The sequence below is a fragment of the Rhipicephalus microplus genome, chromosome 7 (genome assembly GCF_043290135.1).
Source record: "Rhipicephalus microplus isolate Deutch F79 chromosome 7, USDA_Rmic, whole genome shotgun sequence".
In the NCBI taxonomy this organism is placed as follows: Eukaryota; Metazoa; Arthropoda; class Arachnida; order Ixodida; family Ixodidae; genus Rhipicephalus; species Rhipicephalus microplus.
This window is the reverse complement of record NC_134706.1, coordinates 47,634,598-47,778,776: the sequence shown is the minus strand read 5'-3', so window position 1 is coordinate 47,778,776 and position 144,179 is coordinate 47,634,598. Positions and strand designations below refer to the sequence as shown.

General features: G+C 45.7%; 1 protein-coding gene, 1 long non-coding RNA gene and 1 other non-coding gene across 4 annotated transcripts; 1 reads left to right on the top strand and 2 right to left on the bottom strand.

Moving 5' to 3' along the window:
• The first annotated feature begins 25,500 nt into the window (after positions 1 to 25,500).
• On the top strand, positions 25,501 to 33,714 carry LOC142767444 (uncharacterized). 2 transcript variants are annotated; one of them, XR_012884878.1, is made up of 3 exons: positions 25,501 to 25,862; positions 26,346 to 26,446; positions 33,525 to 33,714. It is a non-coding gene; the product is annotated as an uncharacterized LOC142767444 (long non-coding RNA). The 2 variants fall into 2 exon arrangements; XR_012884879.1 differs by lacking the exon at positions 26,346 to 26,446.
• Positions 33,483 to 123,609, bottom strand: LOC119179564 (cytochrome P450 6a8). Its single transcript, XM_037430668.2, has 14 exons — positions 123,285 to 123,609; positions 122,266 to 122,362; positions 121,058 to 121,110; positions 113,953 to 114,049; positions 101,927 to 102,052; positions 93,656 to 93,899; positions 91,289 to 91,419; positions 89,847 to 89,943; positions 89,228 to 89,288; positions 87,075 to 87,183; positions 80,567 to 80,655; positions 75,394 to 75,534; positions 42,955 to 43,120; positions 33,483 to 33,821 (listed from the first exon to the last, which is right to left on the bottom strand). The coding sequence occupies exons 1-14, from the start codon at positions 123,386 to 123,388 to the stop codon at positions 33,744 to 33,746; spliced, it is 1,593 nt and encodes a 530-aa protein (XP_037286565.2). The 5' UTR covers positions 123,389 to 123,609; the 3' UTR covers positions 33,483 to 33,743.
• TRNAE-UUC (transfer RNA glutamic acid (anticodon UUC)) lies at positions 104,015 to 104,086 on the bottom strand. The gene has a single exon. It is a non-coding gene; the product is annotated as a tRNA-Glu (tRNA).
• Positions 123,610 to 144,179: the final 20,570 nt, after the last annotated feature.

The following is a 144,179-nucleotide window of genomic DNA, read 5'->3' as shown; positions in this document are numbered from 1 at the left end:
TTCTCTGGAGAGATGTCCTCTCTATCTACTTGGTATTCCATTCTCATTTGCAGGTTCTGGAACGCGCAGAGCGCTGAGTCACGTTGGCGCCGGGTCGGCGCATCGGCGACAATTGCCTCCTTGGTTGTTAGGCTTAAATTTCCCGGTGGCGTTGCCGTGTAAAAATGCCCCAAAAACGGTTTAAAGTCCACTCACTAGCACAAAAGTTGTATCTGCTGATTTCTTGAGAACTTAGGCACACGACGGGACTGAAAACGTGGAGACGAATTCGTGAATACCACAGGAAAGTATTCTTGAAAGAAGGAGCTGATCTTCGCGCGTCCGCACTGGTCGGTACCTAGAGCATCAAAGTTATTTAGCAAAGAGGGTAATGTAATAAAACGACGAAACATGTAAAATAACGTAAAATCATAACGAAGGGGCTCAAATATATACGGGTCATTTCATTTCGAGTGTCCCGGACGTGGCGATTGGCCATCAAGAGATTCACCGATACATACTTTATCTTTTTCGTATACCCTATATAGAATTGTGACAAAACATTCTTGCTAAGATGGAGAAATAAACTTTATTTGCGACCAAGTGCGCGTTCTCTTCGCCCAGACATGGGCGACTTCCTCATTCCAGGTCACCATGGTTAGCCGCCGATGCCCGAGCCCTTTCCAGTAGCCGGAGCTGGTTCTCGGCTATTACCGACGTCAGAAATGCCTCCCACTGGTCTTGTGGATTTACTTGTGCACTGTGTTTGTCCAATGGCGGCAAACTCTGATTGTTTCGACAGCCCCATACCATGGCTGTCACGGTGTTTGCAGAGTCCGGGTAGTTGTGACAGTTCCTGCTTTAGTTGCTGGGATACATTGCGTGAAGTAGTGCACCGCGTGAAAAGGTGCCTGCCTGTAGCCTAGTCCAAGTCACCGCTTGCTCTCTACTCAAACCTACTATCACCTTTACGCCGCGGCCTTTACGAACAACTGGTGGTCGAGATTGCAGAAGAGGCTCAGCATTTAATTCGGAAAGGACATGAAATAGCATTTCAATGGCTTCCATGTCATTGTAAAATAATTGGCAACGAACGGGCCGATCGAGCTGCCCGTTCTGCCCATGCTGAAAGCAAGCAAATATCAATTCCGCTCTCCAGAGAAACTCCGCATGCTTGCTCGCAAGTGGACACCTCGCAATGGAGCGAGCCACATTTCATCCACGCACGATTATGAACTTCAGACCCAACTCTCAGTCTTCAAATTCCTCCAGAACTTCGCCGACGAGACGCTACTGTGCTGTGCAGGTTATGCTTGGGTGTCGCATTCACCAATGCGTACGCCTTCCGCATAGGAATGGCCGACACTGCTGCATGTGACCATTGCGGCAGTGACAAAAGAACTTGGTATATTCTGTGCGTATGCCCGCAATACTGCTCGCGGAGACAGTGACTCTGCAACGCACTAGACGAACTGGACAACCCGACCCTTTCGGAACAAAAAATACTGCACTGCCGACAGGACTTTGTGTCCTAGAAGAAGACTGCATTGGCGCTCCGGCGCTTCTTGCGTTCAACCGGCCTCACCTAATGACTGGGTTCGGAACGCCCTCCATGTGTTTTTTCCTAATTTATTTTATATGTCTCCATCTCTATCTTTTTTCCGACGCTTATTTCCCCATCCCTGAAAAGGGTTGCAAACCAGTTCTTCTAAGTGGACCTCCCTGTCCCATCCTTTAACTTTTTGCTCTCTTTCTTGTTAGCAGGTGGATTGTGGCGTCATTGCTTCCAGTGTAGTGCGCAAGTATGTCGAAGTATCTTCTCGGTAAGGGCTTCTCTTCACTTCCGGAGTCCGAGTGTAACTGTGGAGAAGCCCAGTGTAAATGTTCCAGGGCTGCGGCATCTGCCACTCGGTTCCCCGCTAGGGATTCGTGCCCCGGTGTCCAGAAGATACTTGCGTCTTCGAAGGCGCTCTTCAGGAAGATTTGAAGGGCTGCTTTGCCACTTGATCCCTTTTTAAGTCTTCGACACGCTTCTTGCAAATCCGTCACGATTGTTAACGACAAAGAGCTTGAACTTATTGCTAACGCAATGCCCAGTTCCTCCACGTTGGTTGCATCATTGACATATGTGGAAGCGTCAGCGAGCTCTGTACCTTTTCATAAACCTCACAGGCTACATATCTGTTTGTTTTCCGGTATTTAGCGGCGTCTGTGTATCGTATGCTCTTATTGTTGCTATATTTCGCTAGCCTCTGCTGTAACAACTGTGCTAATGCATGTCTTCGTCCGTTGTCATGTTCCTGGTTCATGTTCCTTGGTATTTGGCATACAAATATTTTGTCCTTGATTTCATAGGGAATAGACCGGGGCAGGTGGGCTTCTTTTTCGACTGCATAGCCAAGGTTGTTTGAAAGTGCTTGTCCCATTTTTTGTAAGTTTCAATCTTTCTAGTTGGTTTACCATTTGGACTTCAATTAACTCTTCCCAGGTATTATGAACCCCCATATTTAGGAGGTTTGTCGTGAACGTGGTGGGTGAAAGACCTAAGGATATTTTATAGATTTTGCAAATGAGGATGTGCACCTTGTTACGCTGACTCTTCTTCATATCCACGTACGGAGTTCCGTATGTTATGGTGCTTGCAAGTAACGCTTGGATCATAGCAATGCAGTCCTCCTCTTTGAGTCGATGGCGTTTGCTGGCAACTCGCTTGATAGGATGCGTTACTTGTTGAACTGTTCGTTGTAGTTTTTCTAGCTCCACTCCACCGGTTCCAGTTTTTTGAATAAAACTGCCAAGAATGCGTAGTGTAGAGACTTTGGGAACACTAATTTTTCCAAGAGTCACTTCAAAATCCAGAATTTCCTGTGGCGAGCGGCCTCGCGTGCGTTTCCGTAAAACCAGGAGTTCCGACTCCTCTGGTCCGCACGAGAGACCACATGTTGCAAGGTATTGTTCAGTCACTTGCACCCCTTCTTGTAGTTGATCCTGTTGAGTTCCGGTAGATCCATCTGTTGTCCAGATTGTGAGGTCATCGGCATGAAGTGCATGCTTGATGTCTTTTACTCGTTTTAGTAGGTTAGGCAGCGAGCTCATGGCTACGTTGAAGAGCATTGGTGATATAACAGAGCCCTGTGGGGTCCCTTTTGACGACAGCGTTAATTTTTCTGAGCGAAGATTTCCCAGTTCAACTGTTGTAGTCCTGGCGGTGAGGAAATTTCGAACATAGTGATATAGTTTCTCGCCACAGTTGTAAACATTTAGATGATGAATAATGCTCTCAAGGGAGAGCTTATCGAAAGCCTCTTTCCCATCAAGCGCGAGGTTAGATCACTGGCTGCATGTGTTTAATTGGTCAATTACTTCTTCTTTAAGTTGTAGAAGGACGTCTTGGGCAGAGACATTGGACCTGAAACCAAACCATCAGGGTTGCGAAGAATGTTTTTGTTGATTTGGTCCTTTCCAGGAGCCGTATTGCCAGTAACGTTGCTCAAGGCCACACAAAATTCTACTGTAGTGAAAGGACTGTCTGGTTCATGATTGGGGTGACCTGTGTATAAATTGAATTTTCGGTGCATCTATCTGTTGCAATCTGTTCCGAAAAATTTCTCCTTGGCTTCATTTTTGACTTCATCTTCTGTTCCAGGGTAATTATGTCTAAGCACTGACATTCTGTCTAGTGACTCCTCTGTGCTCCTTATTGGCGAGGAGGGTTTTAAGCACACCCTGTAATCGCCTGCAAGAGTTATTCTTGCTAAAAAGTTTTTTTAATACAACCTTTGCGTCTCCTCAAAGTTTGCTTACTTTTCCTAAATTGTGCCTAATAGGAAAATGTATATAAAATCAATTTTTATATGTTGAGCTGTGAAATGATGCTTGATATATTAGAAACGCTCTCTTCGATTGTTCCAATAAGCCATTTAGAAACTTTTTGTAGACCGGCCAGATACGTTGTAGCGATCTACATCGCTAGCGCCAACAAGAAATGGAGAGACAAAGAAGACGACTCCAGAGAGAAATAGGTCAATAAACCGATGCAGTCGTATTGTCTGCATGAAAACCTTACATTGGCGTAGTTGAGGTCAGGAGCCTGCATATGAAGATCGACTTCAACTTTGCTCGTCGTTAAGGGCGACCCCTCATCGTGGGCTTCCAAGCAGACGGCCAGTGATCCCTCGAGCTGCAGGAATAATCTGTAGGTATACGTGGAGGGCAATACGTTATACTCAAAAACAAAAGAAGATCACGAAAAGCACCTAGAAAAGGTCCTCGAGGCACTTAGTGCCGCTAGACTTAAGATAAGGATAAAGAAGAATGAGTTATTCTGCAGAAAAGTAGTGTTTCTGGGAAGAGCTTTTGATGGGCGAACCAAGGACACTAAAGAGGATAGTGTTCAGCGCATTAAGCAGCTTACAAATCATTATGACATGCACTCTTTAAGAGTGTTTCTTAGACTCGCTGGTCATTTCATTACATTTATAAATGACTATGCGATAAAAACGAAATGTTTAACCACATTGACGCAGAAAAGAGTTACCTTCGTCTGGTCGGACGAATGTGAAAGAGCCACCTGAAACTTCTACAAGCCATTTCACCTGACCCTATACTAACACTGCCCGACTTAGATATTCCGTTGGAGTTATATACAGATGCATCTCACTACGCTGCAGGAGCAATCCTGGATGAATGCGATGGAATTGAGCCACTCGGAAGAGAGCTCAACGTCATCGGCTACTATTCCTGCAAGTTCACGAAGACTAAGAGAAACTACACGATAACAAAGAAGGAAGCTCTAGCTCTTGTAATGACTCTCAGATACTTCAGAAGTTACCTGGAAGGCAAACATTTCAACCTGTTTACTGACAGCCAGGCGTTGACCTATTTATTGAAACTTGCATAGGAAAGACTAGCTCGATGGGTCAGTGAGATCGAGCAATTCAGTTTCGACGTAATGCATAGACCAGGCCAGAAGCACCAGGATGCTGATGCCTTGTCCCGTCTGTACGTGCCGCAAGGTATTCCGGACGGAAGCATCAACTTGCTGAAGCTATGGGAGGGCACGCAAGGCATGGAGCTGTGCAATGGGAAGATGTATGTCCCTGAAACAAAAGTGCCTCGAGTGCTGCAATTATGTCGCAGCAGTCCACATTCAGAAGGGTACGACGGATTCTGGAGGACATATTATAAACACACTCAGAGATTTTCATGGCAAAATATGACAACATGCGTTGCCCTTTGTGTGAATAGGTGCCATGAGTGCCAAATAGTAAAGTCTAAATACGAGGATCGAGGAAACAGAATGGTATGTCCAGAATATTCGACTGTACCACCCGAGGTAGTTCACCTTGATTTCGCTGAAATTTAGAAAAAGAGTGAAGGCGTCAAGAGAACGCAAGCTTTCCTGGACACGGTGGATGACTGCACGCGCTTCGTGGCCGCCAAACCCGGAAGCGAAGACTAGAATAGCGTAATAGCACTGTTTCAGAGAGAAATTTTTAAACACACTAAGGTGTTCGTGGCCGACAATGGGCCAGCGTTAAGGAGTCAGAAGCAACGCAACTGGGCCCGCGAAAGGAACATCGTGCTTCGATACCCAGCGCCTTATTATTCGGAGGCTAATTCTTTTGCTGAATGCATGATTAGAGAGCTCCAAATGTATATAAACTTACACCCAGAATGCAAGGGATGCTGAAAGAGAGCTTTGGAGGCAGCCGTACATCCCCATAACAGGTCCTACACCGCCGGCATCGGGTGCAGCCCGCAATTCACTGCGTTCGGTACTGTTCCTTGGTTGCCAGCAGACGGAGATCTATGCTTAGTTGCCAGGGTCACGCTGAAGTAACGCCCCAAGACTCAACTCCAAGAGTAAAATTAGAGAAGTACGATGAAGATGCACTTTGATCGTCGCCACAGCACGAGGATGCTGGAGATCAACCCATGTGCCACGATACTAGTTAGAAAAGAACTGGGCTCAAAAGTCCCATTCACCTATTCATACCTTGTTCATAAAACGACCAAGCAGCAAGCACTTCTCAGGACGTTGTATTACACTGGACCAAGTGGAAAAAGTTTGCAGCATATCCACGGAGTGAATGATGGAGAGTGGGGCGAAGCATTCGTCCGTCCATGCGTTCGTCTGTGTGACCGTCCATGCGTCTGATCGTGCGCCCGTCCCTGCGTTCGTTCATGCATCCGCCCCTGCGTCCGTTCATGCGTCCATCCATGCATCTATCTGTGTGTCCGTTCGTCCATCTATTCAACACTGTAAGTCCCACCATCTCGCATCTTTTTATTATATATTCTTCATATAGAAGCACCGCCATTCAGTGAACATTCCAAGGACTAAACGAGAGATGGCACACGCACACTTTCTTACGGCTTGCGCTTCGGGTCTACTTCCCACCTTCAACTACCTTGAGTTCATGGTATATACTAGTTTACTGCATTCATGGCACGGCGGCCCAATGCTCGCTAAACCTTTCTAAAACCAAGGAGGTTACGCCCAGCGAGTATAACGTAGCAACCTTTTCCTGTCAGATAGTGCCCAATGTACAAGCCAGTGGCTGCTAATGTGAAATGAGAGACAGGAGGATTAAGCTTTTAATTTCTTACGGCTCGCGCTTCATATCTGCTTTCCCCCTTTAACCGCCTCGAATTCATTCATGGTATATACTAGTTCATTGTATTCATGGCCCTGCGGCTCAACGCTCGCTAAACCTTTCTAAAACTAAGGAGTTTACACCCAGCGAGTATAATGTAGCAACCCTTTCTTGTCCGATAGTGCTCAATGTACATGCCAATGGCTGCTAATGAGAATCGCAGCGTGCGCGTTGACTAAAGGCCGAATGCTCATGTCTCTCATTCCCCATTAGCAGCCATTAACATGTACATTGAGCACAATTTTTTATTGTTCAACAACGCACAGAAGTCTCTCACCGGCACCACCTTGGGGGTTAAAATGTTATGCTCGGCACCACCTTGCAGATCGAAACGTAAGACTGGTTACATACTACGACGGGACGCGGTACGAACGAGTGCCGCTATAAGGAGCTTCGCCCCTAAAACCGTGGAGGTGTCTATCAGAAATATGGCACCATATTACAAGCGTGAGGAGAATGACAGCCGATATAAAGAGTGTACCAATCCACACCGCTAGTACCAGCAAGCGAATGAGAAAGAAAGAAGACGACGCCAGAGAGGAATAGGTCAAGAAACTAATGCAGTCGTATTGTCTACATGAAATTTTTACATACGTGTTTTTAAAAACAACAAGAATCTTCAATGTTTGCTATAATGTCTTAGGTTAGCAGCACCTCCCCCTAAGCAATACTAATATAAGTGTGGCTATCAGAAAAGGTTATTTTTGTACAGAAATTTAATGTATATATTTCCAAAAATAACCAGATAAAAACAATATCTCAATTTTCCCATATTATATCGCATTTTTCGAACTGATTCAGCCGAAGCAAAATCCTCATGATGATGTGTGTGATGAGAACAAACATTTCAATGCTCACAAATTGAAAAAGCTAGCTCAACTTTTTTTTCTTTCAAATAAAGAAAACAATTTTCGATTTTGCCCTTCGACAAACCTTGAGTTTCTTTTGATGATCACTCCACCGTAAGAGCATGATATCACCCTTAGGGCTGGACTGGTCACAGTAGATGGCAAGACATCCGAGCAGCTCGTGAGCGTTCGGAGGTGTTGTTGCTTTGATGCCTAATAGATATTCCAATCGCACAGAATTTACAACATTATGGTATGCAGGGAAATTGTATGTACACCCGTTAAAACAGTGTGATATTTCATCATATGGTTGCTGCTTTCTGTTTGATAACCTTTTGTTGAGAATATAGCCATAATCTAACATGGTATGGCCATTTCGTATCAGGTTTTCCTTTGGCTCAACAATTATGCCCTGAAACCATTCAACTCTTAACGTCAAGCACCCACAAGCTTGGTAGTCTGATTGGACGCTGCTGTATTTATTGATATCAGATATATCGAGTTTCGTCACAAAATATACCACTTTAAAGAAACGAGAATGCTTATTCCTGCCTTTAAACGCAACATATTGAAGTTTCTGTGATGGTGTCACATTATTTCGAAGTTAACAAATGAAGACATTTCTAAACTTGATTTGTTAAGCCGTGAATACCGATCCATTGTTTATTCTCGAAATGTACGTTCTAGGGGCTAATAAAAATTTAAATATTAAGTTTCGTTGTAATTTCTCTTCGAAAAGACTGCTTGTGGTTGTTGCCGAATCAAGAGAGTGTTACTGTACCTTATGAGTCAGAGCAACCGCAAACAAAAAAGTGAATTGCCGTATTCATTTATTTGTGTAAGTAACCGGTTTATTTTTATGCTAACAACTTAAAAGAAACCGCTGTGATCCATTAACATATCACGAGCTCCCGTATATAGATGGTATCTAGCATCGTCGTCGAGCTGCTCTTTTGCAGAGTTTCTTCTCGGCATCAAAACGATGTATTTTCGGCTAAATAAGAAAAAACACACTAAAAAATTGGTTGAGCATATGAGTGCTTTGCTGCAAATGTCACAAATATAGTTCTTTTTTTGTGTGCGCATAGCGTCGCATTTTCAGTGCAGCTTAAGAAACACCAGGGTCTTTAAAGTAACGTACTTTTGCATTTTCTAGTAAAGGAACATATAGCTATAATGCTTATACATTATTTTATGCCTCAGATATGCGTAATATTTGCTTTTTGACTGAATAAGTTTACAAGTATGCAAACAGCCACCGAATGGCCGCATGGATGTCTTTTTTTCTTTCTTTATTTTCAACAACTGCGCGCTTCTTTAGTTGTTTGCGTTTGCAGTGTCTGGACTTCTTTTTTTGTGTCATTTGTTCGTGTACAGTCTTCTCAGAGTGAATAAAGCTTGAACCAACAGAATCGTGTTTATTAAACACAAACCAGCCACTCATCAGTGCTGCACGTTTAACAATTCGGAAAGATTACTTAAAGGCTACGCTTATAACGCGAGCGGACCACTATATACTCTCACAAAGCAAACACTGAGCCTTTACCTGGTCTACAGCATTGCTAAGATGGGTTTAGGAAACTCAATCATCGGCCTACGCCTCGCACCATGCACAAAGTTCATTCATTTCAAGTTTCAGCGCTGGCACTAACGCGAACTTTGCTATCTCTTTGACGTCATCAAAAGAGCTCTGTCACGAATGCCTTAAAGAAAGTACAGTTTCGGTATAAACGGAACCCTCAGGCGGTCGTCCCACGCAGAGTGACTTACATATCCGGCGTCGACATTTTCAAGGGGGTTGCATCAGTGCTGTAATGCTTAAACAATGTGAGACGGTGACTGTTATGCTACTACACAACGACGATAACGCACAGAGGTATGTGTTTCGAGGCGTTAAGTTGTGTATACTACCAATTTAAAATTTGTGCGCAGGGTTCTATGTCAGAGAGGGGAGGGGGCATCAAAGTTGCGCCGTAGCACCACCCATCATCCTTCGTCTCTTCGGAGTCTCCGCGTTCTGAGCCTCCATTATAATTAGAACGCACTGCAAAGACGAGGTTTTCAAAGAAGTGGGGTGCGGAGCTGTCATTTCTCTTCTTCGCCCACCTACACTAACGCAATATTACCCCAAGAGTCAAACTCTCACTTACGTCATTCGTTAAGCACCGTTGGCGTCATACGCGTACGTACAGCTGTGTGAAGCCAAGCTCGAAGACGTTAATCGGTCTAAATACGGGGCGAGGCGACGCACAAATGATCCCTGTGCCGCGATGTTGGTTCGTCTCGTAGCGTGAATAGGTCATTCGGCCTTCCTAAGGTGGATTTTTTTTCTTTAGCTCGAGAGGAAGCGAGCGCGCATAAATTGCAGCCTTGACAACTGGGATTACAGAGTATGGTAATTCAATGCTACGTCATTCTTTGCGCCGCGTGGGAGCTGACTTCGTTTGTGAACGACATACTACTCCTAAAACTTTGCCCTTCAGGTTTTTTTTTTCGCTTTCGAACCTTTATATAACTGCTCTTTAACCTCTTGGCTTCTTGAAATTTTCGGCAGCAGCAAAGCTTGTGTGTTTAGAAAAAGTGTTCAGCAATTTAAAGTACTTGGTAGTCTACTATGGCAGAGCAAAAAAGGCGTCCTGTTGGTGTACTCTGTTAAGAACCATTTCCTCTGTTTAGAAAAAGTTTACTTACACTATGTAGAAAAATAGAAAAGTTGCATAACAATCTGTTTATAAGGGGCACATAGACATCGGCACAGCTACGTGCAACGACAAACATGACTATCTTGTAGTGAACAAATCATTACGGCAAATTACATGGCAGACGTGGACGAAATGTACAGAAGAACACAATGGGATGTAATTACACAATGAATACAATGGTACAACAGTACAATAGATGCAATGAAACACAATTTGTTACAAACCAAGCATGAACAAATACTCGACTGGTGCTGTTCAGCACCACGTTGGTCAAAAAATACCTTGTACCTTTTATTGTTCAGCATTGACAAAAAGGCATGAAAAATACCGCAAGAACCCGTGTTCCCCTAAGAAAAAAAAAGTTACCCAGAGAGAAACGTGAGGATTTATCATCACATTGACCCCAGTTGTCCGCGTATGACCACATGGCCATCTTGGCTACCCGTAGCCACTGAAGTGTTGCACTACTGAGTAAGTGGATGAGGGAATGAGTGAGTTAGTGAGTGAGTGAGATACATATATTCAAGGCCCAGCGAGACCACGAATTCATCGCGCTCCAGCTATTCTCACGTCGAGATCAGATGGGTGACTCAACTCTAGAAGCAATGTGAAAAAAAGAAAGAGAGGGAAGGAGATAAAAAAGAGGAAGAGAAAGAGAGAAAGAAAGAAAGAAAATACCAGAACATGCCTCTCTCCTTTACCAAACATAAAATAACAGCAGTAGGGTGTAATACGCAGACCTTTAAGGTATCGTTTTCCCCGAAAACGACATATCCCCAAAATACATCGCAAGATGTTAGTATTACCTCATTTGTTGCGTCCCACCTCTGTAGCACTTTGTGTACATGCGGTTTGGTTGTGGAGTGGTGTGCGTGGAAAACTAAGTTTGTCTAAAAATGTAAAAGAGCAACTTATTTTCGTGTGTCTATTTCCACGTGTTCCTGCTACCTATGCTTTCTACAGCGAAGGCTGTTATGAGATCTCAACGACGGTCGTGTGCGCCGCCATAGCTGTCCGCTGCCGCCGCCGTTTTCCGTAACCAATGTTGCACTAAATAAGAAAAAAAAATACTTCCTAAATAAAGAACACCAAGGACAGAATGACGTTAGAAGCCGGGCTTCGGCGCGCCAGCCCAGTATTCTACCACTGAGCCACGACGGTGATTGAAACTCGTTTGAAAATCGACCTTAGGCACGCTTGATATCAAGAAAGGAATCGCGTTAATATGATTAATAAAGCGTTTTAGAACAGCATGCAAAGTATCAGCCATGAGTGTGACAAAATGCGAATTGCGCAAGCAGTGGGTAGTGGAGTGCTCCAATCCAATACAAAAGCTTCAACTTGTTCACCTATTAACTGTGGCACACACCCACTGTCGGAGATCATGGGGATTGCAAGAGATTCGAGCGTAGTTCTCCATCGTCGTCAGCCTCAGCACAAAAAAAAAAAAAAAACTGACGAAAATTCCTTGCAAGTGTGCAGCTGGCACCCCGCTTATGGGAAGAATGAAGAAGGATGACATAGTGAATGGCAGCCTACTGCACATTGAATAATGGCCTCGTGGGTACCCTGTAAATATGCCTGCAGCAGCTAAACTCAAATAGAGTTTAAAAAAAGGCTTCGATGGGCCTCTGTTTGCAGTTTCCGCTTTGGTCTTTCTGTCTGCTCACAGAGCTTCTCACAAATACATAGATAAAAGCGTGGCACCACCGTCTATGTGAATTTCTTAAGGGGCGATGCTGGAGCGCTGGGAATGACAGTATATGAGTCTGCGAGGCTTGTGTTGGCTGTTGTTGAGCGAGGCTTCGGCTCAAAAGCGAATACGACTGCATAAATAAAGCTTCTCTAAAACAAACTGTTTATAAGCGGATCTCATTCACGCGTGTTATGTTCTCAAATAAACGCCCACTCACCTTGACGGCACAACCAAGTGGCGAAGTAAAGAAAAAGACGACATAAACTTAGTGGAAAGGATGCTCGCTTAGTCGTCTGCCTGCCAAATTTAGCGGCTGTTGGTTACTTCTTACGTTTTGTAAAATTGTACATCAACGTAGAAGGTTATATATATTGTGAAATACAAAACATTTTTGTGCAATGACAACATTAAATAGCTCATTGCGTGCTCTTTTAGTAAGATATCAATCATTTTAACGTGAAGCCAGATGCGTCTTCGAGGTATACAAATCTCAGTCAAGTTCGAAGCTCGCGTATCCCGTCATTCCCTTGCATCCAGCAGCTCACTAGCGCCAGATTTCACTCTAGGTATGATTGTCACAAACCCCATGTGCCTGTCTGTACGTTTGTCTGTTCGTCCGCCCTTAACGATCCCTCAAACGGCCTACCCCATCCGCAGCGCCCACCAATATTGCTCAAGGCTCAGCGTTCATATCTGTGCAATTGTCAATTAAACAGCAACGATTGCGTATATTTGAGGTACCACAACAACTCTTCGATGTTTTTTATGTGTGCCTTTACACTGGAGAAGGCACGCACAAGTAATATTAACGATCGTACCGTTTATCACGCTGCGCTGACAGTGCAACGCGATGCTCAAAAAGGCAAACGTTACCAACGCTTTGCTAAGACGACGCGGTAGTGGCACCTGCCCATCGCTTTGCGTTCTACACCTTATCACCTCCGAGAATGGCACGCATCTTTCTCCGCGGTCGCGCATGCCTTCGTTTTCGGAGATAACTGCCCGATGGCGCTCGTGTGTGCTGTGCCTCGATGTGCTCGTACGCCTTCGCTGCGGGCTCGAGGCACTCTAACGCAGCGCCTCCAGAACACCATTGAGCGATTTTCTTTCGCAGAACATCAAACAAACGTTTTGTTCAATCTCTCCAGACGCAAGACTATCGTCTTTCGATGACAGTTGCAGTGTAACATGCAGATTTGGGGCAAGTTTTTTTTCCTACTCCTAGGACACGTCCCCTACTATCTCAAAGGCCTGGCCTACCTGTCCACATTTATTCGTATTTTTTTAGAGGCAAAAGTTTTTACGTCGTGGTTCGTTCCTTTTATTGTAATAGTATGTTGCAGTATAGCCACTTCTAGTGAGTTTCCAGAATTTATCGCTAGATGGCGTTGTATGTATAAGAAACTGCGGTCTTGTGCTGCGGTCGGCAATGCGGTCTTGTGCATGAGATCAGAAGTTCAAGCAAGATTAGAAATTAAGCAACGTGGAATAGGTAGACTTGCTTTAGGAACTCACGGGAATACACCAAATCAGGGAGTACAAGGTGATATGGGCTGAACATCATTTGAGGGCAGGGAAGCTAGCAGCAAGATAAAATTTGAGAAGCGATTGAGAGAAATGAAGGAGGAGCGTTGGGCTAGGAAGGTTTTCAGCTACTTGTACATGAAGAATGTCGATACAAAATGGAGGAAGCGAACCAGGAAGTTGACTGGTAAATACTTAGAAAACAGCAGGTGGCCAAACCAAAAATAACTATCGGTTAAGAAGAAAGTGAAGGAAACAGAGACTGGCATGTGGAAAATGGGCATGATTAAGAAGTCCGCACTAGAGATCTATCGAACTTTTAAGCAGGAAATTGCCAAGGATAGGATCTATGATAATACTCGGGGTAGATCTCTACTGTTTGAGGCAAGGACTTGAGTACTGCGAACCAAGACATATCGGGCCAAATACGAAGGGGTAGACACAGTATGCAGTGCGTGTGGAGAGGAAGAAGAAACTGCCGAACACTTGATAATGTTCTGTAAAGGGCTTCACCCTATAGTTTAGGATGATGGCGCAGAGTTTTTCAAAGCACTGGGGTTTAGGGACCGGGAGGGAAAAATAGACTTTAAGCAAGTAGACTTAACTAGAAGGAGGTTATCTGATTGGTGGCTAAAGTCAAGGCACGAGTGAAAACTAAACTCTTCACTGCAAAGTACGAATCCTCCAACTCACTTTTTAAGGAATAAATAAATAAATATAGTTTTGAGTTCATTAAGTATTACGGCTTGGTGGCGCTAGCCACCGCCCGATCTAAAGGGTACAGCCATATCCATCCATCCATCCATACTGAACAACGTGGTCTAGGTACCTCAGGTGGAGGGTTGTTGGGGCAACCCCATAATACGTGGTCTTGTCCTGTCTGTGCTAGGCCACAGTTATTACACTTGTGTAGCTTTTCGTCTTTCACTATTGCGGCCAGCCGCCTCGGGCTGAGTATACAATGAGTCTGAGCTCTTCGCAGCGTAGTCGCTTGGGCTCAGGTTATTCCTTCATTTGGAGGTGGATAAAGCCTACTTTGTTTTCGGTGCTGGCTGAGCCGGTCTCCATAGCTGAGCGCTAGGTCAATCGAATTTGGTGCAGCCATCTCCCTCACCGAAAGCCTGGGAAAGGTCCTTAAGCAGCCCGAATTTGCGCATACAGGCCAAGCTGGCGGACTGGTCTGCTAGTGTTGCGGCCCCTTGGGCCCCAACCTAGCCCCCTCCAAACTTGGTTTCCCCATTTCCCCTCCCCTTTCTAAATAATAAAGTTTATTTCTCCTTCTCCACGTGGCTTAGGTAGACTAGCTTCGGGAGCACACGGGGATACCCCAAATCCGGGGGTACATGGGATGGACATCGTTCGAGTGCAGGGAAGCTAGCCGAAAGATAGAATTTGAGGAGCGATTGAGAAAAATGGAATAAAAATCGAGTGTTGGGCTAGGAAAGTTTTCAGCTGATTGCACATGAAGAATGTTGATACCCAAAGAAGGAAGCGAACTCAGAAATTTTCAAGTAGTTTGAAATAAGCAGAATACCAAGAGAAAAACAAACATTGGTTAAAAAGTGGTGAAGGAAACGGAGAGGGACACGTGAAAAATTGAAATGCTTACAGAATCATCACTCGAGACTTACCGAACTTTCAAGCAGAAAATTGCAAAAGAAAAGATCTACGACCATTCACGGCTTAGTTCTCTGCTGTTCGAGGTCAGAACGGGAGTATCCCGGACCAAGACGTACCTTGTCAAATACGAAGGCACATGCTCCTTATCTATAGTGCGTCTTGAGAGGAGGAAAAAATGGCTGAATATTTGTTATTGTTCTCTGAAGAGCTCCCCCTTGTAGTGCAGGAAAATGGTGCGGAATTTTTCAAAGCACTGGGGTATAGGGACAGTGAAGGAAAAGTAGACTTCAAACGGCTAGAAATAACCAGGAGGAGGCTAACTGATTGGTGGCTGGAATAAAGCCGTGCCTGAAATTCAATACTTCAACACATAGTGATATACAGTACTTTACTCTAAGCCTACGTGGCATCAGCCGCCGCCCGATTTAAAGGGCACAGTTGGATACATTTATCCATCCATCCTTCGAAATATTATCACTAGATGACGTTAGTGGTTTTAGTATTGTTGGCGAATAAAGACGATAGATGGCGCTGTTACAATAAGAAATTCAGAGCATATCCACGGAGTAATAACGAGTGGGGCAAAGCGTCCGTCTTTTCTTCCGTCCGATGCGTGATCCAGTGTGATAGGAGTGGACAGAAAGACAGATAAACAAACGAATAGACTTATTAGCAAAAAGATGGACGGACGGATGGACGTTTCGCCTCACTTATAACCACTCATTCATTTCGTTTGCTATGAATTTTGTGGCATTGTGGGCATATTGACCGGACCCTTATCCCTGTCTTTTCCGTATTTGCTTTGGTTCAGCGTGCCATACATACGCAGTAGCCGTTACACAACCCCAAATGGTATAGTCCTTCTTTCTGGTTTGTACACTGCAGTCTATACTCTATGATCTGACATGATATTTTCTCTTTCCTCTCTACTTTCATGAGGACAACACTATTCTGTTGCTGCGGTTTGTAACTATTATCTCGTTAAACTCTTACAGAAACTGGCGCTGTTACTTACCAAGTGGTCAGTATAGTGGCGGTGTTACTTGCGACATTCCTGACTGGCAGAGGAAGTATCTTGTTGAAGTAAATAATAACAATTTATCAGGCGAGCACTATATTTTTGTAACATATAAATTTTCATCGATATCAACTATCAGGGCCCCAGTTTCCTACTGCTAAATACCACTAATGGTACTGTACAAATCATTTACAACTACTACTATTCCTACTACTACTACTAACATTACTACTACTACTGCTATTACGGCTGCCACTACTACTACTACTACTACTACTACTACTACTGCTACTACTACTACTACTACTACTACTACTTCTAGAGCCAAGAGGAAACTTGCCGATGCGGTGGTGATAATTGTAAAACGCGATTATACCAACCCTGATTAAGTACAATTCCTACTATACCTACTGGTACTAAATAAATAATAACAAGCACTACTACAACTACTACTGCTGATAACAATATTACTGTGAAAGAACATTGCAGTGATTCTTCTTAAATTATTCAAGCAATTGAGAGCGTTACTTTTTTCTATTTTTCTTCCATGATTACTGACATGCGGCTAAGTGAAACACGTGCCGGTCGTTCGCAAGAACAAAAATAAGTAAACGATAATCCTTCTAATAATATAGAAGCCTCGTGAACTTCGCAAATTCTTTATCCTCCTTCGCATCACTAATCCTTGCCCCGACTAATTAGGCAGATTGGGTAAATGTCATCGCCCTGAGTAATCCTATTCTTCTCCCTCCCCCTTTTTAGAAGCGAAGCTCCTTAGGGTGTGGGTCTGTTCATCCTCCGATGGATGAACAGACATACCCGAAAAAGCAGTCCTTAGAATGTCCGCTGGATGGCGGCACTTGTATACGATGAATAAATGACGAAAAGATGTGAGATGGCTGTACTTGGAGAGCTCACTAGATAGACGGACGGACGGACGGACGGACAGACATACAGATAGACAGACGAACTGACGGACGAACAGACGGTCAGAGGGTCAGACGCATGGACGGATGGACAGACAGAGGGAAGGCCGCATGAACAGATGCACAGACGGACGGGCAGACAGAAGAACAAAAGTACGGATGGACGCATGGAGGGACGCACGGAAGGACGGATGCACAGACGGTCACACGGATGGACGGAAACACGGACGGACGCATAGACGGACGCATGGACGGACGGAAACAAGAACAAATGGGCGGACGAAAGCACGGACGGACTGACGAACACTTCCCCCACCAATCACCATTCACTCCGTGGATATGCTTGTGATTTTTTTTTCTTATTCCATCCTGTTAGCTTAGAAGTAAACAAGAGAAAGTGGCTAGAAAGAAGGGCTGGTTTCAATTACTATCGTACGCTCTCCGTCACTCGCTAGTGTACGGCGACTGATTGAATGTGGTATCTCGTAGTCTCGTAGCCATCCACGCCTTATTGAATACCCCCTACTGAAACGCCGTTACGCCAGCTCAAGTGTCAAGTGCTACATGTTGACGTGATTCGAGTCTGTTCTTTACCGTGAGCTAGCAAGATATTCATAAACATCGAAGCGCAAGAGGTAGAACCAATCTAAGCGCACCTAAGTCGAAGTACGCGGGCCTCGTGCACTTTGCCTACATCGAACTGCGGCGTCTGCGGATATAATTCGATCCTGCAATGCTCTTGTCAACGGTGACGCTCTATAATCACCATGTCAGGATAGTGAGTAACCTTAACATTGTAACACGGGTTCAATCACCACGGCGCAAAAACAGAAGCCGCTCAAGTTCCCATCATCAGGTATTGTTTATAAAACCTGAAAGCGTGTAGGTGTGTTCCCCACTAAGGTACTCACCGTCACAGGCTTCTCATCAGGCATGCAACAAACAGTTGTGGAAATGACGCTAACCCGGCTATGACGCCACCGATATAACTACGTGGGAGAGGTCGTTGCAGTAAGCCCACTCGTGTGTCTAGAAATTCCTGGCTTGCGTGCCGCACTGGAATGGCACACGCCTAAACTCTAACTGTAATCTGCACATACTTTTCTACCGCGCTTGGCTACTTTTATGGCACTTGTCCTCATCGATACCATCGAGTTGCTACAGGCCTTCATCAGAGGAATCTCACGTGATACCCTTTAAACGTATGAATATGTTGGCCGTGGTTCGAGAGTAGGAACACGTTAGTCAGAGTAACTAACGTGGTTTGTCGGCTTAAGTTATCGAATATTTTATTCGTTATTTCTCATTAATTTACATGTAAAAGCCTGGTAGGATCGCCAATATTCGCCTATGACAAGAGTATTCTTGGAAAGAAGCGGGGAGAGAAAAAATGATAATTCGGGGTTGGTGATTCGTGATCGTGTAAAAAAAAAATCCCACTGAAAGAATATATAAACACAAACAGACATTGTAATCAATACGAATAGCGAATGCAGCGAGACAAGATGTCAGATACAAGACTGAATGAAAATAGACATGGTGTTTCCTTTGTATTTGTCTGTTGTTTTCGTGTGTTTTTATTATTATTATTATGATTCATGTCAAGTTAAGGGATAAGAAGAGATCAGAGTAGATAAATACAATTCATTCGAAGTCGATGGATCTCTCCTTCGTTGGAACTTGCATAAATGTATACATGGCGACAGACATGGGCAGCAGCACGCGACGTACTCAAAGCAGGGGATGCAGAAAGAAGCGTTTAAAACATTTTCTGTCTAATATAGTAACGCACAAACTACTCATTCTCTTACCACCATCAATCTATGCAGGTGATGTCTGCCTGTAGTCGCCAAGGTGTGACTGTGGCAAAATACAACAACCATTTCAAGAAAGCGTCATTGGAGTACAACAGTGCGCTTGATCAGGGAACGTGGCATAGATGTTTCAGCAGTGCAATATGTGGTGCGATCTTCTGCCAGAAAACTTCATGACCAACTCCTTCACTGGGTAAATCAGGCTGTAGCGGCTGCTGTGCGTAAGCATTGTTTCTTTCGTATAACATTGGGCCGAATGTTAGCGTGCGGAGCTCCAGCAATGAAGAGCGCATAAATAGGACATCGAATGTTCTCCGATTTATTACGAGGGCTAAATGGGATGGCACTATAGAATTACTTCCCGTGAATCACAAAGGTCTCATACAACAAGCAATCCCATAATCACTGACAGTCATACCGAGTGCACATCAGAGAAATGCACGTACCTTAAGCAGCATGGGGACTTCGTAATCGCAGAGCCAAAAAGAAGCGACCATTAATGTTCACTGCAATAAAGAACTCTGCCGTCGATTCCTCCGGCTACTGCAGAAGCATGCCTTGTCGTTTCATCAAGAACTTGCTTCGGGAAACAGGCCAATCGGTGACATATGAAGCAGGACTTTAAAACCACGGCAATATTTATTGCGTCCTCATATCACCATTTTTTTTCTGGGCAGCTTGTATCGTCTTCTGTCACATTGGTCTGCTGAGGAATAGAAACCGAACCTGTGACCTTCTATTAACGCGTCCAATGCTCTAAAAAGTAAGCTTCAGTGGCGGTCATCTCTCCATACACCTAATATAGGGCACGTATGGGCCTTTAAGGCTTAGAGCGTTAGACAGCGCTGCTAGTGCCAAGACTGCGAATGTGGAACTTTTTTCTTTCTGCTTGTTTGCGTCACTTACTCCTCGTATTCTAGAACGTCCCTTCATTCAACGCTTCACCTTCACTTGAGAAAGCTGATGTGAGTGCAGTCTCTAGGCACGACAAGTCACTGCGTATTAGCGATAGTCTGCTGCGATTCTCGAGTAGCGCAGCGTCATTTTGAGACGAGCTGGGGTGCAGTGCTCCACTGTGTCATGTGAAGGATGAAGGGCGAGTCGAGGAGCGTTTGTGAATACGAGGGTTAGCACTAGACGTTATTACGAGCTCGAAGCTGAAAGATAATCCTTCGAATACATAGTGACTTTGCTCAAAGGCAATGCACGCAAGTTTATACTCGTAAAAGCTTCGCACGTGTTTGAAAATTGATATGGGGTGTTCAACGTCGCGAAACCATCATATGATTATGAGAGACGCTGTTGTGAGAGGCTCCGGAAATTTCGACCACCTGGGGTTCTTTAACGTGCCCCCAACTCTGAGGTCACGCGCCTACATCGAACGTTTCTATTGAAGGAAGGTGTTTTCCGTATGATCTTTTTTTTTTTCAATTCACGTTGGCGGTGAACTTACAGAAATATGCTTTCATGCATGGACCTCATTAGTAGCTCGATGCAGACCCGAAATAGACATCATTTAGCCGACGCTATTTTTAGCCAGTAATTATTTGGCGATAATTAGTTTCAGCTTAGCGAGGATATAACTCCAATGTTAAAACTGGTTAGTCGACGCTCCAGAACACGTGTCTTCTTTATCTGGGGAACAAGCTCCCCTTCTCTAATTATGCATGAAGCAGATACATTTACCGGTTGCGGAAGTTTCGTTCCTATTTAAAGCGCACTTCCATTAGTTTCTAAAATTACTTCCGAGAAATACAATATCATCGCAGATTTTTAAACTTGGTTTTATCAGCAAAGAACAAGCAAAAAGTTTGCTTAAGTATATCAGACTATGTATAGTTATAGTCTGTGTGTACGTCCGCAGCAACTTGAAGACTTCGCCAGAGGTAGCCTTGAAAATGTTAGGTTGCTACTGTTTCATAACGTGATAATTTTCTCGCACTCTGATTTGCGAATTATGCTTAGTCACGCCACGCTTCTTCCGCTAGTTAACTTCCGCAGTATTTATATGAAAGAAAAAGCGTGTCCACTGTACGCTGTTTTTGAGCACATATAGTCATTCAAATTGGAAAGCAAAGTTTCTTTCTTCATAGCTGTTCAAACAAGTACAAATTTCTGGAAGAAATGAAGGCTTAGATTGAGAGCTTTGCAGGTGCTTTTAGGATTATTCGGGCCCGACTTGGCATGCTCAATGCATGTCCTCGAAGTCAAAACAAATGCCACGCGTTGTACCGCTCTTTAGAGCAAAGCGCGGGAGGCCACGTGTTGTAGCGCTTTTTGAAGCAAGGCGTGGCAGAACTTCCATTGCTGATCACATATGCGGCACAGTGCCCTATCTAAACTCGGACCTCATATGTAATTGTGTAGTTTGCAAGACAGTTTGCAAGAATCTGAAGTGGAACATAGAAAAAAACACAAAATATACAAGTTAAAGCGCAGATTTACTCACACTAAATAAATGTCGACAAAAAATGTTTACAGATTATCTGAAACCAAACGTATTTGTCCTAATAATAATTGCATTGGCTATAGGGTTCACCAGCGCTTGCCGCTGTTTGTTATTCTTTCTTGCAACATCGTAAGAAAACAAAACATTCGTAGTATTGTGCCACTGCAAAAACGTTTGGGATATATTATTGTCATCGCATAATGGTAATAACCACGCGTATACCAATCACATATTTATCAGAATTTATCAGACATACACACGAACGGGCACATGTAGGCACAGGCACAGCCGACCAAATGTTTAGCTATCTTTCACTAGTGGCAGTTCTTTAGGGGCGAAGCTCCATGTGGCGTGGCTTGCGCGTCCCGCGTTGTCGTAGTGCGTAACCTGTGGCACATGCCTGCATACCTGTGGCCCATACCCGTTACATGTTACGAAAAGCGTACCAGGCGTTGTTATCACGCTCTCGGTGTTAACAAAGCGCTGACAGCAGAGATGTGGTCCATACTCTCGTTTAGTCCTTGGATTGTCCACTGGATGGCGGTACTTGTATAGGATGAATATATTGCCACGTTCCATTTCCCACGTTTTTGTTAGCGTCCCAAAACACCACACGATTCTCAGCGAAAACCGCGCCTACAGTTTTCGAGAAGGTTCCGGACTGTAGTAGATAATTTCGATAAGATCACGCCCACTGTGCGAACGGTACAGATTGTTCTGGAACCTACGCCACCGCCAGCGATAGCACTAGAACATTCGACGGCAAGAGTATAAATGCCGACGCGCTTCGCCGCTTGTCCGTTGTTGATCGAAGGCCGACGCTCCGTTCGCCGCTATCAGTCCGAGACTGCTATTTGTGCGAGACTGCTGCTGTAATGGGACCTTCTGTTTACCGGGCACAGTTTCGCGCAAATAAACAGTTAAATCCCAACACGAAGTCTCCTTGTCTTCGGCCACGTCACGACCCGTGACAATATGATAAAAAAGGAGTGACATGGTGGTACTTGAAGTGTTCACTAGATGAAGGGATGGATGCCAGGACGCACTACAGACAAGCAGACAGACAGACACATGGATGGACGAACGGACGGACGCATGAACAGACGCACGAAAGGGTGCACGTACGGATGGACATATGCGCGGACGGACGGACGCTAGGGCACATGCCTGAACGGGTGCACGTACAGACAGACGGACGCACTGACAGAAGCACGGACGGATTGACGGGCCCTTCGCCCCATTCATGATCATTCATTCCGTGGATATGCTGTGATTATTTTCGTAACGTTTTCATACGACTATATTAGGTTCAGAAAAGGTTAGCAGAAGCGTATGCTCACAAAGCACATGTCCACGAAGCATTTTTTTGTAACAACCCAATTGTTCGCACGCACACAGGGGTACTATTCACACCATGATGACGAAGAAGGCGGAACGGCTCTATCTATTACGTTAAAAATTTTCTTTGGTTTGCGGGAAAAGTGCTATATTTCCAGAGCCTGCTACATGTCCTCGCAAAAATTTCCTTATGCAATTTCGCGAGGGAAATGTGAATTTGCAACTGTCAGAGTGCCTTGCAACATTAGCACAATTTTTAAGCAGTTAGCAGAGTGTTCTCCAAACAGCTTGCAAATCTCGGCCATTCATTGAACGCCCCTATAAAAAGGTAATTAGGAGAAAGGGTTAGAATACGATCAATAATGAAATATACTAATGATGCCAAAGTGACTTTGAATACGTTTCTTTACGTTAATACATCACCGTAATTACCCGCACTGACAGTTTGTGTGGGCAATGTGACGAACTAACTTTCTATTAACGAGCACTCTGAATGCGCACCATAAATCACGTTCATTAGCTCCCCCCCCCCCAAAAAAAAAAAAACATGTAATGACGGCTTCCATGTCTGCATATTCAGAGCGCCAGCGGAATTACCGACAGCTCTATATGTGCTGTGGAAATCGCGTTCTTGTAAAACATGTGCAAGCTGTTGTCCCATGATGCTAGCCTAGAAATGTCGTCAAAGGTGGCCACGGTGGGAAAAATGAAAAAAAAAAACAATATTCCTGAAGTTCTTTTTGCGAATGACTAGGAAACCTCAAGGGAAACTAACTTACCTTTCTGGTTACTTGTTTAAACTTGTTCAACATTGTTGTTCTAGATACAGCGATTTAAGTCGACTACTTTTGGTATTTTTAAAATTTTAAGTTTAAGTTTCATCATAGTGGCAGTTTAACGAAACAGAGAGCTTCAAAGTGGCGGCCAGAAAAAAAAAGGGAAAAAACTTTTTATTTGACAATGGATTGCCATTTCGCGGTGTCTGAAGAACAGCTATCAATGCCCAGGGACACTTGCAAGCGATGAAAACAACCTTGAAAATAAATTACAGCTGGCGTTGCCGCCTCAAACTTCTGGCCGCAACTCCCCAATGACATCATAGATCGTAATTGACTGATTGATATGTGGGGTTTAAAGTCTCAAAACCACCGTATGATTATGAGAGACGCCGTAGTGGAGGGCTCCGGAAATTTCGACCTTCTGGGGTTCTTTAACGTGCACCCAAATCTGAGCACGCGGGCCTACAACATATCCGCCTCCAACAGAAATGCAGCCGCCGCAGCCTGGATTCGATCTTGCGACCTGCGGGTCAGCAGCCGAGTACTTTAGCCACTAGACCACCACGGCGGGTCTTCATAGATCTATCTTAAAGGGCCCCGAAACAACCGCTGCAAATGCAAAGTACAAGCGCGTTATTCCCTTTCGGCATTTATCCTCCTTGCGACACAATATGTGGCGCCAGCGGTCTGTACAAGTGCAGTCGGGATGTATTAAGGACTTGATTAGTCGATATACGAGTAGCGTACGTTTCGAAAGGTTCCCTGCCCTGCTTTGCTATGCAGTCGCATGCACATTATGCCTTGTCTCGCATGCCTATCAGGCGCAATAAAGCCGATGTCACTCATACTTTCAATACCAGCAGTCCACTCACATAGCGTTATGAAGAAAAACTTACACTATCTTCCGTTACAGCGGACCATGACGCGAGGCTGCACGCAAACTGCGCGCCCCTTACGGGAGGAGGTTTTCCACCCTCTTCTTCGGGCTCATGCGACAGAGGACTGACTTTGAAGGGCTACTAACAACACAGACGTGCTCCGTCTCACAAAAACGTTCAACGGTTTCCACGGGAGTGTAGGAGGAGAAAGCGTAGAAGAGGAGAGAGAGAGAGGCTGGGTACACATGCGCAATAAAGGTGTGGACGCGCCACTGCTGAGGCGACGTTAGGTTAAAAACCTTCCTCCATGTTTGGTTGCCTTCGCCGGCGACTCGGTGCTGCCCCCTTTCTTGCGGGAGAGAAGGAGGGGCACGTAGGCGCTCTAGGGTGGTCACGCCGCACACCGAACGGAGCTCGACTCTAAGGTGCTTCACATACGCCCTCGGTTGGTCAATATAAGAAGGACATTGGTTACGGATTGTCTCCTACGCTGATTTTCTCTAATGCGAACGCATTTCTTGGTCGGGGTTTGTCAGGCGTCCAGCGGCGTCTGCGTGTCGGCGTGTGTTATCTCTTCAATCCAACTCCCTCTGCGGTTGCAACAGCTGTGGGCGCGCTCACTTATCCCCGCCCCTAGCCACCATAGTTGGTTGTGTGGGCGGAGTAGCGGAGAGTTAGTGAAGACGAGGAGCGCACTCTAGTGTGTGAGGGCGCTCGCGCTGCAAGAACTCGAAGGAGCTCCCGCGCGTGTGGAGAGAGTGTAGGAAAGGGTAGGTATAGTGCTTCGTCGCTCCTTCTCTTGTCGTTCGCTCTCTCTCCTTCCTTCGCCCTACTCTCTCGTCCACTCGCTCGTGCGTATATATACATGGAGTGAAGCGCGTGCCTCACTTTCAACCAATCGCTGGCTGATGAATGTGTAAATGAATGGTGAGGGTACACATTCTAGTCTTGTCAATAATTTACCCATTTAAAAATTACTACACTGTGTTTCTGTCGCAAGAAATGCATTCGCATTTCCCCACGATGCCCTTCGGGGAGGCAGAAGCAATTTTTTTTTGTTCAGTGCAGTGACGTGTTCAATCTGCGTTGTCTTACGTGACTAAAGTGCGCTATCAGCTTATGTGACTTCATTTTGCTCGCTTGCAACGGCGCAAGCGGCGATAGAAGCGTGCCTCTGAAAAGTGATAAGCTTTTGTGAGCTCAATGCTAAGCGTCGATGGCACCTAGATAATCTCATGCCTACTTACTGTTTTGGCCACGTGGTCTGACGTCCTCCGCTTAGCCGGTGCGTTTCGCTGCACAGACGTGCCTGCACTTGCTCGCGTCGCTCGACAGACATGAATCGCCAAGCCTGACGAATGTTTTTGTGGCGTGCTGGTGTGACTCAAGGAGACCATGTTTTTCAGTGTCCATGAACTGCAGCGTGGATACGTGATGTGCTTTGTGCACTGGGTATTAGCATTATATACGGCTTCAAATCCGAACGGTTGGATGATTCCGCATTGCGAATTGTCGCGGCAAAGGGAGCGAAGTTCCGAGTGTTCTCGTGTTTCGAGGACAACCGAAGAATGGAACGAGAGTGTGTTCGTTCGTCAAGCTGAAGCCCACATTTGCTTTCTTCGTGACCAGAAGGTAAGTTTGTCCCTATTACACATATCTAAGTCGTTTTAATGGCACCATGTCTAGCATGTTTCGTTCTTGCTCTAAAATAAATGTACCGTATGTACCACTGATTTGTTAGCGTAAGCCCTGGCATTAAAATACTAAACTTGCGTGGCAGTACGTTTTCAGAACAGGTGTCCTTATTTCAGGGTTGACTAAGTATTTTGCTATTGGTAATTTTCACCGCGGACGTGTACTACCCGTGTTTACTTGGCTGAGAAAAATGAAAAGAATAATTGATGAGTGCTTCGGTTTTATCCATATTATTTTCTTGCTAGTGTTCCAAGCAGTTAATTGCGGTATTTTAAGTTTGCGCCAGTCTTAACGTAGCCATGAGCAAAACGTGGCGAAAACGGGATGCGAAGTGAGAGCATTCAACCCGCCGGTCAGGCGGCCTGGAAACAGAAATTTATTAGTGAAACCGACGCGCGCTACACCTATCCTTGACTGCAGCAAGCATATCAGTTTCAACGCTTGGCAGCGCTGACCTCAGTCCAAGCGAGCCGAGACCACGTGCCGAGACGTTCAAGTTAAAGGGGCTGACCGCTGTACCTGTGAGTACGCTTCGTGCGTCATTTGTGCGTGAGAAACGCGGGGCACGTTTTGATCTGCTTGAAATTCTACGCATGAACTTCCAATTCGTTGCTATCGCGTTCGTTGCTTCGCCTTTGCGGCAAATCTGTGACTTTTTTTGTGAAATGGAGGATTTTTTTTTCTCTTGCAACAATCACACCGATATTGTGCTGAATAACATACATGTGGCAGCAGTACACACTCGCGTCAATAACTACGTGTCTATAAAGGTATATGCTTGAAAGAGTGCAAATAAAACTGCGTAAGTTGGCAAATGAGCAGCAACAGTTTCTCTACATGTTCTTTATAGTGTGTGTGTGTGTGTAAATAAATTGAGAAAGGGAAGTTTATTGTATACTTACACAAACGAAACATCGAAAACAAGTAAAGACAATGTATACATCTCACGAATGAGCTCTAAAACCTACTTGATCACTGGGTATCCAAATGTTACAAGTCAAAGGAAAATTAAAACGAATCAAGTTAATCACATTTTACAGAATAACACTTAAGCATGCGTACTAGAGTGGGCGCATGACTAGTACGGGACAACGGGAAACCTCAGCTCTCCCTCTCTTACTCTAAAGAAACGTGTATACCATCGTTGACAGAAAGCCTCTTCGCCGTGCGTTTCCAGCTGCTGATCTAGGTTTTTTTCACACAATGAGCCGTGTTTTCTGGAATGTAGGATAGGCGCCTCTTTGAGGCTTGTGCCGTACTATCGCTAAACAGCGTCGCCACCACAGTACGTACATGGTCACTGTAAAGACCAGTCTTACAAACAACCCACGTTCTGTTCCCATGTGCGCTGTGCGAAAGCCAGAGAAGCATTGTACAATGTGCCAGACGCCCCTCGCCACCGAGCACTGAAACAGAGCATGTTGGGCCGTCTCTCTTTTGCCGCAGTTTGGACAGCGGTCATTTGGAAAGACTCTCCAATGTGCTAACCAGTCACGCGTAGGCAATGACCTCCATCTTCTCAACCAGTCAAACTCGTGCACCTGGTGAGGTGCGATTGCAACGCCATCGTTTTCATTTTTTCGTGCAGGATGCTTTTTCTTCCTCTTTGCTCAGTGTGCTACTTGTCCTCATTTTGCTTATTTCCTGCGATGAAACATCTTCCAGACTACATTAACTTACTGATTCCACTGTTCGTTTTAGTGTACTGCTCCAGTACATCAAGAGCCTGTACCCGGGGTAGTTGCTGTCATCGAAGATCTTCTGTGTCGTCCTGTTTAGAAAAAGTTTATTCTTTCATAGGACGAAACAAATCTAAGAGACAAGCGTCTGTATAACAGGTACAATAACAAACAAAAGACAAAGCACAAAATACACTACACATTTAAACTAAAGTGTCCAAGTCCGTAGCATGTCCATAGTCCGTTGTACTAATAACTGTAAATATACTACGTAAATGCACTAATCACAATATGGACAATGTACATGATGATATATGTACAGAATTTACAAGACTTGGTGAAGATGTTAGAAAATATGTACAACAGGTATTAATATTCATAAAGGTTACATAACTTACAGCGTTCGAATGAAATGCATATATAGGAGAGCTAACATCCATATTGAACACACACAAACACATAAAAATAGTAAGCACATAGTGATTACTTGCACCAATCAGACATTGACAGGTGACCTGGCTATAGGAACCAGGCCAGGTGGAAAACTAATCGAACGCGTCTGTCAACTACGGACAGAAAGCGGCACGACCATTGTCGCAGAAATTCTTCCTCCCCAAGGAAGAACAATTCCTCCGACAGAAACAATATGAGTTCAGAGTAGAGGCGTTCCAGTATTGGAAAAAGAGCACGACGACGATGATCTGCCGCAACAGCTTCGCACCTATTACGCCATAAACAAAAAGCTCCCGCAGCTATTAGAAGGCGTGCAAAGCGACTACGCGGGCAGCGACCAGATGTTACAAAGCGATTAACACCTAGGCCGCGAAAACTAGTGTTAACTGACTTCCAAAACACCTTTGCAATGACACATTGCTGCAGCATATGCTGGTTAGACTCCTGTAACGGGCAGTTAGGACAAGTGGAAGATGGGACCATGCCCCACCTCTCCAGTCTGTCCCGTGTTGGGAGTACTCTCCATCCAAGACGCCACATAAAGTCACGGAGGTGACCAGGCAAAAACAATGCCGTTATCGCGCTCCACGAGACTTGTCTCGATCGTGCTAGATGGGCTGGAGGAACCAGAGGAAGCAGAAGAGCCGCCGTTGTATCTACAATGCGGCTTTCAAGAATGTCCACATCGGGACAAACCTGCTACGCGTGTCGATAAAAAGATACTGCCGTTGAGTAAAATGCAGGTACGTGAAGTGTTTGTGGTGCAGAATTAAGCCGCGCATCTGGTAGTAAATAGCGTAACTTGGTGCCTAAGAAATAGCAGGCGAAATCACGCGCGGGGCACTGATCACCATGCAACAACCGAAGTAAGAATCGTAGGGCAAGTAGCCGGCAGCGAACAGAGACGGATGGGAATGCGAATCCACCGCAGTTTCTCGGTTGCCCAAGAGCTGCTCGGCAAACCAGCTCTGTTCCACCCGACCAGAAAAAGGAGCCAATGAGGGATTGCAACGACCTGGTGATTTGTAATGGGGGCTGTAAGACATGAGATATATACCATGCACGGCCGCAAAACACCGTCTGTGCTAGATACCTTCTTTCGAGCATCGGTAAATCATACTCTTGTGCTTCCCGGACGTGTCGTTTTACATCTTCGACTACTGAATTCCACAAGGAGGCTGATATGCCGTAGCAAGTATAATCAAGCCCCAGAATGCGAATAGAGTCACTTTTTTGAAGACCGAAAAAGGAACTTAGACTTGCGTCTGGTGAACCAATGAATAAATATCGACATTTGGAAAAATTTAACGCAGCACCTGAAATCGTGCCATAAGTAGTAAAAAGTCGTAGGCTACGGGATAAACTGTCCTCATTCTTCAAATACAACGTGATGTCATCAGCAAATGCTGTCACTGTCACGGTACCGCTACCTGGAAGAGGAAGGCCTCTAACGTAAGGATCAGCGATTAGCGATTGAAGGAATGGTTCGAGGCTGAATACAAAAAGCGCAGGGGATAGAGGACACCCCTGGCGAACACCACGGGTAACCGGAAATGGCGCACTCTCTAAACCATCAAGAAATAACGTGCTGCGTATATTTCGGTATGCGTTTCTGAGAAGCTCGACGAAGTTTTGTGAGAAGCCAAATGCTGCCATTACGCTAAATATAAAGCTATGTTCGAGGCGATCGAATGCCTTTTCCTGGTCAAGTGAAACCAAGAGTCCCCGAGCTGATCTTGCTAACGTGTACGCAACTATATCGCGCGTAACAAAGGAGAGACTGTGGATTTCTCTTCCAGGAATAGAGCACGCCTGATGATGACCTATTAAGGAGGGCATCAGGCTTCTCAAACGCCGAGTGATAACTGCCGCGAAAGTTTTATAATCAACGTTGAGGAGCGTTATTGGTCGCCACTCCTCTGGGCGAACTTACGATGGGTCATGTTTAGGTATTAAAACAATTCGACCATCGCGAAAGCTATCTGGAAATTCAAAATTCTCGAAGCAGCGGCAAATAACAGAGGTGAAAAGGGCACCAATGTCGTCCCAAAACGTTAAATAAAACTCAACAGGCAACCCATCCGGCCCGGGGGCCGAGCCACGCTTCATGGAAGACAGTGCCTCTTTCACTTCGTCAGCTGACGGACTTGTGCATAGTTGTTAGGCTACTTCAGATGAAATTTGAGGGAGCCTACTTAACATATTGGCTGTCTCGGTGGTACCGCGATGTGATGACATTGTCGTACGAGCCATGTTGGCAAAGTGAGCTAGGAAAACTGATTGATCACGTGTCGGCGGCAAGGCAGTGTGTAAGAATCTGGCCGCCGGAGTTCCTAGTTGACTCGACGGGTTGAGAAGCGAGCTTTTCGCAAATCGTAGAACCTCAGGATGAGCACAAGGATTACGTCTGCAACGCCAAGCAGCCGCCGTCAATGACGAAGCTGCAATGAGGCGTTGAAAACGACCCCTTAACTCTCGCTGCCATGCGCGCATCAAGGGAGTTAGTCGATCAACCCGAAGAGCAATACGCAGCTTTGTTGCAGTGTCCGCTAGTTCTTCGGACGTACGGCGTCTAAGGGCCCGCCCTGCTACTGAGCAGTGTAAACGCCACTGCGTCTTGAGCGCGTCCCACACCTCCGGACCGCATCCCGAAAGAGAGGCGCGCAAGATTCTAGATAAACTGCAGCGTGTACGCGCGTCGTGCAGAATGCGGATGTCAAGACGCCAAGGTTTCACTGATGATGGAAAGGGAAAGTGAGCCTCGAGCGTCACTGGTCGGTGGTCTGATATATAAACAGGCGATGATGGTAATGTTACTACGTCAGAGTGCGATACGTAAGAAGCTAGCGCGCTCTGCACATAGAAACGATCCAAACGACTAGACGACGTGCTACGCCGCCAAGTCCAGGCATACTGTGGTCCATGCACTAGTCTGTACGTATCTGTCAAAGAGAAATGGTGCACTAGGCGACGCAGCTCTCGCGCGTTCCAATCAGAGCGACCCCATCCTGGACCTTGCACGTCAGCTCGCGTGTCTAATACACAATTAAAGTCTCCAGTGAGTATGACATGACGACCGTCTAGAAAATACACGTCCAGGTCACGGAAAAAATTGTTAGACATCGCTGATTGAGCTGGCCCATAAATACACAAAACACGCAGCTTGAAGGATGATAAGACGCAGTCAAAAGCCAATACCCGCCCATTCCCGTCATAGAAAACATGATGATTGCGCAGAAGAGCGTGGTTAAAAATAATAATTCCAACTCCAGAGGAGCGAGATGTAGCGAAGGAAAAATAACAGTCTAAATTAAAAGCGCGTTTGAATGCACGAACGTGGCCAATGGTGAAAAAATTTGTTTCTTGTAAACACAGAATATCACAATGTTCGTCGCGGGCTATGCTGATAACCTCGGCTTGCTTTACTGGGTTACGGAACCCTTGAACATTTAAAGAAAGAATTTTCAGGGTGTCAGCCTTGTGTCGTCCTTGCAGCCGGAACTCTTGTGAATGTTGGTATTTCGTCACTTTGTTGGTTCATGAAATTTCGCTCTTATATATCAACCACACGTTCAATAGCGCACGTTCTATGGCACAGTTTGACTTTTTCGTGTAGCAAATCGATCTCAGATAAATCTGAAAACGCTTTCAAGAGTAATACGTTACTTAAGCCAGTGTCTTTTTTACCCAAACTGAATAATAAAGATGTTAGGCATCTAAAACTTGCCACAAACCCTTTATCTTTTTACGGGAGACGATTATGGAAATGGATTCGCAGCCTCTAGCACGCGCACGCACTCGGGGAAAGCGAGTTATGCCACGGTGGCGGCAAACATGCCTGAAAATATTTTTTTAAGTGGCATTGCAAATGCTGACATTGTCCAAGTGTTTTGCGACGAAACAAATGGCAAGCAGGACATAAAACTTGCCGGAAGGATTGTGGAGACGTGAAAGAAACCACTTTCTCATGTACGAACACGCGGTGGTTTGGGCGCCATTTATTTTCAGATGCTGGGGCTTGCGTAATCATTATTGGCAACATTTAAAAACGTTGTCTTTTAAGCAAGCTACATACTTAACGAAACAAGTTTCAGGAAATTTCCCTTAGCCAACGCGGCGAATGCAAGAGACATTGAAAGTCGTTATGTTACACTCAAGAATAATGAGAACACACAATAATAACAAGGAAAAGATAGGGGATGCTATAGTAGTAAATGCAATATAAATGTGCGGAAGGAAACGTGTATGAAAAAAAAAAAAACTTGCGCGGGCAGGAACCAAATCTCTGACGTTCGAATAAGGCATGCGATGCTCTACCACTGAGCTGTGCCATCGGCTATCTACGCGTTTATTATATGCCTTATATTTGTGAATTTGAACATGGGATCGTCAGTGATAACCGACACGCTAAATTCACACTCATATGCAAAACTGCTGGGGAGAAATTAAAATACGAAGCGTCAATCTTTATTTTTAGGACGCAAGATTTGAGAGTGGGTAGAGGAGAAGTGATATGTTCAGCTCGAGAACTTCAAGTTATGAGCTTTCCCATTTTCGACGCACATCCAGGTCTTATATATGTTTTTGCATTTGTGGCACGGATGACACCAATAGAATATGGAAGCAATGACGCTTAGGTTCTTGCGCAGACGCTGCAGCTCGTGATCTTTGAAACCACAAGGCCACCTGGCCAGGCTTATATTATATACATAACCAGGTGGCGGGAGTATGTATGGCTGAAGGCATGGCTCCCTAGCTTTGCGCGTGCACGTTAGCTATTTATTGGTTCTACAGAATTGCATATCGGATGTGTTAATCAGAATGGTGGATGTACGAGCGTACCAGCTGGCGGCATTTCCACCATCACCACCTTGGGAAGAACACTGTTTTTGTTCTGCTATTTACCATATGATGGCGAAATTCCCTGACATAGGAAACAAATGAGTTTTGCGATGACCCCGAAGTTGGCGGAGGGATTCAGAAAGAAAAAAAAACTTGTAGTCAAGTGCTCGTGTCTATGTGCTCCAAGTTGTCGAAACATTCCCCCTCGCACTGCCGATGACTAGGTTGCTGGTTTGCTCAATTGCTATATAGAGCGACCACGCCTTAAAGGCGTTGGTTCCTGATTCGAGCCCCAGACCAGGACAAATTTTTTGGCAACTAAGAAGCTTTTCCTTTCCAAGGAATTTGTACGGATACCCATCTGGCTTCGTGCCACAAATGGGTGGCTGTGTGTAGTCTCCTTCTTCACTGTGATGTGGTTCTCAAAGAATAAATTGCCAGTTTTAATGTTAAGCCGTCACACCTTCCATTTTGATCACGGCTTTCTGCCCACCCATAGTAGAGTACCTAGTACTCTGAATCGTTAACAACTTTTTCTAAACACTTTTACATGCATGCGATGTGCCTACAATAAGATTGTCAGTTTGCATTCATTCATTTTTATTATTGTTCTTTATGCAAACAGGTCAGACGACGTGAAGCCTTAGAATACACGGCAGTTTCTGAACACGAGGACAATGAAAGGAATTGGTCAACACCGAGAGGATGGTGTGGTACTTGCCACTGCGTGGTTTGTTCGTGCTTTCCCGAGAACACTTGCTTTTGAAGGAAAATAAAATGGGTGACCTGCACCCATCTTGTCTCGGAAGCAACTACTCGGGATTGAAGTCGACTGTCGTTGCTGTCAGATATGCTCCACCCGAATCCACACCCCATCCTTTGGTGAAGCAATGATAGATTCCGTCTTCCTCTGTAATTTTCCCTGAAGTTGACAGACAGAGAAAAAATACAAGTGATGAATTTACCAACACTGGTCATGAAATTCACCTTGAAGAGAAAAAAAGAGATGAAAATCAAAGCAAGGGACAAAACAGAGGAAATATACAAACAAACGCGCTATATATTTTCCTTGTACCTTAACTCTCCCTGGCCTCTTTTTTTTTTTTCTGGGAACTTGAACCAACTTACAAAGCATCTTGATATTGACGTTTTTATGATGTGTTTCTATTACAGGTGAAGGAATGCTCCGTCAGAGTTTATATTGGATGGTTTTTAATGTGACAACAGCATGTGTAAGAATAGTTGTTAAGCGTTCGTGTGAGAATAGTGCATGTAGGGAGGAGCAGGAGACACAGGAGAAGGTGGGTGGTGGCCCCCTCACCTTAGAAAGATTGCGTTTTGGGCATGCTGGTATGTCACACTGAAGTCTTTAACGCGCACGAAAAACGTGGAGAGAAAAAGACATACCACAAACGAGAGCTAACCAATGTAGTCGAGAGTTCAACGAAAGTTCATCCGGTCAGGTATCACGATGAGGATGTAGATGCGATCACTGACCAAGTCAAGGTGAAAGAACACAGAGACTTCATGGGACCCATACGGGTTTCTTGTTCGAAGTTAAGTTGACAACACACAAAGACCAAGGACTTGTGTGGGTTCCCTGCTCACTGAGCAAGTCAAGGTGAAAAGACACAAGGACCATAGAACAAGACGGGTTGCTTGCTCACTGACAAAGTCCAGGTGAAAACACACAAAGACCAAGGACCTATACGGGTTGCTTTTTCACTGATCAAGTCAAGGTGAAAACAGACAAAGAGCAAGAACCCATACGGGTTACTTGTTAACTGATCAAGCGAAGGTACAAAGACAAAAAAGCGCGTTGGGACCCATACGCATTCTTTCTTCACACTCACTAGCCACACAGTGCTAACCTGCCACAAAGTTTATCCCCAAAACAGGGAACCACATATATTGTAAACTTGGCAAGAGCACCATACAACCATCATTATTATGCGCATGTTGCAAAATTAATCTCTCATTACGTACATCAGTCAAGTCTTCAATTCTTCATAGCAGTTAGATGTCCTTTTGTATTCTTTAGTGGGGAAAAAGAAGAGTCTAAAGTGACTTAAATATTACGGTACTTGTTCGCAGCCAGAACAAAATGCAGGCCTAATTCGTAACCATAGCGAATGTTTTGTACGCTATGTTTTGTACGATATACATTCCATATGTTTTCCGGGGGCTTTGGTAAGAACCTCACAAAAAGCTGCACAAAAGAATGAAGAGGCCATTGGGACGTTTCAGCAAAACAAAAGTGGGTAGTTTAATAAGAGGCCGCAGATATTTTAGTTTAAAGGATTTTAAATAAAAAAGCGGCTCTTCATATGTTTGTAAATAATTTTTTCGTTGTACTGAACCCCCCCCCCCCGCCCCCTCTTGCGCGACAAAGCACTCGGCAGCGGGAAAACACACAAGAACGAAATTGTGTTGACAACGACACCTTCGAGTTGCAGCATCAACGTGTGTGATGTCATCCATTTCATCAAAATGTACTAGTTCCGACGTTTTCGTAGCTGGCGAGAAAGTGGTTCATTATTTCCTGCATCGTCCAGAGGTGTATCATACCATGTTTCATAGTATCGCTTTGAACCAACGTCTCCAAAATACAAAACAAAGTGGTTGGAAGTCCCTCACGCCTTTAGCGGAGCTTTCGACACAAAGTTCAGAAATGACACTGTGACTTTTCTTTTAGGAAGCCTATGGTGGGGAAATTATCAAATTTAAAATAAACAGCATTATCTGTGAGTTTAATCAGATTCAGTGTGCTTTAGGGTACAAAAGGTTTTATCTCTCTCTCTCTAAATATATATATATATATATATATATATATATATATATATATATATATATATATATGTATATATATATATATATATATATATATATATATATATATATATATATATATATATAGAGAGAGAGAGAGAGAGAGAGAGAGAGGAAGAGAGAGAGGAAGAGAGAGAAAGAGATTGATTGATTGATATGGGGGGTTGCACGTCCCAAAACCACCATATGAATATGAGAAACGCCGTAGTGAAGGGCTCCGGAAATTTCGACCGCCTGGGGTTCTTTAACGTGCACCCAAATCTGAGCACATGGGCTTACAACATTTCCGCCTCCATCGGAAATGCAGCTGCCGAAGCCGGGATTCGATCCCGTGACCTGCGGGTCAGCAGCCGAGTACCTTAGCCACTATACCACCGTGGTGGGGATATATATATATATATATATATATATATATATATATATATATATATATATATATATATATATATATATATATATATATATATATATATATATACTTTCGATTCAACGTGATTTGTGCTATAAAAAATTTCGCAAGTAACGCTACCGTATGAGCCACAACAAAACCTATTTCAAAAAGAAATACTTCGCATCGGGCAAAACTACTCTCTCAGTAACTGGAAGTGATCGATTGCACTTAAAGGCTCGAAATTTGGAATTTAAGAGATGACCGTTCTGAATCTTCGATCTTCCTTCGTAGCACTTCTGTGAAATTGGGTTAGGGCGTTTCCATAACGGCCCAGTTCACCTTTCTATCCAATTGTCGACGGGAAAGCCCAAATTGGAGCTGTCTTTTTGAAAAGTTGAAACTCGAACCCGGTGTTCTGTCAGGCTACCAGGCAAAAAGTGCCTCATTTAAACTTTTTGTGTCGTATATTTGTGCACAAGTTGTTGCTATGTGCAAACAAACTCAAAAGCACTCATCGTACGTTAAACAAGACCATAACAAGCATAAGTACAGTATCATAGGTGTTCTACATCGTAATAATTTTTCTTCTTCTTTGATTTCGTGCGCGCCAAGTGTTTTCGGTGTGTTCTCTTCTATGACCTATTGAAAACGTCATGATATTGAACAGAAGAATCTGCACATCCCGCAAACAATGAGAATAGACATTATGCAAACTACGCTCTGGAAAGGTGAGCGTGGCGCAATACTTTTATTGAACGAAACGTTACGAAACAACGCTAAATATCTGAACAAATGAGATATCCGCAAACATGCGTAGAAAATTCATATATATGTGTTTCATAACATGTTCTTCCACTTTGTAACGATGCAGATAGACACATGGGCACTATACCAACACTAAAACTGATAAGCTGATATGTAATGCTGATACTTGTACGCCATGACGGAGGATAATGCACGCGTGTTTCAAGAACCCGTGCGCATGTGTGGAAAGAGTTCTTGACAGCGTAAAGTTTCCTATAAATCCAGTAGCGGGAACTCTCACATTAGTGTCTATGGGAGATGCATTAATTGGCGCTTCAGGGAGCACGGTGATGATGGGTAGTAAATGCATTTGCCTGATATTGGTATTTTCGGCTCTGTTTGCCTTCTAATGGTTTAGTGCTGCCTTGTCACAAAACGACAATCGGCAAATCTGCAGCAGCTGCTGTTTAGGAGCTTAACCTCTTAGGCTCACCAATTCAAATCGGGGAAAGAAGTTCGAAATGGTTTGTTCTTTTATTAGAAACAAAACCAAGAAACTGTAATAAACAAAGCCAGAAAGGCGTTCAAAGCTCGCAAGCACAAAGACTCGAAGCACAAAGCACAAAGAGGAAATTTATGAAGAAGTGATTAGTTGTGCAATGGAGACTTCCACGAAGATATGTTCGAAAGAATAGAGACGCACGGCACTCGACCAAGAGTTGGAACAACTTCGAGCGGTCCGCCGACGTGCCGAAAGACGATACAGACGCAAGAAATCTATCTCTGACCTCAGAGAATCCAGACGCATTCAGAAAAAAAAGTCCAGCGTCGAATACACAAACTTCATGAACAACGGTGGAAGAATTTTTGTGACTCGCTAGACCCTCGAAAGCCCTTGTCTCCCGTGTGGAGGACTCTTCGAGGTATTCACTCGCATCCGCAGCAGTGTCATCCCTTCACCGCTCTGGCGCTACATCAACGTCGCTCACAGCTTGATGTTTCTGGTGAATTTTGTGCAAAGATCGCCGGCGACATCTCTATACCGATCGATCTATTGCCACAGGATGTTCCAATCCCACGCATTACCAGCAAATGGAGGTTGCATTCGCCATGGAAGAACTTCATGCGGCATTGAACTCATGCAGACACTCATCGTCCCCAGGTCCGGATGGAGTGACCTATACTGCCCTACGTCACCTAGGCCCGAAGGCACAGTGCTGTCTCCTGGACATTTTCAATAAGTCTTGGCATGGTGGAATGGTGCCTGATGAGTGAAAGTGTAGTCGCCTGGTGCCTTTGCTGAAGCCCGGAAAGTCTCCATTCGATTTGGCATCATACCGGCCTATAGCACTAGCAAGCTGCGTTGGCAAGGTCATGGAGAGGATGCTGCTTACACGCATGGAATGGTACCTGGAACATTTTAACATCTATCCTGATGCTATGGCTGGTTTTCGACGAGGTCGGTCCTCAGTTGATAGCGTTATTGACTTGGTGACCTCTGTTCAGCATCAGAAAGCTCATAAGCGGCTGTCGGTAGCTCTGTTCTTAGACGTGAAGGGCGCCTATGACAACGTGACCCATGAGGCTGTTCTCAATGCTCTTGAAGCAGCTAAACTTGGAGGTCGTGTCTTTCGATGGGTGAGAAGCTACCTCACAAAGAGATCCATGTTTGTTCTAACTGAAGATGGGTCTACGAATAAGTATTTCACAAGTCGTGGGGTGCCACAAGGCAGTGTTTTGAGTCCGACTCTTTTCAACCTGGTTCTCGTGGAGCTCACCGAAATACTGCCACAAACGGCTTAAATATCTCTCTACGCTGACGATATCTGCATTTGGGCGTCCGGCGTGACACAGCCTCAAGTGCGCGCAAGAATACAGAAAGTGGCAACAATGACATCGACATACCTTCGCCAGGAAGGTTTGACTATCGCCACAGAAAAATGCGCAGCGGTGGCGTTCACACGCAAACCGATGTCTTTCTACCCATTGTGCATCGATGGCAGATCAATCCCATATAAAAGCACTCATAGCTTCTTAGTTGTCATTGTAGATCATGACCTAACCTGGAGCCCGCATGTCACATACCTGAAGAAAAAGCTCATTGGTATTGAGAATGTATTCAAGTTCGTCGCCGGAAAATCATGGGGCCCATCCGTGCACTCCATGTTGCAGCTTCACACAGCCTTCTTTCTCGGAACTCTCCGGTACAGCCTTCCTGTCCTGTCTAACACGTGCAAGACTAACATCCGTGCACTGCAAAGCGTACAAGCCAAAGCACTTTGGACATGCCTTGGCCTTCCAAGATGCTCATCGACAGTGTCAACTATTGTTATTGCACAAGAACAACCGGTCACAACGCATATCATTGTCGAGACGCTGAGAGCGCACATTCGGCATTTATCACGGCTACCGTCACATCATTTAGCGTGTTTGTCAGCTCGGAGGCCCCATTCTTCGTACTGCGGTATTGTGACAAAACATCAGGACATACTACCGCCTGGCTTCAAACTTGCGATGCATCCAGCAGCTGCGCTATGGAGTCTTCGTCAACCTGACGTGCGCTTATCAGTTCCTGGAATCGTTAAGAAGGCACGCATGTCAACGCTAGCCCTGAAGCAATTGACTTTGCGTCTGTTGGACGAAAAGTACTTCGACCGCATACATGTTTACACCAATGGCTCCACTAATTCCAACAGCTCTACAGGAGCAGTGGTTGCTCCATCTGAAAATGTGTTGCTTCAGTACAAGTTTTCTCACACCACGACGTCGACAGTAGCAGAGCTCGCAGCACTTCAAGGTGCAGTAAAGTACATTATTCGGCAGCAACCTAACCAATGGGACATCTTTTGCGACTCCAGCTCAGCCTTACAGTCATGGTTCGTTATGCAGCACGGGTTACACGAGCAATCAGTATATCAGATAAGGCACGACTACCACGAAGCGCTCAAAGAAGGCCACGATATTGTATTTCGGTGGTTGCCGAGTCATTGCGGAATCGTCGGCAATGACCGCGCGGATGAAGCTGCTCGATCGGCTCATGACCAAGACCAGCGCTCGCCCGTACCTCTCTTAAGAACGGACGCTGCAAGGCTACTACAATCACTTGCTCGCCGTATATCTTTCCTACAATGGAATACGCATGGTTTCTCCAACACGCACCTGTATTCGATCGACCCAAACTTGCAACTTCGTTTGCCATCCGGGCTCCCACGATGCGCTGAAACTTTACTGTGTCGCATGAGGTTGGGCGTGGCATTTACAAATTCGTACTCTCGTCTCCTTGGAATGGCGAGCACTTTGGCATGGAACATCTGCGCCTGCGAAGAAACGCTTGAGCACATTCTAAGTCATTGCCCAGCATACCAGACCGAACGACGTATTATGGAAGTCAAGCTCTGTCAGCTGGATTCACGGCCGCTTACAGAAGAGAAGATCCTTGGACCTTGGCCGACGGCTTCCCATACGCGCAAAGCCACGAAAGCCCTCTTGTACTTTTTAAGGACCACCAGACTTCACGACCACTTGTGAAAGAACTGTTCGAAACCGTGCTGTGTAGTCTCGAGCTGACTATTCATATTTCTCTTTCTTACTCCTATTCTTTTCTATCTCTTTCCGTTCTATTATTCTCCTTTTCCCCCACCCCAAGTGTAGGGTAGCCAACCGAGCCAAGCTTGGTTAACCTCCCTGCCTTTCCTCTTTATTTATCTCTCTCTCTAAGCATTGCCTACGTGGATTGCCAATCACTTCCCTGGTAACTTACGCGAACTATCAGAGCGCCAGAGTGCCCTCTAGATAATTTTTGAAAACCCTATACTTGACAGTTCTTGAGCAACGTCGTCATCATCGTGGTCAGTGAGCAACATTTCCTGGAGGGGTCAAGTGACCTTCAAGGCATAGTACAGCTGTTGTAAACCATGGATACCTTTTCCGAAGAATGCATATATGATGCAACCTGCCCTGAACGTGAGAACGACGTCTGGTGATGCGCTATCCACATCAAAAGCAAACGTATGTATTACTCTTCGCCTTCTCTAGAAATGCACGGCACTGGAGAAGTGTTTTGGTTATATACATAAAGATATCCTTTTTACGCGACCCACACTGGTGGTATGGTGTATAAAGGAGGAACTCCCTTGACAACTGAGAATTCTTCGGACATGGCATCTCACGCCATCAAATGGATTAGTGGTATCAAGCTCTTATGGACAGTTCATAGGATAGACAGTTACAGGTTTCACAAATAGGGGAATTGATTCGCGTGGGAATTGAACGCATCTATCTATCTATCTATCTATCTATCTATCTATCTATCTATCTATCTATCTATCTATCTATCTATCTATCTATCTATCTATCTATCTATCTATCTATCTATCTATCTATCTATCTATCTATCTATCTATCTATCTATCTATCTTTCTGTCTGTCTGTCTGTCTGTCTGTCTGTCTGTCTATCTTTCTGTCTGTCTGTCTGTCTGTCTGTCTGTCTATCTTTCTGTCTGTCTGTCTGTCTGTCTGTCTATCTATCTATCTATCTATCTATCTATCTATCTATCTATCTATCTATCTATCTATCTATCTATCTATCTATCTATCTATCTATCTATCTATCTATCTATCTATCTATCTATCTATCTATCTATCTATCTATCTATCTATCTGTCTGTCTGTCTGTCTGTCTGTCTGTCTGTCTGTCTGTCTGTCTGTCTGTCTGTCTGTCTGTCTGTCTGTCTGTCTGTCTGTCTATCTATCTGTCTATCTATCTATCTATCTATCTATCTATCTATCTATCTATCTATCTATCTATCTATCTATCTATCTATCTATCTATCTATCTATCTATCTGTCTGTCTGTCTGTCTGTCTGTCTGTCTGTCTGTCTGTCTGTCTGTCTGTCTGTCTGTCTGTCTGTCTGTCTGTCTGTCTGTCTGTCTGTCTGTCTGTCTGTCTGTCTATCTATCTATCTATCTATCTATCTATCTATCTATCTATCTATCTATCTATCTATCTATCTATCTATCTATCTATCTATCTATCTATCTATCTATCTATCTATCTATCTATCTATCTATCTATCTATCTATCTGTCTGTCTGTCTGTCTGTCTGTCTGTCTGTCTGTCTGTCTGTCTGTCTGTCTGTCTGTCTGTCTGTCTGTCTGTCTGTCTGTCTGTCTGTCTGTCTGTCTGTCTGTCTGTGTGTGTGTGTGTGTGTGTGTGTGTGTGTGTGTGTGTGTGTGTATGCCACTGTGCATGCGTGCCTCCTCCTTCTCTTTTCCCTCTCCGACGCTGCCCCCTCCTTCTCACTTCACAACGCTCATGCAGCCAGCATCTGTTAACAAGTTTCCTCATTGAAAAAAAAATGAAAAAAGTACGACTGTTTGCACTGTCCAACCGTTCACTGGCCACCCCGTATATATAGGCACTGGATCTTGACCTCCAAGGCAGTGTCGGTAGAATATTTCTCCTGTTAGTTGTTGTTCAACAAAAATTCACAGCGTAAGCGTTTACTAAAAGCGGACTGTGGGTCTCCATTTTCTGTCGAAGTATTTTGTCTCTCATTGCCTACTAGCAGCGAGAGTCACGTTACAGTAGGAAACAATGGTCTGTCACTGCGTACTTTGCCCCTCCCCAGGTTTCTGTTCTACGATGAATGAATGGATGGATGTATCCGGCTGTGCCCTTTAGATCGGGTGGTGGCTTACACCACCTAGCCGCAGTGATCGCCGCAGTGAGCGCCAGCGTCAACGACACGGCGAGTGCAAGCGTCAGCGCCAACTTTTTCGCATCTGCCCGTGGTTCCCTTTAGCTGGAGATGGTGTAAGTTTTTTCTACCAAAACGCGTTAACAATCGTACATAAACCTTACGGCAAAGGTTCGGAGAACGTTGGTTGCACAATGAATGCGAAGTTCCACCCTATCACTGCGTCACGTTTTAAAACTAAATGGAGACTGTACAGGTTGAAATTGTAACAATATGCAACAACATGTATTTGAAAGGTATGTTCCCATACAAACGCTTTTTCTCTCATTTAGTGTACCGCAAGATTTTACTGTCAAGGGTACTTACGAAACACAGCAAGAGGCTTACTTACATTTGCGTGTTTGGAACCTAAGTACAGCCGGAACTTGTGCACAAGCTTCGCAACAATGAGGATTAGCTCGACCTGAGCCAACCTCATGCCGACGCAGTTCCGGGCACCGGCACCGAAAGGTTGGAAGGCCAGTGGATGCCTGGATGCCTTCTGTTCCGGAGAAAATCTGCGAAATGAAAATACAGAGTTCCTGGCTATTGTGGGATGTTCTGTCGCTCTGAGATAAGCGTAGCCTCTTAGGGAGGGCGACGGAACCAAAGGTAATTGATGAGATACACATGCGATCTCACATAAGTGTAGCACGAGCGACAATGAAGCGACATTAGCGTTAGCGGTCCAAATACTTCCGTTATAACACTTCCTAAGAAGAAAGGAAAGTTGACCACCCAACTCATCCAAGAGAGCTCGCCATGTACAGAATGTGAATGAATCCCATATTCACGTTCCTGCTGTCTCAGCGCCTTCGTCCCGGATCTCCGGTGCCTGCAACCACCGGTCGCAACAGCCACCCTAACTTTTTGTTTCTTTAACCACCCGCTTGCAGTGCAGACTTTGATCCTTAATGCGCAGTGGTTATCTTGCCTTCGCGCTATGTGCCCCATTTCTTTTTGTTACTTCAACTATGATGTCCTTAATACTCGTTTGTTCTCTAGTACACTCTGCTGTCTTCTTGTTCCTCAGCGTTACACCTATCATTTCCTTTTCCATTGCTCGCTGCGTCGTCCTCAACTAATGCTGAACCCTCTTAGTGATTCTCCAGGTTTCTTCTCGGTACGTAACTGATGGCAAGATGGAGGTGTTATATACTTTCCTCTTGAGGAATAGTGGCAATCTACCATTTACGATTTCAGGATGCTTGCTGAAGGTGCTCCACTACACTCTTCTTCTAGGTCTAGTTGCATTATTCTCGTCGTCTGGCTCCGCGGTTTCTATCTATCTATCTATCTATCTATCTATCTATCTATCTATCTATCTATCTATCTATCTATCTATCTATCTATCTATCTATCTATCTATCTATCTATCTATCTATCTATCTATCTATCTATCTATCTATCTATCTATCTATCTATCTATCTATCTATCTATCCAGCCACCTACGACTTTTAGATCTCCTCGCCGTTTCAATGATGGTATCTATACCAAACTAGGTATGGCTTAACATGACTGTATGAAGAACATATTTGACTAGTCATAACATTAAAACTATGACATGTATGTCATGAATGCCATGATTTTACACGTGTTACATTTGTCACGTAGAGTTCATAAATAATGTTTTTTGTCTTAACTTGCTTTTGATTGTTTCCTTGTTATTTTTCAATAGTGAGTATTACCATTATGTTGTGTATTGATCGTGTTTTTATTGTTAATCAAGATTATTCATTATTACTCACAAGACCGTATACTATTGCTGTATTTTTTTGTAATTACCCCATCCATGTAGCCATAGGAGGTCCCCCTGTCAGTTTCTCTGAAACTTTGGGACCTCCTGCTGTAATAACGCTAACCATGTAACTCAACTGAACTATTTAATAAACTTGACTTGACTTGACTTGACTTGATTTACATTTCATGGCCCTGCAGCTCTTTTGCAGCGGTTTCGTTCACATGACATGTTGCAAAACTGGTATGGTGTGACATGATTGCATGTCGAACACAAGCAACAGACCCTAACATAAAAATCATAACATGCGTGTCATATAACAACATGAATACATGCCAAGTTTATAATGCGCTCGCGGCCGTTTCGATAGCTTTACTTATACCAAATTTGGTATTACGAGACGTGAATGGATGACAAAGGTATCATACTGGAGCAAACATGGTAAACATGAGATGCGTGTCATGTAACATTACGACATGCTATGCTCATGATTCACTCGCGGACGTTTCGCTAGCTTCACATCTATCGAATTCGGTATTACGTGACGTGAACGGACGATATAGTTAAATGACCCATAAAAACATGATAATCACGACATGCGTGTCATGTAACAACATGACTACACGCCACACATTTAATGCGCTCGCGGCCGTTTCGCTAGCATCACATAAGCCAAATTTGCTATTACGTGACGCCAATGGATGACGAAGGTATGTGACTGGTGCAAACATGATAATCACGAGATGCTTGTCATTTGAGAACCTGACTACACGCCCAGTCAAGGCGCCAATACATTTCGACGTTATGCGCTGCCCGTGATGGCCGGCGTTCCTTTCGTCACTCCACGCCATGCGCCAGTCCTGCTATATACCCGCAGGTGTGCGTCGCGCTGCGTTGCTTTGACGCATGCGCGTTTCAGCGCGTCCGGCGTACCTCCGTCACGAAAAGAGGAAGACGCAGTGTTGTCTGGGTAACGCATCTGTGTCAAATGCAGCATGTCTTATTTCGCGCTGGTTGTCGTCGGGCCGCGCCGACGGACGCTGGACGCGCCTGGCGTCAGACTATAGAGTGCTCGCGTTTTGCTGACGTAGCGCCGCTGTGCCTAGCGTGCGCGCGCGTCAACGCTATATTGGAGTATATTGGGCCCTTCATGATGCGCTCGCGGCCGTTTTGCTGGCTCCACATATACGAAATTTGCTGTTACGTGACCTCAATAGATGGCGAAATATATGACTGGTGCAAACCTGATAATCTTGACACGCGTGTTATGCAGGCACATAACAACATACCATGCTCATAGCGTGCTCGCGGCCGTTTTGCTAGCTCTACGTATACCTAATTTGGTATCACGTGACGTCAATAGATAACGAAGGTAAACGACACATCCAAATGTGATAATCATGACACGGAAGTCATATACGGCATCATTTACCTCCACCTCATAACGTTGTGCTCATTTTAAAGTGACATATCAACATTTCTCATTCGTGCTTCACATATCATCGATTCCCACTGTACCTGGAATCTGCCGATTTGTTTACTTCAATTTATTCGTTGTGACTTTGCGTTTCTGAACGCACGAGAAAGTCCAGCCTTTTTACGTGCACCTCAAAAGCAAAACAGCGTCTAAGTCTCAACGTGCACCTCAACGTGCACCTCAAACGCAAAACAGCGTCTAAATGAAGTCAATTCAGTTGAATCCCGAAGTCTTGTTTTACATAGCGAACCGTTTGTATGTAAGAAGAAAAATGCAAGTCCATGCCTATACTAGAGTGTACTAGTACACTCTAGCGTTAGAGTGCTTCGAGCGTGCAGCGCAGGCGAACGAGCGCATCAAGTCACGTCACACGAGAGGCATGAGTGCTATCTGGCAGTTATCTTGGAAAAGGAACTGCGCGCGTTATGCGCACCCGTCTCGGAGGTGATGAGATGTAAAACGCAAGGCGACGGGTAAGTGCCACCACCGTGTCGTCTTAGCAACGCTTCGGAAACACTTGCCTTTTCGTGCAAGTGTTGCATTGTCAGCGCAGCGTGATAAACACTATGGTCCTTGGAATTACATATGTATGATTGATTGATTTGTAGGGTTTAACGTCCCAAAACCACCATATGATTATGAGAGACGCCATAGTGGAGGGCTCCGGAAAAAAAATTACATATGTATGGCTTTTCTAGTAAAGAAATACACATACATAATGCTTGCGTATTGTTATGGTGCCTCAGATATGCGCAATAATTGATTTTTATTTGATCGCACAAGTATAAGCGCTGAACCTTGAGCAATATTGGTGGGTGCTGCGGATGGGGTCGGCCGTTTTTAGAATCGTTTTGTCACTTTGGTGCCGTTTAGGGTACCGCTAAGGGCGGACAAACAGACAAATGTACAGACAGACAGACCAAACTTTTTGCGTCGAAGGTGTCCAAGAAAGACTATTGTCTTTAAAAGTAAACTATATTATATCGAAGTTACAAGTGAATTCGCGGGCGCTACATGTAGAAAGAAACGCGGTTCGGTGCAGGAGCTCGCTCGGATGCGTCCGACTCCACCCTTGTCTCGGGCTTCTCAAAGGAGCGGCCGCACACTTTCGCAGAGCTCACGCAAATACCTTATTTGAACCGTCGGATCTACCCACGTCCAAATCCCTCTCTTTCGTACTCCCAACAAATCCTATGGAGACGTCTCCAGACTCCCTCTGTGGCGAACCCTCTGCCATCCCTCTGCGATCCCTCTGCGGTGAACCTCACGCCATCCTTTCCCATATTTTTTATTCGGCTGCCCTGCTGATCCTCCCCTGCAGGGACAGCCTACCAACTCAAGCTGGGAGGACTGGGAGGTCCTGCTCTCGTTTGGGGACCTGGTGTTGCAGCTTGCTGCAGTGGCAGGGCAGCCGATGTCATTGCGGTGAGAGGCATGGCCGTGTAGACGTGTTGCGGGACCGTGCGGTGGTCCAGGGTCCCTGGAGGGTCCAACACACTTGCTTATAAAGTTTTTTCGCCTGTCTGTCAGCTCACTCTTCTCTCTCTGGCAATGCGTTGCTACACGTTCCCAACTCAATAGCTCACTTTTGATCTTTTTTTAATGTTCGTCGTATCAACGCCGCATGGCAACAGAGCGAGTGGACGTGCTCTAGGCTCGTGTGGCATGTCTTGTACGGAGGCCAAGATGCTCCCGGTGAACTCGGCCATGCGGACGCGAGTGCTGCTGACAGAATAGTGGCTTTTTTGCATGACATTGACGTCTCAGCGGGCACGATGGCGAACCTATGCGCAACTCTGCTAAAGACATACTTTCGCACCACCTGCGTGATTCAACGTGGTCACGACAAGACGTAGTGTAAGAACGTTCAGCAAGGACCAGAAGGGATTGGGATTGCTTCCAGCCAACGTTGTACCTTGCAGTTCCCACTGGTCTTCCTAAGGACATCGTGTGAGCGAGCTATCCCGAAAATCTATTGTGTAATTGTAATAGTACACTTTTATTTACTGTCGTGGCCATTGAAAAAAAAAGAAGAAACAACACGAGGTACGCAGACAACTAGCACGAAAAAAAGAAAAAAAACGCACTAAGGCAAAAAAAGAATTAGTGAACAATTGGAATAAATGATTAACATAAGACCACCATAATGGGACGCGAGAATATTAAGAACTACGGTGGACTCAAGGCTTACACTCAATTTCTGAATCTGTTTAAACAAACCAGGCTTCCCCGTGAAACTGATGCGCTAAGGTACGCCAAATCCTTCTGACCAAACCCAAGGGCAACCCCCAACTCCACAGTTTCACGACAAACAATGCTCCTCGCTCCAAAGACCATGCCGCTTGACGAGAACGCCTTCTGAGGATCGAATAGATGACGCAGAACCTCGTATATGCACTTTTCTCAATTGCTTTGTACTTAAGCACAACCAAAGGTAGCACACCTAGTAACCCTATATGAAACGCTGATGGTGCGCCCCTGTCACATTCCATAGCGTTACGAGACGCGCACCACAACGGACTACTTCGCGTAGTGCTATATGTGCAGAAGCTCCGCCTCCATAGCTTTCTTCTCAGTGCCATGAAACGTGTTCGCTGATATAGTAGGCAATCCGCAGGCCCGAATCTCGATTTCTTCCATCGTCTGAGTACAGATTTGCTCATGGCATAGCCATGGACTTGCATTTTTCTTCTTACATACAAACGATTTGCTATATAAAACAAGACTACGGGATTAAACTAAATTCACTTCATTTGAACCTACCAGAAACAATGTTTTATTCGATATTTCTTTACACCAGCATAAAGAATGCATGTCAAGAGCAGCGTGTATTAATAAAATTGAAACAGCTTAACTCAAAACGACATTGTTAAGTACCCATTCTGTACAATATGCTCATATTAACCGGAGAAATATTTCTGGCCATATAGATAAGTGAACCTTCCAACGCATTAGAAGGACGACGACGAAGTGATTCTCTCACGCAATGCTTGTGCCCGTGTCTCAGTATTTTCAATTTGTTTTCCTGGAAATCCTTGGAGCTGCCGCTCCCTCCTTTGCGGTGATGCTTCAGAACACACTTGAGGATGTTCTAGGCGTGCAACCATCGCGCCGGCCTTCGTCGTCCAGAAAGCGTAGCAACGCGTCGAGCGACACGGACAGCGAGGCAGCCGATTTGTACTCGGACGGCTTTGAGTCATCGGATGATGACTTCACGGTCGTCATGAATCAATCTACAAAACGAAGACTGCTGCGGACGGCATCGTCGGCAAGTGTTTCCACCGTTAAGACTGCACCACAGCGGTGGCCGCACATCATGCTGTTTATGCCCGAAGACCCTGCATCTAACTTGCGACTCCTCAACAGGCAAGTTCTTTCTGTGCTTCTCGAGGAAACCGCGCCGAATGAGATGAAAGACGTGAGGATCAATGCACGGAAGAATGTCCTTGCTGTAGACGTTATACACCGTAGCGCAATGCAAAGCCTTCGGCACATAGCAGAAATCGGCAACGTCAAAGTTCGGCCAATGGTCGCTGTAGGTTGTAATGGCTTTGTAGGCGTCATTTATGATGTGGATCTTTCCATCTCAGCTAATGACCTGCCAATACTAATAAAGCCAGCGACAGAAGGCACCCGCATCACGCACATTAGCAAACTCGGAAACTCACGCTGCTTGAGGCTTGTGTTCGAGGGAGACAGCCTTCCCTCGTATGTCAAAGTTGGCCAGTTTCGCCACTCAGTGCGTCCATACATACCGAAGCCACTGCAATGCTACAAGTGCTTCAAGATGAGACACGTAAAAGGTGTCTGTCAGAACAAAGTTGTGTGTCTGCGGTGCGCTGAGTCTCACTCAAAAGACGCCTGCGGTGCTACCGTGTTACGATGTCCAAACTGCCACGGCGCTCATGAGGCCTTATCCAAAGATTGCCCGCGGGTGCGAAACGAGCACGCGGTACTCAGGCGTATGGTGTGGGACAATTCAAGGCACAGGGAAGCTGCCGCTACACTACGCCAACGACGGCGTTGTGGACGAAGACCATCACGGAAAAACTGCTTTACCGATAGAGAGATGTCATCCTCTATCAAAGAGGCTGACCCACAAATACCAAGCTCACTGAAGACGGATACTGCCAAACAGAAGAAAGGGACAGCAGTCGCCCCTTCCGAACAGTGGCCCTCACTTCCACGAAGTCAACCTACTTCGAAGCTGCATAAAATCCCGCCGCCCTCGACGACACCTCAAACCAGTGATGCGATGAATGAAGATCAAGTGATAAGCTTGCTGCAATCGCTGATGAGTACCATGCGTGTCCTACTGAGTAATATGAAGACTTCGGCTGCGCAGACCACACTGCATGTGCTGGACACCCTGAGTCCGGTGCTTGCAGCTCTGAGGTAAAACCATGGCCAGCGAGGCACCGTCGTTTCGAGCGGAAGTCAAGAATGCATCTGTCTTTCAGTGGAACGCCAGAGGACTGAAGTCGCGCATGTCTGATTTTAGACAGTTTGTATTTGTAAACCGCTTCCCCATTATCGTGATTTGTAAACCCAATTTGTGTGCCTAAATCAAGCTGTCGGGATATGAGTGCTTTATGTCCTCCACTCACAGGGACCGCAGCAAAGTTATTGTATTCATGCGCCATGACCTCACTTACGTTCACAACAGAGTCTCGCCTGATGAAGGGAATCAGTATGTGTGCCTTACTGTGAAGAAGGATGAAGTTGCTTTCACGATTATCGAAGCTTACTTATCTCCATCAAGCCGCCTTGACTGTGAGCGCTTACGCGGTATTCTGACATCGACTCCAAAGCCATGGGTGATCACTGGCGACTTCAATGCCCACCATTTCCTATGGGGAAGCACCAGGGACAACTCTAGAGGAAGAAAATTAGTGTCCTTAGCCTCGAAGTACGAACTCTGCGTTTATAACGATGGAAGCCCTACAAATTTACGCGGATCAGCCTATAGCAGCTGCCTGGACCTTACATTGGTTTCTCGCTCACTTACCAGGAAAGTGCGCTGGTTTTCAGATCTGGAAACGCGGGGCAGCGACCATATACCAACTTACCTGTGTATAGAAGGTTTCACCAGCTCCAAGTCCTCGAGAGGCCTCAAACACACCGATCGGCCAAAATTCAAAATGTTATTGGAAGACTGCTGTACTGACGGCTCATCATATAACATAGAGGACTCGATACATCTCTGGCACTGTCACAAGCGCACAAGCGCACCGACTTCGACATCGAGCTTGAGAAACTTCGCGCAATACGCCGTCGTGAAGAACGAAGGTACAGACGGACAAAGTGCATGGTTGATTTGAGTGGCTAGATGCATTCAAGAGAAAATGCAGCGGCACATGGATAAACTGGCTAGGCGACGTTGGACATCCTTTTGCGAGTCGTTGGATCCACGAAAGCCCCTATCACTGATATGGCGAACTGTCTGGGGTCTTAGCACAACCTTGGGTCAGCGACACCGGTTTACATCTCTGGCACTTCACCTTCGATGCAGAGAGATTGACGTCGCAGAATCTTTCTGCAGAAGAATTGCCGGTGATTCCAATTTCACAGTATCAAGAACGGGAACATTTGACAACCTACCGCCCTCACGTGATCCCCGTATAGAATGCCAGTTTTCTATGGATGAGCGAGAGGCGGCACTGGCACTGTGCAGACGTTCTTCAGCACCCGGACCTGACGGAATTACCTATCGTGCCCTTTGTAATCTTGGAGACGAAGCTCGGAAGGCACTCTTATGCCTATACAACGACTCCTGGCAGACTGGTACGGTTCTCCAGGCATGGAACTCAAGTGGCCTCATTCCACTACTAAAGGCTGGTAAATCTCCTTTGGAGATTGCCTCATACCGTCCTATCGCACTTGCCAGTTGTGTAGGAAAAACGATGGAACGAATGATTCTAACAAGAATGGAGTTGTATTTAGAGCACTACGAAATCTACCAAGTATCCATGACCGGATTCAGGCGCGGCCATTCGTCAATCGACAACGTTGTTGATCTGGTGACATATGTTCAACACCAGAAAGCCTGTAAGAGACTGTGCGCCGCCCTGTTTCTAGACGTTAAGGGGGATTACGACAATGTCACCTATGAAGCCATTCTTAGTGCTTTGGAAACAGTAGGTCTTGGTGGCAAGATATATATGTGAGTGTACAGATACTTACAGCTGAGATCAATTTACGTGATTACAGCGAATGGCCCAACACCTGATTACTACAGCAGCCGAGGAGTTCCTCAGGGAGGAGTGCTAAGCCCTACACTTTTCAACCTATCTCGCATTGGTCTAGTCGAGCAGCTACCTAGCACTATAGAACTTTCTGTGTATGCTGATGACATCTGCATTTGGACATCAGGTGTGACAAGACCTCAGCTTCACGCCCGCCTTCAGAAGGCTGCTACAACAATGTCATGCTACCTTCGTAAACGAGGCCTCGAGGTGTCCTGCGGAAAATGTGCAGTGGTAGCGTTCACGCGGAAACCAATGTCTGCTTACAGCATATCGATTAATGAAGAATACATATTGTTCAGCAGAAGCCACAGGTTCTTGGGAGTCATAATAGATAGAAACCTGTCATGGAATCCACACGTGAACTATGTGAAGAAGCGGCTGATCGCAACATGCCACATGTTCAAATTCTTTGCAGGAAAGAATTGGGGAGTGTCCATACCATACATGCTACAAATGTACAGAGTGCTGTTTATCGGATTCTTACGGTGCAGCTTACCTGCAATATCTAACACCGGCAAGACCAACCTGCGCGCAATTCAGAGCATTCAAGCTCAAGCACTTAAGATATGCCTTGGATTACCCCGCAGTGCTTCAACGGCTGAAACCAATGCCATCGCTCCAGATCACTCGATAAAGACGCATATTATTACCGAGACAATGCGCATGCACCTCAAGCATTATACCAGGACCCCTTCTCACCACCTGGTGAGCCTAGCTGCTGAAAGGTCCCGCACGACATACGGCACTATAGTCTACAAGCATCGTTCATCGTTTACTGAGACCTATGCACCTACATCAAAGCCACTGCTTCCTCCTTGGAGCTTGAGCCGGCCGCGAGTTCACTTAATGATTCCAGGAATGAGGAGAAAATCGGGCTTACCGACACATGCCCTGAAACAACTGAGTCTATTCCTACTGGAGCAAAACTACAGTAACCACGTGCACATTTACACGGATGGCTCTACTACGCCATCTAGTTCTGGTGGAGCAGTGGTTATACCATCACAAGGGGTAACTTGGTGTTTTAAGACTTCACATGTGACAACGTCAACGACGGCAGAACTCGAGGCTCTGCGCAATGCACTGGACATCATCCAATTCAGAAGAAAGATCAGGTAAATGGGCCATGTTTTCTGACTCAAAACCAGCGTTACAGTGCCTGATATCAGTTCTCCAACGCGGATGCCACAACCAGTTGACATACCAAACCGTGAAACTTGACCACCTTTTAATACAAAAAGGCCATGACATCGTCTTTCAGTGGTTACCTGGACATTGTGGTATAGGCGGCAATCATTCTGCAGATCATGCTTCTCACACGTCACATAAAGAAGCGAACAGTGTTCCGATTCCGCTTTCAAGAGCGGATGCGGCGAGGCAGATTCGTCAACTGGCCCACAGTCTCACACTGACTGAGTGTAATACACCAAGCGTACGACGTACAAGACTGCACGAGCTCGACCCTTCACTACAACTCCGGCCTCCACCCAGCCTACATCGACGTGCAGCTTCGCTTCTCTATCGCCTTTGGCTGGGAGTTGCTTTCACGAAAGCTTATACCACGTTAATCGGAATTACGGACAGTGCGGCGTGCGATGTTTGCGGCAGCGATGAAACTATCGAACACCTGCTGTGCCATTGTCCTCGATTTGCCTCAGATAGACAAGTACTTGCCAACGCAATGCAGCGACTGGATGATCGGCCTCTTTCTGTGCAGGTGCTATTACAGCAACGTCCACATACCTCGACAGCCCACAAGGCAGTGAAAGCCCTGCTGTGTTTCCTGAGAAAGACAGGCTTGTGTGAACACCTCTGACATGCGGTAGAGTTTTACATGCTGCAGTGAAATTACTGTCAGTTTCTCCCTCACCCCTTTTTCTCTTTTCTCTCTTCCCCCTTTCTTGTCTTTCTTGTCCCCTTCCCTAATCCCCCAGTGTAGGGTAGCCAACCGGATGTCTTTCTGGTTAAGCTTCCTGCCTTCTCTCTTTTGTTGCTTCTTCCTCCTCCCCCAACGCATTCATGCATTCGGCTTCGGCGACCATGCGTCCAAAGTAACAGCAGGGATACTTCGTTGAACTCTTAATGGCTATCGGAGCCTTCTTCTTATGGAAGCGGAGGGGACTGGCCCGCCTGAGGGGACGCCCTCAGTGAGCCATGTTTCCTCTGCTACATCGGCTAAGAAACGTAATGCTTATGCATCTCAACGCAGAACTAGTCATGCTGGGAGAGGAGGCTTTCCTCCGACGCTATTCTACGCGATTCATTATGGTAAGAAACAACTGAGTGTCCATGCCTTTCCTCCCCTATTGAGGAGGTGGGCTAGAGCTTGTACCACTGTGACATTACAGTGTGTATTTTTCTTTTCTTCTTTAGAAACGTGTCCTTTTGTGCAATATTGTTCTTGAGCGCGAGAGCAAACTGTTCTCACAGCTGAATGCAAAACATCACCCTACACTGTGAATGACCCCCCCCCCCCCCCTGTTTGTTCATATAGCCTTACTGTTTATTTAAGTTTAATTATCTCGATGTCATGAATGTCATGTCTTTGTTGTACAATTTTTTGCATTGTACGTCACTGCATACGCTATAAGTTCTTTTCCTTGTGTATAACAGCTTGCATTGTACATACGCATTGGTCACCATTGTCCATTTTTCTGTGTGCACATAAACTGTGTGAGATATATTCGGAAATAAAATTCTCATAAACCAGGGCTTCAAGCAAGTCGCTGCGGTGACGTCTAATTATGGCGGGACGGCTCAGTGCTCTCCCATAGTTGAGTACGAAGTACTCCAAATCGTTAAACGTTTTTTTTTTCAAAACACAGCCTCTTAGATCCTCACTCCTGTCTGGGACGGCTGTCTTCTCTCTAATAGTAGAGTACCAAGTACTCTAAATCGTTAAACACATATTCTAAACACATCTCGGCAAGTTCTACAAAGACTAACACCCTTACCGAAGCACACGCACCCGCAAATCAACGTCAAAGAATATTCGGTGACACGGCTTCATGAAGTATGAGGCCCACGGGATGATCTTATGCACTACTATAGTAGAGTAGAGTACCAGGTATTCTAAATCGTGAACCACTTTATCTAAACGCCCCGTTGTACCATTTTCGTGTGCACACATGCCACATCTGTCAGGTATGTTGGAGTAATGATGTGATCATTACAACATAGTAATGTGTTCCGTGGCACATAGCCAGTGCTGATGTCAATGTGCCACTGAATACTAGAATCCTATGAAACTTTTGTATTGTGCACATAGTGTAAATAAACTTTTTGTCTAAACAGGCTTTAGCATGTACCTAAATTGAATTGGGTCATCCTTTTCAGAGACGACTTATTGATCTACCGTATTTTTCCTAATACAGTCACAGCCGTAGTTAGTGCTCCACGTACAGTGGAGACGGTCGCAGATGGGACGGCTCTCTTGGTATAGAGCGTGTAGCGCTCTAAAGCGTGAAATGTTTTCTAAAGGGTATTTTGTTCTAAAGCACAACATTCTCTGAACATGGGCGCTGTTGCTTGCACCTAGCCTGTAAACACTGCTAATCGTCTGCCGTCTACATTGTACTCCCTTACAATTCAGAACCCAAACGAATAGATGCCCACAGCAAGGCACTTGAGATCTTGGTCATAGAAGAACGTAATGCCGTTTAGAGTGGTCACTCGTGCCTTTGGCGGCTGAGCAATCAAGAGTGTGAACACCCGCCAGACTACGTACATATGCACGCTTACACTCGATGTTAGCGCATACATTAGCCGCCTGAAGGGGACCAGTGAAACATATCTTTGGCATTATACTTTTGAAAAAAAAAATGGCGTGACCATTATGTTTTGCCTTTAAGAGTAGAAAGCTATAGCGATATCCTGTTGTTTGTGCGTACTTCAACCACTTGGTGTATACTTTTGATTGGCTACTGGAGAAGTTTATACTGTAGATTACATCAATGTAAATAATAAAGTTGAAAGTGGCTAGTGTCAGTGGTAAGCTCTTTCATATGGCTGCGTTCTGTCTTATGACTGGCATGCTTTCACCTACGACTAATGATGTGCGTGAAATGTTTTACAAATCGCCGTACACTGCGTCGTCTTAAGGGGATTCGCAAAATAGCGTCTGTGCCTTTAGTAATGGGAGGCAGGCTTTAAACCAACAAGTCGTTAAGGTAATCACCTAATCGACGCTCTATGACAGTGTACGCTTGTACCAGGCGATATTACCGCAATGATACGCGTTGTAGCGAAACGATTTGATGCTTGTATACAGGACAAGTGCCTTTGTAAAGCACGAGTCATTTTGACTGCATTTCCAACAAAAAGGAAGTTATTTTCACTGTATTTCCAAGCATACGCATGGTTGTGCGGTAGAACACCTGCATGCACACGCAGGCGTCCTGTGTTCGATTCACCTTCGGTCAACATGACGTTCCACCAAACTTGACCTAATTTGCCACAGTGCATGAAAACAAATAAAAAAAATTGGCGCATTGTTTTCATATTTCTGCAAATGTCGTCTAAAGACGATAGTTTTCCGTGCGGGGAGAGTGAACAAGACATTTAGTTGATGTTCTGCGCAAGAAAATTGGTGAGTGGTATTTTGGAGGTGCTGCGTTAGAGTGCCTCGAGCGTGCAGTGAAGGCGAACGAACGCATCAAGTCAGGTCACACGTGAGACATGAGCGCCATCTGGTGGTTTGTTAGAAAAAAAAGCGCGTGGCTCTGAGATGAATGTGCGCGCCCATCTCAGAGGTGATAAGGTGTAGAACGCAAGGCGACGGGTAGGTGCCACCACCGTCTCATCTTAGCAAAGCGTTAGAAACACTCCGCATTCCGTGCAAGCGTTGCACGGTCAGCGCAGCGTGATAAGCGCTACGGTCCTTAAAATTACTTATGTATGCCTTTTCTAGTAAAAGACGCACATGCAGAATATATACGTGTTGTTATGGTGCCACAGACATGCGCGATAATTGCTTTTTATTTGACGATTGCAAAAGCATGAACGCTCAACCTAGAGCAACATTGGTGGGCGCTCCGAATGGGGTCGGCCGTTTAAAGTACCCGATGCCGTTAAAAGTGGTCAAACAGATAAATGTACAGACAGACAGACAGACAGACAGACAGACAGACAGACAGACCAAAATTTTTGCGTTGAAAGTCCCGGAGAAAGACTATCGTCTTTAAAAAATTATGGACCATCTCTTCGAAGGGAACCATCACAAGATGCGAAGCAACAGCGCTGCAACGCCGTTCACGCGGCTGAGACGGCCGTCCACGCTAGTGCTGAAGAACGGTTTAAAGCGAAACTCAGGGTAGCCTTACCTCGAAACGTTTCTTTGAAACAGAAGGACACGGGAGGTGGGTTGGGTTTCGTGTAAGTTTCATCACCGATAAACAAGCCGAAAGAGTGTGTCCACTCGGCGTGCGGTCGAGCGTTGCGGGACGTTGGAGATGGTGAAGCAGGAGAGAAGTGTATTGCGTGCGGGCCAAGGAGGAGCAACATCAACTAAGTGTGTTTGAAGGAGCCGGCTGCTGCTGCGGGTGAGATAAAGAGTGACGTCAGCGCGCAGCTGCGAATTGACTTACTTGGCATCGTTCCAACGACTGTGGTGCGGGAACGCGGCGCCGAACGTTGGAACGGAGATACGGACGGACAGCATTACGCAGGCTAGTCAAAGAGCTTGTCCGCTTTAAAAAATGCACTAGAATGCTGCATTCGTGTTCGCAAAAAAGTATGAACGTGAGATAGGTGTTTCATTTCGATGTGAACATCTATATGATACAGGCGGTATGCATTCCGGCCAAACGCACCGTACTCATTATGCACAATGGCGGTCGTTGGCTGTTTCTTGCCCTGGTGGCACTGCGAAAAGTTCTTCTTTCAACTGGTCAATCCCGTTAAAATACACGCACCTCCACGAAGTGAATGAAATGGAATGGAATGCAAAACTTTATTACAAATAGTTTTTTTCCGGTGAAGGTGGAGCCCTCAGTCCAGGGCCCCTGTGGACTTTGCCATCTTGCAAGCTCTGTCGATCAGCTTGAGCTGTTCTTCAGGCTTAGAGCTGGACAGCGCAGCCTCCCACTGCTCCGGTGTTGGTGTACAGTTTCTTGGCACTACCTGTGTGTGTTGGCAGGCCCATGTTACATAGTAAAGTGTGGGTTGTTCTCTGAATAGGGGGCATTTGTTGGTGTGTATTCCCGGATAGATTTCACTCAGAAGACTGAGATTGGGGTACGTACTAGTCTGCAGCTGCCTCCAGGCAACCGACTGCTCTCTGTTGAGGTCTTTGTGGGGAGGGGGGTATATCCTCCTCAGGGCTCTCTGGTGTTCTAAAATTGCTCCATAGCGTCTAGTAATTGTGGCTGGTTCCTCGTCGTTGTGCGCCCCCCGGTCGACGTATTCTCGGGCAATGGCGTCAGCCCGCTGGTTCCCTGTCACAGTTTCATGGCCTGGTGTCCACGTAATGGAGCAGCTCGAAAAGTTGATTTTTCTTCCCTTGAGTATGCGGATGGCAGCACTGGATATGCGTCCACTGCTATACCGTCGACGCGCTTCTTGCGAGTCAGTAACTATTTCTGTAGTAGACTCTTCGCTCTTGAGTGTGATGGCGAGCGCGATCGCTACTTCCTCAGACTCGAAGTTGTTGTTGCTTTTGATCGAAGCGCTGTTGACTTCCCTAAGTTGGTAATCAACAACGCTTACAACTGTCCCGGAGTGCTCTCTGTATGTGGTCGCGTCAACGTACAATACGTCGGTTCTCGCCTTGAAATTTTTTTCTTGTGCTTCTGATCTGGCTTTCTTCGACCCTTATGAATTTCTGGATGCATGTTTCGAGGTATTGGGCTGACTTCAATGATCTGGCGAATGTCCTTTGGTATGCTCACCGTATTATTGATTTCCCCGCAAGCATCCCTCATGCCCAATGTTTGCAACGTATGCCTGCCCGTAGCAGTCAACAGTAATCTCATTTTCGGCGGGATATGATGCGCCTCGATGTGTTCTTGCACTGTGTTGTTTATCCCGAGTTTAAGAAATTTTTCTGTCGAGGTGCTGACAGGTAGACCAAGGGCACTTTTGTAGGCTTTTCTGAGGATTGCCTCTAATTGTTCTTTTTCCTGTGGGAGTGGAGTTTGGTAGGCGACACTGTATACTATCCTACTGACCACGAGGGCCTGTACAAGACAACAAGTGTCCTCCTCCTTCATACCCCGTCTTTTGTTAGAGATTCTGGTGATCATCCTCGTGATTTGCGCTGTAGTGTTTGACAGCTGTCTGATGGTGTGGTCTATACGACAGTTGCTTTGTATCCACATGCTGAGAATCTTAATTCGGGACACTTCTGGAATCTTCTTCCCCCCTATATAGACGTCTATGGAGTTTTGCAGATCGTATCCTCGTCTGTAGACTCTCAAGACTTCTGATTTCAGGACTTCTGAGTGGGCTCGGCAACACGTCAAGGATGGCGGACGCTTACCTGCGACGCCTGTTTTTCGTGCAGATGGTCGCCTGGTTGTGTTTCGCACCAGCCTCCTGCACGGAGCCTCACGGTACCGACGGAGGCCTGGTCCGGCTGCACCCTCGGCCGCTACGCCCAACCGACTTGCCGCTGCCGCCCTTCACGGAAATTCACACAGATGATGCGCAATGTACCGCCAAACCGCCACCTGATCTGCTCCGCTTCGCCCCTCCCGGATGTCACGTGCCAACCACGTCACCGATTCGACGCCGCCAATTCACCGCCAAAATAAAAGCCCGAACATCACCCATGGTCCCACCAGTGGGCTCGGCAACACGTCAAGGATGGCGGACGCTTACCAGCGACGCCTGTTTTTCGTGCAGGTAACTAACCGTTACTCTATATTCGTCAAACCAACACGGTACTATGCATTGATAGTGTTGCCGAGCCCACGGTATTGTATTGCTGCCTTGTGTCAATACTGCTACTGTTTTCTAAAGTTGCTACTTCTTTCCGGCGATATAGAAGAAAATCCAGGTCCTATTACACGTTCCGCTTCCAGCGAAATTCCTGGTGACATCTTGGCAGCACTCGATGAAATTAGATTAAACCAAGACAACCTTATGAAAGAAATGAAAGCCATGCAAACTACACTGTCGCAGAATGTTGAAACGTTTGACGATATTAATTAACGGCTTGCTAAATTAGAAAAAGAATGTACCGCCGTAGGCACACTTCAGGCAGACTTTGAGGTCATCCGCTCAGTTACTGTCAAAAATTCCGAACAAATATCGCAACTAACCTGCAGTCTTGACGATTCAAACGATCACGCCCGGCGAAACAATCTCATATTTTATGGACACACTGATTCGGATCGCGAAACCTGGGCCCAGTCCGAGGAACTAATCATAAATCTCTGCAAAAATACGCTCAAAGTAACGCTCAACCCACGTGATATTGACCACGCACATCGACTGCGATCTTTCCATTCTAACAAAAATAGACCGATCATTGTGAAGTTCACGCATTTCAAAGATAAAGACCGTATTCTTTCTAACGCAAATAAGCTGAAAAATACCACGTATAGCATTTCGCAAGATTACTCGCCTAACACCCGCTTGATACACAAGCAGCTGATTGCGTTTGGCAAAGCCCAGTCCCGACCCTATAAACTTGCATACCGAAAATTAATCATCGATAAGGTCACCTACATTCTTGATCCGACTACGCAAACGGTAGTCCCACGTGCCCCGTAGCTATCTGCTAAAGTCCGTACCGAGTCTAATGTAAACCTTATTTCGCTCATCTATACTAATATTAGGAGTCTACTGCCACAACGCGATGCCTTGCACAGCCTAATTCAAGCAAGTGACTGTCTCTTAGTTCTCCTAACCGAAACGTGGCTTAATGCATCTATCTTGGACTCTGAATTGCTTCCTCTGTTCAACAACTTCGATATTTTCCGTTGCGATCGCAAAAACAAGCGGGGTGGTGGAGTGTTAATCGCCGCTCACCACAGTTTACAATGCTGCGCTGTCGACATTCCTTCGAGTCTTGAAGTAGTCTTTATTCACTGCAAAGCTGCCGTTCCACCCGTTGTCATTGGCATCTGCTATCGCCCCCCTGATTCCGATCCTTCTTTCGTTGGTGAGCTTCATGATGCTCTACAACTATTAACGTCAGCGTCGGATAACGCCCCTATTCTCCTCCTTGGTGATTTTAACTTCCCGGCGATAACTTGGTCTGATCTAGCATTAGCAATGTCGAAACCGAACACTGAAAGTGACTTCATAGATACTTGCCTTACTTTCAACTTATCTCAAATGATTAGCTTTCCTACGCGAACGACTTTTAATTCATCAAGCTTACTGCATTTATTTCTCACGACCCAACCAGATAAAGTTTCGTCCGTTTCTAGTCCCAGCAGCTTCAGTGATCATGCCGTCATTCATGCCACTTTTCAATACAACTTGCCCAATCCAAAAAAAAAATAAAAAAGACGATAATCCTATACAACAAAGCAGATTATCAAGGAATGAATGATGAACTAGCTTCCTTTTCCGATTGGTTCCTCGTGGATTTTTCCAAACGTTCTGTTGACGAAAACTGGGAGCTCTTCAAAAACAAAATGCAGCAATTAATAAACATGTACATCCCCACAGTTACCATCACAGAACGGCCTACTTCGCCATGGTACAATAATGCTTTGAAACAACTTAGCAACAAAAAGAAAAGACAATTTCGGTCAGCCAAAAAATCAAAATCCAGTAACGCTTGGGAAAAATATCGTGAGACTGAAAAACTTTACGCATCCATGATCTCGGACGCTAAGCGGACGTTCTTCTCGTCAACCCTACCAGACATGTTACGCACAAACCCCAAAAAGTTCTGGAACACTATCAACCCAACCCATGCTAAACCCATTTCTTTACTAGATGAAGATAATATTTCCATCCCGGAGTTCAAGGTCGCCGAAACACTAAACTCCACGTTTTGCTCAGTATTTACTGATGAACCTGACGATGCATTCTCATCTGTTCCCGATGTATCTCCATGTGTGCCGTCCCATGATTGCCCTGCTATGCCCAGTGTCATTTTCGAACCAAATGGCATCATACAAGTCATTGATTCCTTAAAAGTGACGTCATCAGCTGGTATTGATTGTATAAATTCTAAAGTTTTAAAAAATACCAAACATCTCTGTGCTGTCATATTGTCGCACATCTTCCAGCAATCACTGTCATCTGGAGTGGTGCCACGGGACTGGAAGGTTGGCAAGGTCGTTCCGATACCCAAAAAAGGTCCGTCATCTTCACCTTCAAACTACCGGCCCATATCACTAACATGCGTGTGCTGTAAAATAATGGAACATATAATTTATTCTCAAACAGTCAAATTCCTGATCTCTGTAAACTTTTTCCATCCCAGTCAGCACGGATTTCAGAAAGGCCTCTCCTGTGACACACAACTAGCGCTCTTTATTAACGACATCAGCTCAAGTATAGATCAGAATGTTCCTGTAGATGCCCTTTTCCTAGATTTTGAAAAAGCTTTCGATAAAGTACCCCATAAACGCCATTTTTTAAAAATTTCCCGCTTAAACATTGACCCAGCAGTTCTAGAATGGATACAAAATTTTTTGTCAAACCGGGAACAGTTCGTTTACTCCAACCAGACATCATCTACCACACGTCCTGTCCTTTCTGCTGTACCTCAGGGTACGGTGCTCGGTCCTCTTCTATTTTTTTATTTATGTTAACGACCTAGCTAGCAATATATCGTCCCAAATCCGTCTATTCGCTGACGATTGCGTGATTTATCGTCCTATTAACTGCCCTAATGACTCCCAGATCCTTCAAAATGATCTAATAACTATAGAAACCTGGTGCAAAAAATGGCTCATGACTTTGAACATTAGGAAAACCTCCATCATCTCTTTTCACCGCACGAAATCTCACCCGGCTACTTCATACTTTTTTTCTGGTTGCGAAATATCCCTGGTGAATTCCTACAAATATTTAGGTATAAACATTACGCCAGATCTTACTTGGTCCTCCCACATAACAAACATTTCTAACGAAGCAAACAAAGTCCTTGGTTACCTAAGAAGAAATTTACGACTTGCTCCCCCTTCTGTTAAACTTTTAGCATATCAAACACTAGTCCGTCCGAAGCTTGCGCCGTCTGGGATCCCCACCAACCTAATATATCCAAAACATTAGAATCTGTCCAAAATAGAGCATCTAGGTTTATATATTCCGATTACTCGCGCCACACAAGCGTTACTAACTTAAAGATTAAAGCACATCTTCCCAGCCTTGAACTGCGACGCAAAGTCGCTAGATTAGCTCTTTTTCATAAATTTCTTCACTCACTGTCCGACGCATCTGTTATCATGCCCGCGCATCGCATATCTTCCCGCACTAACCACAACAACCCAGTTTACCCTGCGCATGCCCGTACAAATGCTCACCTTCGGTCATTCTTCGTTCAGACAGCGAAGGATTGGAATGACCTTCCGTCCCACGTCGTGCGCCACTCCAGCCCCATTCTTTTCAAAGCGCACATGGAAGAAACCCTGTATTGCCCACCCCTCATGTAACACCCCTCCCTGGGGTTTTTGAGGTATAATAAATAAATAAATAAATAAATTTCTCCGGAGAGCAGACGAGGCCACATTGATGCACGTAGTCGTGAACTGTATCAGCTGCATGTTGCAGAATATCTTGTTTTTGGCCTAGAGATCCTCTTGTCACCCAGATTGTAGCATCGTCTGCGTAGATGGCATGTCTGAGTCCTTCAATGTTTTCGAGGTTCCGAGCTAAGCTGATCATAACGATGTTGAACAGCATCGGCGATATCACAGAATCTTGTGGTGTTCTTTTTGTGGGCGTATCGAACGTATCAGTGCGGATGTCTCCTATACCAATTGTGGTGGTTCTCTTACTGAGAGAAGCTTCGATGTAGTTGTGTATTCGCTTTCCACAACCTAATTTGCTAAGCCCCTCTAGCAAAGCCTCATGGCTGACATTGTCGAAAGCAGCCTTAAGATCCAGTGCGTTTTCGTCATATTTTAGGACATCGGTAAGCACCTCCTCCTTGATTTGTAGGAGGGCGTCCTGTGTTGAGAGCCATTTTCGGAAGCCAAACATGGTGTGCGGCATGAGTTCGTTGTCTTCCAGGTAGGTCTCCAGCCTCTGAAGCACGATTCGCTCGTATACTTTTCCCAAACATGAAGTGAACGAAATGGGTCCTGATTTTCCAAGCTTGGAGCCTTTTCAGACTTTCGAATCATTATTATTTCCGCATGTTTCCAGTCGTTTGGAACGGTGCCCTTTTCCCAATGTTTTTTGATGAATTCTGTAAAACTTGTGATAGATTTGTCATCGAGGTTCCGTATCATAGTGTTGCTGATGCCATCCTTTCATCGCGTAGTGTTCTTTGTTGCCGACAGCATAGCATGTCGAACTTCTTCTGTGGTAATGGGTTCGTCCAGAGTGGGATTAGCTACACCAGTGTATGCCAGATTGCAGTTAGTATTCGTTGTATCGGCAATATAGCGCAGCTTTATGTGTTCTAGCAGTTCCCGGTCTGTGCCTTTGAATTGGTGTGCAATCTCTTGAGTCGTCTTACAGGTTTCAGTCTTGGTCGTGGTTGGGTCTATGAGAGCCCTCAGCAAGGCCCATGTTTTTTTCCAACCTAGTGTACCTTGTAGCTTGTTGAATTTAGGTCCCAGTTGCGCCTTGACAGCTCCGTCGCATACTCTTCGGCTTCCCTGGTGACTGCGGTGATCCTAAGTCTCAGTTTGCGGTTGTGTTTCTGCCACTTCCATCTTCTTAATAGGCCCCGGTGGGCGTCCCAGAGGTGCAGGATATGCTTGTCCACCTCGGGCGTGTTTGTAGATAGGGTAACTTCTCGGGTTCATCGTTTCCAGTCTGCCTTAATTTGCGAGACCCTACTCTCAATGTACGCAATTTCTTTATCCCCGAGTTCTGCCCTAGTTTTTCTAAATGCTTCCCAGTTTGTAAGTCGAGCCAGGCCAAGTCGTTTCTTAACCGGGAGGGTTTCTATCTGGATACGCAAAATGCAGTGGTCACTGCCAAGCGTTTCCCCGCCGTTTTCCCATCAAGCCTCCTTTACACCTTTAACGAACGCCAAGCCCGGGCACGTATCTCGGTTGATACTATTCCCTACTCGCGTTGGTTGAGTGTGGTCTGTAATGAGGCTTAGCCTTCTGCGATCAGCTTCTCTGGCCAAATCCCTGCCTTTCTGAGTTTCCTTGACATATCCCCAGCTCTTGTGCCACGCAATGAAGTCTCCAAGAATCACAAGACCCTTTTTGCCTACTGCTTGTTCTGCCTTGCGCAGAAGGGAGCTGAAGTTGGTTTTCCGCTGCATTGGCGGGCTTTAGATATTGAGGAGAAATATGCTTTCATTGTTTCTTTGTTTCGTTATGATTTCAATGAGAACGTGGTCAACGTCTGTTGCATCGATGTCATGTCTAATTGCGGTGACCACTTTGGCAACCAAAGTAGCTACCTTACTTCGGCCAAGAGCCTCATAAACCGAAAAGCCAGTGAGTTTCGGTGAGCAGCCGGTTTCCTGGAGGGCGATGATGTCTGATGGAGTTGTGCATTTATTGGTGTATTGATTCAGAAGACCTTGCTTACGGCGGATTCCACGACAGTTCCACTGCCATATTTCGAGGGTTTCGAACTTGACCGAGCATTTACGGCTGCTCGCCATACTCAGGTGATGGCCGAGCGCATGGTTTGCCTCTGGATTTCATGGCCGTGAGTTGCACCAGACGTCTTGAATGTTAGAGATGAGGTTGCCAAGATTTGCTAGGGCATTTTTTATGGCAGCCATGGTAGTTGTGAATTCCTGGCGCCCTACGGTGGCTGTCAGCGTTAAGTCTGATTGGGGGTTAGCATTGGTCATTCCTGTTCTAAGGACCTTCAGTTCATCTATGAGATCGTTTAGTTTCTGCCGGAGTTCGGCGTTTTCTGCCCTGAGTGTCTGAATAGTCTGCCTTAAATCTTTTACTTCGTCGTTAGATGGCGCACTGCCATTCTTACCGACCATTACTGTCTGTGTATTCGTGTTGTTTGGAGCAGTGGGAGAGGCAAAGAAAAAAGGCGCTTTCCTGCTCACCATACCATCGTCTTCCTTCCTGGTGACGGGTTTCTTCTGCTGCTTTTTCTTGTTTTCTGGAGCCTGGTGGGTCCTGCACGCCGATCTCGACCATGACCGTGGTTTTCATGCTGATCGGGACCTGGATGGTGAGCTTCCATCCCTGCTGAACCAGCGTTTCCGGGACCAGCCGCGTCCATCGGTGCCTTGTGCTCCGGCGTCCATCCACTCTTTTGTTCTTGGTCGTGGGCTTCTCGGTCTCCTGAGGCGTTCCTTGCACTCCTTTGCCCACGTAGGGTGCGCTTCTTTGCATAGTGCGCACCGGGGCTCACAGGTGTGTCCCTCCTCTATGACTGGCTCGGTGCACTATGAGCAGAGTGTTGGGCATACGTCTGCCCTATGCCCAGGCTTGAGGCATATATAGCAAACTTGCCGCGATGATCGATAGAGGAAGCAACGTGTCTCACCACCATAGTAGTAAAATAGCGCAGGACGATCTTTCCCTCGAAGGTAATGACGGCACTCTGGGATTTTTCAAGCATTCTTGCATAGAGTACTTTCACTCCTTGGGTACGCACCCGAAGATGGGCTAGTGATTCGGTTGGCGTGGTCCCGGCGTCCAGTCCGTGATTCACACCCTTGCACGAGTTGTCCGGCGCGGCTACGTAAGCCATCACTGCATAGTCTTTTGCAACGAAACGTAGACTTCGAAGGCTCTAAACGAAGTTGGCGGTCTCCATGCTTGGCGTGCTGATTATGGCGATGTTGGATCCATTGCGCAGCCGTATAAGCAGGTTGCCTTCGTTGCAGATGTCTGGGTTACCACATGCCATAGTTATAGCGCGTGCCATCCGATGCGTGCTTAATTAACTGATGTTGAGCCCATCCCTCGGTCTAATGATGACCTTGAAGTCGGTTTTCGGCGGTGGAGGCAGTTTCTCTTTTCGGAGAGGATTCCCTTTCTGTTTAGGTTGACTCGACGCTGATTTGTCTACCGCTTCGGCCCCGGTCTCCAGAACGGCGATCAGCCTTGAGTTGTGGTACGTTGCAGTGAACCATCCCCCGTTGTCAAAAGGCTTCTTTTGCGAGACGCTGGTAGCATTTTCTCCGCCTTGAGTTTTTCCTTCGATTGATGTCGTGGCTCCGGTTGACGCAGCCACGTCGTCGTCGGCCATTTTCGCGCATTGCGCGGAAACGCGAGTAGCGCTTCGGCGGGCCAACGGCCCGACGCCGCTTAGGCTTAGAGCAGCGTTCTTCGCCATGGATCTTCAAACAACCAGACTTTCAGGAAATATGAACTTACGGTTAAAAACCGGTTATCCACAGACTGCGCTTGATTAGTAGAAAACGGTGCAGTACTTCTTAGGTGGCGGCGATGAGGTTTTCCGGGTGAGATGAGGCGTCGAGGCGGGAGCTCATGCGATGCAAGTTTGCTTCGACAGGCCCCCTAGCGTCGTCTCACGAAGTGAAAGAAGACGAGCAGGTGAAGAGAGGTCCTCTTGTTCATAATGCCTGCATTGAAGTCGCTTGCTAGGGTACAAATAGATTTCACTTGTGGGCGTTTTATAATATTCCGTATGATATATGAATATATATTAGTGTATTGTTCAACATTTTCTTTGTTGGGGTCTCACCAACGCCTCCTTTATCTCTTTCAATGCCAGTGCAAACGCGCGCTTCTCAACGGGTGCCCTCGGCCCGCCGTAGATCAGGGAGTGGTTGTGGTGTGACGCTAAGTGGGTAAGTGGGGGGTAGGGTGTTGTGCTGCTTGCTTTACATACCCTTCCGAGCTCTTTTCCCGGAAATGCAATTGACGTGTTTGGCATTCCAATAATTTATGTCTGTCAGATTTGTTCTTTCTTGCTCCTTCTCTGTAGCTCGAAGCAACGCAGCCACCGCATCTCAGTGCAGCACATGCTGTAGCGTTACAGTAGTGACGTTTTTCCATCGGCTGCCCACATAGCGCCACAGATGGCGACACGCTATCTCAAAACGCCGAATGTTTTGCAGAACTGGCGTGACCGCCAATATTGTGAACATGAGGAATTCAAGACGCCACCCAACGTCCCTGTGCACAACTGAAAAAAATAAATAAATGACAGCGTATCTACGGAGTGCATGATGATAAGTGGTGCAAAGCATCCGTCAGTCTGTCCGCTCTTCTGTAAGTCCATCCGTCTGTCCGCTTGTTCTTGCTTCCGTCCGTCTACGCGTCTGTCCTTCCGTTCGTCCGTCTATGCATCCGTTCTTGTGTCCGTCCGTCCATCTGTGCGTCCGTACATGCGTTCGGTGATGCGTGCTTCCATCCATGTGTCCATCTGTGCGTTCATCCATCCATCCTTCATCCATCCATCCGTCCGTTCATCTAGTGAACACTCCAAGTACCACCATCTCGCATATTTTCATGATATATTCATCACATAGAAGTACCACCATCCAGCAGACATTCCAAGGACTAAACGAAAGTAGGCATCGGCGGACTAGAGGAGCGGCAAGCGCGCACTCTCTTACGGCCTGCGCTTCGTGTCTAGTTCCCATCTTCCACCACCCCTAGTTCATGGCACTGCGGCCCAACTCTCACTAAACGTTGTGAAAACCAAGGTGGTTACGCCCAGCAAGTTTAGCGTGCAAATGTTTTCTGGTCACATAGTGCTCAAAGTGCATCCTCTAATTACTAGTTTTTTGTCGTAAGCAGTAAATTAAAGGCAAATTTTATTGGACATTATGCAACCGATACTCGTCTTTGTAGCTTATTTCATCAGAAACAACTATCGTTTTATTTATGATTAACGTGTGCGGGTTTTGATCCTCAACTAAAGAGAGTGCGCACGCGCCGCTCCACTAGTCCAGCCCACGAGGTGGCTACCTGCTACTACTACATGACTACTACTACATACATCGCGGACGCACAACCCACCGCTTAAGGAGCTTCGCCCCCTAAAAAAAACATGTCACAGCTTTGCCGCAAAGGCGAAGCAATGAGTGCAATAGAAACAAACTGAAAGGTCACGGGCAGAACAGCAAGCACATTAAAATGTGCCCCGCGTTTCTCACGCACAAAAGAACGCGCGAAACGCTCTCACAGGTACAGATGAACGCGAATAAGCGTCCGTTGGTTGTTACTTCGCAGTGTCTGAAACGTGCACCCTTTTAGCCGATGGAGGCTGTGCAACAATTGCAGTGACCTTTGTGCGCCGGGTAACCACAACAGAATCGTTCCGACGAAACTCAAAGGCTAGCCAAGGCATACGATTCCACCCATTGCAACATAAGAGCGTGCGATCGAGCGTACACCCCCTTACTTTCTACGCGTGAGAGATGAGAGCCGCCGCGCGCTCACTGCGCCGTCTTGCTGATAATTCTGAAAACAAGTTGGTTTAACCCCGATATGGACGACAACAGCGGTAAGTGGTTGATATGAATAGCTTGCCGTTTGAACGTTGAAGTTGGCGCCGTAGTTAACGCCTCGCATTCAAGACGCGGAGGTCTCACGTTCGATTCCACGGGCCGGAGTCTTTTTTTCTGGGATATTTTTCTTGCGTTTTCATATCTATATATAGATACGTATATATATATATATACGGTGCATGACATCGACGCCTACGCCGATGCCAGCGACGAAATCCAGCCGAGAGTGTCCATGTAATTGCTATCGCAATAAAATTGCTTCACATGATTTCCATCGTGAAACACTGAATGAGGTGTTCTCTCCCCAATGACCGCAAAACTTACACGAAGGCTCGACTATGAGAGAGAGCAGGAAAGGGCTAGAGAAGAAGGTGGTGAACGGGCTGGATCGGGCGGATCTGTTGGCATTGGTCTCACATATGCCACTCGAGTGTTGTCCTTCTATACTTTACATTGACTTATATAGAATGACGTAAACAGTTAAACACGAGACTCCGTGCTAGAGTTCAAAAGTTTATGCTAAAGTCGCCCACTAGTACAAAGGGTTTGTGCCTATATGTGCTTCATATTGTTAGATCGCAATTATGATTGTTGTTCGCCCACTGTAAACTGCTTTTCTTATCTACGTACGCAAATATCTTCCAACAATAGCAATCATTATCTGTACACCGTGACAGTGGACAGTCAGTGTAGACGACAAAACCTATAGTCGGTTATAGCTTGAAAATAAATGCAACTTCCATCTACAGCGGTGACCGTCACACCCAGGCAGAATTTCATAAATGTGTGTAGAATGAATTGTGAACGCTTTAGTGCACCGCACGCACTCTACTATGGGAGAGCCCTAAGCTGTCCCAATTAGGCACACAAAGGGGTGGGGTTGGGGGCGGGACTAAAGGGATTCTCTGCTAAATACAATTGCTTATTTACGTGACGTCAAGACCTTTCAGTATTTTGGGGCGCATGACTTAGCCGTTCAGGAACGTGTTCAACTAGATAGTTTTCGGGATAAAAGATTCGCTTCTTATCAAATGTCATGAAAATGGACGACTTCACTGTTCCTCCGAATTAAACATTTCAACCGGAAACGACGAATGGTCAATTCTTGATATGCGTAGTGTTTCCATCACAAGCAAAAAAACAAAAACAAAAAATGGGCGTTTACATTTTTCCATGGTGGGAACTGGTGTAAATACGTCACTGAGTGTTAGTGATATATCCCGTGAGCGCGGCGTAATTAGGTATAGTTCGAGAATGCTTAACTGTTATTTTGTTTTTGTTATTCTTATTTATTGAGTGAAGGAGAAGCGAAGGCAAGGAGTGTGTTTTGACCGTCGTTGTACTGGACGGAGAGGACATGCCCTTGACTCAAATCCGAAGGATAAATCCGCCACTTATACACACCACCCGCATTCTAAGAGAGAATGCGGGGTAGAGCATAGAGTTTCCTAAAGTTAACTAGAAGGGACACTGGTGCTGCGGTGGTTTGGCGATCATTGGAATTATGGGTATGGCAGGGATTTGCCTAGCCTTCATACTTGCGGGTGGTGAACACACTTGTGGTTTCGTTTATTACTGCGTTTTGGTTTTGATTCGAAGGAAAAAAAAAACAAACCATTTTTCAATACGTGACCTGATTTCTAGACGTAAGCCTAAGTGATTAATTTAGTGAAGTGTAACTACTCAACTTTTGTATCAGGTTGTTTCGTAACACAGCAGCTTCATGTCACGCCAAGCCATAACGAACGTAAACTACGAAGACTATGCAAATCTATGTCATACCCGTCATTCCCATGCTCGCTGAAGCGCTATGCGTTTCAGCTTCCTTAGACACTAGCGCCAGAGTTCCCTCTAGTGTATATTTAGGAAACTCCATTGGGTCCAGGTCCGCAAAGACTCCCTTGACTGAATTTCGAACGCGTGCTCCACCACCAGCCGCGTTCAAGGAAGTTGATCCGAGGCACGAGGCAAGAAATGAGCCGAGCACGCGCAGTGGAAGGTAGACGACGCCAACGCCGAAGCACCACATTGTGTGTCTAAGAAATGTTCCGTATTTAGAAGTGCTCAGGGTTAGAACGGAAATCGAAAATAATTGCTTTGTTGCGCGCTGAATTACATGTGCGCTACACTACTGGAGGCACACGTGTATTAAATGGGAAGCATTTCTTTGCGTACTGCAAGCACTTTCGAAATCTATCTATCTATCTATCTATCTATCTATCTATCTATCTATCTATCTATCTATCTATCTATCTATCTATCTATCTATCTATCTATCTATCTATCTATCTGTCTATCTGTCTATCTATCTATCTATCTATCTATCTATCTATCTATCTATCTATCTATCTATCTATCTATCTATCTATCTATCTATCTATCTATCTATCTATCTATCTATCTATCTATCTATCTGTCTGTCTGTCTGTCTGTCTGTCTGTCTGTCTGTCTGTCTGTCTGTCTGTCTGTCTGTCTGTCTGTCTGTCTAATAGCCCCCTTAACTTGGGGTGATCTGAAATTAGTATAGGGAGGGCAAGATCGTTTAAAAATACCGATCATTGGTCATTATACGAATAATGTGAGTGAGTGAGTGATTTTAAATGAAAAAAAAAAGAAAAGTGAGCCCCGTGACTGTCTCTCAGGGAAAGGACACCTCAACAGTAGCTCACAAGGGATGGGGGTAAAGGAGGGATTAAAAGGATAAGAGATTGAGAGGAAGGAGAGAGTGAGGCGCAGGGACAGCGAATGACAGAAAACAACGGAAGTAAAGAGGAGATAGGAAAGATGGACACGGTCACAACAAATAATGTCCAAATCCCGTAGGGTACGTCTTGGAACATTTCGCGCCAAACAGTCACACATACCCGCGGGCTGATATGTTGCCACTGGTATGCGGGTATGTGCCACAGGAGACTGACAGAATCAAGGCTTGAAGGGCGAGAACACACATCGGCGGTTATAATGCATGAGCGTTAAGAAAGGCGAAAAAATCAGCAGCTTAGACCAGACGAATGCATAGACTAAATGTCAGGGTCTCATCAGAATTGGAATCCCAGCATTCTTCGTGGCAATCAAGCATTCCACCACAGAGCCACGCCAGGTCTCGCAACTACTTTTCAAATAGACATTAATCTTTGTGAAACGTCAATGTTGGTTGCAATGGTGGCTATCAAATTTTATTAACCTTACATACGAACTCCTATGACGCAGCCATCATGTTGTGTTAACGTCAATTGTAGTTAGGTGCCATGCGCTGAAGTTAATTTATGCAGCGGTGTCCAAGGCTGCCATCCTCGTATGCACCAGCACTTCATATCAACTCATCGCTTCTGATGTTGCTAAAACTCTTGGGACCATCGCGCAAGTGCAAACAACTGACCATATAAACATTTGTGACTGTTCAGCATATCTATGTGCGTGCAACGTTTGTGCATATATTCAGCGTCATTTTTTCACGTGTCGCTCAATACAATAAGGTTACTTTTTCTCCACATGCTCGCCCCGCCGCGGTGGTCTAGTGGCTAAGGTACTCGGCTGCTCACCCGCACATCGCGGGATCAAATCCCGGCTGCGGCGGCTGCATTTGCGATGAAGGCGGAAATGTTGTAGGCCCGTGTGCTCAGATTTGGGTGCACGTTAAAGAACCCCAGGTGGTGAAAATTTCCGGAGCCCTGTACTAACGGCGTGTCTCATAATTATATGTTGGTTTTGCGACGTTAAACCCCACATATCAATCAATCAATCAATCATTTTCCCGCATGGTTACATTACGTCCATTCCCAAGGTACATGTGATCGACCGATTTGTTTTTTATTTTTAGGTTGTAGCTGACAATAGCTCCTAAAGTGCATAATGTGTGCGTTGAACTCGTCGTCTAGTGCATATGGTTAATGTTTCAAGGTATATTATATTGCTCCGTCACAATCCGGCTTTATATTAAGCTATTGTTAAACCTGTTTTACGTGTCCAGTGGCTAAGGTACTCGCCTGCGGACCCGCAGGTCGCGGGATCGAATCCCGGCGGCGGCAGCTGCCTTTCCGACGGAGGCCAAAATGCTGTATAGGCCCGTGTGCTCAGATTTGGGTGCACGTTAAAGAACACCAGGTGGTGAAAATTTCCGGAGCCCAACACTACGGCGTCTCTCATAATCATATGGTGGTTTTGTGACGTTATTCTCCACATATCAATCAATTAGTAAATTGATCAATCAATTGGTAAATGAATCAATTAATCATTGCATCAATAAAACCTGTTTTACGTGACTCGCATTCATTTGTCTCCTCGCGACGGACATGCATGTGGACGGACAAGCCTCGACCCTAAATGCCTTGCCCCTACTATTACACTGGAATGCGTCAAACGCAAATGCCGATGAATACTGGCGCAGATGTCACGCGTGCTTCTCCGTAATCCTTTAATAATTCGTGGTAGCGTTTCATAATTTCTTCATCCTTAAAAACTGTCACAATCGTCAATTTTACCAAAGCGAAGAATAAAATATATAAAGTAGTTGATTGGACACGCTGGTATAATATATAGGAGGGAAACAGCTCGAAAGACAGAAGACCAGGAGCAGAGGGATACACATATACAACGAGCATTTTATCTTTAGCGCTGTTTTCCTCACTTATAAAGAATAGGCCAGGTTTTTCATTATTTTACTCGCACGCAGGTTTCCTTCAGTGCCCGAAAACTGTCTAAAAATTCACTTCTCTGCTACAACAACAACTACAAAATTACTGTTTCGTCACAAGCGCAGTAAATGTGATATTGAATTGGCATGCTACTGCCAAGTAAGGCTAGCAGCAAACTCTTTTGGATACTATCTCCCGTATCTTTTACAAAACGCGGGTTAAAACGAATGCGGCCGCACCGGGGAACCAAGCGACAATCCCGCTGTCCGTCGTATCAAAACAAAATAATTGATGAGAGCACACAGCGTATACAGCCACCTAGTTATGACTGTTGATGTCTATAATGTTAAGAGCTGGGTTAGTCGATGGCGCATCATTATACAGCATGGGGAAGTGAAGCACTACAGACGGGGATGGAGGGCACATGAAGTCGAATGTCGTCTCCTTCTTGTCCCCTTTGTCACCATTGAAAGTGCGGTATTTCACCATATGGTACAGTCATTTATCGAAATATGCTACGCACGCCAACCCTCGTGACCACACCGTTATCGTCAAAGTTCGCAGTTGCTTCTCGGATGATGCAACACCGTCCCGTCGATGAAAGAAACTCGGCGAGGTTCACTACGTTCCTGACGAGCGATCGATCTCGGGCTTCTCGCCTGGTGTGATGCTATCAAGGTTGATGCTAATGGCAACTTAGCAGAAAATTCACCAACTTTTGATCCGCTGGTGACGAAAACTTCCCGTGTTCGCCATGTCTATCTTGTTGCTTCATTTAAACGTGTGGTTTTACTTACTGAAAACGAGTTTATGTATTGATCAATAACAAATATTCTGTTCTATGTTCAAAACACCACCACTGCGCTATTTCACTACAAATTTGGCGATAATAATAAATGGCATGGCAACTTTTGGATATCAGCGGCTTGAGCACTGGCGCCTTTTTAGGTACACACAATGGCAACTCTGGATGCTATCATCATGTGTCCTTCGCACAATGGAGGTGGCTGACTCTTTTCATGTCTGATTCAGCCACACTCAACTCCAGCTCTGGCACGCTATTGCTAGCGAGTACAATGCGCGCACGTACTGTTACTGATTTGGCATTTCTCCAGCACTTGACTGCAATGGCAGAAACCCGCTAGAAGTTTCGCGATGAAAGAGAAAAAAATGTTCTCAAGTAAGGCACTCGCCTGTCAGGGTCAAACTCTTCCGGGTGGTCCCAAAATCGAGGGTCCTTATGTATTTGCTCTGTGCAAGCCATAATACTGATGCCCTTCGGCAGAACCATGTCTTTGTAAGGATAATCGCAGGACGCCTTCCTTGATGTGAATCTAGAAATATTTGTAGAAAAGAAAAGGAAATCAAGAACAATTTGCACACTACTGCAAATGCGCTAAAGCACTTGTCAAGTAATGTTAGTAATGGCACGAAAGCACTGAAGATATGTGGATGAGTATGCAACAATGAGTATGAAAACGAGAAATGAGTAGCGCAATTTCTAGTGTCATCGTAGTATTTCATTAATGATTGTTCACTTTAGGAGGTTGTGCACAAAATATATATTTGTAATTACTTGGTACGGGAAAGTAAGGAGAACTAACAGAGTGTGATGCCACGCAAAGTATGGGAAATTTAATTAGTCGTCATTGTGATTTAAATGCATGTACGTGTGAAGAATAAAAATGGACGAAAAGATCTCTTGTTAACGGCAGGCACAATACCTGCTACTTTTGAATAACGCGTACGATGCTCTACCCACTGAGTCACAGGGATAGTGATCCATCTGTCCCCTTTATAGGGTATCTATGTACATGTGTAAACGTTAGAGCGTCAGTCAGCGTCATCATTAGCCATTGCGGCGAGTGTGAAACTCTTCGTCAACCGGTTGACTTCGCGTAGCACGTGATCCTATTGCAAGCTGGAAGATAAGCAGTAATCCATCGTATACTACCTGAAGGCAGTAGGCGAGGCGAAATCGCACGTCATGACAGCAGCGCAACAAGGCACAAAGGATGGGAAGAAACAGAGACGAGCGCTGGACTTACAAGTGGTGTTTATTTCCGAAACGGAGTGCAATATAAGAAATAAGAAGACACGTGAACAAAAAGTTGGAAAACATAATTTGCAATAATCCAAAAAGAGCAATTAGCCTACGACACTCAGGTGGTCATGCACGTTGGACAAGTAGTGCACTTTTTTCCCCGTCAAATTAATGGTCACGCACTATGAGATATAAGTGCACTGTATGTCCCGCGCACATGCTCACCGTAACTGGCGCAGGCTGATTCTTCTTCTTTTTTTTTTGCAAATATTCCTTTGCAATTTTCAGTTCACGTGTTGCCTTTCTTTATATTCCGCTCCGTATCGGAAGTGGATTGATTTGTGGGGTTTAACGTCCCAAAACCACCATTTGATTATGAGAGACGCCGTAGTGGAGGGCTCCGGAAATTTTGACTTCCGGGGGTTCTTTAACGTGCACCCAAATCTGAGTGTATACACGGGCCTACAACATTTCGGCCTCCATCGGAAATGCAGCCGCCGCAGCCGGGAATCGAACCCGCGACCTGCGAGTCAGCAGCCGAGTACCTTAGCCACTAGACCACCACGGCGGGGCACCGTATCGGAAGGAAGCTTCAGTATTAAGTTCAACCCTTGTTTGCGTTTTTTTCCTATCCCTTGTCCCTTGTGGCACTGTTTTCAGTACTATGGACCACCAATTTGCACAAACATTTTGCTCTCTTAAAGGGGCCTTGCAATATTTGTTGAGCATGTTCAGAAAACACTGCCGATCGGTACGATAGGCTCCAGAGAACACGCGAGCCAAATATTGTGGCGCAGCACGTGCACGGTGCGGAATATGCAACAAATTATCTAAGTAAGCTGAAGATCACTTTCTATTCCTTAGACAAATGATGGAGGTAGCTCAAAAATTACTCGCAGAAGGCCATCTACCAGCCATTACCTGATTTGAACATGGCGCGCTCGGTCGTAACAGGGATCGCCGCGGGGGCCGCAACCTTTCCGCGCGTGCACATGCGATCACACTGAAAAAGCCGCGTATTCGATGAGAAAAAAATAAAAAGTGCTCAAGGCCACGAGGCGCGCGTGACGTTTTTTTGTTTGCCCCTCCCATTCCTCCCTGCTTAGCTTCTAGCGCTTTTGTCGAGACGAGAGAAGAGAGAATGCAATTACAAAGATAACAAGATACACTGCTTGAAACAAGCGAAAATTGAATCTAACGGGGAATCGTCAGCTGTCGAACACGGGAAGAAGAGTTTTTTTTTTTAAAAAGTATGACTTATTTGTAAAGTAATAGGTGAATTTTTTAAAGACTGGAGCCCGTTTCGACGTTGTCGCAATGCCTAATAGGCTTTCTGTATTTTTTAGGTAAAATTGTGGGCTTATTTTTTTTTCACAAAGGCAGCAAAAGCAAGCAAATATTAACGTAATCAGGGGCATTAACTTGAAACACTAGTGCTGCTATATTTTGTTGAGTTGATCGCCTGGCACTACTTATGGTTTGAACGAACCTATCCTTTAAAGCGAAAGCCGTTATGTGATCACAACTCGTGTCACGCGCAGTTGTCCACCACCACCGCCGGTGCCCGTAACCACATCACGCGAAATAAGAAAAAAAATGTCTAGCAGTAATGGCTTAGTGGGGCTCGAAACCAAGTCCGCTGGGTATTCCCAGTATTCTGCCACTGGGCCACACTGTTTTTTTTTCTCGCAGGGTATTTATTACAAAGGTGGCTTACGTGTATACATAGAGCACAACATACATATATGATCAAGTCGACAAATGTACAATAGACGTTACTAAGTTTATCTTGAACAAAACAATTCTAGAGGAGTACTTGAGTAAAACACTTCATGAACTCAGCATACCAGTCCGGCTGAAAATGCAGTTGGTCATAAAAGTCCCTTAGCCGCACAGTCATTTGCACAAAGTGGCATCGCGAAGACACCATTGGTTCCACATTCCTGTCAAACATGCAAGTTTTTCATAAACTATGCATGCCCATTAACAAAAGCATGTCAACTGGCATGTCGTTGCATTTGGATGGTACAAGATTACGGATGCTATGAGAATTTAAATCCAGATGTTTTTTTTAAAGCCGTCTGCAGGGCATCGCAGAAAAGTATGGCATCTTTACAACTAATAAAGCAATGTTCGATTGTTTCTGGAGCTTTACAGAGGCGGCAGTTAATGAAGGCTACGAATTTGCTTTTCATGTTTACCTAAGTTTTTACAGGTAGTGTTTCTGTATGCACTTTGTGAAAAAAAAATCTCTTGGATATTGGTGAAATCGGCATTTTCGTTACACTTAATAGCCCGTCATGACCAGAAAATCCAATATATAGTGAGCGTTAAAATGAGACTTTAAAAAAAAGCCACACTGGTGCATGGGACTTGCTGTGAAACTTGCTTTGGTAAAGCTTGATGTGGGAAAGCAGTCGCTTAATTACTACTTATCAAGCATTTTAAAACAGTGAAAGAACAAGCAGTCGTCGCACAATGCGAAGAGTGTAACGAGTGGGTCGTCTAATGCTCCAGCCCAATATAAAAGCTTGTTCTTGTTCCCCCATTAACTGTGGCGCATACCCACTCCAGCCATATTTCCTGATCGTCGTCAGCCACTGCATAAACAATTGGCATAAAAGTTCTTGCAAGTGTTTAGTGGATACTACGCTTCTCAGAAGAACGACAAAATATAGCATACCGAATGCCGGCCTACTAAGCAAAATTTTTTTATTAGTGCTTTATAGTGGGTATCAAGCATGCTTTATAGTGGTTGGTAGTTACCCAATGAGTGTTTTGAAAGGCTCTGAAAGCCTGCTCTTCTAGCTTTCACTGTGACTGTGCTGCGCTTTCCGCGCAGGTCTGGCGTTTTTGTAAAAGGGTGGCTGAACGCGTTCCACTCATTTATATATGTACACTTTATGAATAGGCCACTTAGTTTTATGATCAGAATTTTTTCTTTTTTTAAACTCCTCATATTTTGAATGATGGTGTAATGCATTTGAGTGAATGCGCTTGCAGATGACAACGCTTAGAGGCACTCAGAGAGTCTGTGTACCCACTGCGTTATTTCCATCGAATAAGCAATGTATTTATCACAACTTTCTCGACTCCGTGATAGTTACGCTTTGTGTTCGTGTACCTTGCATGCTTCCTCATTTGCATAAGCATGTACGTCATTCAATGGTTTCACATTAATACGAAGAGAGTTCGCAAAGTTGGTAATACTGAATTGAAATTGACTTGAACTGAGATATATTGCCACGCAAGTACCAAACATAAATTAATCGCAAGAAGGTGGTATAAAATATGTGTAAACACAGCTTAACTGGTCCAACATCACCGTAAAGTGACAGCACTGACATAACAAGAACTTCCACTTGCTGCAAAACTAAGGTAGAGAGAACAAAAAGAAACACACCTTTTCGCGAAACACAGAAGCAAGGTGAACATTCATAAGATAAGTTGAAGTAATGCGTTTTCGGAAAAAGCACATGCGCTTTTATCGTATAACTTATATTTGTTTAGTGTTTAGTGTTATTGCCAAGAAAAAAGAGGTAAAAAGGAACGATATTTAAGCGTTAGTTTATTCTTCCTCTTCATAATCTCCTGACACAGTCACGCACTGATGATGACGATGCATGAGCATGCCACATGTCATTGCAGTAGAACTTAAAACTCTGCATTTGAGGAGTTCAGAAAGCACTCGACTTCACCGTTCAGTTTTGCATCGTCCCAAAAAAGTCTCCCGTGCAGTGCGGTGTTCGATAGAGTACAGGAAAATAACTCTTTTGGTGCGAGATAAGGTGAATATGGACGGTCTGTCGTTATTTGGTAGCCTAAGAAGGGGGCATGCGTCATTGTCAGTTTGAGGCGGAAATGTTGTAGGCCCTTGTGCTAAGATTTGGGTGCATGTTAAAGAACCCCAGGTGGTCGAAATTTCCGGAGCCCTCTACTACGGCGTCTCTCATAATCATATGGTGGCTTTGGGACGTTAAACCCCACAAATCAATCAATCATTGTCAGTTGGACTGAATAAGCGGGTCTTCGTGTGTCTATGAATGCTGACATTTTTGTTTTGGTACTATATATAGAGTTGTGTGCTATTTTATAGAATAGAAGAGTTATAATACGCCTAAGCTAGGTAGATATGCTGGCTCATTGCAATCACTATATTGTACGCTTTTCGTGAAATAAGCACACCGATAATAAGAACTGTATGAAGTCCCCCCGGGTAAGTCCGCATTCAATCGCTGGTGGATTGCTAATATAGCACATGCATCGAACCCAATTTGTAAATATCTGAAAGTGATTCAGATTAATTTATTCTCTATACTTACGCAATGACCGATGGGTAAAGACGCAGACATTCATCAATGGTTTGCCTTGTGTATTTGAGGTCTTTAATGGCGTCGTAGGTGAAGCCTTCCTGGAAGTTTAGAAAACGACAGGCCTATCACCTTCTAAGACATTGTAGATATATAGGCACGAATTACACGGAACAGAGCGTAGCCTGTTTCGAAGCATTTCTTAATGATTTAACCTTCGTGTTTAAGTACTGCGTGTACGCCAAAGAGCGTCGTTACATCAGAGCCATAGAAAACAACTACAGCAGCAACAGCTTCGCTAGTTAGCTCATTGCTGCAGCATGGGCAAGCGCGCAGCAGCATCAGCATCGGTTGTTAACGCCAAATTATTAAGGGCAACGACAACAATAATAAAACGAAATCATCGTCGAAACACGAGCACGAGTTCTCTGCCTCCGATAGCACTTCAGCGATTACCTCCATAGAGGAAGTGTATTTCTGCCGAATACTGTCTATTTAGTTTGGTGTTTTTTGCGTGAATTTACGTTCTATCCGAGGATCATCGCTCTCCTGCGGGCAGCGATGGATCCAGGCCCCACCGTACGCAATCCGGACTTGGCGTCACCTTCGACGTCAACCTCAAGGAAGCGCAACAGCCGGGAGGACGACAGCACCAGTGACAGCACTGAACTGTACACGGCGAGTAGTGAAGACAGCGACGAAGATTTCATCCCTGCAGTGAAGCGTAAAGCTAAAAGAAGAATGGCCGGCGCGTCTTCGCCAGCTAGCGTCTCTACCGTGAAGGCGGCGTGCAGTTCTGAACGCCATACCATACTTTTTGTTCCTGTCGACTCTTCGATCAACCTGAAGAACATGAACAGGCAAGTGATATCAGCGCGTCTCGAAGCTATTGTGCCTAATGAGATAAAGGATATTAGACTCAACCCACGGAAGAATATCCTGGCCATAAACGTTGAGCACCCGGCTGCGCTACATACCCTGCGAACTGTCACTGAGCTTGGAGGCATCTATCTCAGAACTTACATTCCGCAGGATAGTGACACGACGACAGGCGTCATTTATGACGTTGATGTTTCCATACCAAACGCAGACCTTCCTGTGCTGATAAAGCCAGCTACTGGGGCAACGGACATATTGCAAGTATGCCGGCTTGGCAAATCCCGTTGCATCAAGGTGACCTTCAGAGGTGATTGCATCCCATCACATGTAAAGGTTGGTCATTTTCGTCACGTTGTCCGACCATACATCCCAAGACCACTACAGTGCCACAACTGTCTAAAACTGGGTCATGTTAGTGCTGTGTGCAACAACAAGCAAGCATGCCCACGTTGTGCCGGACCCCACAAAGCAGAGGCTTGCCAAGCAACTCTCGTAAAATGCAGCAACTGCAACGGGAACCATGAGACCTCGTCCAAAGACTGCCCAGTACTGAAGAAAGAGAGGAGCATTCTGAGACAAATGGTTAAAGACGGATCCTCACGAAAGGAAGCGGTAACGGTTGTTCAACGATGGCGTTCCCGTCGACGGCGGTGCTCAAAGAAAAGAAAAAGCAGTCCTGTGCCGAAGGTGCCTTCACTAACGCCGCCACCGCCACCACTACCGCCGCCACGACCACAGAAACCTCCCCCGCCCCCGCCACCAGGTGGGCTACGTCTAGAGGTGCCGGAAGACACTGTGGCGCTACAGAGAACATCCGGCTTTGACTGGCCCACTTTACCGCGGGTACACGTGTCTACGGAACCACAATATCGACAGACAACAACGAATATGCCCCCAGCAGGCAGTCTATCCGCCCAAGAGGTACAAGTCTTTTCTGTATTGAGGTCGTTCATGAGTGTTATTCGCACTCTATTGGATAGTCTACATATCCCTGCCGCTAAATGCGCGCTGCAAATCTTGGAAACACTAGAACCAGTTCTTGCCGGACTTCAGTAACAAGATGGCGCACCATAGACCACATCAGCCTTTCCGAGAAAAAGTCAAGCTTGCTTCCATAATTCAGTGGAACGCAAGAGGTCTACAGTCAAGAATGCCTGAGTTCCGACAATTCATTTTCGAAAATAAGTTTCCCATCATCATCATTTGTGAACCGCATTTTTCAAAAATACCTCGTCTATCGGGCTATGAATCGTTCGTTTCTTCAACGTGCATTGAGCGAAGTCAAGTTGCTGTGTACATCCGTAAAGAACTCACTTACGTTCTCCAAAGAGTAGAGTCTCACAATGGAAATCACTACGTGTGTCTATATGTTAAAAAGAAGAAGTTGTCGTTTACGCTAATAGGCGCATATATAGCGCCGTCAGGTCGACTAAATCAACAGATAATGAATGGTATATTTGCAACGACTCCAGCACCTTGGATATTGATAGGTGACTTCAACGCCCATCATCCATTGTGGGAAAGCATCAGGACAAATCGAAAAGGCAAGGACCTAGTTGATCTCGCATCAGAGCACGGGCTTCAGGTGCTGAACGACGGCAGCCCTACTTATCTCCGAGGAGTAACTTACAGCAGTTGCCTGGACTTGACATTAGTGTCGCATAGCGTTGTCACGAAAGTCCAATGGTTCACAGATATTGAAACACATGGCAGTGACCATATCCCCACGTACGTGACAGTCAGAGGTTTGGACGATTCTCCTTCCCCTGGACATTCAAGACTTATTGACTGGGAAGAGTTTCAGATATCAGTGAAGAGCAAGTGCATACACGAACCACCGGAATCCATTGAAGAAGTGATTAGTTGTGCAATGGAGACTTCCACGAGAGAATCGAGATGCACGGCACTCGACCAAGAGTTGGAACAACTTCGAGCGGTCTGCCGACGTGCCGAAAGACGATACAGCCGCACGAAATCTATCTCTGACCTCAGAGAATCCAGACGCATTCAGAAAAAAATCCAGCGTCGAATGCACAAACTTCATGAACAACGGTGGAAGAATTTTAGTGACTCGCTAGACCCTCGAAAACCCTAGTCTCCCGTATGGAGGACTCTTCGAGGTATTCACTCGCATCCGCAACAGCGTCACCCCTTCGCCGCTCTGGTGCTACATCAACGTCGCTCACAGCTTGATGTTTCTGGGGAATTTTATGCAAAGATCGCCGGTGACATCTCTATACTGATCGATCTAATGCCACAGGATGTTCCAGTCGCACGAGATCAGCAAATGGAGGTTGCATTCACCATGGAAGAACTTCATGCGGCATTAAACACATGCAGACGCTCATCGTCCCCAGGTCCGGATGGAGTGACCTATACTGCCCTACGTCACCTAGGCCTGAAGGCACAGCGCTGTCTCCTGGACATTTTCAATAAGTCTTCGCATGATGGAATGGTGCCTGATGAGTGGAAGTGTAGTCGCCTGGTGCCTTTGCTGAAGCCCGGAAAGTCTCCATTCGACTCGGCATCATGCCGGCCTATAGCACTAGCAAGCTGCGTTGGTGAGGTCATGGAGAGGATGCTGCTTACACGCATGGAATGGTACCTGGAACATTATAACATCTATCCTGATGCTATGGCTGGTTTTCGACGAGGTTGGTCCTCAGGTGATAGCGTTATTGACTTAGTGACCTCTGTTCAGCATCAGAAAGCTCAGAAGCGGCTGTCGGTAGCTCTGTTCTTAGACGTGAAGGGTGCCTATGACAACGTGACTCACGAGGCTGTTCTCAATGCTCTTGAAGCAGCTGAACTTGGAGGTCGTGTCTTTCGATGGGTAAGAAGCTACCTCACAAAGAGATCCATGTTCGTTTTAACTGAAGATGAGTCTACGAATAAGTATTTCACAAGTCGTGGGGTGCCACAAGGTGGTGTTTTCAGTCCAACACTTTTCAACCTGGTTCTCGTGGGGCTCACTGAAATGCTACCACAGACGGCTTATATATCTTTCTACGCTGACGATATCTGCATTTGGGCGTCCGGCGCGACACGGCCTCAAGTACGCGCAAGAATACAGAAAGCGGCAACAATGACATCGACATACCTTCGCCAGCAAGGTTTGACTATCGCCACAGAAAAATGCGCAGCGGTGGCGTGTACACGCAAACCGATGTCTTTCTACTCATTGTGCATCGATGGCAGATCAATCCCATATAAGAGCGCTCATAGATTCTTAGGCGTCATCGTGGATCGTGACCTAACCTGGAGCCCGCATGTCACATACCTAAAGAAAAAGCTCATTGGCATTGAGAATGTATTCAAGTTCGTCGCCGGAAAATCATGGGGCCCATCCGTGCACTCCATGTTGCAGCTTTATACAGCCCACTTTCTCGGAACTCTCCGGTACAGCCTTCCTGTCCTGTCCAACACGTGCAAGACTAACATCCGTGCACTGCAAAGTGTACACGCCCAAGCACTTCGGACATGCCTTGGCCTTCCAAGATGCTCATCGACAGTGTCAACTCTTGTTATTGCACTAGAACAACCGGTCACAACGCACATCATTGTCGAGACGCTGAGAGCGCACATTCGGCATTTATCACGGCTACCGTCACATCATTTAGCGTGTTTGACAGCTCGGAGGCCCCATTCTTCGTAATGCGGTATCGTGACAAAACATCAGGACATACTACCGCCTGGCTTCAAACTTGCGATGCATCCAGCAACTGCGCCATGGAGTCTTCGTCAACCTGACGTGCGCTTATCAGTTCCTGGAATCTTTAAGAAGGCACGCATGTCAACGCTAGCCCTGAAGCAATTGACTTTGCGTCTGTTGGACGAAAGATACTTCGACCGCATACATGTTTACACCGATGGCTCCACTAATTCCAACAGCTCCACAGGAGCAGTGGTTGTTCCATCTGAAAATGTGTTGCTTCAGTACAAGTTTTCTCACACCACGACGTCGACAGCAGCAGAGCTCGCAGCACTTCAAGGTGCAGTAAAGTACATTCTTCGCCAGCAACCTAACCAATGGGCCATCTTTTGCGACTCCAGGTCAGCCTTACAGTAACTACGGTTTGTTATGCAGCACGGGCTACATGAACAATCACTATATCAGATAAGGCACGACTACCACGAAGCGGTCGCGGAAGGTCACGATATTGTATTTCAGTAGTTGCCGAGTCATTGCGGAATCGTCGGCAATGACCGCGCGGACGAAGCTGCTCGATCGGCTCATGACCAAGACCAGCGCACGCCCATACCACTCTTGAAAACGGACGCTGCAAGGCTACTACAATCACTTGCTCGCCGTATATCTCTCCTACAATGGAATACGCAGGGTTTCTCCAACACGCACCTGTACTCGATCGACCCAAACTTGCAACTTCGTTTGCCATTCGGGTACCCACGATGCGCTGAAACTTTACTGTGTCGCATGAGGTTGGGCGTGGCATTTACGAATTCGTACTCTCGTCTCCTTGGAAAGGCGAGCACTTCGGCATGCAACATCTGCGCCTGCGAGGAAACGCTTGAGCACATTCTATGTTATTGCCCAGCATACCAGACTGAACGACGTATTATGGAAGCCAAGCTCTGTCAGCTGGATTCACGGCCGCTTACAGAAGAGAAGATGCTGGGACCTTCGCCGACGGCTTCCCATACGCGCAAAGCCACGAATGCCCTCTTGTACTTTTTAAGGACCACCAAACTTCACGACCGCTTGTGAAAGAACTGTGCGAAGCCGTGCTGTGTAGTCTCGAGCTGACTATTTATGCTTCTCTTTCTTACTCCTTTTCTTTTCTGTCTCTTTCCGTTCTATTATTCCCATTTTCCCCCACTCCAAGTGTAGGGTAGCCAACCGAGCCAAGCTTGGTTAACCTCCCTGCCTTTCCTCTCTATTTATCTCTCTCTCTCTCTCTCTCACCTCCATAGAAACATCGCAGGAGTAGCCGGGCAATCCACGATTTTAAAAGGCTCAGCTAATTACACAGATCAGTTACTGCTAACGAATGTGACAAAGAGAACGCATGCATGTGTTCCACGTCTGAGTGCCACCGTAGACAGCCTTTACTCTCAGCTTTGAAGACAGATGAGACTGAGCAATGAAGTATAGGAACGCGTCCGAATCCTGGCGCCCCGTCTGCACCACTTGCGCACAACGTGCAGCAACATCTGTGCGCAACATTATGGCACCACGTCCACACGTCGTGACGCCATCTCGCGTCGATAGCAGAAGGCTAAGAATATCCTGTAAAATCACTGCTCTTTTTGAACTCCTTTCGTATTCGTACTTATAAAAGCTTCACCGTATAGGTCAAATTCTTTGCCTAACAAATTGTAGTGGTGTCTCTCTTTGAGCTTGTGCCATAGATGAGTGTTTGTAGACTTCTGTTCAATCACCATTGTTCGGACGACAAAGTAGCTCGCATACTGTTTGTCGACGATTCTGACTTCCGAACGCTGTCATGTTGCCGGCTACGTGAGAAATGAAGTGAAACTAAAGACAACTGCTCATCGCTTAGCTGTATACGGTGAGTATTGGGACACTCAAAAATAGAACATCGTTTGCAGTTAACCTCGTGGTCGGCGGTTTTGTTTAAACATAAAAAATACGTTGAGTGGAGAAGAGTCCTTTACTTACGTATTTCTCGTAGACGGCGTTCACCTCTCGCCTGATCTTCTCCTGCACCTCCGGGTGCCTGGCAATACAGAAGGCGCAGATGGATCCGCTGGCTGAAACAGTCTCGAACCTTGTGCACCAAGAAAGGTACCAAAGCGTAGTCAGGCAAGAGTAGCAACTGAACAAGGAATCATGCTGTCACTGTTGTTACACTGGGTCTGTTAATTTATTCTTGTTAGTATATTCCCTGAGTGGCATTGTTTGAATAGCTTTTTCTGCATCACTAGAAGTGGCAGTATGGTCAAGCGCGCGAGGTACTAGTGGAAGCCACTCATAACAATATTCAAGGGTCATGAAAATTTCATTGCTATAACCGATATTTGCAATGCACGGTTTGAACTAAAAAAAGACAAAGTATGAGGACAACAGGCTGCTGTTAGGAAAAAAAAAACATCGAACTTAATATGGCAAAACACACCAGTGATAAGAATGAGAAAGCGACTAAATTTTCGGACAAGCTGGAAAATTTGGATGCTTTCGCGGGACCGCCAAAACCACCGCTTCATTGGTACATCTTCCGTGTTGGTCAGAGCCATATATAGATAAAAACAAGCAAGCAAGGAAGCACTTGAAAATCAATGTACGAAACGCTTGTAGTGTCGGACTCTGGGAGACGTCGAAGTTTTCACTTTTTACACGAACTTTATGTTCCAAAGCGCATGAACAAAAGCCCTCAACACTCCCGCGCCATATCAAATCAAGCAAGTTGGCTTTCCGCTAAGCTACAGCACTATGCGAGAAAGCATACCAATAAATCGAAGTTCCGCTGGGTGACATTGGGGCTGTCTGTGGGTGTTCAGCAGCTTGTATTTCTCTTTTTATTTTTTGTATTGACATTGAATTACCTTTAAGCATGGACAACCAATGGCCAAGGTTTATTTTTATAACCAATTCTGCGACATGTGCTGATTTCTGTAAGCGTGTTAATTTACGATAAAAACATGAAAATGTTGATTATGCAGCAGCTTTTCACTGTTATGTCCGATGTATTGTTAAAAGTGGTATCGTTACAAGTGAGTACGACAATATAGTACAGAGTAATGAAGCTTCAATTATTAATAACAAGCACTATAGAATGGAGCACCCAGTTGTGTAGAATACTACACTGTAGTAGGTGGAAGATAAATAATTCTCAATTGAATATGTTTTTATTTGTAAAAGTGAAGCGGAATACGATGTGGTTACTGATTGGAGGCTGAGTTTAAGCTAATTGGTATACTCACATATTGAATAACATAGGCGTACATTACCGTGATATGGAACGTGCGTCCGTTTTAGCTGTTCCTTTCTCGGCACGCTTCCTGCTTGCTGTGTCGTTACCCATACTGCTGTGTTACCGGTTTGTGTGTTTAAAAAAAAGTGAGACAATTGTAATGAAGGAATGAAGACAGCACCACGGAACAACAAGCATCATCACGAGAGGAAGCCGCCACGAGATCAGTGCTCGAGCACCTTCATCTTCCTCGTCCCGTGGCTATCTACTAGCTTCCGCCTGTTTATTAGGTTCGCCCAATAAGCCTCCTTACGCAAGTATAAATTTAAAGAAATCATGAAGGGAGGGGGACCAGAAGGCGACGAGCTCAGTTTTCTGAAAAGATCTCAACTCATAAACGATGTCTAGCATATGAAAAAACGAATTGAAACAATGAAAATACCAAGTTTAAAACAAGGCCATTTGATTTGGAAATCAAAGCACTGTACACTTGATGGTGTGTTGAGGAGCAGAGTCTCAAAGAATGACTTAGTGCACTGTAAATCAAGGATGTTTTCATGCAGTCTTGCTTATTACGTGTTCAAACTTTGCTTATGACTCACAAGCCAGAAATGCATATTGCCTAACATTGACTTCGCTCTGTGAAATTGACGCTTGATCAATATCGCTTTGAAGCAGAACTGCGAAATGAGCGCAATATTTTTCTTTGATTTGACATACGTTCCGCACTTTCTCGTTTGAAGTTGATGATATTTAGAGCTATTGTAGTGTACGTAATCCTAATTTCTTCCTATGATTGTTCCAACGTCGGCTAAAATAAGTAATGTGCGATTTTACAGCTGTGTTCAAAGCAATACGATTGAAGCGGTGAAACTGAAGGCGCCAAAGATAGCCTACCTACCCAGCCGTAAGTAGGGTAGCGGCGTTGGTTGCGACATCTTTAAGAGGCATCAAGAAGTTTCCTGCAAAAACAACGAGGCAGAAACGAGTAAAAAATTCACTAGAATCGATTAGCACTTTAAAACGCGCATTGAGGGAGAAAAGTATATAAATATATTCACGTATGTGTGGTCGAGACGCGTTCATGTACTGAAAGTCCGCGAATGTTCTTTCAGAGGTGATGTCTTCAGGTATCATTATATTTTTGTGATCTACATGAATGAATGAATGAAATGCTTTATTAGCTGACGTGACAACATTTCGGACAACAATGTGTTTTACCTGGCTTCGTCAGTCTGATTACCTCGCTTATTATTGACTGTAACTGCCCTGCTGTGGTGCACTCGGAGGCGATACAGGTAAGTAGAAAGTAATTCATTTTAAAGATACGAGAAATTCGAGCTTCATCTTCGCCCATTTTGTACCACCTTAATGGATGGCTTTCCTTCGGGAAGCGACATTGGGTCACTCGTTGATTGCGAATACTTACAGAAAATCGCGGACGAATCCGTCTTTCCAGTTTTGAACGTATCATTCCAGAAGCAGGTTACAAGAGAGGTTCATACACCGTTCCTACTCACCTTTGTCATCGGTACGCTCACGGAAGTGGCGCCATCTGAGGAGCTCCTCGGGAACCTTGGTGTTCAGCAGACTCTGTATCACATCTGCACGAGCCAGCTGCAGAATATATGAAAAAAAAATAGGAAAAGAAAATAGGTGATAATAATAGCCGAAAGAAAAGCAGGAAATAGAACATTTTGTGCATTCACAAGTTGCAACACAGCTTAAGACACTTCGTAGTGCAAGACGCCACGAGCGATTGTTAATTTTGAGTCATTATTATTGCGCGCTGGCCTGATCACACGCCGATCACAGATTATGCCTGAACGTTGGTTGTCAATGGACCCAGCATTCTCACCGGTGTTCTGGACTTCTTCGAGATAAGAAAATCAAATGAGATGGCCAAGTTCATTTGGCACTCTATCACGTTGTTGCACGGTCAGATGTGTAGATATTTGTCAAAAACGCTCGATTTTATTTTCGACTCATCGGCGCCACCGTCTTTAACTTATAAGCGATAGTTTTGGCGGTTTTATACGTCGTGATATGGAATAATGGTGGTGATGAATCGTTGAATCCCGAGCCCCAGCGTTTTCGCGCGTTCGAGTTCACCGTATAGCGCTGATTGTTTATTTGAAACTGATGCAAAACTGCAATGTAATCTTTCCAAGAACACTTCAGTGCTGTTAATCTTATCACTTTCATTGGTGTACCCTGTCTATTTTTTTGTACGCACGTGTCAATGTTTAGGCAGAATTGCGAGTTGGGCCACCTGTGAAATATTTTTCTCAGAAAAAAAAAAAAAACCCACGGTTTCTTATGTGTTGAGTGAAGAGGTGGCCCGAATGCCGAATGCATTTTGATGCGATAGCGTTAAATAGCTCATTTCGCTAAAATTGCGGTGTTGCCGTCGGTGCAGGCGTCGATGAATGTAAGCGAAAAATCATTCTTGCCCGTCACTGAAAAATTCAGAAAGGTGCAAGTAAATTATAAAAACCAGTCCGAGTGAGCATCGAAACCAGGCCATCTGCGTCTAATGTAGGTGCTCTACCACACAGCCATGCTATTGCTTGTCTGCATGGAAAGCGGAGGCTGTACCACAGATAACGCTATCATTTATCTGCGTGGAAAACCGATGCTCTACCACAAAGCCACGCTATAGTTTTTCTGTTTAGTTTACAATGTCCCTTTGATGTGTCACTTCATTTTAACTTTGTGTTGCATATTTCTGTGACTTGTCAGTGTCAAACATGCAGCATATGGTACTGAAAATGCCATCCCTGTGATGAAAAAATCAAGACAGTGCAGGTATCTCATACATACATAAATACCTAAAGCGCTTGCAGTGCAATTGAAAGATTGAAGACGTTATCTTATCATTCTGCCCATCCTCTAAATATGTTCAGCAGTAAGTTCTTTCATGGTGTCCGTGTTTGATGGGCTTGGTAAAAACCGGACTCACACTTTGATCCTTCTCCCTGAGTACAACGACTGGCTCTGACTTCAGTGCCAAAGCTGTCAGTGGTTCACCGCCGAAATGTCGCTCCAGCATGCATGTGAATGCCATGATGCTCCTGATTCGAGAGAAGAACTCTGCGCCATAAGAGCAGCGTATGAAATAGGAAATTATTATAGGTCAGCTCGAGCGTGCTCCTGTCAACATTGCCGCAGTGTTTTAAGTCAGGTAAAAAGGCCTCTTGCGAGGCAGTTGGTCCAGCGATATTTAGCAATCAGAAAATAAAGTGCTGCAGAACTCAAGATTAGTTACGGTTGTTTACAGCAGATGAAATATGCTAACACAGATAGTTATTCATATGTATTCGACACAAGATTATACACTATAGTGGGTACGTTTTAAGCCCCGAACGATCGCCAGTGCTACAAGTCATCATCATTATCATCATCATTATCAGCCTGACTACGCCCACTGCAGGGCAAAAGCCTCTCCCATGATTCGGCAATCGACACTGTCTTGTGCTTTCCGTTGCCCCGTTATACCCGCACACTTTTTAATCTCATCGGCCCACATAACTTTCTGTCTTCCCTTCGACCTCCCATGAACACAGCTGTCAAATGCTGGCCCCCATCTTTTTGTTTAACTTTTTTCTTTCGGACAGCAAATGTCACACTGTGAAAAATATTTTCAATAAATGGATTCGGCCAACCTATATTCACTGGATGGACGTGACCGTGAATTAATCAGTGACATGTGACTAATTCGCGTCTCCGCGCAGGTGTCATTTAGGTGACAAGGCAGCATTCATACTACAACCAGTGGTGTTTCGTACAACGCCGAAGGATTCCCGATCAGAGACATGAAAACTGCCTATTTCGGAAATTTTTCCTTGCAAATATCGACGAAGTTCCCAGCACATTTCCTTGCACAACAATACTGATTTCCGTCCCCATGCACGCACAAACAGTATAGTTACACGTGTCTGACGTACTAGTGACGTTTGAAATCACGACTGGCCTTTGCACTGCCGCACAACAAAAGCATGAGTTTATTGATTCATATACTCTTAATAATTTGCACATTGTGGGCTTCAAATCTAACACCTATAGTGAACTAGGAATCACTCCACGAAATTATAAGAAATCTCAAGGGCCATGCTTGCGTGATGCATGCACCAGAGCCGATTACAGCAGATTAAGGCGCACTGTGACAGCTAATCATCAGTCGCCATTGAAGAATTTAACCATTCCTGAAATTTCCTGCAATATTACGAAGATTCCTTTTTTTCCATTTGGATCAAAGGGACAGGTGAAAATTACCCGAAAAGGACTAAACTCTCTGAACGGAACATCACTGGCTACAATCGACGGCATTGTAGCAAAGCAGCCATTTCGGCTAGTTCGGAACAGGGGTGGTCTCTGTTTTGCACTGCGCCACATTTTCTGCATTCAACACTGCCCCCCGAGTATAGCAACTGTGACTCGGGCCTCCCTGATTTTGCGAATCGCTCCGCGCGGACCAAAGTGGGAACATGGCAACGGCTGACGTATGGTGACGTAGTATACAATTTGCAGACTTGAATAACGATTTGGTTAGTCGTGTTAATACAGCTTAAGCTGCACGTGCAGTTTTGTGAAACATTGAAGTGACACAATAACCCGGAGGGCAGCCATGGTTTATTTAGGCTAATGAGATTGTTGAGCTTTTTTGAACATCATATATAAGTAGTACAACATCATAGAGAAAGATTGCGATAGTACCAGTAGAGTTGGTATCACGTGAGTCGGTATGATATGATCGTAGTACAAATGGGGGTCTTTTTTAGTGGTGCGAGTGCCGAATGACAGCCTGGGTTCTTTTCCAAGCACTTTCGATCGGGTGTATACTTCCGGTTTTTCGAATTCCGAAGCTAAGTGTTCTAAAAAGTAAAACCAGTCGGCAATCGATTATGGTATCGGAGAATAAGTGTGCATTAGATAAGGACCTGTCTGCTGCCAGAATAATGAATGACTAATTATTGAATGAGTTCACTGAAAGACTGAGCATTTCTTTTGTGAGGAGCTAGGATCATTGCGCCACCTGGCTGAGAAGATTCACACCATGCGGTCCTTCATGCGCAGCCTCTGAGAATAGTTTCGGCAGTGCGATTAGGCATAGTTAAACTGCGCAATACACCAGAGAGCATGCCCAGGTGTGAGCGCTGCTGCAAGAACCAGAAGAAAAAGAAATGTGTAGTAGCTATGTTTCCTTTTTGGCACACACCAAGGCAACGCCGGTAACACGCTGAGATGGTGAGTTTCATTTGAAAAGAGAGGGATTAGTTTGTTGTAGTCTTTAGGGGCCTACATATGAGTGACGCTCGCGTATACTTACGGCCGATCCTCTGGTAAGCACTTTCGACGGTGTTGAGAACGTAAGACCTCGCCGACTCGAAGTACTCGTCATTGACCTTGTGTTGCACGTCCAGGTATAGACCGCACGCCGTCTCGGCCACCACGTCAAAAGCGAGGGAGCCAATGAGCGCGTGGATGTTGGCTGCTCCATCAGGCGCCTTGAGGCACCGCTCTTCCAGCAGATCGATGAAGCGATCCACAGCCTCGTTCATAGCGGGCATCATCTGCATTGACGGCGATACCCGAGGCAAGCATTAGGAAAGAACTGAGAAGTGCAGACCGATTTCACTTGTGTGCAGATGGAAGCCAACGGCTCCATGTTAGTCAGCGGTGGCTTCAGATTGTTTTCGCGCCCATTCACGCTACTGCTCGCGTTGCCACACTTTTATTTCCCGCTCTTCCTCGGGCTGAGGAACTGCACGCGTCCGTGTGATTGAGAGTCTAGAGGGCCAATGTCAACAACAGCGATAGCACTAACTCTACGTCACCAGACAAAGGGAGCTCAATAATGATTGTCGGAAAGGGCATCTGCCGAGCATCACGACACTCGGTGAATCGGCATTGGCAGTGGCGAATAGGCGAGAGGTGCTCGAGACGACAAACTGAGGGGAGCCTGCCATGAAAGGCAGAGGGGTACCGAAAATTGTTCAGTTTTAGTTTCAGTTTTTTATTGAGCGTTTTCTTTACAAAATTGCGAAAAAAACGCAAGGATGAGAGCGAAAAGTTGCTATGTTAGCAGCTTGACGAGCCTCCTACCTCTTGTACTTGGCACCACAGAAACCGCAAAGCAATTCCAAGTTGTTTTGTCTACGGACGCCATCCGTCAAAGCTTAGCTACAAACAACGTGGATGTAAAACTCAGATGCTTGCAAAGCATCTACAAGAACAAGAATTCACGCAGAATGAGTGATGTTTACAATCATTTGAACTAACCAAAAAATAAGTCAAGGAACGTATTGGAAAGCTATTTGTAGCACTTGTTATGTAACAGTGAAGATTGTAACGTGGAAGGAGAGATAACTTTCCGGTGGCAGGGACCGAAACCGCACCTGGGTGCCCTTAAATGCTGTTTGAATTCTCATAAAACTACAAGCGCCACGTGCGTTCTGTCGGATTGGGAAAGCTTCATGGTGGCGCACATTAGACGACGAACTTTTACTGCAGTTACCACGTGCATCACTCGCGACCCGCAGATACTCAATATCGGATTCTGCGTGCGATGTCTTCATCAAGGTCAAAATGCAATGCAAATTTGCTTGTTGAAATAGAGAGATAAAGGAAAAATAAGGTAGAGCGGAAGGCTGGGAGATTATTCAGAATAAAATGTACGGTTCGCCCCCTGCACTTGGGAAAGGGAAATGAGATGAAAAGGTAAGAAGAGAAAGAAAGGAATGTAAAAAATATAAAATGAACAAACACTCAATCACGGGAATGTCACAGTCGTTTTGCGAGTCAGGTTGACCACATACACTTCGTCAGCAACTTCATCACTTTCTGGCTTGAAGTTAGAATGTTACGGCGCTCCAAAATTGACAGCACCGAAAGCAGCCGGTCATCAAGCCGTGCTAAAGTTGCAGAAAGCTATTGTCTTTGGGAGCTATAATGAGGACAGTCACATATATATAGGACGTAGACAATGGTTTTCTCATGGCTACAGTGGTCACACGCAGCATTGTGAACCCTTCCGATTCGGCAAGCGAAAGTGTTCGCGAATAAAACTCCTAGCCACAAGTGGCAGAGAACGATTGTTTAGGATCGGGACAGTCCAGATGGAAATTGGAGTTGAAGTGACGGATCGAAAAGGTGTAAAAGGAAGGAAGGAAGGAAGCAACAAAAAGGGAGAAGGCAGGGAGGTTAACCAGAAAGACATCCGGTTGGCTACCCTACACTGGGGGATAAAGGAAGGGGACAAGAAAGACGAGAAAGAGGGAAGAGAGGGAAAAAAGGGGGTGGGGGAGAGACTGACAGTAATTTCACTGCAGCGTGTAGAAATCTACCGCATGTCAGAGGCGTTCACACAAGCCTGTCTTTCTCAGGAAACGCAGCAGGGCTTTCACTGCCTTGTGGGCTGTCGAGGCATGTGTACGTTGCTGTAGTAGCACCTGCACAGAAAGAGGCCGATCATCCAGTCGCCGCATTGCGTTGGCAAGTACTTGTCTCTCTGAGGCAAATCGAGGACAATGACACAGCAGGTGTTCGATATTTTCGTCGGTGCCGCAAACATCGCACGCCGCACTGTCAGTAATTCTGATTAACGTGGTATATGCTTTCGTGAAAGCAACTCCCAGCCAAAGGCGATAGAGAAGCGAAGCTTCACGTCGATGTAGGCCGGGTGGAGGCCGGAGTTGTAGTGATGGGTCGAGCTCGTGCAGTCGTGTCCGTCGTATGCTTGGTGTGTTCCACTCGGTCAGTGTGAGACTGCGGGCCAGTTGACGAATCTGCCTCGCTGCATCCGCTCTTGAAAGCGGTATCGAAACACTGTTCCCTTCTTTATGTGACGTGCGAGCAGCATGATCTGCAGAATCATTGCCGCCTATACCACTATGCCCAGGTAACCACTGAAAGACGATGTCATGGCCTTTTTGTATTAACAGGTGGTGTAGTTTCACGGTTTGGTAGGTCAACTGGTCGTGGCATCCGCGTCGGAGAACTGATATCAGGCACTGTAACGCTGGTTTTGAGTCAGAAAACACAGCCCATTTACCTGGTCTTTCTTCTGAATTGATGTGTTCCAGTGCATTGCGCAGAGCCTCGAGTTCTGCCGTCGTCGAACTCGTCACATGTGAAGTCTTAAAACACCGAGTTATCCCTTGTGATGGTATAACCACTGCTCCACCTGAACTAGACGGCGTAGTAGAGCCATCCGTGTAAATGTGCACGTGGTTACTGTAGTTTTCTTCCAGTAGGGATAGACTCAGTTGTTTCAGGGCATGTGTCGGTAAGTCCGATTTTCTCCTTATTCCTGGAATCATTAAGTGAACTCGCGGCCGGCTCAAGCTCCAAGGAGGAAGCAGTGGCTTTGATGCAGGTGCGTATGTCTCAGCAAACGATGAACGATGCTTGGAGACAATAGTGCCGTATGTCGTGCGGGGCCTTTCAGCAGCTAGACTCGCCAGGTGGTGAGAAGGGGTCCTGGCATAATGCCTGAGGTGCATGCGCATTGTCTCGGTAATAATATGCGTATTTATCGAGTGATCTTGAGCGATGGCAATGGTTTCAGCCGTTGAAGCACTGCGGGGTATTCCAAGGCATATCTTAAGTGCTTGGGCTTGAATGCTCTGAATTGCGCGCAGGTTGGTCTTGCCGGTGTTAGACATTGCAGGTAAGCTGTACCGTAAGAATCCGATAAACAGCACCCTGTACAGTTGTAGCATGGATGATATGGGCACTCCCCAATTTTTTCCTGCAAGGAATTTGAGCATGTGGCATGTTGCGATCAGCCGCTTCTTCACATAGTTCACGTGTGGAGTCCACGACAGGTTTCTATCTATTATGACTCCCAAGAACCTGTGGCTTCTGCTGAACGATATGTATTCTTCATTAATCGATATACTGTAAGCAGACATTGGTTTCCGCGTGAACGCTACCACTGCACACTTTCCGCAGGACACCTCGAGGCCTTGTTTACGAAGATAGCATGACGCCGTTGTAGCAGCCTTCTGAAGGCGGGCGCGAAGCTGAGGCCTTGTCACACCTGATGTCCAAATGCAGATGTCATCAGCATAGACAGAAAGTTCTACAGTGCTAGGTAGCTGCTCGACTAGACCAATGAGAGTTAGGTTGAAAAGGGTAGGGCTTAGCACTCCTCCCTGAGGAACTCCTCGGCTGCTGTAATAATCAGGTGTTGGGCCATTCGCTGTCATCACGTAAAATGATCTCAGCTGTAAGTAGCTGTACACCCACATATATATCTTGCCACCAAGACCTACTGTTTCCAAAGCACTAAGGATGGCTTCATGGGTGACATTGTCGTAAGCCCCCTTAACGTCTAGAAACAGGGCGGCGCACAGTCTCTTACAGGCTTTCTGGTGTTGAACATATGTCACCAGATCAACAACGTTGTCGATTGATGAATGGCCGCGCCTGAATCCGGTCATGGATACTGGATAGATTTCGTAGTGCTCTAAATACCACTCCATTCGTGTTAGAATCATTCGTTCCATCGTTTTTCCCACACAACTGGCAAGTGCGATAGGACGGTATGAGGCAATATCCAAAGGAGATTTACCAGCCTTTAGAAGTGGAATGAGGCGACTTGACTTCCATGCCTGGGGAACAGTACCAGTCTGCCAGGAGTCGTTGTATAGGCGTAAGAGTGCCTTCCGAGCTTCGTCTCCAAGATTACAAAGGGCACGATAGGTAATGCCGTCAGGACCGGGTGCTGAAGAACGTCTGCACAGAGCCAGTGCCGCCTCTAGCTCATCCATAGAAAACTGGCATTCCATACGGGGATCACGTGAGGGTGGTGGGTTGTCAAAAGTTCCCGTTCTTGATACTGTGAAATTGGAATCACCGGCAATTCTTCTACAGAAAGATTCTGCGACGTGTAAAAGGGTGTGCAAAAAAGAGGCAGTGTTCCACATTGGAATTGGTATATCACGTGCAAGTAGCTTGTTTGCTGATCGTGCTAAAATGAGGGTCGGTTGCGCTCCCTGTAACAGCTAGTTGAACCCTGGCTTCAGCGGTACCAACTTTGAGAACCCATGCCCTCGACGATTCGGGATACTGCGAGAGATACCGAGAGTTTTTCGTGTATACTTAAAACTTGTCGCGCCTCGCATTCTCTTGCCCCACCTAGACTACACACTTTTGGGCAAAAGTAGCTACCAAATAAGCAAAGTAGAAAAAATGAAATTTCTCCGACGAACACATATATCGCAGTTTAATCATATTTTAATGAAGAGCTGCAGATGTTCACTAGGCTTTTGGTTTGACATGCTACTTGACTGATTGGTGCTAGCATGAAAAAAATGAATGCCTGCCATGTTGGAAGAAAGTTGCAGTTGTAATCGGGCCTGCCGGCAATTAATTCCACAATTTTAATTCAGTACGCGCGCAAAAAACAAAAGCTCTAATTGCTAGGAAAATTGGTTGCGTCATGACTTCACTTGGGTACAGAAGAATTCGAAGACTGGGAAAAAACTTTAAACTCACTTTATATTCCATCGCTGTCAATGTATATTTGCGCACTACGTATACAAGTGTTTTGTCACTGTTATGGTACTGTACTACTCACCCGAAAGTGGCGGAACTGCATCACGACTACAGCGGCCGAAATTTTGATTACCGCACAAATGCTTGAGGCCCACACGCTTATATTCAGGTGTTTGTTAAAACGCCAGGTTGGCACATATTTTACACACAATTTATTGATGTCATACGAACTTGCGGAAATGAGTGTAATCCGTAAAGCTAGGCATATCTTACATAGCCTTAAAAGAATCTACTATAATTCATTTTCTGCGAGCGTAGCCTACCTCCAAACGCAATATTTAAGTACAATTTACCACTGATATCCCCCTTACCCCCCGCGGTGGTGTAGCGACTACGTTGCTCGGCTATAGAGAACCAAATGAAGTCGCGGGTTTGATCTTGGCTTTGGCGATCGCATTTCGATGAATGCAAAATGGCACAAGCCCTGGCCGTTGTGCGATATCAGCGCATTTTCAACACCAGATTGTGGAAATTTCTCAAGTCCTCTACTACACAGTCCCCCATAATCATATCGCTGATATGGGGCTCCAAGCTCTAAATATTATTGTCTGTTTCCCTTAAAAAGTATGGACCATTTCTCCAATGGGAACACTGATGTGATGTTATGCAGCAGTGGTGCGCATGGCGTTGACCCGGTTGAAACGGGCGTCGACGCAGGTGTTTGAAAAACGCCTTGAAATGTAGCTTTTACTCGAGTAAGCTTTTGTTTGAAGCGTAAACACACCGGAGGTGGGTCAAGTTTCGTGCAAGTTTCATTGCAGATAAAATAGCCAAAAGAGTGTTTACACTCGACGTGCGGTCGAGCGTTGCGTGCGGTGGAGAGAGTGAAGCAAGAGAGAAGTGCATTACGAGCGGGCAGAGGTGTTTGCCGCTGCGGGCGCTGCGGCGAGCAGGCTGTGAGTGAGAAAGTAATGTCAGCGCTCACCAGCTATAGATGCGTGCGAGGGGACCGCGACGTTAACGCGCAGCGGCGGCATGACCTACTTGACACAGCTCGTAGACCTGCGTCGAGGGGGTTGCGTTGTGGCGCGTTCGTATGGACGTACGTACGGCGTTACACACGTGAGTCAAAGATATGTTTCACATCTAATATGTACCAGAGGAGAGTTCATGTCTTCAAGGTGTCACGCGTCGTGACGATAGATGGATGAATAAACCCAATATGTAGCAAGTCCTTTGAAACGTGCTTTATATATCACATCGCCGGCCACTCCCACGTCCGAAAGCCAAGTCTCTCTGCTGCGTCGCGGGCTCGTTTGAATGCCCATAACTGTTGTTCGAGTCCGGAGCTTGTAACAGCATTCTTCCATTTGGATGGCGTGATGACTTCACCGAAGCGTAATGCCGGGCACCACCAAAGAATGTGTTTCAAGCTAGCTGTACCCACGCATAAGGAACATGTAATAATTGTCTGTTTTTCAGGATAAATCTTGTGTAGTAGGGTGGGGTCAGGATACACAGGGATCTGAAAAAACCTGACTGTCAGAGCCTGAGGTCTGTAAAGTTTTCTGTGGGGTGAAAAAGCCGGAAATTCCTAGATTGGACAACGCGCTCGTTCTTTGTATTTTGATAGATTTTTTTGTGGGGGCCCTTTTACAAACACCCGGCGGTCTAAATTTCTCTAGCCCTCTGCTAAGACACGTGCCTCATCATCACATGGTTACCTGCACAGTTAACGCACCAAACATGAGACCGATAACTAGTTAGGGAAATTCGGTGCCCAAATACGGTACCGTATAGCGCTTGTCTTTGTTTCCTTTCTTGTCTCCTTGTCCGTTCTGCGCTAATTGTCGAAGATGGGTCACCAACTAGCCCATGGTCATACAATGCTTCATATATATTTTGTGATTGTCTCTCCCCACGCCTCGAAGACTGAATGCCTGTGACGTGAGCGGAAAAGCTGTTTCCTGGCTCTCTCCAGTTCTTTCCATCTCCACTCCTCAAAACACTAGTCGGCGGCGAGCGCGCACTGCGGCGGTTGCCTAAAACCTTACAGCCTCTGAGATTAAAGGAACGTCTAATGCCGTCCAGGAGCCACTGCGTTCGTGCGTCTGCAATGGCGTCATTTCTGAATCCAGCGAAAGTATTAGTGTCGGCAGCGAGCGCTCCCCGCGGAGAAAGCAATGAACTTCGGGGAACCTCCCACGGGCCCCCACAAGAAAGCGTATGACGTCGTAGGCATTTTTCTGAAGTTGTTGCCACGCCTCATCGTTGCCTGCGAGCCTACGCACGGTTAATGAGACCCCTGTGGTTCGGGGGCCGTACTGTCACTGTAACGGGGAGCGGCTAATGCACAGCGAGCGGAAAAATAAAAATGCTACCGTAACTGCCTCACCGTATTTGCGTACCATATATCCGTCACTTTCTAAAGCTCTCTATTATTATTTCACAACACAAATCACAGCGAGGTATAAAATAGGAAGACATGCCGACAATGAATAAAGTTGACCGTTAAGCCGGATCGCTTTCATTGATCTCGAGGCTGCGCCCAGGGTACACTAAACTGAAAACTAGAAAGTAAATTAGTAGAAATGACGCTATACTATAATATATGAGAACTAACAGACCATAAAGCTTAAGGACAGTATAGGGGAAAAGAGTTGTAGGTGAAGGCTGGCAGTAGCCATTTGTTACGGCTACTAGGATGCTGTCGGACGCTCCCATGTTTCAACGCACATATACCCCGTCATGTGGACGGTGCGTTGGCCGCCGCACTATCCGCTATGGTAGAGCATCCGACGCATTATTCGAAGGTCGCAGGTTTGGTTCCTGCCCACTACAAGTTATATTTTCGTCCATTTTTTCCTTTCCTCCTATGTAAACTATATGTACGACTAATTAGAACCCAAGTACTTTCCTTGGCAGTGTTGTCTCAATTCTCACGAATATCGTGTTTAGGAAAAAATGACGAGCATTCAATATAACCACTGCTGTGGTACAATGTAGTTTGCAATTTTAGCTCGGTGCACATAACGTCGATCCTAAAGCAGCACATGAGAAGAATGTACACAAACGCGACGGTAACTCGTGAACTCACCAGTCGCATCTTGGACCCGGTGAAGGCCGCCGATACAGGTCGCCTGATGAACCTCCATTGATTGCCCGCGATGAATGACAGGGCACGGCATATGTACTGGTTCCCACTCATGGTCGACCATACGTCCTGCGTTTGGCAGTTTAGTGTTTTGAACACGAGAGTGTTTTATGCCGGAGCACACAAAGATTTCAGTTGCGCACTTCCGTCAAGGAAATGACGTCTAAAAATAACACAGATCAAAACAAAAAAAAACAAAGAAAAAAGGTGCCCTCAGCGGGAGTACAACCCATGACCTCTCGGTGGGTGGCAACTGCTGACGGGCACGCTATTCACTGTACCATGGCCTCATAGTTTGTGGACTTTAAAAAGACGCTGACGCCTTTATATCAACCTCTGCTCTCTCACAGTACTCTTGGCAAGTCGCACGGTGTAAGAATATGGTTAAGTGTAATAATGCATCATGACCATGGAGCTCACGATTTTCTTCAACGACTCATTTCTACGCGTCTCTCTTATTTGGTACCTTCCAAATAGGAGGAGTTCGATTTCGTCATCGCCGTAACGCACTGCCAGATGGTGACCTTAGCCAAAGCTGGGCGTGGCTGATAGCATCCATCCATACTAGCAATAGTTCTGCAATGCATAGAGCAACGCTCTTGCTTTGCGTGGATGTAATTCGGGGTTCCTCGTTTACGCTTGCCCAGCGAATAATTGTTGCCGGCCAAGGGGGAAGGCAAAACGCGCGTTGTGTTTTCCACTAGTTGGGCATTGGCGTTCAATAACTCCAGCATGCCGCGAGTAGGCGACAGCTCATGTTCGGCGTACAGTCAGTCACGGTGCCCCACCGCATTCTTTGGTTCCGCTGTCAGCGTTAACTACAAAAGATAACGCAGGCAATAATGACCAAAAGGGCAAGTTTATACATTGTTCAATCATTACTCATGAATGTTAGTCGTCCGGACGGAGATGTATCACTAAGCTTCAACATGGGTACACTTATAAAAAAAAAACTGTGTTAAAATTTAGCGGTCAAACACAAACAGGCATTGTAGAAGCTATATTTCATCAATGTATAGTAAGCACTGAACTATACTCAGCGACAAATTTTCTTGGAACTGAAGAGAAATCTACGAAGGTGGAGCTTCTGCACATGTAGCACTACGCGAAGTGGTTCGTTTTGGCCCGCGTCACGTAACGCTGCGGAAAGGGACGGGGGCACACTCTCAGCGTTTCATGTAGAGACAGAGGCCGCTTAGCGTTTGAGGTGCACGTAAAAAGGCGGGACCTTCTCACGCCTTCATAAACACGAAATCGCAACAGGTAAATAAAAGAAATAGGAATATCTTACTGGTGTGAGCGGCGTCCTGTCTGAAATAGCTCCACGTAGAAAATAAAGGATGAACGTTTAAAGTTCACGTTGAAAATATGGGCGCTAGTTTGGAACTACATTCAGTGGTGGTAGAATGCACACGATTCGGCTCGGTAGCTTTCCCTTCAGTGTCAAGAAATGTTTTCGCCGAGTGTCCTTCCGTATGGCGGTGTTTTGCTTTCGTGTTATACCAATTCCTATTATTGAGGAATGAACCATGTTTTTTTTTTACACGATGTTTAGGAGATGCTGGCGTCTTCGTGAAGGACCGGGTACTCCTTTTCTCGGATGCATAAAAACACATCGGCAGAGTTCATATTAGTCCGTTCTCTTAAGTAACACCAGGAGCAACACGATATAGAGTATCGTCACATAACACAAATATTCTCATCAGGTGGAGTTGCACGTACGCTATATATACGCTATAAAACAACACGCCACAACGCCTGTCACAAAGCAGCACTCTGATAGGGAAATACAGTCGTAGGAACGCAGAAGAAGGTCCTACGTCAAAGGGGCTGAGCAAAACTCCTTGAGGATGGTCAGAAAAAAAGAATCTGACCTATTTCAAAATTTGTTTTCGTTACAAGAAAAACATGTATACAACTTGATTCTGTTGGCACGCTGAACAAAAAAAAAAAAAAAAAAGGTCTCACGGAGATTTGAATAGCTGGATTCAGAGTCCAGAGTGCCAGCCGTTACACCATGAGACCAGATTATTCCGACGCCGGGATTCGAACCCGGGTCTCCTGGGTGAAAGCCAGGTATCCTAACCACTGGACTACGCCGGATACGAAATGCCATGCCACATATTAGATATAAATGACGTCTTTATACTCGTGAAGAACAATATATGTCACACTGCCTCACATTTAAGAAGAATATGAAACAAGGAAATAGCAACGAAAAAAATAATTTCGCCTGTAGTGGCACGTTAACTCGGAACAAAACAGGGCTTTCGAAGAGGACGAAGAAGAGAGACACAACTGCGATGCTATTATTATTATTATTATTATTATTATTATTATTATTATTATTATTATTATTATTATTATTATTATTATTATTATTATTATTATACTCTGAGTCAAGTATCACACATGGAGAGACCGAACGAGGACGGTTCGCACTGTCGATGATGAAGCCGTTTGTCGGGAATCGCGGTGCACTGCCAAGCCCGACTGCTGGACCCAACTCTAGATTACTCGACGTCGCAGTTCGGCCGAAACGGCGATAGGCAGCTGGGCTAGAACAATCGGTATCAGTTGACACCACTTGGTGTGGCCTTGGTCAGCTAGAAGCTAGAAATCGATGGGCTCCGCCTGTCCGCGTGGTACCGGAACAGCTAGTGGCTAAACCAAGCATTTCCCCGAGGGTGAACATGGTCAAGTGCGAATGCACGGGGGGAATGCTATGAGGGAGAGTAAAGTTAAAATCTGTGGGCATTCGCCAGTATGTTAACGTAAACTCCCCTGTGTGATCACATTGCACTTCCCAGGAACCATTAGACCCTTCGGGAAATCTTTGTGAGTTTACGCGTATATGTGAGAGTAAATTCGCACTATAATGATGTTTATGTCCGCGGCACGCTTCGCCCGCTGGCGCTGGGCATCACGGGCCCTTCGCCGCGCTGCCTTGTCTTCAACCGGCGCGACATCTTCAACGTCGCGTGCAATGCTCGCATTCGATTGCGTTGTAATCATTGTTGGAGGTATCGCAGTCGAGGTTGATGCCTGCGATGGATTCATACCTAAGGTGACTTGCTGACCTCGAGGAAGTCGTGGCTGCGCGCGCAGCCACGGAGTGGAGGGCGGAGCGCGCGCAATCACGTGGTGTGTGACGTCACTGTGCCGCTGCTACAGACGCTCCTCTCCGCTCCTCGCGCCGTTGCTAGGGGAGAGGAGGATGTGCCCCGCGCACGGCGGATTCAGGGTCGCTTATAAAGTGCATTCGCACTTAAAAAGCAGCTGGTTGGCAGTCGACGCTACCGAGAACACGCGAGCCAAATATTATAGCGCCACACGTGGCACAGAAATCGCAATATATCCTAAAGTCAGCTAAAAATTGCTTTCTGTTCTTTCGACAAATGATGACACAAGCTAAAGAAATCACCTGCGTCCCCCACTGTATCAGCCATTACCTCATCTGGACATGGCGCTTTGTCGTTAATGGGCTCGCAGCGGGGAGGTCGCGACATGTTCATGCATGCTCGCGCTTTCAAAATAAAAAAGCCGCGTATTAAAAAAAAAGAAAAAAAGGTGCTCAAGATCATGACACGCGAGACGCATTTTCTTTCCTGAAGCAATGGTTCCCTGCTTTCCTTCTTACTCTTTCGTCGGGATGACGGAAAAGAAAAGCAAATCGCAGCATGTGACAAATTTTCGTAACACCACTAAACGGATTCTGAAACTTTTGCGGCAATGAATTGGTCAGGCAGTATACGCTCCTTTAGTGAATCCACTTCATGGATACATTACCAAGTCCTGTAGGGTCATTTAAGTTTGGGCAAAGCGCTACATGGTCAGGTGAAATGTATTTGTAAAAAATACAGTTCCTTAATTGGGCAATGTGCTCTAAATACCGTGATTGCGAGATAGATTAGCATTAAAGAAGGAATAAGATGTCATCTTGTGTCGAGTTGATTTATTCTTTGCGTTTGTCTATCAGGAAAATAAACAGACACGTGAGACTATCGCATCGCAGACGCACGGGGACATGGCTTGAAGTTCGTTTCCTAATCTATATAAAGAATGGCAGCATATCCACGGAGTGAATGATGGAGAGTGGGGTGAAGCAACCGTCCGTCCATTCGTTCTCGCTTCCGTCCGTCCATGTGTCCCTCTGTGTGACCGTCCGTGCGTCCATCTGCTCGTCCATGCGTGCGTCTGTTCATGCATCCGCACGCCCATCTGTGCGTCAGTCCCTGCGTTCGTCCATGCATCCGCCCCTGCGTCCGTTCATGCGTCCATCCGTCCGTGCAGCCACCCGTCCGTCCATGCATCTGTCTGTGTGTCCGTTCGTCCATCTAGCCCCGCCACGGTGGTCTTGTGACTAAGGTACTCGGCTGCTGACCCGCAGGTCGCGGAATCGAATCCCGGCTGCGGCATTTCCGATGGAGGCGGAAACGTTGTAGGCCCGTGTGCTCAGATTTGGCTGCACGTTAAAGAACCCCAGGTGGTCAAATTTTTTGGAGCCTTCCACTGCGGCGTCTTTCATAATCATATGGTGGTTTTGGAACGTTAAACCCCACACATCAATCAATCAACCGTTTGTCCATCTAGTCGACACTCCAAGTACCATCATCTCGCATCTGTTCATCATTTATTCCCCATATAGAAACACCACCATCCAGCGGACATTCCAAGGACTAAACGAGAGGTGGCACACGCCCACTTTCTTACGGCTTGCGCTTCGTATCTACTTCCCACTTTTAACCACCTCAAGTTCATGGTATATACTAGTTCACTGTATTCATGGCACTGCGGCTAAACGCTCGCTAAACCTGTCTAAAACCAAAGAGATTACGCCCAGCGAGTATAACGTAGCAAACCCTTTCTTGTCAGATAGTGCTCAAGGTACATGCCAATGGCTGCTAATGGGGAACGAGAGACTGGAGAATTCGGCTTTTGGTTAACGCGCACGCTGCGAATTTATTATTGTTCAACAGTGCACGGAAGAAATCTCCCAACTGCACCACCTTGCAGGTCAAAACGTAAGACTGGTTACACACTGTGACTACAACTACGACCGCTGCGAGGGACGAACGGGTGCCGCTTCAAGGAACTTCGCCCCTTAAGAAGAGCTCTTATCTGTAACATATGCTCGCGGCGCTTACGCGCAATGCGTTCACAAATAGAACAGCGCAGACAGAGAACTGATTGACACAAATGCAAAATGCAGAGAGGTCATCCTGAGCGACAGTTTGCACTGGCCTGCTAATTCACACTGGCGAAGGGTGAATGGCGAAGGGCGAAGAGATGAATGACGATGGTAAGGGAGGTAGCTGAAACTATGGTCTTGTTACGTCGGTTTACTTTAAACGTGTGCATCCAGTCCCATGGCTTCAAAGAATGCTATGACGGCTTTCATAACCACGTTTGCACTGCTGGCGTCAGGTCAGAGACATACCAACGTCTCATCGGCTAATGGCTGACTATTGTATCGTTCAATGGGAGAGAACAGTTGTGCTGACGTGCTCTTGTGTACGCTGGACAGGTGCGAAATATATGTTCGAGAGTTTGTGGCAACTGACAGTGGCCACAATTGGTACCTGTGTCACCGAAGCCGACCAAATGGGTGTAGCGTCTCGTGTAAACCTCACAGAGACAGATGTGGTGAATAGTACATAAGGCGATTCGCTTTAGCTTGTGAGGCATGCGGAACTTCATTTCTGTGTTCTATTTGTGCCGCCGGTTGTTCCGGTGTTCTGCTTTGTTCCAGTGCTCTGAGAGGGGGTTGTGCATTACGTGTCAATGGGACGCGTTAGAGTCTTCTTGCAGAAACGCAATGCACACTTTCGGAGTTCTACTTAGCTTCACCATCAGCCTCTTCGTTCACCATTATGGCACTTATAAAGGTATCCGCTGAAATGCTTCATGATGTCCATTTTTCATAGCAATGCCAAGAAACTCTGTGATTTCTATTGAAAAGCTACGATAATAACCCTGTCTAATGAATTAATCGATGGTTTGAAAGCAGCTGTGGCATCGCACAGTATCGTCCATCTACGAGCGGGTTTTGCGTGCATGAAACGTATTGCTTCCCGAAGAGCAACAACTTCCGCGGTACTTGATGTGGTCTTGTGATCTAACTTGAAACGTCGAGCTATCTTCATCTGGGGGATGACAAAGGCTCCGGCGAAAGTACATGACGTGGTAGATCCATCACTTTATATGTGTGCCGCACAATCGAACATTGTTTAAATATGCAGGAGTGTAGGTTGCTTTAGGCTGATAGATGGCACAAGAAACTTCTTTATTATCCCCTGAATCTGTAGCCTAACAAGCGAGCAAGGTAGGAGCCACGGACTTGTCACAGCAACACGAAGGAAAAAACAATCTTGGTGGCATTATTTTTTCGTGTTGCGATATAGATCTTGAACAACTACACTCTTGGTGATTGGTAGAGAGTGCTGATAAGAGATGTGGCCCGTGTCGAGTCAATGGGCGAAGGTGGACTCAAAAAGGCTCACAGAGCACAAATATAATTATAGGACAGGTCCCAGCTTCGGCGAGAGTTCTAGTGATTTACGGGCAATGAGCTAAGCACAAACTTGAGCTCAACCATCCGCCTGAATGTTTTTTTAGCATGCTCACACAACTAGGCTTCATGCATAGAAGCACAGGCACGCTATATTGTACGTATTCTACGAGTAAAAATTGAAACAGTTGCAGGAGAGCTGGCTACCAAGGACCCCATCCTACTCCACCAGCCATGACCCAAGGAACGCGGACATAACTCATCTGCTATGACTTCAAGGCAGCGGCGTGTTTTGACCACGATGGTCTCGGTCGATGATAATATTCATAAATTCGTGTTGCGCTACATTATGAAACTCTACTCCATTTACAATTCTTGGGTACGTTATCATTTGATTTCGCGTAGATGCAAGCATTGCACGTTTTTTACTTCACAGTGTGCTACTCTGACGCCGTAGGTACTGAGCTCTTGGCAACTGCATGTTGCAGTCTAGCACGCAGTTGGGGGCGTGTCGCTCCAGAAACCCATATGCAGATGGTCCCGCATATGCGTTAACTTGTATCGGGTCAGGAAATTTGACAGCAAGTTCAATGAAGAATGTTAAAAAACGTCGGGTGGGGAATACGACCATGGGAAACCATGCGGACAATATTATAACGATCCCTATCTTCATCGCGTATCGACATATACATGGTAATACCGCTAAGGTAGCTCATGGTCCATGCATACAGTTGTCCGCCTATTTCTAGTTCAACTGCATCACGGATCACGCAAGACATTGTCCTAGGCGATGTGAAGAAGAGCAGCAGCCACTTATGTTTGTCGTCAACGTTCTTGTTCAACAACAGAGACCAAGTTGACGACACCGTCAATGGCTGATCGGCCTCTCCTAAACCCATTTATGAACTCAGAAAATTGATTATCGCTCTCTAAGAGCAAATCTGATCTCGGCAATACCATTCCTTTCATGCTTTTGCCAACGCAGCTGCGTAAGACGGTGGGCCGGTAAGATGAAACTTCGTTCGGGCACTTCTCCGGTTGAAGCAGTAGAACTATGCGGCTACGCTTACACTTATCTGGAAATATTTCCCGACACCCAAGAGTTGTAATATAATAATAATAATAATAATAATAATAATAATAATAATAATAATAATAATAATAATAATAATAATAATAATAATAATAATAATAATAATAATAATAATGTTTATTTCGCATCAGTACGCTTAATGAAGGACAGCTGCAAGTAAAAGCTGCCACCCGAAAGAGGCAGCTTAAAGGGACGCTAAAGTCAAATAACAATCTACATAATGGTGAAATCTTCATATATGACAACACCTAAAACGACAATATTATTAACAAGAGTGTCCTCCTTACTGAGAAATTAAGGTAAATGCACAAGAACACAAGCGCCGTAGTAGGACATATTCAAGATGATCCCGATAACATCAGACGAACCGCCTACAATTAATCACTAGTAATTTATCTAACTACACTAAATAAAGAACTTTTCGTGCATCAAGAGACGCAATAAAATGCTGCTTGTTCGTTTCTGTTTGATTCATTAAAAAAAAAAAAACACCGGACGTTACTATGGGAAATTGCGCGAGTGGTTCAAAAATTCAATTTTCTCGAGGTTACACGCGACAGGTGGCGCCATCTAGTGGAGCGCAGTGTACACAAAAGCGTCTGCTTTCTGGGAGCCAATAGGGGGAAATGGATCAATGGTCGTTTTTGCTGCTGTGGCTATCAATGTTGTCGGTCTGGCGCTGCTAGTGCAGTAAAGCCGGGCAACGTTGTGCATGGCAACAGTGACGTGAGACGGACCGGTCAGTCCGCTTCTTGAAACGACTAATTTTAAGCACGCAAACCTGTTGCAGACCACTAAAACGTGATTCCATTTCAAAATAGGCTTTTCCTTGGCACAAAAGTAACACTACGGGGTTTCTGGACCGTCATTTTAACAATCAGCGTCAACTTAATAGTTGACTTCAGTGTCCCTTTAACAAGGACTCACAGCCAGATTTAACACAGCAGTATCGGTTCTTCTTCGGTATCATAATGACGGGGTGCAGCTTACGTAATTCTATCCACCCGGGTACCATTGAGCGTCAGAAAAACAAGATTGTAGCGTCCACTTCTTGCATTGTAAAAGGCACTTCGAGGCGCTCATCAAAAGACGGGATCGCAGTGGTGCGAAGAGTTCGAGTTTCAGTATTAGAGGTAATGTTAATGAGATCTAACAGACGAAGATGCCAAGGAGATTGTAGGAGGCGCTATATTAGAAGTATTTCTAGTGTAAGGAAGCCAGTAAAACGCCGGGCTTCCTGCGTAAGAACGCAAGACACTTCCCGATAGAAACAAAACAGCTGCTGTATCAAATTAACGTCCAGCCTATAATCGAATATGCTTGCAAACCTTGCAATTCGTGGTTCAAACAGCACATCAGGCACTAGATAGGATGCAAAGTTTAGCCGTAAAATTTGTTCTCAATAAATATAGATGGCAATTAACATACCCCTTGCCAAAAAGAGTTTAGGGTGCGAAACTGTGGAAATGCGGAGACAAAAATTAAAATTAAAAATCTTTCATAGCATAATTCATTCCAAAGCAGGTATAGATAGAGATAAGTACATATTTCAACCGCATTACTTCTCAACGCGAGTTGACAATTCTAACCAAGTTAGAGAACACAAGTGCAGAACTTGCCCCGCCGCGGTGGTCTAGTGGCTAAGGTACTCGGCTGCTGACCCGCAGGTCGCGGGTTCAAGTCCCGGCTGCGGCGCCTGCATTTCCGATGGAGGCGGAAATGTTGGAGGCCCGTGAGCTCAGATTTGGGTGCACGTTAAAGAACCCCAGGTGGTCGAAATTTCCGGAGCCCTCCACTACGGCGTCTCTCATAATCATATCGTGGTTTTGGGACGTTAAACTCCACAAATCAATCAATCAATCAATCAAATCAACAAGTGCAGAACTTAGTCGTTTAGGAACACATTCTTTCCCCACACAATTTCGCAATGGAATCATCTTACTAATATTGTTACCATCATCACAACTAACTCTGCCCTCTACTCTTTGATATGATAATGTGAGCACTTTAATTTTGTTGTCATCATTAATTCTTGGGCTCAGAGTCCAATGTGTGATACATTATCTTTTGTTTCTGTTGTGTTACAAAACCTGTAAATATGTATATATATATATATATTTATATATATTATCAAATATCTATCGTGGAACCCTCCTTCTATAATTCTTTTTGGCGCTGAGGGTACACTGATAAATAAATAAATGTGAAAGAATAAATGTATTCGACAAGACACTATTTCTTGGCTATACCTACGATTCCCTGATGGAGAGCCACAGCACAGAACGGCCAAATTTCATGTGGAGATGAGTGCAGACTTGGTCTATCTGTTATGACGCGGGAGCGGCCCACAACGTGCTAAAGCATGTTCCGAAGGACCTGATAGAGTTCATCAATTCATTCATCGCAGTAGGCTTTGTAATACACGCCAGATTTTAGAGAGAGGCCGTGGTTAGTCCAGAGAACCACAGAATTTCCTCAATCGCTACCTGTCGAGCTTGTCAAGATGCCGAAGAACGTGTCGTTAAGCTTGAAAGACTGAAATGTCTTACATTGATCTTGTTCTTCTGGGCCATCATTCTGCGTGCCAACAGACAACACGAAATGCCTCATATTTTAAGTCGATATCTGACCACTGCAGCGGAATGGCAACTTGTGTTGTGTCACGCAGGGGCGAAACAATTATGTCTTCTACTTAGCATGGTATAGTTGTGCGCTGACGGATGGTTTTTAGTTTTGACTTGAATAAACTCCCGTTCGTCTAATGAACGCAGCGTGGGGCTAAACGACAGCACCACTTAAACTTAACGTAGGTTGATAAGTGGCCACTACCACGAGTATGTTACCAAGCTGCAGAAGGCAGGGAACACCTGGATACAAACTTAAGATCGAGGCAGCTGCTGTAAGAAGTTCCTGAATGATTGTGGGTGATCCGTAGTTCAGCACTCTTGTTCCAATATTATACACACGAAGTCGCATAAATATCTGCCCCAGCCATTCATTACAGTGTTACTTCGTAGGGGATGGTGAGCTTTTGAATCTCCAATGACAATGAGTGGGGTGGGGGGCTCTGTGCAGATTGAAGTGTAAACCTAAAACGGAAGCAGTTGATTTTCGCACTTGGATGGATGTGTCCCCAAAGTACTGAGAACGTAAGCCTCTTCTGTTTTATCGTGAAGCATACGTAATCATTCGTAGTTTGTGGCGTAATGTCGTGTCTCACGTACGTTAGATCGCGGCGTACAGAAATACACTAAAATTTACTTGCACGTTAATCGCTACGAGACAAAAGATGGACGTACAGAGGTAAACGAAATGTCAATATCATGTCCGTTTCGAAAACCACAATCACTGGAATACACGGAAACACATACGTCTTCATTTCTGGGCGGTAAAAGCAAGCGAGGAGAAGATGAAGTCGGAAAGTTTGGTGTTGATGCTACAACTTGGCTAGCACTGCCACTTCGTTTTCTCATTGAGAAGCTGCAATAGCTGTCCAGCCCTGTAGACGTCGTTCACAAGAAATAAATAGACACAGAGAAAAAAAAAGCAAAAAAAAGGCACGAAGGCTAACCAGGTTGCACCAGGTGGCTACCCGACACGGAGAAAGGGGGTGACGGGAGGGAAAAAATAAATAAGGAAAGAAGGAAAGAGTGGCAGTGTTACACACTAGCACGCACAACATCACGCGTACTGCGCATGCCCTAAAGGTTATAAGCTGTGACAGTAACAGAGCGTGGACCATCATGTAAGCTTTCGACTGTCTTAAATGAAGTGCACTGCGTTGCATGATGATAAAAAAAGGCTCGCTAGGATGGGCTTTATGGTATCCGGATGCTTCAGTGCGCCTCGATATAAGAAAAGCAGGGTGGTTAACTCGCTACCCGGAAAAGCGGAAATTTAGGCGAGTACTGCTGACTGAGCGAGTCAATGCATGATAGCGCTCACACTGTCATCTGTCTTTCCTCTTCTTGACTGCCTAGTGTCTTTCCTTCACGCTCAAACTGAGCTTCGCCAAAGCAACGTCGGCTACTTACCCAAGGGTTGCGGGTTCAATATTGCAGATGCTAGTGCGCGTTAAAAAAAAAACACCAGTTAGTGGATTTTTTTAAAGTTCAGCACTACAGCTTCTGTCATAATCATACTGTCCTTTCTGAACTTAGAACACCAAACGCTGTATTTTTTTAAATTAAAGCGTATTAGTGTGCATGAGCGTTCAGCGCCTGCACACTATGCTGAACGCGCTGATTTTGCGAACCCAATGAGGCATAAACTGACTTACTCAGTTATGAAGCCTCATTTCAATTAGAACATCACGCCGAAACTCCAAACAAAGACATTATTTTATCATTTGGAGCTCACACTCACCCCACGATCCATGAAGAGGGAGAAATCCGTGATAAAGACCCGCTGAATCAGCTCTAGGTCCTTCACCATGAGAAAGGGTGCGTCGCCGTTGTAGATCCTGGGGTAGTGGCAAGAACACATTGTTTTTGCAGTCAACGATTCGGCTTTGCAAAACAAAGACATTAAAAAAAGTACGCTGTTTCCGCTTCTTAGTGTAAGGTGAAGCTAGTCGCTCTCCTAATTCGCTATGCTATACCGAGTTCGACTTGACTGCTTCAAGGTTATGACAACGTGGTTCTTGGATACACCATGAATAAGCTTCACTAGGCGAGGTTCTGTGTACTTGGGCTCAGCTTGTAATTGCCGTGGTCTCTCCCGCATAGCTGCTAGTTTGTAAAACGCAGCCTTCTCCTTGGATGTACAATGCGTGTTACGGTGACCCATCACAACGAATGTGTCGAAATGGTGCATCAAAAAAAAAATGGCTCCAGTGTAATGGACGCACAGTTTTTGCCTGCAGCATACTCGGTGTTGCAAATAAAGGAGGAAGAATAAAGGAGGCACGAGCACGAGTCATGGGGCGCTGGCTCACTCAGATGTTTCTATAATCATATATATCATCATCATCTCATACATATCATACTACCATACAATCATACATACATACATACATACATACTACATACATATCATACAATCATATATATATATATATATATATATATATATATATATATATATATATATATATATATATATATATATATATATATGACTCGCTCAGTTATTCCTCATCTGCGTATGTGAGTGTTTCGATGTGGTCGGCGCGCAGCTATTGTCCCCGGCACACATGTGGCTTGGCGTGACGTCCCATCATTTGGCTGAGGCAAGCGGTTGCTGGGCAACGGCGCAACGAGTTTTATTCCAGATAGGGTCGGACACATTTGTTCGGTCGCCCCTTTTATGACCACTCACGTTATTCGACATCGTCGGGAAGAATGCAGGTGAAGGGATTTGTCAGGCACAACGATTGTGCTTCGTGTACTGCCGCTGACAACCGAGCCACGGAGAAGTAAAACTGATGGAACTTCTGTAGGCTTCATTTTTTAGTTCATCAGTAAAGTAATACTCCGCTGCGAAAGCAGTCGAATCATCGGTTATCAACACTTCGCCCGGTGATTGATGTGGCACACGCTTGCTGATGTTTGGGATGACGACGAAGCGCCATCGTTCATATAGACACGAATCAGGTGCTTCCTGGCGTCGCAAGCATCGGTGCGAACCACTGCGTTGTTCAGGCTACCGCAAATTGGTCATTCGCAATGACAATGCTAAACAAAACAGTGCCAAACGGGAACTCGACGAACCCTGGCTTACGCTGGTTCAAATAGGCACAGTCACTGATAGAAATTTCTCGTTAGATTGAGAGAGGTGAGTTAGTAGCTATTTAATTTGCTCATTGTGTCAACCATTGAAAAGAACCATGCACACTGGCAATCTTCTCCAAGATCGTCAAAACCACAGTTAAACTTGGCGGGAATGCACTTGAAAGTTGTAAAAGATGGACAATAGTTACACGTTCGATCGGCCATGTTTTGCCAGCCGTCATAGAGTTGCGCGACCACAAGATGAGTTATCTTTAACGAACAGGCTACGCGCCTTTTAGATGTAAGTGATCCCGTTGCCTCTAACTGCGGCCACTGTAACTAAACGGTTAAAGAAGTTATGTCAAGTCCGAGCATGGATGCAGGAAGCCACAGGAGGAAGCTCACTGCACTTTTTGTGGACTATGGGCCCACAGGAACACCTTTGGCATTTGTATAGCGCCACCACTACACACGCGTGAGCCCATTAACTGACGAATTTCTTGTTTTTTTTCTTCTCCTTCCCCTTTCTTTTTCTTTCTTCTCTATTAACCTTACCCATTCCGCCAGCCTATATAGCCAACCGGACATGTGCCTGGTTAACCTCCCTGCCTTCTCTCTTGCCATTCTTTCTATCCTTTGTTGTCTGTCCATCCTCTGGGTCTGTCCATCCTCCGTTGTCTGTGTAGCCACCAGTGGCACATACCCGCACGGACGGACAGAGAGACTAGCAGACGGACGGATGGACGGATGGATGAACGCGCGTAGTGGGTGTGTGCCACAGATGATACAAGATGACGGTACTTGGAGTGTTCGCTGGATGAACCGACGGACGGGTGGACAGACAGACTAGACAACGGGCGGACAGATGGACAGACGCGCTGACGTACGAATGAATGGACGTATGGACAGACGGGTGGACACATGGATAGACGCACGGATGGTCACGAGGACGGACGGAAGTAAGAACGAACTGACGGAAGAAAGCATGGACGGGCTGGTGGACGCTTCGCCCCACTCATCATCATTCACTCCGTGGATATGCTGTAGGATTTTTACTTCATTCACTAAGAAAAAAAAATTGAGGAGGCAAATATGCTTTTCAGGCTTTTTTACAGGACTCTCAATAAGCTAGGTATGATTTGTGCCGCTGTGCAGAAAAATAACTGAGAGAAAAAGACAAAAAGCAGACCGCTATTTGTTTCGTAAAACACGCCAACAAATTCACTGATTACCATGTGAGTGTCTTATATTAGGTCTGTTTCAGCCGTGCCTGCTGCTATACGCCGGACTAATGGGCCACTCCAATGACCTGATAACACTGAACATGAAAGAACACCAACTGGTAGCCTACCGTCTAGTTTTAGGGGCGAAGCTACTTAAGACGACACCCTTTCGTCCCTCGTCGTAGTCGTACTGCGTAACCAGTCTTACGCTTTAACTTGCAAGGTGGTGCCGGTGGGAGGTTTCTCCTGTGCGTTGTTGAACAATAAAAAGTTCGCAGCTTCCGCGTTAACTAAAAGCCCAGTTATTCTGTCTCTCATTCCCAATTAGCAGCCATTAGCATGTACATTGAGCACTATGTGACAAGAAAGAGTTGCTAGGTTATGCTCGCTGGGCGTAACCTCCTTGGTTTTAGAAAGGTTTAGCGAGCGTTGGGCCACAGTGCCATGAATACAGTGAACTAGTATATACCATGAACTCGAAGTGGTTAAAGGCGGGAAGTAGATACGAAGCGCCCGCCGTAAGAAAGTGCGTGTGCCACCTCTCGTTTAGTCCTTGAAATGTTCGCTGGATGGCGGTGCTTCTATATGATTGATTGATATGTGAGGTTTAACGTCCCAAAAACACCATATGATTATAAGAGACGTCGTAGTGGAGGGCTCCGAACATTTCGACCACCTGGGGTTCTCTAACCTGCACCCACATCTGAGCACACGGGCCTACAACATTTCCGCCTCCATCGGAAATGCAGCTGCCGCAGCCGGGACTCAATCCCGCGACCTGTTGGTTAGCAGCCGAGTACCATAGCCACTAGATCACCCCGTCGGGGCGGTGCTTCTATATGCTGATATATGATGAAAAGATGCGAGATGGTGATACTTGGAGTGTTGACTAGACGGACGAACGGACACACAGACAGATGCATGTATGGACGCACGGATGGCTGCATGGACGAATGAACGCATGGACGGACGCACGGATGCACGTGCGGACGCACGAACAGACGCACACACGGACGGGTGGATGTACGCATGGACGGTCACACAGACGGACGCATACAAGATGAAAAGATGCGAGATGGTGGTATTTGGAGTGTTGACTAGATGGACGAACGCACAAACAGACAGATGCATGGATGGACACACGGATGGCTGCACGGACAGATGGACGCATGAACGGACGCAGGGGTGAATGCATGGACGAACTCATAGATGGACGCATGATGGTCACACAGACGGACGCACGGACGGACGGAAGCAAGAACGAATGGACGGACGGATGCTTCGCCCTACTCTCCCTCATTCACCCCGTGAATATGCTGCCATTTTTTTCTTTACGCGTACTGTCGGGAATGTGAGCCCATGCCAAAATTTAATTGAATGTGCAGTTTTGTGCCAGCATAAAAATTAAAAAAAACGTGTCTGATTGAGGTATGGCCTAATGACAATTGTGCTAGTATCAATAATTATAACAACTATTTTTTGTTAATCAATAATAAACAATAGACATATCTAAAATGAAGTTGACCACTGTTGCTATTTTTTTGTATTGAGCAGATTCATTTGAGAACCCGTGAACGCTCCACACAGCGATGTTAGCAGTAGAGCAATAAACCCAGAATGCCCTTGAGTAATATTGTCCCGACGTCGAAACAGAGGTCTTGCGGCAGAAACTGAGACACCAGAAGCAGGTAGGTTCTTTTAATAGAACGCGCAAGAGAGTTCTTCTTTTTCATCCATTTCATAGTACTTCATGGCACATGCACAACTGTCATTGTCTTTCTTTTTGACAAGCACGTGACATTTGCCTCCCTCCGAAAGAGGCATCGTCCCGATGCGCAACCTAGGCGCTCTACCAGGCGTATGAAGTGGTCGCGTTAACTGGATAAATACGGTTTCATACGCACGACGTGTACGACTTCGGGTAAATGATTTTGACGCCTAGAACTACAGTCAGTGTCAGGAACAACTTCATAGTTCACGTCGTTCAAGCGTCGCGTGACGCTGTATGGGCCAAAGTATCGTCTTAGCAGTTTTTCCGACAGTCCACGTCGACGTATCGGAATCCAGACCCAGACCTTGTCGCCTGGTGTGTAGCTTATGAACTTGTGTCGGGGGTCGTACCGTTGTGCATCTTGATGCTGTTGATGACAGATGCGCACACGCGCGAGCTGTCTGGCTTCCTCGGCGCGCTGAGTGAACTCTTCGGCGTCCACATGGATGTCGTCACACTCATGCGGCAACATGGCGTCCAACGTTGTCGTGACTTCGCGACCATAGATCAGACTGAACGGCGTCATTCCAGTGGTTTCTTGTCGAGCGGTATTATAGGCAAAGGTCACGTACGGCAATATCTGATCCCAGTTTTTATGCTCTGTGTCAACGTACATGCTGATCATGTCTGTGAGGGTCCTATTGAGGCGCTCTGTCAGTCCGTTTGTCTGCGGATGGTAAGCCGTTGTTTTCCGGTGAGCTGTACCGCTGAGTCTGAGAACTGACTCCAAAAGTTCTGCGGTGAAGGCAGGTCCTCTGTCTGTAATCACTGCTGTCGGAGCGCCATGCCGAAGGACGATGTTTTCGATGAAGAACTGAGCGGCCTCTGCTGCTGTGCCGCGCTGCATAGCTTTAGTCTCCGCATAACGGGAGAGGTAATCGGTGGCCACGATTATCCATCTGTTACCTGTTGTGGAAGTTGGAAAGGGGCCCAGGAAATCCATTCCAATCAGAGTGAACGGCTTCGCTGGTGCTAGGACTGGATGTAAGAGACCGGCTGGCTTGCTGGGAGGTGCTTTGCGTCTTTGGCAGTCGGTGCAAGTTCGCACGTGATGGTTAACATCAGCGGGTAACTTTGGCCAGTAGTACTTGCATCGCAGTCGGCACAATGTTCGGGTGTAGCCTAGATGACCAGAAGTTGCTTCATCATGGCACGCTTCCATAATTTCCTTTCGAAGAGAGGCAGGCACGACGAGCAAGTGCGGGTTGCCGGTTGGTGAGAAGTTTCTCTTATAGAGAACATCATTTCTCAAGCAAAAAGATGGCAGTCCTCTGGCAAATAACCGCGGCACGTCCTTACGTCGTCCTTCTAAATATTCAATGAGTGGTAACAGCTCAGGGTCACTGCGCTGCTCTCGTGCAATAGTGGCCGTGTCGACAACTCCCAAGAATGCCGCGTCGATGTTTTCGTCGTCAGGAGCAGCAGTTTCCACTGGCGACCGTGAGAGACAGTCGGCGTCGGTGTGCCGCTTCCCAGATTTGTAGACGATGGTCATGTCGAACTCTTGCAGTCTTAGGCTCCAGCGTGCCAAACGGCCAGATGAATCTTTAAGGTTGGTGAGCCAGCACAAAGAGTGATGGTCGCTAACAACCTTGAAGGAGCGGCCATACAAATATGGACGAAATTTGATGACCGCCCACACCACGGCGAGACACTCCTTCTCGGTAGTCGAGTAGTTCTCCTCCGTGCGAGAGAGAGTTCTGCTGGCGTAGGCTATTACTCTTTCACAGCCGTCTTGCCACTGCACCAGAACGGCACCCAGACCTACATTGCTGGCGTCAGTGTGAAGTGCGAAATGTGTGTGAAGTGCGAAGTGTGTGAAGTGCGTCAGTGTGAAATGTAGCCTCGCGGTTCTCATACCACGTGCGAGCGCTATCTTCCAGTGCGAAATATGCACGGCCAAGTTTGTGCTGTTCGCTCCAGTTGTTGGATACAGCGACCCGTTCGAACTGTTCGAGCCAGTCTTCGACATCCTCGTACTCTTCCCCACGGAAAACTTCAGGAACGCGAGGATGTTCAAGAGTTACCTGCGAGGGAAGAGTGGTCTGCGATGGCGGGATAACCGTGGATGTCGTAGGAGCTGCCATGCTGGAAAGAGGCGGAACAGGTGCGGACTCTGGACTTAGGCCTAGTAGGCGCCGACTGAATCGGTGCACTGGAGTCGTGACGAGGGGCTGAGTCTCTGGACTAGGTGAACGGGTCCGAGTAAGACTGTCCTGCATCAGGGTGTAGGCTCCAGCACCTCCACCAGTGTCCCGACGTCGAAACAGAGGTCTTGCGGCAGAAACTGAGACACCAGAAGCAGGTAGGTTCTTTTAATAGAACGCGCAAGAGAGTTCTTCTTTTTCATCCATTTCATAGTACTTCATGGTACATGCACAACTGTCATTGTCTTTCTTTTTGACAAGCACGTGACAATATTTCATTTTTTGCATTCGATAAATTCCGCGTCACTGGAGTGCTACGCATCACTGTTTTTTCTTCTTCTTTTATAAGTGCGGCAATATTCTCCTGAAGGGTGCACGAATCTACGCTCGCAGTTTCAAAATGGTGTCTGTTTTGCATCAATATACCCACTGTTAAAAAAATAAAAGAAAGCTCTTAGCATCTCACTCTCTCTGCAACAGAACCACGAAAGGCGCGAACTTGCTTCGGAAAAGTTATTCATTCATTGTCATCGTGTCAAATTCAAAATGCTTGCTGGTGACCGCAATACTTCGAAGCTCAAGAACATTTCAATCAGCAAGAAGAGGTAACATCCTTACCCGTACATGTCACCGTATTGTTTCGACCATTTATCCATCACCTTTACTGTGTCCTGTGGCATTTGAAGAAAAGGAGCGAATATGTGTCAGTCCATCAGTCAGTATAAAGAATGAATGAATGCATCAATGAAAGAATATCTATCTATCTATCTATCTATCTATCTATCTATCTATCTATCTATCTATCTATCTATCTATCTATCTATCTATCTATCTATCTATCTATCTATCTATCTATCTATCTATCTATCTATCTATCTATCTATCTATCTATCTATCTGTCTGTCTGTCTGTCTGTCTGTCTGTCTGTCTGTCTGTCTGTCTGTCTGTCTGTCTGTCTGTCTGTCTGTCTGTCTGTCTATCTATCTATCTATCTATCTATCTATCTATCTATCTATCTATCTATCTGTCTGTCTATCTATCTATCTATCTATCTATCTATCTATCTATCTATCTATCTATCTATCTATCTATCTATCTATCTATCTATCTATCTATCTATCTATCTATCTATCTATCTATCTATCTATCTATCTATCTATCTATCTATCTATCTATCTATCTATCTATCTATCTATCTATCTATCTATCTATCTATCTATCTATCTATCTATCTATCTGTCTGTCTGTCTGTCTGTCTGTCTGTCTGTCTGTCTGTCTGTCTGTCTGTCTGTCTGTCTGTCTGTCTGTCTGTCTGTCTGTCTGTCTGTCTGTCTGTCTGTCTGTCTGTCTGTCTGTCTGTCTGTCTGTCTGTCTGTCTGTCTGTCTGTCTGTCTGTCTGTCTGTGTCACTTGGTTCAAAAAGAACACGCTGTAAATATATTGCGGTATGATAGATCCTGATCGGTTCAGTCATAGTAGCTTACAATGTGCTCACGTCTCGACCAGTGGTTCTTGTAACCTTCAAATGTCACTCAGCCTCATTATTTGTAGTACCTCTGTCTCTCTTGGGTTCCTCTCTTATTCCTTCCTTTCTTCTTTTCTTTCTTTTTTGACAGATCCTGTTCTGCGAAAGAAGTTACCTAGAGTTTGTGTAAAATCTTCGACGCACCTTATTCGAGAAAGTGGGTTAATTACGCATGAATTTTTCAGGCGAAACAATATCCAGCTATGTCAGGTTAAACCACCTCCCTGCTCCCTCCTCTACATAGTTTACTTCGCCATCATCATGATGCTACAGCGTTAATTCGGTTTGATTAATTCACTCACGCTAGTCCACAACTGGTCGAAGTTCCCGGTGATCAAGTGGGGCGCAGGGCCAGGGATTCCCATCCGCTTGAACAAGCTAAGTTTCCACAGGCGCCATCTGTTAATCCGCAACAAAAACGAATCACGTCAAGCAAAGATGCACGAAACTCGAAGTTAGGTAAGTATTAGAGAGAAAATAACCTGACTAATCGCGCGTTGTTATCAATCCGTATCTCGCGTAAGTGAAACATGAATTTACATAAGTAGTTGAGCTTTTATTGTGCATTGTTTGGCCACAAGGTTGAAGGAATGACTGTTACAGCAATAAAGTTGTAATGAAACGTGAAGAATGGCGAGCCACTGAAAACCTGCAGCAATTTCCTCAAGCAGAAAGGAGGCACAAAGAAGACATACACTAGACGACAGGGAACTCACAGTGCCTTTCATTGCTCGGCCCTTAAAGCACTCTGCTCATACAAACAAGACGCACGGAATGAACGCAAAAATATACACAAGATGAACGCGAACTAACTGATGTACATGTCAGTTTTTGTGTGAGCAGCTGGTTTCGCAAGTGGGGCCACTGCAGCAAGAGAACTTCGCGCTTTCTCTAACTTCAACACAAAGTTTCGGGTGGAAGCCCAGACAAACATACAAACCGAGCCGATCACGAGTTGGCGTCCACGCGTGAGGTACCATGGCCTAAGTTTTAACCTAGAGCATGATAATAACTAACAATGATTACTTGATACCAAGGTGCCCACTTTCAATATTACCAACCAAAAGTTGTTAATACCTTAAACAATGATCGGTGTTTTAGCAAAGGTTATTTATTACCTTTGCGGACACAAATGGCCATTGTTTTTTTTTACTTTTCAATAGATGTATCTGCCAGAAAAGTTGAAAATGGTAGTCCCAAAATTTACAGAAGGACACAGTACTGTCGCCCTCACATTTATTTGTTTTTGTTTCCCAATATTGAACTTTATCAATTCACACATTGCGAACAAATAAAATACCGGACAAAACGCAAAACTTACTTGTACATTGCGGTAGCAAGGACCACCATGACCGCGACGGTAACGGTAAAATTCCAGTCCGTCAGAACCTGGGCCATATTGACGTCTCCCATATGAAGCAACATCCAAGCCACAGCTTTGCATTCAACTCGTACTGATTTAAAACGTGGATCGCACCTTCATATGCTCTGCACACCGTCTTTCGCTCTTGAAAAACGGAGTAGGCACCTTCAAACGCCTCCAATTTGCTCGAACCTTGACGCAATGAATCGAGATACAGCTGTTTTTCCGTTCGTTGTTCCTCGCAGTCTAGAGGTACATTTGGATGAAGGTTAACGCACACAGAGTGATAATGAATTGCTGGCACTATACCGCCTCCCTCTCTCTCTCACACATACGCACACTAACAACGACTGCAAAAAAAAAAAGGTGAATACACGTGGAGGTACGCCGATTCACCTGCAATCTCTCTCTGTGTCTCTCAGGCTCATACAAAAACCTAAGACAAAAAAAGAACGTAGTAGCAATACGACATGATTATTTGTTGCGTTATTCGTATGAGGTCAGGCGTAGCTGGGATATCGTACGCCCTGGCGGATTTATCATTATGTCAATACACGTGCCCGCCAGTATTTGTGCCTCGTGTAAGTTCTTGCCGACTCGGTCATTTCAGCGGGAAAACTCCGCCGATTAGCGGCATGGGAGTAGACAAATGGCGCATGCACGCTGAGCTCCGAAGGCTTTAAAGACGACAGTCTTTCTTGGGGACCTTCCACGGAAACATTTTGGTCTCTCTGTCTGTGTCTTAAGAAAAAGTGGTTAACGCTTTAGAGCACTTGGTACTCTACTAAGGGAGATCTTAAAGCCATCCCGTGGGCTTCCTGGGGCTTACTTTCTTGCGGGCTGTTTAGAAAAAAAATTATTTACAGTATGTACAGAACACAAAGGCTTCATACCATTCCCGTAACAGGGTACATACACTTCGGCACATATATGTTTCACGACCTACATCACTCCGTTACAGGCATCTACCCTTAAAAATACCTTAAACGGCACCCAAAGTGACCAAACGATACTCCAGCAAACGGCCGGCCCCATCCGCAGCGCCCACCGATAATGCTCAATGTTCAGCGTTCGTGCTTATGCGATTGTCAATTAAAAAACAGTTATTGCGCATATCTGAGGCACCATAACAACGCGGCAATATTAAGTATGTGTATTTTTTACTAGAAAAGGCACACGTAAATAATTTTAAGGATTGTAGCCTTTATAACGCTGCGCTGGCCATCAAACGCTTGCATGAAACGGCAAGTGTTTCCAACGCTTTGCTAAGATGACATGGTGGTGGCACCTGCCCGTCGCCTTGCGTTCTACACCTTATCGCCTCCAAGACGGGCGCGCACGGCACGTGCCCCATTTTCCGGGATAACTGCCAGATAGCGCTCGTGTCTCACGTGTGGCGTCACATGATGCGCTCGTTCACCTCCACTACACGCTTGAGACACTCTAACGCAGCGCCTCCAGAATACCATTCACCAATTTTCTTGCGCAGATCATCAAACAGCTTGTTCACTCTCTCCAGACGCAAGACTACCATCTTTCGGCGACATTTGCGGTGAACATGCAGATACGGAGCCATTCTTTATTGTACCGTTTTAATGAGACCTTGAAGATTGCGCTCAAGTGCGTTGTCGGCAAGCGCCATGAATTTGCGTGCTGTATTATAAATGCAATACAGTGGTTAGCGTACTTCAGCGACTTTGACTGCATCTATCTATCTATCTATCTATCTATCTATCTATCTATCTATCTATCTATCTATCTATCTATCTATCTATCTATCTATCTATCTATCTATCTATCTATCTATCTATCTATCTATCTATCTATCTATCTATCTATCTATCTATCTATCTATCTATCTATGGAGCTACGACATTTAGCTCTCCTGGCCATTTCGAAAAATGTACCTATACAAAATTTGCTATGCCATAACATGACTATTCTGGGCATAAGTGACTTGCCAAAACATAACAATGATAGCATGTATGTCATGGCTGTCATGATTTACATTTCATGGTCTTGCTGCTTTTACTATGGGTTTGTTTTGATGATATATGGCAAAACTGAATTGGTACGACATGACTGCCGGGCGAATACAAGCGACAAACTCTCATGGCGAAACCATGACATGCATGTCATGGAAATCATTACTACACACCACGCTCATGGTGCGCTCACGGTCTTTCACTACCTTCACATATACTAAATTTCGTATTACTGGACGTGATTGGATGACGTAGTTAAATGACTGCTGCTAACATGATAGTTATGTCATGTGTATCATGTGAAACATGACTACATGCTACGCTCATACTGCACTCACAGTTGTTTCGCTTGCTTCACATATTTGAAATTTGGTGTTACGTGACGTGAATGTATGAAGAAGGTATGTGACTGTTGCAAACATGATAATCATGGTATGCATGTCATGTCAAGCATCACTAGATGCTACGCTCATAGCGTGCTCACGGCCGTTTTGCTCGCTTTATATATAAAAAATTTGGTATTATAAATACGTGACGTGAATGGACGAGGAATAATAATAATAATATATACTGGGGCTTTAGGTGTCACGACCACTATATGTGTTTAAGGCATGCCATTGTAGAAGACTGCAGAATAATTTCAACCACCTGGGTTTTTTTAAAGGGACTAAGAGCTAAACAACGTTTCTCACATAAGTTAAATACTTTTTCAAAAATACCAAAACTACCATGGTTGCCAGTAGATGGCTTTCATCAAAAAGAAAAAAAAAGCCACAAAAAAAAAAAAAACGTGGGTGGCTACGCCACTTCGAAGTTTCCGCAACAGTTGCTGTGATGGCGTCTACGAAACACTGCGTAGACCTAAATCAGTAAAAATATAGTAAATTCCTTTTTGAGGGAGCCAGACGCTGAACATACCAAGTTACCGAATATTTCGCTGTGTGAATGTGACAGAAAAAGAAAAAAACTAATAATAAAATTTGTGACGTCACCATTGTACATTGAAGCAATAAACTTAAAAGTGAAACTTCTGATTTTCTCTTCTGTTAATGAACTCATGAAGGAGAAATCAGCCTGCGTTAAAGAGCTTAGACCTAATACTGTCACAAATGAAATCCTTATGTCGGTATTTCATCCAATGCTTTCGAATTTACCAGCCGTAGAGATTTCATTTTGTAATTTGTTAGTCTACACACCTTTACTGTTTTACTTTAACGTCCCAATAACGTATGCGTCAATCTAAGCACGCGGGTGATCTCTGCAGTACCTAATGCAACGAGGAGGAGGAGGAGAAGGAAAATTTAAGCGGAAGAACAGGGAGGTTAGCCAGTTCTTGAACCGGCTGGCTACCCTGTGCTGGGGAAAGGGGTGAGGGGAATAAAAGATGATAAAAATAAGTGTTGCGAAGAGAGAGAGAGAGAGAAATTACAAAAAATAGCGACAGAGTAGAGGCCACACGAAAGAGTATAAGACACTTAAGTCTGTCTCTGAGGCCAGTTGTCCACAAAAAGCGTAGCAGAGCTTTCAAAGCCTTCTGGGCTGAGGATGGGCTCGGCCAATGACCCAGAATCTTTTGTTCCGACAAAGGCCGATCATCCAGTCTATCCATAGCTGCAGTCAGCTCTTGTCTTGGCACGTTGAAATGGGTGCACTGACATAGAAGATGCGCGATGGTTTCTTTGCAGCTGCAGTACGTGCATGTAGAAGAGCTGGTTATTCCAATGACATAGGAGTATGTGTTCGTGAAGGCCACTCCAAGCCACAGGTGGCATAGAAGAGTCTCCTCAGATGAAGATATCCCTGAGGGAAGACGAAGCTGCATATCGGGATCCAAGTTATGCTGGCGCCCGTTTGTGAATTCTGTTGAGTTCCACTGTACCAGTGTGAGATTACGTGCAAGCGAACGAAGTCTTGTAGCTGCGTCGGTCCTTGAGAACGGGATGACCTTGTATTGGGTACCATCGTGTGCAGATGGCCTAATCTGCGCGGTCCTTGCCATATATACCGCAACGACCTGGTATCCTTTGATACACTATGCTGTGCTGTTTCTCGATTGCTTGGTGATGAAGAAGTCTTATTTCAGCTGCTAACTGTTAATTAGGTTCATGGCGAAAGGGTGACATAAGACATTGAATAGCTGCCTTCGAATCCGAGAAGATAGACCAAGTTCCCGAAGATTCTTTCCATAAACTCCAAAGCTGCACGTATAGCTATGAGTTCTGCAGCTGTCCACGACGTCAAATGCAATGTCATGAATTTAATTGTGATGTGCCTCGCGGGAATAACCACCACCCCTGCTGAGCTTACTGAAGACACAGAGCCATCCGTGTAAATGTGAAGGCGTCCGTTGTACTTCTCTCGCAGGAAGAGTAATGTGGCCTGTTTCAGGGCTGGATGTGAGGACATTTTCTTATTTTGGATGCCAGGAATCGTAAGAAGGGCTTTGAGTGGGTGTAGGCGCCACAATGGTAACGGCGGCCGTGCTGCATGAGTGATGTGTAACGGAAGCACTGCGCAATCCTGAGCTACAGTTGCACTGAACGCTGAGTGGGGCCTAGAAGTTCGAAGTGAGGCAAGGTGATGTGATGAAAGCTGAGCGAAATGTCTTAGGTGCATTCTCAAAACGTCTACGCAGATTTATGCGTTGACTGGATAATCACGCGCGATGATGACTGTCGCTAGTGTAGACGCGCATCTCGGGAGACCAAGGCATATCGCAGTGCTTGGGCTTGGATCGACTGGAGAACGCGCAAGTTTGTTCTTCGGATCCCGCAAAGCACGGGTAAGCTGTATCGCATATAACCGAGGAACAGAACAGTGTAGAGTTGAAGCATTGCTCGTACCGATGCAGCCCACGTTTTTCCAGCAAGAAACCTCAGTACGTGGGTGATCATGGTGAGTTTAGTTTTCTTGTGGGCGACGTGAGGGCTCCAGGAGAGGTCGCGATCAACTATGACTCCGAGGAAACGGTGGGTCTTCACGTAGTTGATCATGTGTCCGTTGATTTTAATAACATATAGACTCGTCGCCTTATGCGGGAATGCTCTAAACGAGCACTTCTCTGATGACAGCTCTGGTCCTCGTTCTTCCAGGTACTTTGTCGCTAGTGTAGCCGCTCTCTGAAGCCGGGCACGCAAATGAAGGCGTGTTTCCCTGACGCTCATATGCAGATGCCATCTGCATATATTGATAGATGGACTGATTCTGGAAGTGCGTCAACCAGGCCGAGAAGCCCTAGATTGAAAAGTGTGGGGCTAAGAACAGCTTGAGGCACACCACGATGTATGCAATGATGCGTTGTGGTGCCATTCTCCGCCTGTACAAAGAAAGTTCTGCCTTTCACATAGCTGTCAATCCATCGGTAAACCCGACCCCCTAATCCAACATTTTCTATGACATGGGGAATGGCTTCATGTGGTACGTTATCGTATGCACCTTTCACGTCCAAGAACACCACCGCAGAGAAGCGTTTCAGTCTTTTTTGATGCTGCACAGACGAGACCACGTCAATAACGTTATTGATTGCGGACCACCCACGCCGAAAGCCCATCATTGCATCAGGGTATACCTCGTGGTGCTCCAGGTATCACTCTAGGCGAGTCAAGGTCATCCTCTCTATTACTTTCCCGAAACAGCTGGTAAGCGCGATTGCAAGTGCATGCAAAAAAGCAAACAATGTCTTTGAGAGCAGCGACATGGAAAACAAATCGCAGAAAGGTGACAGTCATTTACAGCAACGGAAGAGATGTCAAGAGACGAGAAACGCAGCTAAGCACGGCAGTGAGTACAGCGGAGAGAAGCAATTGAAATGCGTAAGATTGATTATTGATATGTGGAGTTTAACGTCCCACAACCACCATTTGATTACGAGAGACGCCGTAGTGGAGGGCTCCGGAAATTTCGACCACCTGGGGTTCTTTAACGTGCACTCAAATCTGAGCACACGGGCCTCATCATTTTCGCCTCCATCGAAAATCCAGCCGCTGCAGCCGGGATTCGATCCCGCGACCTGCGGATCAGCATCCGAGTACCTTAGCCACTAGACTACCTCGGCAGGGCAATTGTAAAGCTAGTCAGCATAAGATGTACTTAGTTCTCACAAGATTGTCTGAAGTAGGGATGACGGGTAATTTTTTAGTAAGTGTGTTTAGAAAAAATTGGCTTCTAGTAGTGGTTTCAGCTACTCCTCCCCTTTTACACTCTAATTTCTAATAAAATACATGATCAAATTTTCACTAAGCACAAGTCAGTGCAACATTTAGACAAGAATAACTATTTACATTTACAATCCCGGTACGACAGTTCAATTTTTAGAAACCGCAATGTTCACAAGGTCAGCTCCAACCAACATGCCAGAATTTATGTATGTGTGTATATATGTACGTATTTATGTACTTGTGTGTGTGTGTGTGTGTGTGTGTGTGTGTGTGTGTGTGTGTACTACTTTCCGTTATTACAGCGAAAGCTGTTACGAGATGAGAAGATGGGTCACGTGCGGCGCCGTAGTTGTCCGCCACCGCCACCGGTGTCCGTAAGCAGTATCGCACGAATTAGTAAAAAGAACAATAAAAAAAAACATCGAGGATTAACATAGATTGGAACGCGGGTCCGCTGCGTGCCAGTCTAGTATTCTACCACTGAGCCACGCTTTTCCGAAGAATGACGTATGATAACATAGAGATTGCTGGACTAACGCAAGAAAATCATGGTTACTTATGGCGTAGCGAGTACCCAGCAAGTGTTCTTGTAGCAGTTACCCAAAGAGTGTCTAGTTTAGGCTCTGAAAGGCTGATCTTCCCGCTGTCGCTGTGACTATGCTGCGCGTCCCACGCAGAGCTGGTGTTTTCTTACGTCCGTGGGCCTGCCTTTCGTGCCTGTGCATTCCACTAGTTGAGCCGTCCCCCGCATGCCCATCTAACCATCAATACCTTCGTCTTGGCCGCCTCAGACTTATTGACCACACATCCCTGATAGCGGCAGCGTAGCTCGCATTAAACAAAGGCAATATAGATAGCTTATCCGGGTAAACAGTTTCTGAGAGGAAGAGTCGCCAAAATGGCTTGTTTTTGCAGAAAAACAACGTTGCGAGGCCATCTTAGGTAATTATTATTATACACAATGCCATGTTATCCGAAACGGATGCTCTTTTATTCCACAGGATTACAATATTTCTTTTTTTGCGCATCGGTGAGAACTTCAGAATAGTACTACGTTCTCTCCCATAATAATAGGCTGAGTGCTGCGGCACGCATAATACCATGCCTACAATTATGATCGCTGATAAAGAACAGGTGACTTGCCTACGACAAAGTGGACTCCGATTACTGCTTATCGCGCCCGTGACCTTATGCTTATCATGTTTCTAGACGAAGGTTTCCGCTATTGTTTGCCTGTGGCCGGGAAGCAGCATTCTCCCACTAGCGTACTGCAATGCCTACCGCGGTGTATATCTTACAAAGTCGTCTCAGCCTTGCTTTAGGGCTCATGCGTCCTTTATTGATTTGTGGGGCTTAACGTCCCAGAACCACCATACGGTTATGAGAGACGCCGTAGTGGAGGGCTCCGAAAATTTCGACACCCTTGGGGTTCTTTAACGTGCACCCAAATCTGAGCACACGGGCCTACAACAATTCCGCCTCCATCGGAAATGCAGCCGCCGCAGCCAGGATACCAACCCGCGACCTGCGGGTCAGCAGCCGAGTACCTTAGCCACTAGACCACCGTGGCGGGGCTCATGCGTCATTTATGTGGCAAAGATATGGGCCTCATACAGATTCTTTGTGGTAACACGTAGAATCGTTTCAATGGCATATGAAATATACAATAGGGTTCAGTTAGCAGTCATCGATGTAGCTTCAAAAGATAAGGGAATCTTAAGGAATTGGGTGAGCAACGTTAGGAGGGCATCATTTTCAAGGCGCAGGTTGTTCGCCGGCAATCTGAAGTCGGTTGGTTACTACATGTTGCGCGTGTACGCATCTGGAGTCAAATGCAGCGAACAGACAGAACTCCACTTCGTCGTCCAGTCTCCTAATCGGCCACGGCGCACGCGGTCGACCCGCATTTGTCTCAGCCCCGGATCGGATGGGAAGCTGGGGAACTTGGACCTCTTGTCCCCCGTCTTACTGACGCAAGCCTAAATAGAGCGAAATATTAGTGTCATGACGACAAAATAGAAACCGAACGATTCATTTGCCCTCTGATAGGCATATATCTAGTGTTCGCGGGCATGTTCACTATTCCTGACTCCGCTAGCTCGCTTCGAAGGAGGAAGAGGAGAGGAAGAAAGTTTAAGTGGAAAGACAGGGAGGTTAGCCAGTTCTTAGACCGGCTGGCTACCCTGTGCTGGGGAAAGGGATGAGGGGAATGAAAGATGTTAAAAAGAAATGTTGCGGAGAGAGGGAGAAATTACGAAAAAAAATTGTGACAGAGGAAAGGCATCAAAGAGTATAAGACACTAAAGTCTGTCTCTGAGGACAGTTGTCCGCAAAAAGCGCAGCAAAGGTTTCAAAGCCTTCTGGGCTGAGGATGGGCTCGGCCAATGACCCAGAATCCTTTGTTCCGACAAAGGCCAATCGTCTAGTCTATCCAGAGCTGCAGTGAGTTCTTGTCTTTGCACATTGAAATGGGTGCACTCATACAGAATGTGCGCGATAATTTCTTCGCAACTGCAGTAAGTGCATGTAGGGGAGCTGGCCATCCCAATGAGATAAGAGTATGCGTTCGTGAAGGCCACTCCAAGCCACAGGCGGCATAGAAGAGTCTCCTCAGCTCGAGATATCCTTGGGGGAAGACGAAGCTGCAGATCGGGATCCAAGTTATGCAGGCGCGCGTTTGTGAAGTCTGTTGAGTTCCACTGTACCAGTGTGAGGTCACGTGCAAGCGAACGAAGTCTTGTAGCTGCGTCGGTTCTTGAGAACGGGATGGCTGTGTATTGGGTACCACCGTGTGCAGATCTAGCGGCCTCATCTGCGCGGTCATTGCCATATATAGCGCAATGACCTGGTATCCACTGATACACTATGCTGTGCTGTTTTATGATTGCTTTGTGATGAAGAAGCCTTATTTCAGCTACTAACTGTTCATTAGGTCCATGACGAAAGGGTGACATAAGACATTGAAGAGATGCCTTCGAGTCCGAGAAGATAGACCAAATTCTCGAAGGTTCTTTCACTATAAACTCCAGAGCTGCACGTATGGCTGCAAGTTCTGCAGCTGTCGACGACGTCAAATGCGATGTCATGAATTTAATTGTGATGTGCCTCGCGGGAATAACCACCGCCCCTGCAGAGCTTACTGAAGACACCGAGCCGTCCGTGTAAATGTGAAGGCGTCCATTGTGCTTTTCTTGCAGGAAAAGTAATGTGGCCTGTTTCAGGGCTAGATGCGACGACGTTTTCTTATTTTGGATGCCAGGAATTGTAAGAAGGGCTTTGAGTGGGTGTAGGCACCATAACGGTATCGGCGGCTGTGCTGCATGCGTGAAGTGCATTGGAAGCACTGCGCAATGCTGAGCTTCGAAGGTACGCTAGACGGCAGTGACCACAAGACCGCACGCCACGAGCACTCGATCGAGGAGGCGACATGCAAGCTGCCATTTTTTTGCGCGAGCTTTTGTGCTTAACGTCATCACACCTAGCCAAACTGTTGCGTGAAGTCACCAGGTCTATGGCTCTAGCCTGACGTGAAGCTAGTGTGGATGTCGGTAGATGCGCAACCAGAAAGTTAACTTTACATCAAAACAAAATATCTTGTCGGTGTTTGCTGAGTGTCACACTTGCTCAGATATGTATGCTTGTCTCTGCATACAGGAGATTCCTATGGCACTATAAACCCACCTCCAAAAAAGGTGTCAGTGCCCATAGAAAAACACCAGATGTTCTGAACTTTTGAAGCACTCCGCTACGTCGTGCTTCAAAACCATATCCAGATTTTGCTGTGTCAAACCACAAACTAATGATTACGCATTCATTTATCACTTAATTTTGATAATTTTATATTTACACTCTACATTACTGCTCGCCTAAACAGCAGTACCAACTAAGCAAGGATTTATTTCTTTCAAACGTTTCCAGCTTGCCGTGTCGCAAAGCCGTCATGATGGACCATCCTATACTTAGCTTAACTTAACTTACCAGACATGCTACTTTTAATTTTTGTGTCAGGTTAACTTACAGGTTTAGAATGCTTATTTGATTATGTTTTTTTGCATTCCTCCTAGAAACGTTTATCCGATTCCCCATCCCTAAACAGGGAAACGGCAGCGGTATGTGAACAACGGATAACATCTCTCCTTTTCCTATAAATATTCTCCCCTTAAAATTGAAAGACGATCGTCTTTCCTGGCATAATTTACCACAAGAAATTTGATCTCTCTACCTATCTTTTTGATTGTATTTCGGTCACCCGACTCGGCCTCCTAAAGAAGTTTAAGCCCTTGCTCTACACCCACCCATCTTGGTTTGGTGGCTGCGTTCATATTTGTGAACAGTGTCAATCAAAATCAGATAACTGGCATATGTGAGGTGCCGCATCCGTAAGTTAGTATTATGTGGTGTGTTTCTTTACTAGAAAATACGTAAACACTCAATTCTCAAAATCACAGTGCTTATTGCGCAGCGCTGAGAATGCGACGCTATGAAAAAAAAAGCAGTTGTTTTCCACGCTTCGCTAGGATTAAGGTCCCTAGATGAAACAAGGTAGCGTCACTCATTGTTCTCGAGCCGTCCTCCTCACTCTCTCGATTACTCCTCTTTTTTCTCTGCCATCCGCGTCTGTAATTGGTGCATTACTTGCACGTGATCTTGCAAATGGCTGGTGGTGTTATTTATTATTATGCAAAAGGTTGAAAATGAGTACGCATGCGCATATGGCTCCAGCCGGATTCTCGCCGTGACCAACGACAAAATCGTAGCCAGAACATAAACTGAAGAGGAGGAGCGTTTCGGTGTGCGCTAAGTCGACCAAGATTGTTTCGCCATACTCGTTCAATGCAACATCTGCGTTTTTCAGCAATGCTGCGTTGCCGTAAACAACAGAAAATGGTTTCGCTATCTTCAACTTACCTCGAAAGCACTTCCGAGATGAAGCGCACCATGAAGTGCAACTATGAACCATTTCACGCGAATGTTTTCGTGAGACTCCGTCAACGTATGTCGACGCGGATCTGCGAAGCGAGTTCACTTGTCGGTTTTTATTGAAACGCCAGGCGCGCGTGTAATGCATGTCTAGTGCATGCCAGTTGGTACAAATACGTGTGGGTATGCACGTATACAGAACAGCTGTAGGTTGTTCTCAACGCACCTTCAGAAACATTTCTTTCTTGACCAGTTCCCGCTTGAGCCGAAACGCGCTGCTTCGAGACACCTCACCAGTAGAACTCTCACTTTTCAGGAAGTTCCGAGCACCGCATCTGAATCACTTCGCATCACGATTGTCCAAATGGGCACATTAAAAAAAACGTCATCGCAGTGCTGCTGGACGAGTGTTCGTACCAGTCTGGTCGTAGTTTTTTTTTTCTTGCGTGTGCACAAGCCGGTTGTAATCAATTGTCACAACGTCACGCCCTGTGGCCACTTACAGGATCCAGCAAGAAGCACGTTCACTGTGTCACAGCACGAACAAAACACAATCGGAGAAGTGGACTAGTTAGAACTGGACGAAATACCGCGGCCGTGGAACTAAAATGTACTACGCGAGACGCCATGGCTAGTGGTGTAAAGTATAGAACTGCCCAACGTTGCCGGTTGAGTAACGCACATCCCGCTTGCTCTTGTGTTGTGCCGTTTATGTTCATAAAGGTAACTGTTTATTCTACGTCTTATTTCGTTCCATTTCGTTTCATTTACATTTACTCACCGTAGCAACAGAACCCAAACATTCGCTTTTGGATGAAAGTTTTAAACCTTCTAGGGGGCGCTTCAGGCACATAAGCGAGGAGGGAAAGGGAGGGTGTCGCTACCTTGGAAACTTGTTTCATCTAGGGACCTTAGCTAGGGTGATATGGTGCTGCCACCTACCAGTGGCTATGCGTTATACACAAGATTTGCTTTCCCGACACTGCTGCCAGATGGTGTCCATATCTCACGCAACGCTTCCAGACTGAAGTCTATCTTAGAAGGCACTGGGTTTAGGGTTGTTGGTACTGATTCATAACTTTGGTATGCGGTAAAGTCACGTACGTGTCTTTCCATCGTGTTACGTACGGGCCTTTAGCACTTACAAAAGTTGTGATGACGATCATCTTTTTTGCAGTAAAGCACGCAGATAAACGGCCAATTTTCTTTCGAAATATTTTTAAAACCTGTTTTACCTCGATGTCAGAGCAGCCGCCATGGCTTCGGCGTCCAAGCCATGTCGTTAAGTTTATCAGCATCTCAACTCCAGCATACGAGCCTATGCCGGAAGTGGCATAGGCGGGCATAAAAACCTCAATAGCCGGCAATCAAACCGGTGTGCTCGAAATAAGCAGTGACACATCTAAGTCTGCTAAGCCACCAGGAACGGGGGGGGGGGGGGGGGTCAAACCTATGTGAAGGGTGGTTGGAGCGAATGAAAAGTAGCAAGCGTTCGCCTCGTGTGTGCCATAATAAGAGCCTTGCACGCAACACGACTGCTTGGCGTATGTGGTGTGGGTATTGGTCTTGCTGTGTGGTGTCCGTAGGTAAAGTAATGGCAACGTAGGCTTCAACTCCCCCCCCCCCCCAAAAAAAAAACATTACCCTCACCTCCCCGAAGGGGATCGCGAGAAAAGGCAAATGCATTTCTTGCACCGAGTGTACACGGCGTAGTAATTTTAATGGGTAAATTAACGACGAGACGAGGTTTGTACCGTAACCATTTATTTACACATTCATCAGCCAGCTAACGGTCGAGAGGGAGGTGTGCGCTTCACTCCGTTTATATATACGTACGAGTGAGCGGACGGGAGAGTGGGGCGAAGGGAGGCGAGAGAGCGAATGGTGGGCGAAGGAGAGGAGAAGGATGCCCCTGTCGTCATACCTGACGACCATAGAAGTTGCTCGGAAGATTTCTAGCTGAACGGTTGCACCCCAGCGATCTGCGATGAGAGCGTAGCTCAAGCCCACTCGTTCGCCCTTTGCGGTCTCCCGAGGCCGTGAAGCTCTCGCCGAGTGGTGCCCCGTCCTTGAACTTCTTCAAAAAGCTCCCAACTTTCATATCTCCTTTTTTCCCCCGTCGTTTGCCTCTCTATCTCTTCACCTATTTTCTTCTATACTTTTTATCTCTCCTCCTCCCCCCCTCCCCAAGCACTACAAAGCACAGCGCCATGTCGTCCAAGAGGCAAACAGAAATATGGTGCTTTTTCTTGTTCTCGAGAACCACTACCACCACCACGGCCATATTGACAGCGTCTAATCAACACAAACGCTGGCAGCACAAATGTTAGAAGAACGATGCACTGCATTGAGGCGGTGGCAAGTGGAGTTCTAGTCAAGGAGGTGGTGACTCCATTTGCTAGGGGCGAGGACAAGCGCGCGCCCTCAGCTGTTGCTGACACCTACCGACGTCGAAGCGTGACATTGTGGGGGCTCCGGTTGCTAGAAGTGTGTGCGCCCGAAGCTGTTGCTATGGGAGAGGACGGTAAACGAATTCCGACGTACGTTTGACATAGCCTGATTAAGAAATGCATTCGCAATTAAAACTGCACTTTAACTATACGATAATAATGATATGTGGGGTTTAACGTCCTTAAACCGCTGTATGATTATGAGAGACGCCATAGTGAAGGGCTCCCGAAACTTCGACCACCTGGGGTGCTTTATCGTGCGGCCAAATCTGAGCACACGGTACATACGGCAGGGTTGGCCCAGTGACACGACACAGCGACCGCGAATTTTGACGGACGCAAGTGGTAGTGTCTGTCCCTCTTGGCAGCCGAGGCGCCTCTCCCCTGGACGATGCGGAAGCGGATCCTCTTGAAGAGCTCTGGCTGTCCACGCGCGCTACCATTGCGCAACACATGGCGTTTCTCTGGATAGGTGGTGTGCGTGGCTCCAATAATAGGAATGTAGTAGAAGATCATATTTTCTTTCCCACATATATCTTCGCGTTTCCGAGCTAGGCAAATCTCTTACGAGTTTCGCACCTGTTGCTCAAAAGAAGTGGTTAACTATTTTGTGCACTTTAGAAAAAATGGTTAACGATTTTGAGTACTTCGTTTACTGCTATGGTAAAACATAAAGCCGTCCATGACCTTCACACTTGAAGAGGCCCTGTTGACAAAGATTACGGCGTGTACCAAGAGCACAACAGCGTTCGTCTGAGATGCTGTATGGGCTGTTTAGAAAATGTGGCTAACGATATGTGTGTTTAGAAAGAGTGGTTAACGACTTAAAGTACTTTGTGCTCTAATAAGGGAGAGCATGTAGCCGTCCCGTGGGCCTCATACGTACGTTTCGGCGCAACAGATGCATTAAAAAACTGCTTTTGCATTACACATCGTTTACAAAGAACTAGACGTCATCTAATGCATATTAGTCTTAATTTATCTAAATGAGGACACCGAAGGTGCGCCACTTGTTCGCGTATGTGTAGGCACCGATTTCCAAAAACTGTGGCTACATCGACCATGAGCTTTTCAGCAGTTACAATAACTGGTATGAGGGTCTGATATTTTTATGAAAGTTTCTTGCAATTTGACGTTGCAACAATTTTTTTTTTCATTTCACGCATCCCTGTCACTGTTGCTCCTAGCAGCGTTAGTGCTGCACTTCGAAGCAACTATGGAGCTTTTTTTTTTTTTTTACAGAGAGGAGGAATTCATCCTTTCTGGGCTTTGCACGAGAGTCATCGCACTCTCCCTCATTCACACCGGGAATATGCTGCCGTTTTATTTCTAAGGGGGGGGGGGTCACGTGCACCAACAGCAGCCTGCAGGGGACTACGGCGTAGCCCAGGGAGCCTTGTGTGTAAAGGCGGCACTTGGGGACGACTTTTCTTGGCACTGAAGCGAAGGCTACTGCCAAATTGCGTGCACCCTACCGCCCGTGAATGTAGTTCTATAGTAGCATCCGTATTTTCAACGTATAACATAAATGTTCTTTCTTCATTTTCTATACGTGGAGCTATTTGACACAGGACGCCGCTGACATTAATAAGATATTTGTATTTCCTTCAATTTATTAAATGCGAAGCATTTCTTAGCGACCTTCGGCGACTTTGAGCGCATCTATCTATCTATCTATCTATCTATCTATCTATCTATCTATCTATCTATCTATCTATCTATCTATCTATCTATCTATCTATCTATCTATCTATCTATCTATCTATCTATCTATCTATCTATCTATCTATCTATATATCTATCTATTTATCTATCTATCTATCTATCTATCTATCTATCTATCTATCTATCTATCTATCTATCTATCTATCTATCTATCTATCTATCTATCTATCTATCTATCTATCTATCTATCTATCTATCTATCTATCTATCTATCTATCTATCTATTCATTTATCTATCTATCTATCTATCTATCTATCTATCTATCTATCTATATATATATATATCTATCTATTTATCTATCTATCTATCTATCTATCTAGCCGCTTACGACATTTAGTTCTCCTGTCCGTTTGGATATCAATACGAAACTTGGTACGGCATAACATGACTGTATGATGAACATATTTGACTAGTCGTAACATCAAAATCATGACATGTATGTCATAAATGTTATGATTTACATTTCATGGTCTTGCAGCTCTTGCGTTTGTTTCGTTCACATGACATGTTGCAAAACTGGTATGGTATGACTTGTATGGCGAAAACAAGCGACAGACCCTAACATGAAAATAGTGATATGTGTTTCATGTACCAACATGACTACATACCACGCTCATGATGCGCTCTCAGCCATTTCGAGAAGACGAAGAAGTGTGTTTTGAATAGGAGCTACTTTTGCTAACTCCGGCGTATTTCAGTGGTAATTTAAGTGTGTTGATCGGTTTTCGCTGCTCCCTTGGAGGGGATGGATGTAGACCACCCCGGGTGCCTGCCGGCACCAGCGGCGTCAGCGGCGGCCGCCTCCAGGCAGCGGATGGGACAAGCGAGTGACAGCGACAGTGAAGATACTCATGCTTACTATCTCAGCAGTGAGGACTTTTCAGATGACGGTTTCCAACCTGTACTGAGCCGCAAAGCGAAGAGGAGGAACATGAGGACATCCTCATCCTCAACTATTCAAACTGTAAGTGAAGCGCCAAAATCGAACACTTATACCATCCTGTTTCTGCCTGCACTTCCTACTGTCAGCATGAAACGCCTTAACGGACAGTCTGTGTCGAGGTCTCTGGAAACGCTCGTGCCCAATGAGATCACGGACATAAGAGTGAACGCCAGAAAGAATATACTGGCTGTTGACGTTTGCACACAAGTGCGTTGGGCTTTCTGCGCAGTGTAACTGACTTGGATGGCAACCAGGCGCGCTCTCATGTTCCCTTGGGATGTGATGTAGTAACCAGCGTGATGTACGACATAGATGTGGCTATTTCCAATAATGACCTACAATTTCTCGTCAAGTCAACAACTGATACTCCAATTGTTGATGTCACCCGGCTAGGCAAGTCTCGCTGTGTGAAGATTGCGTTTAAGAGCACATCACTCCCCTCTCATGTGAACGTGGGTTACTTCAGACATGCTGTGCGGCCTTTCGTTCCAAAGCCTCTCCAGTGCCGTAAATGCACGAAACTTGGACATGTGAGCAGCGTGTGCGAGAATTCGGTGGTATTCCACCGCTGCGCCGATCCCCATGAAGCGGATAAGTGCATCGCAACTGTCAAGAAATGCTCTAATTGCAATGGATCCCATGAAGCCACATCGAAGGACTGCCCGTGGATTCAGAAGCAAATTGCCTTCTTGAAGGACAAGGTGCGCGATCACTCATCTCATCGAGAAGCCGCAGCTAAAGTCAGAAGACGTCGTTCACGTCGACGTCGGTCTTGAAGGACGCCCGCTACCTCCTCGACACGTTTGCCAGATCCCTCATCAGTGCCACCTCCTTTGCCTCCCAGATCACATGCCGTGGGAAAGGCTCTAAAGGACAAAGCCTGTGAGCATACTCTAACTGCGACAGAGTGGCCTGCACTTCAAAGGGAAGCAGCATCAAGCAAACCGCAGGAGTTTCATGACAGCCAGTCCGCGATCACGGTTCGAGATCTTTCCAACCAAGACAGGCACGTGACTGCGATCGTGCAATCATTAATTGACACGATTCACACGCTACTGAGCAGCATACAATATCCGTCTGCTAAGAGTGCACTGCAAATACTGGGTGCACTAAATCCTATTCTTGCTAACGTCGTATAAGAACAATGGCTCAACAATATCTCATCTTCCGCACTAAAGTTAAAAGTGCGTCGATCTTTCAGTGGAATGCCAGAGGCATGAAGTCCCGTATCTCAGACTTTCGCCAATTTGTTCGGGCCAATCAATTCCCTATACTTGTCATAAGTGAACCAAACGTATTAATGCCTTATATATTGTCCGGTTAGGAAGCTTTTTGTTCAGCCGCTTGCGAAGAACGAAGCAAAGTAATTGTTTACATTCGCACAGACTTGACTTATCTTTCGTACCCAATAAGTTCAAATGACGACAATCAGTACGTGTGTCTTCGTGTGAAGAAGAATGCAGTTTCGTTCACGCTTATTGGTGGATATATATCTCCGTCATCGCGATTTGACTGCGACAGATTAAAAGACATCCTAATGAGGACCGATGTGCCTTGGATCATCACCGGTGACTTCAACGCCCATCACATGCTTTGGGGGAGCACTAGGATGAATGCCAGGGGCAGGAACATTGTTACATTTGCTTCCGATTACGACCTTTTCATCATGAACGATGATACCCCAACATATCGGCGGGGTCTCACGTATGACAAATGCCTTGACCTGACATTGGTGTCACGGTGCTTCTCTCACAAAGTTAAATGGTTATGCGATATTGAGACTCATGGGAGTGATCACATACCCACCTACGTGACGATCGATGGTATCATAAATAATTTCTCTTCCGGTGTTGTAATTGGCACTGACTGGTCGATGTTTACATCGCGTGTTGAGGACGTTTGTTAGGAAGGCCTCGCCTGGAGCCTGGAAAATACCATAGCGGAAGCTATGCAAGCGTCCAATGTAAATTACCATTTTCGTCTAAAATAACACAGTTTGACATCGAACTGGAAAGATTACGAGCTATACGAAGGCGTGCTGAATGACGATACAGACGCACAAGATCAATTTTCGATCTGAAGGGAGCAAGACTCCTTTGAGATCGAAGATAGAAAAAGATTCAACGACGCATTTACAAGCTGGAGGGCGAACGCTGGAAAGCATTGTGTGAATCTCTGGACCCTCATAAACCGCTGTCATATATCTGGAGAACAGTTCATGGTCTTCGCTCCTCTCCGCAACAACGGCACCCTTTTAAAGCTTTGGCACTCCATCATGGAAAAACAGAACTCGAGGTGGCTGAAGAATTATGCACAAGAGTTGCCGGGAATATTATGAACGAGAGCATCGACGCCGTGATCTTTCCTGAGACGCGATTACCAGAAATGGACATTCCGTTCACCATGGAAGAACTGGAAGGTGCGTTAGTCGCTTCTAAACACATGTCATCGACAGGTCCTGATAGTATTACTTATAGTGCGTTGAGATACCTTGGACAGAAAGCCAGAAAAGAACTTTTAACATGCTTTAACAACTCCTGGCTCAGCGGCAGTGTTCCCCGAGAATGGAAAATAATTCGATTATTACCACTTTTGAAGTCGGGAAAATCACCATTGGACTTGACAGCGTATCGCCCTGTTGCCCTCGCAGCTGCCTCGGAAAAGTGATGGAAAGAATGGTTCTATTTCGTCTCGAGTGTTACTTGGAACGATACACCAAATACCCTTCTTGCATGGCAGGTTTTCGTCGGGGCCGCTCTTCCATCGACTGTGCCCTTGACTTATCGAGATTTGTTCAGCAAGAAAAAAGTCGCAAGCGCATATCAGTGGCACTCTTTCTTGACGTGAAGGGTGCATATGATAATGTAGCTCACGATGCCATCCCCAATTCTCTCGCAGCAATGGGCATTGGTGGACGAATGTTTCAATGGATAAAAGATTATATAACTGGCAGGGGTTTCTTTGTGCAAACATATGAGTGTACAACTGCTGAACATTACACCTGCTGCGCAGTACCTCAGGGAGGTGTTTTAAGCCCCACATTGTTCAATTTGGCCCTCATTGGTCTGGTGAAGGTTCTGCCAAAGTCGGTGCACCTAGCCGTATACGCAGATGATATTTGCGTTTGGAGTGCTGCAGTTACTCGCCCTCAGATGCGTGCACGAATACAGCGGGCAGCAACCCTAAGAACAGCCTACCTTCAGAAACAAGGCCTAACTATATCAACTGTGAAGTGCGCGTTGATGGCGTTTACAAGTAAACCAATGACGCCATACCCTCTTTACATCAATGGGCAGAGTGTCAAATATGCACGGACGCATCGTTTCCTGGGCATATTAATCGGCAGAAGTCTTTCGTGGAGCCCGCATTGTGCGTACTTGAAGAAGAGACTGCTATCTATTGTACATATAATGAAATTCATGTGCGGGAAAGCATGGGGAACTTCTGTGGCCTCCATGCTACAGCTGTATAGGACCCTATTTCTGGTCTATTGCGCTACAGCTTGCCGGTACTGACTAACACTTGCAAATCCAATCCTCATTCATTGGAGAGTTTGCAGGGTCAGGCACTGCGTATCTGCCTAGGACTGCCCCGCTGCGCTTCTACTTATGCCACAATCATGCTTGCCAAAGACCATGCGGTCAGGACATATAGAGTTGTCGATTGCCTCAGAGCGCACATTCGACATGCTAGCCGTGTCCCCGACCACCACTTGGCCCTTCTACCCTCCGGACGACCACGTGCTATGTTTTCAGACGTCATAGCCAAGCACTTAAGCAGCATTTCATCAGGATATACGCCAGTTGCGAGAATGGCATGTTCTTTGTGGTGCCTTGACCAGCCTTAAGTACGTTTAGAAATTCCGGGAATCAAAAAGAAAAGCAATCACTCCAGAGTAGCATTGAAGCAAGCAACACTGCTATTATTACATGAGTTGTACTTAGACCGAACGCAGATATACACTGATGGGTCCGTCTCGTCCAGCAGCTAATCGGGTGCCGGTGTATTTCCGGCTGCAGCAATGACAATCAAGTTCAAGTTGTCGCATTTGACTACATCTACGGGATCAGAGCTTGCTGCTATAAGGGCTGCTTTACAATATCTCGTTCAAGAACGTCCAGGAAAATGGGTCATATTCTGTGATTCGAAGGCAGCGCTTCAGAGTTTGCAGTCTGCCATGCGTAGGAGGAGTCATGAACAATTGGTACAAGAAATAAGACATTGCCATCATGAAGCTCTAGCACGAGAGCATGATATAATATATCAATGGCTGCCTAGACATATCGGTATTACCGGAAATCAATTAGCCGATGATGCAGCCCACTCAGCCCATGAAGGAACCCGTGTAGTCCCGATTCCTCTAGCAAGGAATGATGCAGCAAGACAACTTTACCTGCTGGCTCGTGATCTCACACGCACGTTCTGGTCGTCTAGCAGCTTCCAAAGGTGTCAATTTTATGAACTGGATCTTTCGCTCAAGCTAAAGGTACCATCACAACTTTCCCGCTCCGATGCGACACTGTTATGCCGCCTTTGGTTGGGTGTTGCATTTACAAAGGTGTACTCCTTTCGCATTGGTATGGCAGGCACTCCTACATGCGACTACTGCGGAGCTGAAGAGACCATCAAACATGCCCTGTGCAGCTGCGCTTGCTACGACACACAGCGATGC

Coding starts and splice junctions, on each gene's coding strand:
- LOC119179564 (XM_037430668.2), bottom strand. CDS start 123,388: ATGTTGCTTCATATGGGAGACGTCAATATGGCCCAGGTTCTGACGGAC. Junction 102,053..113,952: donor CCCTCTTCATGGATCGTGGG/GTGAGTGTGAGC, acceptor TGCCAAACGCAG/GACGTATGGTCGACCATGAG. Junction 43,121..75,393: donor GAAGAGTTTGACCCTGACAG/GCGAGTGCCTTA, acceptor TTCATTTCGCAG/ATTTTCTCCGGAACAGAAGG.